General features: G+C 38.2%; 4 protein-coding genes across 9 annotated transcripts; 1 reads left to right on the forward strand and 3 right to left on the reverse strand.

Annotated features, from left to right (window-relative positions):
* Positions 1-9061: 9061 nt before the first annotated feature.
* On the reverse strand, positions 9062-55496 carry LOC117896379 (unconventional myosin-VIIa). 4 transcript variants are annotated; one of them, XM_034804657.1, is made up of 22 exons: positions 55275-55491; positions 50051-50166; positions 48637-48699; positions 46765-46872; positions 42225-42369; positions 41217-41791; positions 37233-37475; positions 36514-36879; positions 32358-32494; positions 30925-31444; positions 27354-27466; positions 25618-25858; positions 23873-24529; positions 20132-20355; positions 17843-17981; positions 16882-17277; positions 15504-16476; positions 14662-14960; positions 12375-12707; positions 11222-11629; positions 10836-11039; positions 9062-9695 (listed from the first exon to the last, which is right to left on the reverse strand). In XM_034804657.1, the coding sequence occupies exons 2-22, from the start codon at positions 50162-50164 to the stop codon at positions 9624-9626; spliced, it is 6330 nt and encodes a 2109-aa protein (XP_034660548.1). In that variant the 5' UTR covers positions 50165-50166; positions 55275-55491; the 3' UTR covers positions 9062-9623. The 4 variants fall into 4 exon arrangements, with proteins under 4 accessions (XP_034660548.1, XP_034660547.1, XP_034660550.1 ...); XM_034804656.1 differs by having other exon boundaries at positions 11222-11632; XM_034804658.1 differs by lacking the exons at positions 9062-9695; positions 10836-11039; positions 11222-11629; ... (7 more) ...; positions 25618-25858; positions 27354-27466 and having other exon boundaries at positions 31225-31382; positions 55275-55495.
* Positions 55497-60332: 4836 nt separating this feature from the next.
* On the reverse strand, positions 60333-63512 carry LOC117897434 (casein kinase II subunit alpha). Its single transcript, XM_034806273.1, has 2 exons — positions 63372-63512; positions 60333-61533 (listed from the first exon to the last, which is right to left on the reverse strand). The coding sequence occupies exon 2, from the start codon at positions 61401-61403 to the stop codon at positions 60393-60395; it is 1011 nt and encodes a 336-aa protein (XP_034662164.1). The 5' UTR covers positions 61404-61533; positions 63372-63512; the 3' UTR covers positions 60333-60392.
* A 3390-nt stretch (positions 63513-66902) lies between these two features.
* LOC117897881 (28S ribosomal protein S5, mitochondrial) lies at positions 66903-69638 on the reverse strand. Its single transcript, XM_034806956.1, is given in 3 exon segments — positions 66903-67986; positions 67988-68037; positions 69469-69638. Coding segments are annotated over 3 exon segments (1218 nt in total). The 5' UTR covers positions 69605-69638; the 3' UTR covers positions 66903-66954.
* A 3133-nt stretch (positions 69639-72771) lies between these two features.
* LOC117897571 (synaptosomal-associated protein 25) lies at positions 72772-113039 on the forward strand. Of its 3 annotated transcripts, none has more exons than XM_034806516.1 (8): positions 72772-72908; positions 73742-73838; positions 75397-75438; positions 85633-85681; positions 105106-105223; positions 110746-110874; positions 112621-112765; positions 112826-113039. In XM_034806516.1, exons 2-8 carry the CDS (start codon positions 73743-73745, stop codon positions 112886-112888), a joined length of 642 nt encoding a protein of 213 aa, XP_034662407.1. In that variant the 5' UTR covers positions 72772-72908; position 73742; the 3' UTR covers positions 112889-113039. The 3 variants fall into 3 exon arrangements, with proteins under 3 accessions (XP_034662407.1, XP_034662405.1, XP_034662408.1); XM_034806514.1 differs by lacking the exon at positions 85633-85681 and adding an exon at positions 81872-81920 and having other exon boundaries at positions 72774-72908; XM_034806517.1 differs by lacking the exon at positions 72772-72908 and adding an exon at positions 81872-81920.
* The last annotated feature ends 10092 nt before the right edge of the window (positions 113040-123131 follow it).

Consider the following 123131-nt stretch of genomic DNA (forward strand, 5'->3'; position numbering starts at 1 on the left):
CCAGGGGCCAAGCTGGAGTCCGTGCGATGGGAAAACGTCCCAAATAGACCCAGGGCGAGAGCGTAGGCCTCCATAAAGCCCGAGCAGCCGGAGAAGATCCTGAGGCTGCTACAGGTATGCAACCCCCACCTTCCTATAGTCAATTGGAAGGGGTCTAAAGTCGAGGAGGCCAGGGGCCAAAGGCGCCAAGTCATCCTCGTCATAAATGAGGAGGCAACAAATCTTCTCAAACAGTCGGAAGGTAAGGTGGACTATGGCTACGAGACCATAACCATAGTCCTCTAAAAATCCGAATCCAGAAGTAAGCAGTTGGAGGTCTAGCCTGACCCCGAACTGACGGAGCCCCTTCCTGAGCCGGACTCAGTGTCAATGGTATCGGAGGACATCCTCAACAACTACGAAGGATAAAAAAGGTAAAACAAGAACTTGCATTCTTGCAAAAAGAGAGTTGCACTTATTCAGGAGCGAAGACCATACTGCAGTTAGCCTCGAAGGCCAGGCGAGCTCGCTGAGGATATGCTCGACGTACTTGGGGCATCACCAGCCAGACCCTACGTGCCCGATCAACAACTAGGCTCAATTTCGTCCAATTCAGAGACTGTGTATAACTGCCGAAGGTCTCTAAACGAGACCGTACAGCAGTTAGATCTGTTGCGATGGTCGATAAAAGGCTAAGTCGTTACAAGCGTTAGGTTCAATCTTTATACCATCGGTAGCACCGTCTTGGCGAAACATTCTCTGCAAATAGAATTGACAAATTTAGTGCCGCGGAAATCGATGGGCGCCTCCATCCTGCAGACATTGGGAAGCGCTGAGGAGATATCAGGATGCATGATTAATTCACATGCTGCTGCAGAAGTTGGATTCGAAGACCCAAACCAAATGGGAGGAGACTGCGTCAACGGACAAGATACCTTCAGGTGGGGAGCTCTACGATTTCCTGGAGAAACGATGCTAGAAGATGGAGAACGTGCAATGCGCCATAACGACACCCGCTGGAAGCACTCAGGTGGGAAAAAGCCATTTAAGGAAAACCTTTGTTGGCTCCTGTTCTTCCGCCGTCCCGTCAAGAGGCCCCTTCTGCCATTCAGCGGGCCACGGAATATACTCTTGCAACATCTCCACACATCTGTCGCCTTTCCTTCGCCACAAGGCTTTGAAGAAGCTGTTGCTCTGCTTTAACTGCCGAAAATCGGGGCATCGGACTCGTGCTTGCACAAGTGGCCAATGTAAAGTAAGCGGAAGGAGGCATCATACCTTACTGCATTTCGACGCGCTTCAATTCACAGCGCAAGGCTCCCCAGCTGGTTCTACACCAGAACGACCACTACAATCAGGAGCTATTCCGACTGTTCAGAATTCTGCTAGCGTGCTCCGTCCCATGCGTCTACCTCTCTTGCTTCCCAAGGGTTCATTCTGATGTTGTGCGTCTGGCTACTGCAGTGGTGCTTGGTAAAAATACTAGCGTGTCCACAAAAAGATCCACCGTGAGCATTTGCATGCAGTCTCGCAATTCGAAGTATTTGACAACACTTACTGCTTCATCGCCCCCACAATTACCGATGGCCAGCCGAGTCTGGCAGTTAGTGCAGCCGATTAGAACATTCCCACCAACCTTCAGATTGCCGACCCATCCCCAGCGGGTAGATCATCGGTGCGAGCATATTGTACGACCTTCTCTGCGTAGGGCAAATGAAGCTCACCCAGATTCGAAATCCATGATGATTGCAAGGTTGGATGAGACGATTTTTTTTTTGTTTGGGAAGTTCTAGTTCTAATACAAAGCAAGATTTAGATTGTGAGGCTCATTTCGCATGCCACCTTTCACGTTTGCCATCAGGAGGGCAATCAGTAGGACTTCCGTTAAAGCATGCTGTTGATCGCTTAGGAAAGTCCTATTTATTTATTAATTTCAATGAACAATTATCTATCTATCTGTGCATGAACACCATCATATTGCAACTTCAGCGTTGGTGTAAAGAGGGTAGGTCCACTAGTTTTAGCCTAGATCGGTTTGGAGGTAAGAGACTGCCAGTTTCCCAGTTCGGATTGCTAAGGGCGAATACTAAAAATTTTTTTTAAACGGATTCAACAAGAATTTGATGTCCTTGTATTTAGGACTTCACACACAAGAACAATACTCGAATCTCGGGCTTACCAACGAGACGTACAGTGTTTCAGCTATATACGGATCGTCAAACTCTATTGACCAACGCCTAATAAACGCTAGGACTCCCTTAGCTTTTTTAACCATTGAAGCAATATGGATATTAGAACACAGCTGGTGATCAAACAGTACTCCTGTTATTTGATGTGGGTATTCGATCCTGAAAATGGTGTCCTTGAAAATAGGAGACAAAATGTGGAGCACGGCGGTGAAAGGTCATAAGTTTACACTTAGAATGTTTAAAGGTCAGTTAGTATTTCGATCACCACATGCTTAATTCATCAAGGTCAAGTTGTAGGCGAGTATGCAAGTACCAGACGGAAAAGGAAAACAATTTTTAACGTCATCAGAATACATTAATGTAACTGAGTGCAAAATAACTTGAGGCAGGTCGTTCACAAACATATTGAATAGAAGCGGACCTAAATGACTTCCTTGAGGAAGCCTGAGGTTACTTTCACAACATTCGACAAAACATTGGTAAACAAAACACGCTGTATGCGCTTCGACAGATACGATGCTATCCAATTTACGAGCGGATTTTACGAGTAGGAAAATCTAATAAAGAGAGAGTTTAAGGATCAGCAAAGTATGACTAACAGTGTCAAAAGCTTTGCTGAAATCTGTAAAAATTACGTCGGTTTGCAAGCCGCTTTGAAATCCTCGGTTAATTAGAGACGAGAGTTCTAAAAGGTTAGTTGAAGTTGATCGATGTCTAAAAACCATGTTGCGACGGGGATATTAAACTAGAACAAGCGTGTTGCAATTGACAAGTAATAAGGTGCTCGAGCATCTTCGGAATGGCAGATAGTTTTGCGATACCGCGGTAGTTTTCGATGTTACATCTGGACCCTTTTTTGTGAAGAGGAATAAGGTACGATACATTCCAAATCAAATCCAAAATAAATATAAAAAAAAAAAAAAAAAAAAAAAAAAAATATAAAATAAATAGGAAGGTCAATGCATGAGATAGGTCTTGAGCCCTAATTGGTACCACATTGGTTAAGATGTATGTAGGCTATAACATTTCTTATTGATATTAAGAAGTTGAGAGCGAACCGAAGAATATTAAGCAAAGTCAGTAACCTGGTAATTTTTGTAGAGCCCACAAAAATAGATAAAGTAGGATGATGCGGTTCTTCAGGAAAATATATCGGATTGCCTCTGACAACCCTTGCACGAGAAGCATCGCTGACAAAAATTAGATCTAATTGTCTATTGTTTCTGATAGATTTAATGTGGGCAAGGGAGACGTCAGTTACCCCCTCGACGAAATCATGTTGTCTTCCAAGTAAGTAGCAACATGTTTGATTCATCATGTTGCCGAGAAAAGAGATGGTATGTCGAAGTCCCCCACAACTATGATCTGTTCAGCACAGCCTTAAGCAGAAACTACAGAATAAATGGCAGAAGGGTGGTTCAAAAACAGGTCAAAAAGATAAATGCCGTTCCAATACTGATTTTGACTGCAACAAATTCAATACCATGGATGATGTTAAAGGGAAACAGCTCGGACGCAAAGTCCGTTTTCTCTGCAATAAGAACCCCACCAGCAAATGATGGACGATCCATTTTATAGGTAGTGAACTTGTGGTCGCAAAATTCATGATCGGAGACAGAGGAGTTAAGTTAGGTTTCAGTTATAGCGATAGCGTCGAATTCAAAAGAGGCAGAAAATCATGCATAATAGTGTGCTCAGGCCATGCAGAAGGTTCCAAAGCATTTGATACAAGAGAATCGGGAAGAAGAATTTTGAAGGATGAGTAATTACGCTTATGTGTAAAAATAAATTTACTTATAATAAAGTCATCAGGCGGCGATTGGATATAAGAGCATATATGTAGTTTGACATCATCCAGTGTGGCTTCTGGTATGAGACGAGAGACAAAGATTGCTACTGTTGCTACTCTTAAAAGTCTCAGTGCTGGAGCTGCGGAGCTAGAAGAGGCTGCAGTGATGGATCACTATCAAATGTAACAGAAACCGGAAAATAATTTGCAACTGGATGCTGGTTGCTGTTGTGGATGGCATCAGTGGCAAGTGAGTCTGAGATATGTATATTGACAGGGGTATGGATTTTTGAGGCAACTACCATGTTGTTAGGCGTGAGAAAGGCTGGAGCAACAAGGAATAGAAAATGAGTCCATTACACTCAGGCTTATCAACGAGTTCTTAGTTTGGAACGAACATGTTTACTCATTAGACACCGTAACATACGGTACGAGGGCTGCATCATTTGTAGCTGTCCGCGCAATGCACCACCTGGCCATCGACGAGTGTGAGTCCTATCGTCTTGGCTCAACTACTCTGATGCTTTAAACTGTAAGTCTCCTGTCTCGAGGTAATTTTAAGCTTCGAAAAATGTGCTCTAGTCATCAGGAGGAGCTTGAAGGAATGCCTGAGGACGACAAAGAGAATATTCACGATGGAAGCGACATGGCCACAACTCTTGGTTTAGCGTGGAACCCTGCATCGGATCAGCTGCTGTTTGCCTTGTCTGCGTTGGGCACAACTTCAAAGTCCTCGAAGCGTTCGGTTCGGTCAACAATTGCTCGTTTCTACGACCCACTTGGATTGATTAATCTTGTTATTGTTAGGTGCAAGATTTTCCTTCAGCAGCTTTGGAGAGAACAGTTGGATTGGGATGAGAGCATACTCTCGGAGTTGGTTCATACTCTCATGGTTCATCTCGAATGCCTGTAGATGTTCACGGATTCTGCGATGGCAGCATAGATAGGAGTTGACAAAAAGCATGGAATGGCGCTATGTTACCACATCTTCTGTTGCTGAAGCGCCGATCATTGAGTTATTCGGAAGCGAGTATTGTTGATTGCGTCTCTGCATGCCGATTTCACGCCCGCAAGCAAGTCTTGGCAACTCATTGCTCCCGTTCAATGCTCAGCACCCGCTTATTTTGCCCAAGGGACATCCCGTAACTTCTGCATTGATAAGATATTATCATGGACGGAACCTCCATGACGGACCACGCGCCTTGCTTGCCAATATTCGATGGGAATATTGGCCTATTGGAGGAATCAAAGCCGTTTCAAAGGTAGTCAGCAAGTGCGTGAGATGCTTCAGGACTAGGCCGCGCATGGTACAGCACATCATGGGAGATCTGCCGAAGGAGCGTCTGCAACGATCTCGAGCTTTTGAAGCAACTGGACTGGATTACTGTGGACCCGTCTTCTACCGTTCAGAAATCCGCACGAGGTCTCCGATCATGTGCTACAGTAGCGTGTTTGTCTGGCCATGCACATGGAGCTCGTAAATTACCTGACCACCGCATCGCGCTAAAGCGGGCGCCAGCCAGCGGGCGCGCTAAAGCGTTTTACTTTCACTCGAGAAGGCTAAGACAAGTTTGGTCGGACAATGCGACAAACTTTGTTGGTGCCAAGGACGAGCTGCTTGAGTTGAGGAATCTTTGCGTGAGCAACTCTCACATGTAGGAAGTCCATGAATCCTGCCTGGCTGACTCGATCGATTGACACTTCATCCCGCAGCGCTCTCCGCACATTGGTGGATTGTGGGAAAGCCGTAAAGACTGCCAAGCATCATCTACCGCATACCGCTAAGTTGAGTCATCCATCCATAGCTTCGACGATCTGCGTACTTTGATCTGCCAGATCACGGAAATCGATTCTCGCCCTTTGCTCTCGCTTTCAGAGAATCCTGATGACCTTGACGTTTGACCTCTGCCCTCATGAGACAATCCTCGAGCCTGACCTAACGAAACTAAACTTTAATCGTTTGGATAGTTGGCAGCAGGTCACTCGGCTGCAGTAAACCTTCTGGAGGCAATGGTGCGAAGAGTATCTCCCTCTGTTGCAGGAGCGCTAGAAATCGCTGCTGAAATCAGTTCTGTGCTAATCTCTCGCCGCAAATTTATTATTATTCCTATTCCATTATTAGCAGATAATTGTTAATTGAAATAAATAAAAGAGCGAGTGTTCGAGGGAACGCCTCAAGCAAGCCGGTCGTGTTTCTGCATCGCTCTCGCATTTTTCGCCTAATAAGAAAAGGAAAGAAGCTTATAAACTGTAATTAATTCAATTTGGCCTTAAGTACCGGAGTTACACACATCTTCATATTTTTATAAAACTTGTGTATACTCTGTGTATTAAATAGATTTATTTACTTGTCATTTTTCTGTAGCTGCCGAACAAACATACATACATACATACATCTAACAGTGGAGCGTTGCATTGTTTTTGTTTAGACAATTTTTATTGCTATTCGATCGGTTTGCTTTGCTTTGCTTTGCTTTGTCTGCGGTGATTCCTCCCTCAGCTGCTGGCTTTGTGATAATTACGCTCATATAAAATGTGCTGGAGGTGGTCACTTTGGACGTCTTAATGACTTAATATCGAAACGCATGGATCTTTCTTGGTCATGTTTGGCCTGCAGGGAGATTGAGGCGGAAATGCGCACCTTTATGAGACAAACGAGGAATGGTTTCCAAGATGTTCGGAAGCAATTCAATTCAATTCCTTACGTTGAAATCGCAATTTCTGGGCCTTAAACTCTTGAGCGAGTCACCAAGGAGGAAAATACCGAACAACAACCTACTGCTGGTCTTACCTAGTGGAACGCCTGCCTCTCACCTTCAATCGATGGACTCACTTCCTACTCCTAGTGGCCAACCTTCACCGATGGATGTCCATCCGCCATCGGAGGATCCAGCCTTTCTCACGCCTAACAACATAGTAGTTGCCATACCCCTGTCAATTTAACTTCGGACTCAGTTGCCAGTGATGGAATCCCTAACAGTAACCAGCTTCCAGTTGCAAATGATTTGCCGGTCTCTGTTACATTGAATGGTGATGGATTCGCAGCCTCTTCTAGCTCCTCAGCTGAGACTTTTAGGAGTAGCTCCACCAGTTCGCTTTTCCGGTGTTCCACTCAGCGCGGTGGTCCCCCGCAAAGCAATCTTTGTCTCTCGTCTTATTCCCGAAGTCACACCGGATGATGTCAAACTACATCTAAGCTCTTATCTTTAATTGCCGCCGGATAATTTTATTATAACTAAATTTAATTTTACACATAAGCGTAATATCTCATCTTTCAAAATTCTTCTTCCCGACTCTCTTCTATCCAAAGCTTTGGAACCGTCTGCATGGCCTGAGCACACTATTATTCATGAATTTCTGCCTAGAGACTCTACCCAGAATCCTCGAGTTACTCTCCCTAAGATTTCAAAAAACTAAAGAACCATTTCTCCCTCCAATATCAGAACGTACGCAGAATTAAGCATTTGGTGTTTAAATAACCTACTCTTCTTAAACCATGCTAAGTGCAAACTTATGACTTTTCACCGCCGTGCACCACACTTTGTCTCCTATTCTCTAGGACACCATGTTCTGGACCGAATCTCCACATCAAATGACTTAGGAGTCCTTTTCGATCACAAGCTATGTTTTAATAGCCATATTGCTTCAACCGTTAACAAAGCTAAGGGAGTTCTAGCGTTTATTAAGAGTTGGTCAAAAGAGTTTGACGATCCGTATATAACTAAAGCACTGTACGTCTCGTTGGTTCGCCCGATATTGGAGTATTGTTCTTGTGTGTGGGGTCCACAATACAAGGAGCAACAAATTATTGAATCCGTTCAAAAACAATTTTTAATATTCGCCCTTAGACATCTAAACTGGGACTCTAACAGACTCCTTCCACCATACCTATCTAGGCTAAAACTACTGAACCTACCCTCTTTACACCATCGCAGAATTTGCAATGGGGTGGTATTCATGCATAAGCTCATACTCGGGATTGTGGACTCCCAAACGCTTTTGGGACGAATCTATTTTTCGGTTCCCTCCAGACCAACCCGCACTTTCCGCCCCATCCGATTATCCATATGTAGATCTAACTACTCCCAGCATGAACCTTTCCCAGTTTTATGCAATAATTATAATTACTTGTACCATCTAATATCCCCCGAATTATCCCTTGAAAAAATTATATTTAACATTTATCATTACCTTAGTTTAGAAAATGTGTAAATTGTATCTTTCCTTTCTCTCTTGTACATATATAATTAGTTTATTATTATTCCTATTCCATTATTAGCAGATAATTGTTAATTGAAATAAGTAAATAAATAAATAAATACAAAACAGATTAAAGGACTCTAGATATTATTTTAGCGGCTATTTGTCAATTTTTCTGTTTTTCTATCTGTTCTATTTTTTTTCTGTCATTTACATCAACATTAGATTTGGGAGGTTTTTGGCCCATTTGCGAAGTCGGAAGGGGGCGTGGCTCATTTTTGAAATACACTTGTAACAGTGTGAGCATACAGAAGTCTGGATGAAAAATTTGGTGGTTCTAGCTCCTATAGTCTCTGAGTACTAGGCGCTCATCAGGACCTGGGTATTGATGCTGATCAAGAATATATATACTTGATGGGGTCGGAAACGTTTCCTTCTGTGCGTTACATACAGCGTTATTCGCACAAATACAATATACCCTATATACTCTTCGAGTACCGGGTATAAAAAATGATTCTCCAGTTCATGGCTCGGTATGACTAGTTCGCATGGGTGAACGACTTCAACACTCAACGCTTAATTCTAATTTTTGACATTCAATCATTTTGCCGCAGGTAAAGTTTCCTTTAAAGTTTGCAGACATTGAACACCAAAGCACCATTATGACAGCCCGCAGGCCCTGCAGAACACCCTGTTGACTTTCTTAAAATCCAAACTCTGTAAGAACAATAAATATAAAAATCTACTTGTGCCACCCTACTCTAACACTTAATTATTGAGCCAAGAGGCTGTTATATTTTCAGCACATCCTTAATAACCATTTCGAACTGTTTGGGAGTAGGTATATAAACATACACAATTTTTATTTATTAGATAATTATTTATTTGTATATGTATATATGTATATAATGTATATATTAAACTATTGCGCACTTTTTAACTAAATAACGACTCCATTTCGTTTGTATTGATCAAATCTCAACACTTGGATAAGCACAGTACCAAACGATTTGTAACGAAAAACTTGGATTTTTGAGCTGTGGCTGCATTTTAGTCGGTCTTACCAAGACTTAAACGATACCTTAAATGAAGCATATTCAACGCGGAAATACGAAATAGGACAGGACAACAAGAAACTGATTTATCTATGCTAACATACATTTTTGGTGCTGCAAAGTCTTTTGAAAAAAATTGTTTTGAATTCAGAGTTTAATTGAAAGTTGAATAGAGCGACATAATGTTCGGATTTTCTAGTCCTACTTTATTTTGAGCTGCATGCTCATTCACACGAAGAGAGTGAATTCTAAGTACATTTTCGGAAATTATTTTAATTACAATAATAATTTTGTTTATGTATTTATGTACAATCAACAAGATTTGGACTCATATTTGGTATAATATCTTTATTCAGACGTCTATATTATTTATCTAAATAGTTTATTTTGTTTTTAATTAAAGATTAATATTTATTTAATTTTCGAATTTTTTGTTTTCGCAATTTCTGAATATTCCCTTATGAGCGTTGTAATTTGAAAAGCCTGAAAAAGAAATATAAATAATTATACAAATTAATACTTCTTTTTATGATGTGTAAATTGGTATGTTAAAAAAATTAAAAGCTTTATAAACTTGGTCCACTCTTTTGAAACCTCGACTGTCATCCTTATTTCTATCCCCGGCACTCGAAGTGTAAATACTGTATATTGTATTTGTGATCGGAGCAATGTGCATAACGCACATACATATATATACAGCATCAATAGCCGAGTCGATATAACCATGTCTATCTGTCCGTCTTGTGCGCGCTAGAGCGTGTCTCACAAAGTTTCACCTCTCCTTAGATTTAGAAAATACCTTAAACGCCGCCGAATTAATGCACCAATACACAACAGATTAAAGGACTCTAGATATCATTTTAGCGGCTATTTGTCAAATTTTACATTTTTTCTGTCATCTACATCAAAAACATTTCTCACGCCAACACCACGCTCCTTTAGCTCGCCACCCTCCCCTAGAGCAACACACTGCAGAGTCAGGGTAGAGACGCGGCAGAGACGTGTCAGAGGCGGAGGCCTCTACCACTGCGCAAAGCAGAGTGTGAATGAGAGAATGTGAAAAAAACAACAAAAGCTGCGGGTGGGTTTAGCCACTGCAAATTAATTTCTTCATTGTGGCCATAACAATTTAGTGATCTGATAGATGTGGTCATTCCATATGCAAAACTTGGTGGCTCTAGCTCTTATAGTCTCTGAGTACTAGGCGCTCATCAGGACGGACAGACGGACGGATGGACGGACAGACGGACGGACGGACAGACATACATGGCTCTATCGACTCGGCTATTGATGCTGATCAAGAATATATATACTTTATGGCGTCGGAAACGTTACATACATTCACTTTGTGCACAAATACAATATACCCTATTTACTCTTCGAGTACAGGGTTAAAAAATAATAAGGTACAGATATACTGACTGGGTGCCGGGTATAGAAGTTGTGACGCGTAAGAATCTATTAGGGCTTTCTATTATAAGAAAGTTTTAGGTAGCTTAAATCAGTTGGATAGAGACAAGAAATGCTTGTTTTCATTATTTACTCAATTAACTCAATATCTAAAATCAACTGTCATTAAATTATTAACTCATACACACTAGAGTTCTCAGCCTTTTCTCTTACCTGAGAAGTACTTAAAATCACTTTGGATTGTTTTTTTTCCGTTCCAGTAAATATCATTAATGAATTCAAATTTGGCGAAAATGATATTATAGAATCATAGTCGTGAGTGCATAAAATATTCCTTGATCGATGCTCCAGTAAATGAATACCTTTTTGGTCAACTGCTAACCATAACATTCGTGGCCAGTTTGAGGTGAAGCTTTGCTGAAAAATAAAGATAAAGCTTTGAACTAAAGAAATATCAAATTTTTTTAGACAGCGAGGTTAAAGGTTTAAACTAATAATCTAGTGGTGTTGGCTTTCAATTGATCGAAATCTCCAGCATATATATATATATTTTTGGAACGGGTTCCACATTATCCGAAGGTTCTTTTCAATATACTTACCATTACATCAAAAATTGTGGCGCGATGGAGAGGCCAACTTTGTATTAAATTCAGAAATGCTTTTTTTGCTTCTGCTGGCAACATTCCTCGAAGACTCTGATGATGCATAGCAACGGCTTCGTGAGGAATATTGGGAACAAATCTTGGAGGCAAGCAATGACTTGCAACAGCTCGATAATCGTTTAATACATCACAACAATCACCAAGTTCAAGTTGCCCCTGAAGAGCCGTGAGCATAATTGCTTCCATCTCTGTTATTGGATAACGTTCGCTTCGTAGACTGTGTAGATTTTGATGGTATAGCAATTCTTTTTCGACTGTATCATCTAAATTTATATAATTGTCGCAAAATAAATGCTTTTTGAATAGGAATATATAATGTTGCGGTCGTGATCCTAACGCATTACTCTGTAAAGAAACGTAATATTGAATACGAATTTTTTACGAACTTTAATTTATTTTGAGCCCAACGCCCTAAGTACATAAATTTAATAGATAGCTCTAAGATTTACATTTTAATGTGTACAGTTTTTTAATACACACACATTCAGTAAAAACATTAAGTAAAAAACGAGTAGGAACGTTTGTGAGACAACAAAAAATAAGAACAAACCAAGCTGCTGGCTTTACGGGGTGGGGGAAGCTCCTGCAAATTAATTTCTTCTTTCTGGCTATAATAATGATTCAATAAACTCCCAATTCGGTTATCAGATAGGTATGGCCATTCTCTACGGAATTGCGGATATTGGAGATTTGCGCCCTTTGTGGGGGCGGAAGGGGGCAGGGCGAAATTTTGAAATACAGTGTAACAGTGTGAGCATACAGAAGTCTGGATGCAAAATTTGGTGGCTCTAGCTCTTATAGTCTTTGAGTACTAGGCGCTCATCAGGACGGACAGACAGACATGGCTCTATCGACTCGGCTATTGATGCTGATCAAGAATATATATACTTTATGGGGTCGGAAACGTTTCCTTCTTCATACAACCGTTATTCGCACAAATACAATATACCCTATTTACTCTTCGAGTACCGGGTATAAAAACAAAAAACCATGCTAGATAAAGATTTAATTTGGTGGTTTTTATTGTAAGTATTCGTATAGTTTTTTTTGAATAAAACTGATAGACACGACAATATTTGTAAAGACTCACCTGATATGGTGTTCCTTGTTGTGAAGTACTTCGATATTTTTCCCATTTGGCCATTACATCACATACTTTCTCCTCTGACAAGAGACTTCTTTCTGTGTTTCCAATCACTTCATATATGGAATAACCCTTTGAGTTATCTTGCAGTCCGATTTTCTTCTTTATGATTTCCATCACATCATTTGCTGTAGAACTGGGCTGAAATTCAATTGAATAATATTGACCATCCATAAAATAGAACTTCGAGTAGCATGGTCGTCGATTTGTGGTACACAATATCTCTTCGCAGCTTGGAGTCCACTGACGTCGTCTTGTGCCTTGAGTTCTAAAAAAACACTAAAATAATGGAAATAAAAGAGAAATCAGAACTGTAAAATCTATATACATATATGAAAACGGAGAGAATCAAACGTACTGGGCACCATCGGCTTGGTGGATTAGGTTTACAGTTTTATTTTAAAAAATTCTTAAAAAACGTGTCTAGTATATAAAAAAAAACATAGTTCTTTAATAAACGAGAAGGGACGTGTGAGACGCTTCTTACGCATCACAACTTTTATACTCGGCACTCAGTACTACATCTGTACCTTAGCGGTTTTTTGTCAAATTTTAAATTTTTTCTTCAGCTGTCCATTACATCTACAACACTTCTCACGCCAACACGCTCCTTTAGCTCGCCCACCTTTCCTAGAGCCAAACACTGCAGAGTCACGGCAGAGGCAGAGGAACGGCAGAGGCAGAGTGTGAATGAGAGAATGTGAAAAAAAAACAAATATAAGCTCCGGGACGGGGTCGGTTTGGCCACTGCTAATTAATTTCTTCATTGTGGCTATAATAATGGGATCCAATCGGATCCCAAATTGCTGATCTGATAGATATGATAATTCCCTACGGAATGGCTTTTTAGTTTTCTTTTATCTTCAAAATTGATTTGGGAGGTTTTCGCCCTTTTGCGGGGGCGGAAGAGGCGGGGCTCATTGTTGAAATACACTTGTAACAGTGTGAGCATACAGAAGTCTGGATGCAACATTTGGTGGCTCTAGCTTTTATAGTCTCTGAGATCCAGGCGCTCATTAGGACGGACAGACGGACATGGCTCAATCGACTCGGCTATTGATGCTGATCAAGAATTTATATACTTTATGGGGTGGGTATAAAAATGTAAAGCCCTAAGTATATCAGAAAAAGTAAATAAAAAGTAATGTTTTGTCGAGCTGGGCTATAAATGAAGTCGCAGTGGTAATTGTTGCAATGTAGAATCACGCGACGGACAATTGCAACTATATGATATATCCATATGATTCACTTCGATACCCATTGATAATCTGGCGTGGAGAGGATGGCTATCACTTAAAAGTAAAGATGGTCAATGCAACAGCAGGTTTGTTTAAAATGGACGTCCGAAATGGACGAAAAGGACAAACATCCAGCAATCGACATGATATGCACATACGATATGCGATATCCACTGCACGTGAGACGCCTCGTACGCGTCATAACTTTTATACCCGGTACTCAGTGTATATGTATGTACATACATATGTATCTACAAAAAACTATAAGGTTTGATAATCTGGCGTGGAGAGGATGGCTATCACTTAAACAACAACAGGTTTGTTTAAAAGACATTACATCGCCCGGAATTCACTTGCACTCCGAAATGGACGAAAAGGACAAACATCCAGCGATCGACATGATATGCACATGCGATATGCGATATGATACATATGTATGTATCAAACCTTATAGTTTTTTTCGAGAATGAAAAAAAAAAATCAATGCTGCTGGAAGGGGTGCGGGGTAGCCACTACAAATTAATTTTGTCATTCTGGCTTTAATAACCGATCTTATTCTTATTCGGGGTTCTAAAAGATATGACCATTTTCTCTGAAACTGGGTTTTTAGTTCTCTCGTATCCACGAAATTGTGGCTGGCACAGAATCGCAGTCTGATAGCACAGCAGTCTGGATACAAAACATGGTTGCTCTAGCTTTTGTGACTAAAGACGGTAAGACGAACAGACAGACATAGACTCGGCTATTTCTGATCAAGATTATATGTTTATACTTTATGGGGTCGGAAACGTTTCCTTCTCTCTGTTACATATTTCGACCGCAAATACAATATACCCCTTAACTCTTTCAGTAGCGGATATAAACTAATATATTTGTTTGTTTCCAATTCAGATAACATCGAGGCATTTGCAAACTACGATGTTATTATTATGGACAACTTTATTTTATTTGTCTACACTACACATATAAATGAGTCATTTTTACTTTTTACTTACGTTTTCAGCAAATCTTGCGTATTTACCCTCCTCAGACATATTGTCACTTGCACATCGTTTTAAATGGGCAATCAAGTACTTCCGAATGGATTTAATCGATGGCAAAATAACACTACATGCTACAGACAGGAGTGCCCAGTTCTTTAAATTAATTCTTGAGTTAGCATCTGGATGATCTGTCGTTTGTTTAATCAGCTGAAGATAAAGTTCATTTAATAAAGATTCCTTTTTCATACATTTATCCATAATGGATTGTACAATTCGTATATGTTCATCTTCTGCCCTTTTTATAGTTTCGCCTGCAGAGACAAGATAAATTAAGATTTTATATTTTGTCATTTGAATGTACATTAGAAGAGTAAAATAAGTAAATGTTTGATAATATATTTATATATTGTCATTTGAATGTACATTAGAAGAGTAAAATAAGTAAATGTTTGATAATATATTTATATATTGTCATTTGAATGTACACTAGAAGAGTAAAATAAGTAAATGTTTGATAACCGGTATCCAAAAACAAACAGGAGCCAAAGATGGATCGCAATTTCAGCGGTCGTACATGGTTCGACCAAAATTTAACGATGAGGAACGTTGGGAAAAGCGTTTGTACGCGTCACAACTTTTATATCCGATACCAAAAAGATACCAAAATTTTATAGGCGCATCCGGATAAGATGGCTGCTGACAACGCTTCTCACACTGCAGAAACAGGAAGGATCCCAAGCGGCCTCACAACGTGCCTACTTGCGTCGGATTCATGTTGAGCCTGACAGCTGAATTAACCTAACCTAACCTATCCTATGTTATTAGTTAAATCGGTGATTTTTTGTATGACTTACCAGATGTTCCAAGTCCAGAAAATGTTAATATCGAATCGAAAATTTGGACCATAGTTGATTCATCTTGATCAGAAATTGCACTTAGGCAAAACGGAATTTGTTGCTTACTAAAAGCCCAAAACGAGTGGGAGAAGCCTTTATATGTTTCACCATGATCTTGGACGTTATCTCTTTGCTCAGTTCTCAATTTTTCAATCCGATGCTTTGACAGACGTCTTAGCGTGTTCCTTAAAAACCCACCTTGTTCTTGAGGCTTTCGAACTATGTTCATGTCGATTAATTGCCTTCTACTTATAACAACATTCTGATAAAGCCTCGATCTATCTTCATGAGTGGTTCCTTTATTTTTTTTTGAGCAGTCGGTTATATTTAAAATCCAATTCGATAAGGAAGGACAGTACGAAATTATTAAGGATCCGATTTCGTCTTTTTGTAACGTCTCAAAAACAAAACACTTTTGCGAATCTATCAAAGAACATCCATCTCGAGGCTGGACCGTTTGTTGAGTATTACGATTCAGTGATATAGTTATAAAACTATCACTGGGATCCAACATAATTGATTCGATATCGACGTATTTAAATTGGTAAATAACAAACTTATCTTCCGGTTGAATGAACATTATTCCATCACAGTTTACTCCAAGAATTATATTGTTTACAAAGTTCCAGTATCCTTTGTAAATAACACTATACATTGTTGTGCCATAGAGCGGGTACTGCATTACGCAACTTAAATATAGTACTTTTGCAGTTAACTCATTTCTTGATGATCCGTATTGCCTATGTGCTTGAGCTAGAATTGGAATCCAGAACTGTTGCTCTCTAGTCTTTGATATTCGACATGGCAAAAAGTTATTGATGTCGGAATAATATTCCGGTTTAGGCTGATTTGAAGGATCTCCTAATGACACTTGAGCTTGCAGTCCAGCTAGTTGAAGAGCCACTTTTTCGCTGACAGGGAATTCGTCACTCTATAACGCAAATAATTTTTAATTAAAATAAACAGTTTTATGGAATTTTTATGGAAGAAGTGGATGTGGCTAGGGGAAAAAGGAACGTTTCCGACACCATAAAGTTATGTCTGTCTATCCTATAAGACTCAGGGCAACAACATTTTGCATCCTGACTGCTGTTATATCACACTCAAAAAGCGATTCAATACAATGTAAGTGAAATATATGTATCTTTGCAGGACATATAAAGAAAAATGTTGGTTTTCTGGATCCTATGGAGTTTGATCAAGTTAGCTTTTGAATTTTAAAACTACTTCTACAAATGGAGGATTCAATTGTTTTTTGCAATAGTCGGAATTACTTCTAGTTTTGTCACCTGTAACTATAGTTATAGTTATTATATAGTGTATTAGTTTTGCTTACCTTAACAACGCTGTATACTGCCTGTGAATATAACATACTGACTTCGACGGGATCTTGCGATAGTTCATGAGTTGATTTAAATAATCGCTTTTTAAATACAAATCTATTTTCTCCAGAAGTAGATCCATTTGAGATCCGTTTTAATGTGTTGTTGGAGGTTTGTTTAATTTCCCATGCCGAAATTATGTCATATAAATAATCAAAATTTTTTATGTGTTCTTCGCCATCTGGGCGAGATTGATATATGGCCCAACCATCAATAGTAGTTAAGTTTAGTTTATCAGCAAGTTTCTGCACAGCATCTCCTGCTGTGTCGGTCGGGTGAACATCTATGGCTTTTGTACGAGCATCCAAGAAAAAAAAACGGCATACAATAGTTCCAAGTCGCCGCATTGCCTACAAGTTTAAACGTAGAAATGTGTACATATATTTACTAAAGATATTATATGTTTTTTACAACAATAAGACCGTTCTATTTACAAGTCAGGCTAAATAATGCCACTACTTTTATACCCGGTACTCAGTCAATAAAACTGCTGAAGGGGTGGGGGGAAGCTCTTATAGTCTGTGATATACAGACGATCATCAAGACGGAGGGAGAGACAGACAGATTTTATGGAATCTGTTCGTTACGCACATCGCTCCGACCACAAATAATACACCCCATTTACTCTTCGAGTACCGGGTAAAAATATGTGGACTGCCCTTGTGGTCAGGACTCGCATTAAACTAAGAAATAGGAAAAAATTCGTTTTCAAATGATTCCTCAATCACTTATTAATGCAAACGGTGAACATTATACTAAATGCCAGTCAAGTAGAAAATCACAGTCTGTTACATTTTTATTCGAGCACTGCCTAAGTGCAAACTAAGTCGAGTGAACAGTCAAAATATCTGGATATTGTTTTAATGATACATAATGTATTTTTTTTTATTTTATTATATCGGTGCATATACTTACAGCAACTTCGACACTAGATGGTGGATAGACTCTCGTTGATACTTTTGTACTTTTGCAGTTATCAAAGCACCACTGGGCATATTGTCTTAGTTTTCCCTCTAACATTTTTAAGTTTTTTTTTAAAAATGACACGTAATATCTGAAATGAATTAATATAATAAAAATATAGTTAATATATTGGTAAATGTTCGGTATTCATAATGTATACAAACATATGTATATGTATGAAAATATGCTCCAATAATGGAGCAAACAAAATTTCCTCGATTGGCCGCGATCTGTCACACTGCTGCAATTTAAGTTCCTAGCCAAGATCACTTTTAGCTTATTAAGAACACAATAGTCATTTGCATTTAAAAGTTTGATATTTTTTGGGATAACCATTTTTAAGAAATATCGAGTACAATCAACTTCCGAATACGGATTGGGGCACTGAAAACATCCAATCAAGGGACTATTTGCCTTTTGAAACATGTTTTTGTAATTAATACGATAAGAAATTTAGTGGTCATTGGTCTTTGACAAAAGGGACCTATGCAGCCTTGTTTTAGAGATAATTTCTTCCGAGTGCAAAAAGTACCGAAAATAGTTTAAAATGTATCAAAATGTTTCATCTTTCTGTAGATTACTTTTTAAGACAGTAAACCCAATTTCAAACACCACAGTTCGCTATTTTATAGCCAGGCCAAAGACTTAATTATTAGCCAATAGAACCAAGAAACTTTAAAACGAGGAGGAAAGCTATGAGAAGCTGCTGAAGCAGCTGCACTACTTTTATATCCGGTACTCCGTCAGTTATATGTTTATATTTTAATATTTGATACTTTAAAAATATCATCTCATTACATTTTTTATCTACATATGCCATTTACATTTATTTATTTACAGTATTTCATTTGGCAAAATTAATATTTTTGGAAAGACGTACAGACAAACGGACGAGCAAACAGGCACGGCTACATTGACTTGGCTATTTATACTAATGAAGACTTATAAACTTTATGCAGAACCGTGTTCTTCTGTGCGTTACGCACATTGCTTGTACCCCAACTGCCACTACTCGAAAAAAATCACACCTTTTTTTTTGACCAAAACCAAACCGACTTTATCAGATCGATTTGTTTTTATATCCGGTACTCAGAGTAAATAGGGTATATTGTATTTGTGGGGAATAACGGTTGTATGTAACACAGAATTGTAACACAGGTTGTATGCACAGAAGGAAACGTTTCCGACTCCATTTACTCTTGATCAGCATCAATAGCCGAGTCGATTGAGCCATGTCCGTCTGTCCGTCCTAATGAGCGCCTGGATCTCAGAGACTATAAAAGCTAGAGCCACCAAATTTGGATCCAGACTTCTTTATGCTCGCACTGTTACAAGTGTATTTCAAAAATGAGCCCCGACCCCGCAAATTGCGAAAAATCTGCGGTATTCACAATTTTGAAGATACGAGAAAACTAAAAACGCCATTCCGTAGGGAATTACCATATCTATCAGATCACCGAATTGGGATCAGATTGGATCATTATTATAGCCAGAATAAAGAAATTAATTTCCAGTGGCTTAACCCCGTCCCGCAGCTTTTATCTGTTTTTTGCACATTCTCTCATTCACACTCTGCTTCTGAAGTGTGCGGCATCTGCCTCTGCAGTGCCTCTGCAGTGTGCGGTTCTAGGTGAGGGGGTGAAGAAGTGAGAAGTGATGTAGATGTTGATGAAAGATGTAGAAAAATTAAAAAAAAAACGTTAAGGTACAGATGTTCTACGGAGTACCGTGTATAATGTTTTTATGGTTGCATTTTTGTTTTAAGAATTTCTAAAAACCGGTATTTTACTGCATGATTTTTTCAGAGGTAAAACTTTACCATTATGAACAGCTAACACCACTAGACAAAATCGTACTTTTTTCCGGAAGGAACTAAACCGACTTTTTCTGATAGAATGAGGTATTTAATTTTTTTTAAAGAATTATGTTTGTTTTTCTATGGCAGAATTTAAGAAATATAAAAGTCTGGTATTTACTTGTAACGGTCTTTTTAGTGGTAGCGCTAGTTTTTTTCACACAACTTAAGTATCTTATATCTGGTTTAAATGAAGTTAGCTATTCCATAAAGCTGACAAATGCATCTATAATGTATACCCACACGTTTTGGTTTTAGCTTACCGGTTGAAAAATATTAAGCTTTGAAATGCAAAAATGTTGATCAGCTTGTTTCCTCACTGAGAAACACAAACGTAAGCGTTGGAGTGTTATAAAAACGTTTTACTTCAGAAAATATTAAATTACCTGAATAACAATTTACTTGGCTGAAAAGCGACAATTAATAGACACATTAGCAACCATATTCGATCAGTCCATTCTACATTTGGATTATTTGTGGATTGTCGAATGCATTGTACGAATATTTCGTCACGTATATCTTCTCTTTCAATGCCCAATCCAATAATATACTGAATAATTTGAAGCTCTCTCTCTGCATTGAGCTCACCACGCATATATTTCCACAGTTCCTAAAAAGAAAAAAATCGTTATAAGTTAATTTTTAAAGCTTAATCGTTTGTACTACTCTCGTTCGTACTACTACCGCGTTCGTAGGTGAACTCTTCGACCGATTCTTATAAAATGTTTGTTGCATATTAAGTAGGTCTAAGTAGGCAGTCCCGGACAGCCAGCGGGCGGACCAGCGACAAAGCGATCCAGGATAGTGCCGAACCTGTCATTCGGACGAGCGCTCCGTGCAGCTATACAAAGCAGCGGTAGCACATGTCGGAGAAGTCTACCCAGGGGCGAAGCTGGTCGCAGTCCACTGGAGTGAGGTGCCCAGTAGACCAAGGGCGATAATTTGGGTGCCGGCCTCTTTGAAAGAGACAGAACGCATCCTCAAAATGCTGCTGCTATGCAATCCGAACCTTCGAATGGCAGATTGGAAGGTCGTTAAAGTGAAAGCTAAAGGAGAGCTCAACTTCGGGCTTAGCTCAGTCACCATAAAGGTGTACAATTCGGATGCAGCGGCCGGGCGCGTCCTGTCGATACCCCAGTCAAGCAAGGTGCTGCCTCGGAGATCGAAGCACCCGACAACGAGCTGGAGTTGGCCCTTGAAGGCGATTCCACGGACACGGAGCTGATGCTCGAACTCGAGGCGATGTGCCGAAATGAGAGATCCGACGCGTCGGACGCCGACAGTACAGCGGTGGAGTATCGTAAGTATCCCTCTGAGGCTTCTTCAGATAAATCTCCACCACTGTAAAGCTGCAACTGCTGCTCTCACACTCTGCTTGGAAGCGAGCGGAGTCGAACTAGTCCTAATCCAGGAGCCTTGGGTGGTAGGAGACAAAGGTGTGGATTAGAGCCGAAGGACAACAAGCTGGTTTTAGCGCCGAATAAAGGTGAAATGTGCACCTGCATACCAGCTAGAAAGCATATAAAGAGCTAGAGCTGCAAGGGACACACTACAGAGTAGTGTCGTCCTAGATGGCTCACGAGAAAAGCGACCCTCCCAGCGACCTCATTCGCAAGAAACCCATCGTCATCGAGAGGTCAATTACAGGTCTCCTGATAGACTGCGACGCCAACGCTCACCACACTCAATGGGGGAGCTCTGACACAAATTTAATGGGTGAGTAACTTTTCAGCTTCATCCTAAATTCATAATCAGGGCAAAGACCCCACATTCATTATAAAGATCCGACAGGAGGCCATACACCTTACCCTAGTGTTCCATAACCTATTACTACTACTAGTAGTAATAGTAATCGATCAAGGGTAGAAGAACTTCTCTCCCCAACAGCACCAACATGCCCTAATACACAAGACGACCTAAAAAGTTTTGTAAATCGAGTCACGGAGGCATGCAACAAAGCCTTAAAGGTTGCGTGTCCTTCCATTAAACATAGAGGGAGAAAGAAACCCCCCTGCTGGTCAAAGCAACCTTAGGATGGTAATAGATAAGACGCTAAACTGGAACCTAAATACAAAATAAAAGAGAGACGAAGGCTACAATGGCCCTATACACTTGCAAAAAAGTCATCGGACCTGGCTGTTGCACGAACCCACGTTTAGTTCAACGGACTATTGCGTTCCCAGGGAGTACACAGCAACCCCCTTTGAGGCTATTATCCCCCGCAGAGAGGAATGGCACGAGGGCCCACCTGGCCCAAAGGGGGCCATACACATCTTTACAGATGCATCAAAATTGGAAAATCTGCATAGCAGACGACTTGGCCAGATCCGGCACTAAACTCCCCCTTAACCAAGATAAGGAGGAAATCCGTATGCGAATGGCCTTGTAAGCTCATCATAAAAGTATTATACTCTGCAATCGCACAAAGATGGCAAATGGTTCCAAGATGTCGCACCACTCGACAAACGGTGCAGCGTTGTCTCTTGCTCCATCACATGGCATTAGCTAATAGGCAACCACGCAAATAGGCTTGGTGCCCCCCGACTTCTGGAGACAGTGGAACATCTGTTCTGCTCTTGTCCGGCTCTTAGTAGAAGAAGGCTAAGATATCTGGGCTCACCTTTTCTAAACGACATTTCATTTCTTCCTGGGAAGATAGCAAACTTTGTAAGGGCATCGGAATGGGACCACTGCTGACTCCGTGCAAGGCGGGAGGAGAAGAGGAGTGGATCCAAGCGGAATCACAACGGGCCGAAACCGGCCTAAGTAAGTCGGGATTGTGGCAATCTCGACAACTGCATCAACATAACCTAAAAACCTAAGTAGTTCTGCGAATAGGATGTGATCAGTTTTTCATCTTCATGTAACAACTCATTAATTTGTAATGGTGATTTTAGTGTTTTTGATCAAGTTAGCTAACATCTGTGTGTATATTTTTATACCCGGTACTCGAAGAGTAAATAGGGTACACTGTATTTCTGCTCGAAAGTGGATGTATGTAACGCACAGAAGGAAACGTTTCCGGCCCTCAAAGTATATATATTCTTGATCAGCATCAATAGCCGTGTGAATTTCTGTCTGTCCGTCCGTCCGTCGGTCCGTCCGTCCGTCTTGTTTTTCGGCTAGTAATCAGAGACTATAAGAGCTAGAACCACCGAATTTTGCATCCAGACTGCTATGATAACACACTGATACAAGTGTATTTCAAAATTTCACCCCCTGCTGACCCAAAAAAGGCCCAAAATCTCTCATATCCACAATTTTGGAATCTAACGAGTAGTAACGTTTGTGAGACGTTTCGTAGGCGTCACAACTTTTAAACTGTACCTGTACAAAGTTGTAAGATACTTAAGTTCTGTGAAAAAACATAAGAGCTATCCTTAAAAAACTAGTTTTTTTTTAATTCTTTAAAAAGGAGTGCATAGTTGGTTCTGACATAGTTGGTTTATTTCCATGAAGGAAAATCGGGTCGGTTAGTGTTATACCCAGTACTCAATTAGTTAGGGGTGTATTATTAGATTTGTGGTCGAAGTGATGTATGTATGTAACGCATACAGACTGCTGTGATATCACACTGTTACACGTGTATTTCAAAATATCTCTGAGAATCTGTGGCTCACACAATTCGGAGGATTCGAAAAACACTCAGTTTCGTAGAGAATGCCTTGTCTACCAGATCTGGTCGGATTATTATAGCGAGATTGAAGACATTTTTTTGTAGTAGCCCCTATCCCCTCCAGCATCTCATTATATTCTTGATCATTCTCTCTCGATCTCGATATCTTTGCCTCGTGCACTGTGCGGCTTTGTTGGAGGGGGATCAGCGAAAAGCCTGTGTTGGTGTGTGAAGTGATGTAGATGTATATGACAGATGTATTTATAATTTAAAATTCGATAAAAATCGTAAGGACACAGTACAGGGTATAAGACCAGTAACGCTGCTTCTCACCACATTTCTGAATGTTTTATATGAAGCTAGTCAGAAATATATGTACATATGTTCTGGCGGTGTTGGATACCAGGCGTTAGTCAAATTTTGTTTCTTTTTGCATGTCATTTTCAGCTTATACTCGAAGTTGTTGGATATCAACAACTTAAAATAAATTTTAAAAAAGGAATGTACTTACTCGAAAAATATTACAGGCCAGTACAACATTTTCTGGATCAAACATATGAATATGTGATGTAGGAATTTTGTCAGATTTAGAAAATACGATCATTTCACTTTTAGGAATTGTGTCTACATTTTTTTTCCCTTTTCGAGTTAATGTAGACATTAGCGTGCCATCATGTAAAAGTTCATGTTGATTGAAATAATTTTCAGCAAATTCTGCCATATTGTAATGGGAATCATCGCCAAATATCTCTTTTTGACTTTCCCCATTGCAGTGAAGCTCTTGAAGTTTCTTTTCCACTCTTTGCTTTCTTCTTTGTTCTCGTTCATCGCCAACATGAAATTTAACCAATAAAGGTGAAGAAGGTTTACTAATCTCCTTCTTTCTTTCTTTATTTGATTGACCGCCAAGCATATGTAGGTCATTTTTTGTCGAGTTCGTCGAATTTGTTAGATTGCTAGCGGCAGTTCCTAAATCAGCAGGTTTTATTGCTTCATATATCGGCTCAGGTTTTAATTCCTGTTTAGGAATATTTATTTCGTTTTTCGTTACAGGTGGGGGCGGTGGTGGCATTGTTGGTTCTGGAAGCGATGGAACGCCTTTGGCAGTTATGGATTTTCCTTGCTCTCGTTCAATAAGAGCTGACTCCTTTTGCATACAAACTTCTATCTAAAATTACAAAAAAGAAACCGAGATATCTTAACTTTTACGATGATTTAGTGAAAAATATGAGATGAAAATCACTCTCAACACATGCCAGTCGAGAGACAAAACGTAACGTAAATAAGGTAAAGGTAAAACGAGAAGGAATGTGTGAGACGCTTCTTACGCGTCACAACTTTTATACCCGGCACTCAGTACTACATCTGCACTTTAGCGGTTATTTGTCAAATTTTACATTTTTTCTTCATCTGTCATCTACATCAACAACTCTACTCACGCCAACACGCTCCTTTAGCTCGCCACCCTCCCCTAGAAACACACACTGCAGAGTCGCGGCAGAGGCAGCGGCAGAGGCAGAGGCAGTGACGTGTCAGGGGCCAGGCCATAAACAGCGCGAAGCAGAGTGTGAATGCTGCGGGACGGGGTGGGTTTGGCCACTGAAAATTAATTTATCCATTGTGGCTATAATAATGATCCAATCGGATCCCAATTTGGGGATCTGATAGATATGGTCATTCCCTACGGAATGGCGTTTTTAGTTTTCTGTTATCTTTAAAATTTTGGGTGGTTTTCGCCATTTTGCGGGGGCGGAAGGGGGCGGGGCTCATTTTTGAAATACTCTGGTTTCAGTGTGAGCATACAGCAGTCTGGTGCCAAAATTTGGTGGCTCTAGCTCTTATAGTCTCTGAGAACTAGCCGACAAACAAGACGGACAGACGGACGGACGGACAGACAGACATGGCTCAATCGACTCGGCTATTGATGCTGATCAAGAATATATATACTTTATGGGGTCGGAAACGTTTCCTTCTGTGCGTTACATACAACCGTTATCCGCACAAATACAATATACCCTATTTACTCTTCGAGTACCGGGTATAAAAAACCATGGTTCATTAAAATATTTTACTGCACCAAATTTATCAGAAAAAGTCGTTGTGGTTCCTTGAGGAAAAAAAAAGTTTGCTTTTGTCGAGTAGGGTTATCTTTTTTGTTGAACTAGGAAAAAAAAAAATTTCTTTCTTGAGCGATTGACAGACAAGGTGGTAGGGGTAGGAAGGGTAGGTAGGGTAGGAACAGATATTTTTACTTACTTCTTCGTCAAGATCTTGAACTAGGTGATTCATTTTGTTATTTATTTCCTCGATGAGTGGGTTTGGGGGCGTATTCTCTGTAACTTCACTTAAAAAGGCGAAAATATTGTCTAAATCAACGGTGTCTTGCAAGTTTGACATTTCTGTTGAAACCTTTTCGGGAGCATTATTATCGACCAACGTAGGTAAATCTATATTTTCGGTCATGTTGGCCAATACATTGATTTCGTTTTGCACCATCCTGAAAAATAAATAAAGAATTTGAAAGATCGTATAGTTTTCTCTTATTTTCCAATAGGTAATACAGTGGTAAATTAATATACAACATATGTAATATATGAGCATTTCCAAAGATCGCGAAAGTACTTTTGATGCTTGTAATAATTTTCGATAGCAGTTTGCTTCGATCCAGACTAACTTTTTCTGAAAGATATGGGGCTTAGAAATGGTTTAATTTATATGAAAAAAATAATCGCTACCTCTAACAAAGCGTTAAGAAAAAATAGCAGAGTTTTAAAATTCTTTCACGGCTAGTGATGCTGATAGAGAATATATATACTTTATGGGGTCGGGAACGTTTCTTCTCTGCGTTACACACATCCACGATCTCTATTGGACATCCCTACGGAATGTCGTTTTGAGTTTTCTTTTATCTTCAAAATTGTAGATTTGGGAGGTTTTCGCTCTTTGGCGGTAACAGTGTGAAATACACTTGTAACAGTGTGAGCATACAGAAGTATGGATGCAAAATAAATGGAGGCTCTAGCTTTAATAGTCTCTGAGATCCAGGCGCTCAACAAGACGGACGGACAGACATACAGACGGACAGACGGACGGGCAGACAGACATGGCTCAATCGACTCGGCTATTGATGCTGATTAAGAATATATATACTTTATGGGGTCGGAGACGTTTCCTTCTGTGCGTTACATACATTCTTTGTGCACAAATACAATATACCCTATTTACTCTTCGAGTACCGGGTATAAAAATGCGGATAAAAATCGCGGTCTCTCTCAATTGAAAAATACAGGAAGACAGACATAGCTGTCTAAACATTTCTCACTTTAGTGAACAAACTCACGCAGATGTTCAGTTGGTTTCGATGACTATTTAAATAAGATGTCGTACTCCTCCCACAAGAAATTGTTTCCAGTTTCCTCCTCCACCACGTTGATATCAGACTTTTCAGTTGCCGTTGGGATGTCAAAATTATTTTTAATCACTTTGGTTTTCAAAGATTCAAAGATTGATCGAAAAAAGCGAACTTTACGAAGAGGATCCAAAATTGTGCTTTCTGCATACAAAAGTGAATTTCAAAATTTTTGAATCTGTGCCAATTTTAACTTGCAGCTCCTCAATAGCCAACGTAACCCATTTATTTGCAGAATTGATATCAATCTTTTCCATTTTCAAATAAGTAATAAAAGTAATAGGTTGCTAAGAATAGTGACTCTTGAAATAGTAACATTTTTCTACGACAATATTTCCACTGCTACCATAACAGACTCTTTCAAACGATCAGAAATATACATCGGTCAAGCCGATGTGGTCTGATCCGGAGGAGCTTAGCAATTTTGGTGTATAGTTTGCAAAAAAAAAAAAACGGGGGGACCGATGCTAGATTTTATTAGCTAGAGAAATGATTTTTTTGAGCTGTTGATCCGGCATGGCATCGCTCTCGTTACAATAAATATGTTTTGAAAAAGTAGTATTATACAGGCACTCATAAATACCTCTCACAGTCTGCAATAGCATCTAAGTGAACTTCAGAAACTTTATCAAATATTTGATCACGGCGTTTCATTTCCTCATCCACACGTCGCATTTCCCTTAACGCAGCTGCTACCTGTGAATTAAGCAGTGAATACAATACTTTACAATATTGTTTACAATCAGAAAACTTATACAAATAATTCAGATAACGAAAGTGCTACCTGTGAATTAAGCAATGAATTACTCAATAATTAACCCAAACTTGAATAAAACCAACTTTATTTATTTTTAAAAATGTTTTGTAATTATAGTTTATTAATTATAATTATAACTTACAGTTTTTACAGTTAAAAAAACAAAAAAAAGCCTCATCTCATCTCACACCTTATTTGAACCAGATTCCAGAATCAAATTTTTGTTTCAATTTTACCTTCTACCTGAATACTCATTTGATTTGAGTTCCTCTTATTGTTTATCCAACTTTTCAGTCTATACGTAATTGTATATTGGTTTTGTTGAACTTTAAGTATTTGGCTATCGATAAGTATACATTTGATTTTAGGTAGTGAGTTAGACGTTTCATAAGTTATACCCCTGTTGGAAGTTACCAAGCTTTTTCGGCAACTCTGCGCATTTACGACGAATATTCTCCGTAGCTAGATTTTAAAATATTAGTTTGTTGTTCGCTGATTTAAATACAATTTAAGAGGCCGTGGCCGTGAACTACGATTCGGATTCGACAAAATCGAACTTTTTTCCCGCTTCGAAACAAACCGACTTTTTCTGATAAACTGAGGGCTTTACAATTTTTTAAATAATTATGGTTTCTTTTCTATGGCAGAACTTTTTTTGAAGAATTTTTAAATTCTGGTATTTGTTTGTAACGGTTTTTACTAGAGGTAGCGCTTCTTTTTTTCACATAGCTGAAGTATCTTACACCTGGTTGTAGTGATCTTTGCCATTTTATAAAGCAGATAAATACATCTATAATGTATACCTTCAAACTTTGTGGGTTTAGCTTCACGGCTTTAAATTGCAAAAAGGTTAATTTTTAAGAAATTTTGACTTAAAAAACTCAGAAAAAGTCGAAAAACCCTAAAAAGAAGTACGACTTGGAGGGTTGCGCGCCCAACTTCCAGAGTATGGTTTTAATACTCGAAATATACTACAAAAATACCGGAAATTACAAAAAAAAAATCCTGAAATGTATCGGAAAAACACGTATTTTGGGGTTGGTTGAACAATGTTAGCGCATCCGTCTCTCCATAGATTTTTATAAGCAATACCTTAAACGACGCCCAATTAATGCTCCTGAACATGAAACATTAGTGACCAGAGGATTTAATTTTTTTTTCGACTTTTCTTGCGTTTTTTAGATCAAAATTTCTTAAAAAATACATCACAAAAATCATATTTTTTACATTTTAAAGCTTAATATTTTTCAAACGGTGAGCTAAAACCACAAAGTGTATGGGAACACATTATAGAAAGCTCAATAGCTTTATATAAAAGCTGAGGTCATTACAACCAAATGTAAGATATTTAACTTATGGGAAAAAAAGGCGATACCTCTAAAAAATTCGTTAAAAAAATACAAGATTTTAAAAATTTTGTAAAAAAAAGTTCTGGCATAGAAAAAAAAAATATTATCATCCAACCATCTCTAAGCCCCATATCTTTCATAAAAAGTTGGTTTGGATCGAAGCGGAAAAATCGTGTCGAGTAGTGTTATCTAGACTGCTTCGAGAAAAGGGCGATACACTTCAATATAAACAGTACGAAGGGTCCATACATACATGCATATGTAGAGTGAGCACGCATATTATTCGTACACCAGCATCACCCTAGTTTGAACGCGTATAACTTGGCGTACGGTCAACGTAAACTGAAACCTTTTGTATCAAAGATCAACATATCTACTATATGTTTATAAAAAAATGTTCAGCTAGTTGCGGTTTTAAACGATCTAGATTTTATCCAAACATTTTTGGTTGGTTCAAGTTTGACTTCGAATTATGACCAAATGGAATAACACATGGATGCACCCATTTTCATATTTCCATTAAATAAGGCCATTCGTACAGCTCCACAGGTGCCACAACACAGGTGAAACATTAGGCACAAAAAGGATACCATGGAATAAAATTAAAAACTTTTTTTATAAATAACATATGTTGATCTTTGATACAAAATTAACTTTTTCAGTTTACGTTGACCGTACGCCAAGTTATACGTGTTCAAACTAGGGTGATGCTGGTGTACGAATAATAAGTGTGCTTACTGTACATATAAGTACTTATATGCGTGCGCTTCTATGAACTGAGAAAGGGAGTGATTAACATGAGCGCGACAATAGCACATAAGTATTAGATATAGACGAGACGAGATGATTGCTTATCTTAATAACTATGTATTTTCTGCTGCTCCGATCAACCACTTTTAAGTTTGAACTATTCTTTGGTTAATTAAAGCTTAGAGCCACTGTATAAAGAGTGCTTAGGGGCACTGTTTTATTCAAATATTGCAAATATTCCTGGGCACGGCTCTGCACATAGTTTCCAAAAAGCTAACTCAGCCCAAGCTAAAGCCCAGTCCCCAGGGTATCGAAGGAAATGAGTATGCAGATCAAGCTGCAAATCAAGTTACAAATTCTCAAACCTTCCTCCTTTCTCCCAAATCGAAAATGACATGAAAAGGCTCACGAAACAGATCAGAATCACAAGACAATCTGAAAAATGGGACAAATTTATATACCGATACAAGTGGAGTAGCCACAGTCTAACCAGCAACATGTTCTACAGTCGCATCGGCCACAACTGCACAACGCTGTTTCTGTGGCGTTCTCAAGGATAGGAAAAGAAAGATCTTTAAAGATTAAAAAGTTTCCGAATTTCTTAGGCATACGAAACCAGAAAAAATAGTATTAATTGACCATTTACTAGATAAATGTAAAATTATTGACCTTATTTATCAGCAGCTAGTAACAACATAGCCGCAGGCCCTCCACTTGGTGTGCGCGGAAGGGTGTGTGGCGAAATTTAGAAATACATTTGTAACAGTGATGTGTTAGACAAGTCTGGATGCAAAACTTGGTTGTTCTTATGTTTCTTATGATCTCTGAGTACTAGGCGCACATCAGGACGGACGCATCCTTCTGTGTGTTACGTTTTTCCACCACAAATACAATATACCCTATTTACCCTCTTCGAGTATCAAATCCCAGAACTAAGATCGGCTCAGATCATTATTATAGCCAGAATGAAGAAAATAATGTGCAGCGGCTTGTTTATTGTTGTCATTCTTTCTCGCTTGCTCACTCTTCCTTATGTTCGGCTATGGGGGTTCATTTTACTAAAAATGGCGTGTTGGTGATGTTCATTACAAGTGATGTAATGTTTCTAATGTTTCTATGTACATACATATATACTGACTGAGTACCAGGTATAAAAGCGTCTCACAAACGGTCAAACTCATTTTAATTTATATTTGTATTTTATACTTATTCAATAAATAAATAAAAATAATCACCTCTGAAGATACAAATGAAAGATACACCAAGAATACAAATGGTTTAAGCCACATCTATCTTACCTCTCTGGCGAAAACTCCTCGTAATCGACTTTGTATTAAAATTGCACTTCGTCGCATGATGATAAAACGAATTCTTAACTTCCATCCTCTATATGCGTGTTGTATTTTCAGAGCAGACTTTTTGATAAGTAAAAATGTTTTGAAGCAGCAAAACCTTTTCCAGTGCTTTTGTATTATGATTGCATTATTAAAAATTAAATTCTTTCGTTTTTCTTCTAAAGGATCATATGCAATAGACCGAAGAAAAACTTTTGATTTTCCGATTTGCCATTCAGTGTTGGGAACATTAAGATTTTCTAATATATCGGCCACATAATTACGTGTGCACGCATATGACTTTTTTTGCATTAGGCACTTGTACTTTAAAATGAAGTCTGTGATGCTTAAATGAACAGGAAATCCTTCTCTTCTGATTCGAATAATATCCAAAACTCCAAGATATTTAAGTTGATCCAGAACTAAAGATTCATTGTAATTATTTGCCATCTTCAGTGAATTTGGTTTGATGCAGCGAACATACCTGTAAATATTCAAGAGATTAAATATGAAACATTAATTAACATAAGTAATTTTTTATTTTTTTCAATTTTTTTTAGTAGCGGGCCATAGATTTTATGTATTAATGACTCTAAGCTAACAATGAGAAATATCTGTTGGCATATGCTCTACAAAATATTACCTTTACATCAAAGGATTCCCAGAAGCCTATTCCAACCAAACCCCATCGCGTTGAACATTTTGGTGTAAAAAAAAGATTAACGAGGACATACAGTATATACAGTATAAAGTATATGTATACATACATATGTAAGTACCATGTGACCTTATAACTGTTTCCGAATTTTAAATTTTACATTTTTTGCTAAATCTGTCATCTACATCACTTTTTACACCAACACGCTGTTTCAGCTCGTCCTCTTTCTACAAAACCGCACATAAGCAAGCTGAAGTCCTGTTGCTGGAGGGTGGGATGGGGGAAGCCACTGCATATTAATTTCTTCATTCAGGCTATAATAATTATGTGATCTGATCCAAATTCTGGATAGAAACGGTCATTCTCTGTGGATGGGCGGAACGGGGATGGGCGAAATTTTGAAATACACTAACAGTGTGATATTACAGAAGTCTAGCTCTTATTATCTCCGAGAACTAGGCGCTGTTTCTCTTTAACTCTCCAAATACCGTAAATAAAAAATAACTTTTATAGCCAGAAGGAAGAAATACATTTCTCGTGGCAAAGATACCCATTACACGCGCATTCTTTCTCTCTCTGTCTCCAAAACTCTTCCTCATGTAGACTGAGTTCTCTAATCGATGGAACTAGATAAAGGGTATGAAAGTGGAGCGGCGGCCTTTGCAGCGTCTCCCGACGTTCCCAATCTTTTCTTCTCAAAATATATCATAGTACATTATGGTAAGGTACTCGAACTTACCATGGTTTCGTACTTTGAAGAACATCTATTAGAGATTGCAGCTGGTGCCGAAAACTATCACTTACTGTACATTTCGTTTTAGTTGAGCCCCGTGGATAAGTCGAATAGTTTTGAATGACGTTAAGGAACTGCGGATCCTAAAAAACAAGATTTGGAACATTTAGTAATCTATTAGTTTTAATGGGGTTCCACGAGCTTTCTCTATAACCTTTTGTATACTTAATAAGAAATCGTTTTGGTTTGGTCTTAGGCCGGAGTGTATTTTAAAATTACGCACCGCCCCTTTACGCCACTAGCGTAAGTATTGCCCCTGGCAATAGCCAGAATGAAGAAATTAATTTGCAGTAGGCACCACTCTCACTCGCACACTCGTGCAGTGTGAGTCTCTGGCAGAGAAATACGAGCTATTAGGCATGATATGAGAAGTGATGGAGATGTAGACGACAGATGTAGCAAAACTGAAAAATGTAATGTAAAAATATAATTCTATAAAAAACTATAAGCATATGTATGTACATATTGACTATAGACCGGGTATAAAAGTAGTGGCACGTTCGAACGCGACTCACACGGTTCCTCCTTGTTTACATATCGAACTTTGTTGGAAGAGCTTTCGGGGTAACCCCTACAAATAGCTTCCTCAGTGGCCTTTGTTTAGCTTGAATACATTTGTGGCTTACAATTTTCACCAAAGCAACGAAGGAACGTCGACGCTACTTTTATATCAGATACTTAGTCAGGATATGCAAGCATATGTGACCTTTTTATTTTTGTCAAATTTTAAATTTTATATTGTTATCCTGCAGCTATATCTTCATTACTTCTCAAACCATCAAGACCTTTCAGCTTGTTTTCCTATTCGAGTACCGTGAATAAATACCGTTAACAAGAGCCAGTTGTAACTGGGTATTCAATTACTAGATATTCAATCTTAGTTTTCCATTAATTGTCTGGAAATACATACATATTTACATACATACAAAGAGAGTAAGAGACAGAGAACAAGGTGAAATCGGTTGTATTATAATTATTTGTCTGTCCCATCTGGCTATTTAATCTTTTGATACCCAGAACTCTGAGAGATAAGGGGTATATTCAATTTGTGGTCGAAGGTATATAGTTATAAAACGCAAAGAAGCAAAAGTTTCCGACCATTTCAAGTGTTTTTCTTCTTGATCAGCATCAATACAGGCCATATAGGCATAAGGCGTCGTTGAAGGTATTGCTCATTAAAACCTATATACAGAGACGGCTGAAGAATATTATAAAAAATAAAACTGCTACATCTGAAAAAACCCTTAAAAAAATGACCGGACTTTAAAAATTCTTCAAAAAAAATTCTGCCATAGAAAACAACCATAATTTTGTTATCCTTTTTTTTGTTTGGAAAAATCATACATTGAAAGTAGACGGTTTTACAGAAGAATTACATACATAAATAGAGCAATAGACTTTTCTAAGGATATACAATGAAAATACACCAAAATGTTTAAATTTTCAGTTTTTGGCATAATTATTTTTGATAATTATAAATTACAAAACAAAATTATGTATGAGTAAAAAAAATAACACTCCAAAATATTTTATTTTTTGAGCAAAAAAAAACTGGCTTAAAAAATTTAAGTATTATGAGAATATTTATTGTTTAAATATGTTTACCCGTTCGTTTTGGCTCAATTAGTAAGGATATGTATCAAGAACTAGTCCTTTTGCCGCTTCGATCCAGACAAACTTTTTATGAAAGGTATGAGGCTTAGAAATGGTTTGATGATAGTCTTTTTTTTTCTATGACAAAACTTTTTTTTTAAGAATTTTTAAAATTTGATATTTGTTTAACGCTTTTTTTAGAGGCACAGTGAGTGGGGAGCAATTATGAGTACATGTTCACATAAACTGACTTTCGTCGCCCATAACTTCTAAACGCATAATGCAAAAGCAAACAAGGACTTTCTAAGGCCAAGGGATGCTCTTATCGCATAATACTATCAATGTTATATCAAGTATGGCCATCGTACCACCATTTAAAACATCCCCCCACACCATCTTACATCTACCGGCACTTTTCACGTGGTAGGTAAATAATGGTAAAGCAAACCCGAAAATTTCAAATTAGCATAACAATTTGACCACGGATGATTGAAAACGTGTTATCATGTCTGATGAGTCCAAATAATCATATGGGTGGTAGTAATGTTAGCGTAAGACCGAAAAAAGGCTTCAAGGACATCATATCAAGCAAACCATGAAACATGCCGGTAGATGTAAGATGGTGTGGGGATGGTTAGAAAGTCCTTGTTACTAATTTGCGACATTATTAGTGTGGCTTTTGGGTCTGCTAGCGCCTTAGGGCGACCTTGGCTTTGCTGTTTCAGGACAAAATTTCGCATCTTGATCAGCATCAATACAGGCCATATAGGCATAAGGCGTCGTTGAAGGTATTGCAGAACTATAATGTTTGACTAATGTTATGTTTTTTTAGCAGTTTTAGCTGTCGTATAGCCATTTTCAGTGAACTACACAATAATATTTACATTTTCTAGATATTGTTTCTTCTGTCTCAGGTACAACATAGGCACTATTTGATAAATTCATTAAACCTGCTTCGATTATTATCAGAAATGTCTTAATTTGATGTTAGTATTACTAGAATATAAACAAAAAATATTTAACATCAAATCTGCAGGCATACTGTTGATAAGAAAATTTTGAAATATTAAATAAGTGAAAACAACTAAAAGTGCATAAATGAGTACATGCGACTTTTTTTAGTTTTTTATTTTTCGCTATTTAAAAGCTTCACATTTGTATTTTTCTGGTTTTGCCTATTTTTTTGAGGATAAAGTGATTGATATCTACAAAAAAATTTACAAAAACGTTTGCATTATGCGTTTAGAAGTTATGGGCGACGAAAGCCAGTTAATGTGAACATGTACTCATCATTGCTCCCCACTGTAGGTGTTGTAGGTTACTGATGTAAAAAAATAATGTCCTCAAAATCCAGAGCTCCACTTTTCGAGATACCTAAAGAGGGTAGACCTAATAATAAACGAGAAGGGACGTGTGAGACGCTTCTTACGCGTCACAACATTTACACCCGGCACTCAGTACTACATCTGCACCTTAGCGGATCTGTCATCCTTTAGCTCGCCACCCTCCCCTAGAGCAACACACTGCAGAGTCAGGGCAGAGACGCGGCAGAGGCAGAGGCCACAAACTGCGCGAAGCAGAGTGTGAATGAGAGAATGTGAAAAAACAACAAAAGCTGCTGGACAGGGTGGGTTAGGCCACTGCTAATTAATTTCTTCATTGCGGCTATAATAATGATCCAATCGGATCCCAATTTGGTGATCTGATAGATATGGCCATTCCATACGGAATGGCGTTTTTAGTTTTCTTTTTCTTTCAAATCTTGTAGATTTGGGAAGTTTTCGCCCTTTTGCGGGGGCGGAAGGGGGCGGGGCTAATTTTTGAAATGCACTTGTAACAGTGTGAGCATACAGAAGTCTGGATGCCAAATTTGGTGGCTCTAGCTTTCATGGTCTCTGAGATCCAGGCGCTCAACAAGACGGACGGACAGACGGACGGACGCACAGACAGACATGGCTCTATCGACTTGTCTATTGATGCTGATATATACTTTATGGGGTCGGAAACGTTTCCTTCTGTGCGTTACATACAACCGTTATTCCCCACAAATACAATATACCCTATTTACTCTTCGAGTACCGGGTATAGAAATTAGTATCTAGAAGATTCACTAAGATTCTGCGTGATCTAAATTCTTGTATCGATTAAATAGTTGAGACTGCCCACAAAATTCCGTTGCCTTATCTTCTACAGTCTCTGAGATCTAGGCGCTCATTACGACGGACGAAAAGATGGTCGAACAGACGATATGGCTATACAAACTCAGTTATTAATGATGATCAAGAATTTATATAAACCAGGAAAGTTTCCTTCAGAATGCTAAATACATGTACCGAATTCAATGTCTCCCTATACTCTTTAAGTACCGAGATTATATATTTTGAATTTTAATATTTAATTTTATGATTCCGAAGTTTCGTGTAAACTCTTTTACATACATACATATTTTAAAACGCGTTAATTTTCTTGTATGGGGAACAAAATGTAGGAAGGTAAAATAAGAGCTTACCTGATATTTGGAAAGATCCTTTACAAATAAATCTTCGCTACGGCTCATATAATCAAATAAAACATCTTGCTGAACATCTCGATTTTTGTCAACGAATCCGTCAACAGCATAAATAACGCTACCAGCGTAGTGTCTTATGCCAAATTCAGTTTCCCAATGACGACGATCAGAACCTTTTATATAAGTTGGGTGAAACTCAAACTCCGTGTGCATATTATTTAAATAGGCCGAGTCCGAGCCTTTGGGCATATGACACTGCTCCGTAAGCAACTTAAATACACATCTGGGGGGTTTTTCAATAAGCTCCAGGCATTGTGAATTATCTGTAAATTCTACATGTGTATATATTATATCTTCTTGCTTATACTGAAAAAAAGGCACAAAACGTATAAGAAATGTTATGAAATTTCGAATTTAATACAAGATAGGAAGTCGAGCTTCATCCTTCTAATGGAACTATAAATTAGAGCTACTAAAGATAATTCTTATTGTGCATGCGTGGAAATTTTTGGACGGTACTATGAGCGAAGAAAATGATTTGATGCTCATGAATGTGTGAACTTGTGTTGGGTAAGATTCAATTATGCGGTAAATGTTTTAGTTTTTTTCAATTATCCAAAGCTGATCTCTGAAAAAATCGGCCTGTGTGTTACATTTACACCAATTAACTCGATGTACATATAATAATTAGTAATCACAAAAAATACTTAAATACTCACAATTGATTGTTCTAAGGCGAATACATAGTGGTTGAAGAATTTGTGCAACTTTTCATTTGTATAGTTTATGCAAAGTTGCTCAAATGAGTTGTGCGTAAAATTTTCAAATCCAAATATGTCGAGAACGCCTAAAAACTGAGCACCATCTTTTCCAGGATTTGTGCAGCTATTTATCTTAATAACAAGCCATGTGAAGGTTCTGGAGTACAATGCTTTGGCCATCGAATGCCGATTTTCTATAGCCTTAAACAAAAGATAAGACAATTTCAAAATTCAAAAAAGTGAACTAAGATCTCAATAACACTATTCAATAGCATTTCTCGCCCATCAAGCCAAACTTAGGTTTCGATATTAAATAAATTTCGGGCTTTATAAATATTAAATTAAATTTTTTACAAAAATACATATGGTTATTTGATATTCCTTTCAATGTGGAAGGAATGTCATTGCCGCTAACTCCAATTTTACACCCGGTTTACTAGGTCAGTACGCATATATGTATGTACATAAGGTGTGCGCAATAAGTCACCTTACAAACATAAAAACCTTTGTTAAATTTTCAAATTTTCAAATTTTTTTCTTGTTTTAATTTTGCCTTAAAGTCAACAAAATAACAATTCAAAAAATGCCAACAAAAGATTTGTATACTCTTGGAAGGTTTTTTGAGAATTAAATAAATATTTTCCAGAGCGAAATAAGTGAACTTATAATTTCAAAGGAACTTAAGTTTCTTAAATTAACTCAAGTTTAAAATTCGTAAATTATATTTAATTGCTTAAATATGACCTCTTTTGCTATTTAAAATTTATGTTATGCGTCCTGGCATTGAATATATCATTCCTAGAAGTAAGCATGTATAAAAATTCGCCCATTCCTTGACATTATCCTTTTTTAACTCTTTTAATGTGGAAGAGTGTCTTCCGTGCATGTTCACTTTGATGGAAATTATGTACAAATGGTATTAAATTGGGTTAAAATCAGGAACAACGGCTGGCCACTTCAAAATCTGAATTTTTCTCTCTTCAAAAAATGGTTTTGTGTACATAAACACATGAACCGCGGCATTATCCTGTTGAAATGTCTAGGAATCTTTATAATGCGTTCCCCAAAATTTGAGAAGATCTTCGTCCAATGGTTGAACATATGTATCCGAGCTTATTTTGTGAGTAACAAAACATTTTACACACTTTTCAGCAATACCAAATACAGCCCACACTATAAGGGACCCTCCTTGGAAACTTCGAGACATTTTCATATGTTTTGGAGCCTGTATATCCCTATAGTAATACCGATACCCCTCTGAACCCTCTAAATTCGATTTTTTCTAATCACTGAAGATGACATTTGGCCACTTCAAAACCCTAAACTTATGATTTTTGAAAATTCAAAATTTGCAACTTTATGTCTAGGAACTGCTGACATTTGACAAGATTTTTTTATTGTGAAATGTTCTGATTTGCTTTCAAAAGTTGTTGCACTCGATACTTGCATACGCAGAGAGCCAGTTCGTGACAAAGTTGGTCTGCGCTAAGGTTTTATTTAATTTCTGGGCTTTTTATACGGCGCTTATCACGCTTTTGCAGCAATGGTGGGCGGCCCGAGCAAGGTTTTTTCCCGTGATTTTCAGGATCTTTTACCAATTTTTGGATCGTAAAATAGCTTTTGTTAACTTTTCTAGCAAATTGCTGTAGTGCAATCCCCTTTTCGCAATAAGTTGACATTTTTCACGCACTTCATTAGACATATAGCGGCTTTGAGGCACTCTATCGAAAATAAACTAATTTTATATTTAAAACAGCTCATTAGAACAATAAACTTAGTTGAAATGTTGATTTAAGCTACAATGAAAAACATTTTAATCAATTTGGAGCTCTGATGCACTTTTAAGATGCCATCGACTACTAATGTAAGGTCAATTATTTCGCTCTGCATTACGAGGGGCGCGAGCTTTTTAAAAATTATAACGGAACCAAATTGGATTTTCTTCTTAATTTTGTTGTTGCCATTAAGTTGAATATATTGCACGAATCTCTGCCCAAAAAACAATAGACTAAACCCAACGTAGAAGATTTGACAGCAGGTCATAAGCATTGTAAGGTGACTTCTTTCGCACACCTTATGTATGTATAACAATGTCATCTGCGGAATTTCAAAATATTTTTTCGTATGATCTGTCATTTACATCTACATAACTTCTCATAAAAAAAACTTCAATCAAAAAACTAAGATTTCCCTACAATCTTCGAGTAGGGCGATAAAAAATGTCCATCAGTTCACAAAAACAAATTTTGGTTTGTTAAGTGTCCGATAAATTGGGAAAAACAACTTGCATATGTTCTTATATCGAGCACTTACCATTTTTTATTAATATCTTTTATACCCGGTACTTGAAGATCAAAGGGATATATTCCCACAGCATTACGAAACTGGCCGATCTGCCAATCTCACACCCAAGTATCGGTTGAACTAAAGACAATATAAGAATTCATACACTGAATTGACAGACTGCAAGCGAAATTTCGACGTGCGACGAAAAGCCAAAAAACCTACCGCCTCACGTATGAGAGCGTAGAAATCTAAAAATTGAAAGCGCTTGAATGTGTGAGTACGCAGAAGCCAAGCAGACGATTTTCGGGACGAATATATTTTCACGAAATTTCTTCTTTTTCAAATCTTATTTTCCGATTGACTGGTTGGGAAAAAAATTGTATATTCTATGTATTCGTATTTAATTTCTTCGTAATATGTATTACTTGAAATATAAAACTAGCACATACTTTAGCAAAAGTATGTTAGTCCTAATTTCTATAAATAGATTTCAGGAAGCTCAGAAATTTTGAGAAAATCGTTTGCTGCATACGTACTTCAACAAAATTAGCTTATTGACTTGACCACGATATACCTTTCCGACATTTACTCGCAGGTGAACTCATGTATGATATATTTTATGTATGTTTATTTTGTATGTTGAATATATTCTATAATACAAATGGCATTCATATAAAGGATATATGAATATGTATATACATATGTATACATTCATCCTATATATATATACATATATATAGTGAGCAAACGCCTTCCGAAAGTACAAAGTGCATTTGAAGCACTTGAAAAAACCTATACATGCAAGGAGATTTAGATTCCGTGTGCACACATATGTAGATTTTTCGAGAGCCTGGACCCAAAGCTAAAGCCATGTCGAACCAGCTTATTCTAATATTGTCTTTGATTGAACACATTTTTAAAAACCTAAATATTACCCAATGCCTAAGAAATCCTTTTGAAGAAAATATACAATAAATGACAGAATGTGTAAAAAAAAAACAAATATATACCATGCTATCTAAATACCTTTAAAGACAAATAAAAAATGTACTGCTCCATAAAATGAAGACCATAAACATATATTATACACAATCTAACTTTACAAAAAATGTTTATTTAAACAATTCTACAGTCGATGGTCATGGAAGCTAGGTGTACACATTCTTGATCTGCATGAATAGCCGAGTCAATATGGCCATGTCTGCCTGTCCGCCCGTCTGTCCGTCCGTCTTGCTGAGCGCCTGGACTTCGGAGACTATAAAAGCAACGTCAACCAAATTTTGCATCCAGACTGCTGAGATATCACACTGTTACAAGTGTATTTCAAAATTTTGCACCTCCCCATTCCACCAGCCAAAAAAGGTCGAAAATCAGCGACATCCACAATTTTGGAAACCAGAAAACACCGAGTACACCGAAAACGCAGTTCCGTAGAGAATGTTCCTATCTATCAGATCCTTGAATAATGGTCAGATTAGATCATTATTATAGCCTTGACGAATTTAATACAGTTCCTTACATATGTACATATTTACATACATATGTATGACACTTATTTATACTGACTGAATACCGAGTATAAAAGTTTCAACGCGTACGACGCGTCTCACAACGTTCCTCATTGTTTTTATTATCTAATTTGTTTTGCTTACTTACCTCTTGCATTTTTAGCGGAATTTCAGTAATATTTCCTCTAACATTTATTTGGCGCATTAGGAGAACCTTTTCAAGATCAGTAGGCTTAAGTCCCATAAGTTTTGATATATTAATGATAATTTCCTGATCCGAATTTGAAAAATCACATCCCTCACCATCAATGTCCTTGAAATCAATATTTCCTAACCATAATATCGAACTTAAGACTTTGAAAACTCCATCTATTACGCTTTGAGGAATTTGCAAGACTGTAAAGGCCATTGTTAGAGCATTGAATTTTGCTGATTCAAGATTTACATCAATTGCTAATACATCCGAAGTATTAAGATACTTATAAAATTCTGGAGGTCTCAAATTCAGGGATTGTGCCATGTCCACATTTTTTAGCCCCTGAGCAACCAATTGATACATAACATGATAGTTCCGTTCTCCTTCACTTTGAAACGTTATACGGGATTGTTCGAGGAGGTAATCTTGAATAATGCAGCCTTTTATACAGTTGGAATCATCAAAACACACTTGCATAAATTTTCCAAAGCGGGAGCTGTTGTCATTTCGTATCGTCTTTGCATTTCCTAAAATAAAAATGCATCATTAAAGAAATTCTTGATTATTTGTATACAATTTATTCCTCAACTTTGGCCACTTCTGCATGCATGTGAATACATGAATAACTTATTTTTTCCGTTGTTAACTTGTTGAAAAAACTCAAGAAATTAAACCAACAGCTTCTGAACATACATTCGTATACGGCTACGGTTTTGCAAAATTTTAATTTTAATTTATAAAACGGATAGTTGATTACAAGAGCTTTCAATGGATTTTTATACAGCAAAACGAATCCTAATTGCAAATAGAAAAAAACGCTTATTCAGCGCTTGAAAAATTAAAAGTAAGCGTTTCGGTTGCCAATAAAATAATTTGCAGTATTATGTAAACCCCGGAGCCTGCCTAGTAGTAAAGTTTTAAAAAGCTCGGTAACCGAAGAATGCTGAATTTTAAACTTACCAAAGGATTCAAGAATGGTATTGGCTTCCAAAATTTGCTGCTGGACCCAAGAGGAAACGTTAGAAGTAATTGCACATAGATATTGTAAAATAAATTTTGTGGTCTCAGTTTTTCCAGCGCCTGATTCTCCAGATATCACACAAGACTTTAAATAAAAAAAAAAAGTTGCATTATTAGATCACATTATTATTATAACACCTAAGTTGAAAATAACAACTGATTTGATAAATAGCCCAAAATTAAATACTATACAGCCAAACATTTTTAAGGACCTACAAACGGCGATGATAAATCATTGCATGACAGGAAAGTAAACATTTTTGTAATAATAATAACATATGTACATATGTATGTATGTACATTGTACATATGTATACCTTTTAAAAACATTTCATAGATTCTCAAAGAGCAGTTCCCGATATTGAGTTGAATCTATAGTTTCTAAAGGCAATTAAAAAACTATCCCAATTATGACTGTCTATGTGTCTGTCTGTCAATCTTGTTTGTCGGATAGTTCTCAGAGACTATAAGAGCTGTCTCTGTCTCATTCACCATTTTAGAGATACGAGAAAACTAAAAACGCAATCCCGTAAAAAATGGCCCTTTCTATCAGATCCCCGAACAGGAACTAGATGGAATCATTATTATTTCCGGAAGGATGAAAATCATTTTCAGGGGACCACCATCCGACCAAGCAGCTTTGTTTTTTTTTCTCATTCTCTCTCGCTCGCTTGCACGGCTGCTAGAGGAGAGTGGCTGCTAAAAGCGCGTTGGTATGAAAAGGGAAAAAAATGTAAAACGTAAAATTTCAGAAAATCATAACATACAAATGTATGTTTTTATGTTTTTTTGTGTTCAATGAAATAGTAGTGTCGCGCCACACAATTTTCACCAATATTTTTGAGACCCTTTCAGTCTTCCGAATAGAACAAGTGATACCTTTTTGGAAAGCCTGAAATGTACACATTTGAATCCAGAAAGAATCCTGGAACATTTGCATTCCATCTACTTGTTTTACATGACTTTAGAAAAATACCCATGAAAAATGCTGTTCAATAAAATAGTAGTTTTTTTTAGAAAATTTAAAGAAACTACGAAACTAGAATTAATGCTTATGTTTCATGTTCTATATGTTTCTCGAGGGTTATTATGTAGTTTTAAATCAAATTTGTTTTCACTATGGCCTTACTCCCACCTGTCATGTGTAAATAAGGTACTGCCCAAGCCTAATTAGGATATGAGACTATAATTCTTAAACCACTTGGCAAAACTGTGCTCTAGTTGACGCAATTGTAATCGTAATAACACATTTCATATTTTACAATAATATTTCGTTGGGATTTTGGTCTAGAGACTGAGCAAGACATGGAAAAGTGTCGACCTTTTCGGATAAAATTCCATTCCTAGCGAGCTTTCTTGCGTGTTTCAGATCAATATCTTGTCGATAGATCCTTTTGAGAGGCACTTTTCAATGGTAATATTACTGTATTGTTTTAAAAAGTTTGATTGCAGTCCACATGCCTCATGTCCTCATTTTTCAAAACATGAGTCGTGTTGTGCTTTTATTCTCAAACACGTAGCTTCCGGGGACCTCTTGCAACTAACTTCGCCCCCGCAAAGGGCGAAAGGTTACATACATCCGTTATTCCCCACAAATACATTACCCTATTTACTCTTCGAGTACCGGGTATAAAAAGGTGTTTCTTATCGAGGTGTCTTTCATGCAAAGCACTATGGGTAAAAAGCCCGAATTTTTGGCATTAATATAATTTTTTTTTGGTTAAAATATTTAAATTTTCTGAATTCAGAATATCAAGATGGAATAAAACTGGTTTTCGAAGATTTTTACGGAGTATCATACATTTTTTGCGCGCTTTCAAAGTTGGCTGATTTTGAGATGCTTTGACTTGTGAAAAAGTGCGGGAAACATTGAGCAACGTACAGCATTAATTGTAGCTCGATTTCAAACTTTAAATAAAAGTAAAAATATGGAATTAATAGGTCGAGGTATCAATTAATTGCTGATACATGTTTTTTGGTAGTTGTGTGTAGTGTTTTAATTGTCCAAACAATCATTGTTGAGGAATATTTTTAGCTTGGTACTAACAATTGCACGTGCGTTCTGTGGAATACTACTTTTGCACAGCACACCACTGCACAGAGGTTCAAGTTACAAGTTACCAAATTTTATAGAATCATGTGGAGTTAATGCTTTATGCCCGTTTTTGCCCCTTTTCGGAAAATTTTAAATTTTGCAAATGCTTATTAATTCACTTATGCAGCGTTGCTGGAGGTCTGTACCAACAACAATCGAAAAGCAGACGCAGTAAAATGTTGTACTTTAAAAGTATTGACGAAAACTGACCAACTAAAGAAGAAACTATTACAATTCAAACGAAAAATATAATTTTTATTGCTTAGTTAAACAAGTACTAAGCGAAATGCAGTCGCCCGTTGGAGCGATTCCAATAAAATTCCTTTAACCAAACAATCATTCAAACAAATATATTTTTTAAAGTTCTAAAATGTTTTAAATTATCTTTTATCATAATTAATCTTTAAAAAACATTCTTTTATAATAAACTTGCTGACCCGGCGAACTTCGCACCGCCTAACAGTCAATGAATGTCGTGTAACTTTTTAGCTGAACCAATTTCGGCTTTGATGAACGTAAAACAATGATACAAAATAATATGTTTATATGGATAGAAACAAAAAAGTACCAACTTGATAGCGCGTGATTTCATCGTTGGTATTGGATGTTTGGATACCAAAAACCGCCATGTCGCTTTTTCCCTTTCGTGACATATTTGCAAATGTATTTAATTGACTTGACCGAATTGCAATCCTTTGGCATGCGCTCTAAAGCATTCTTGAACAGCCTGACCAATGCATGATGTTCATGAAGCATTTGTTGCAGATCTTGGAGAATTGCTCTCTTCGTAGCTGTGTTGATCCCTTGACGCCTGTCAAGTTGTTCTTCCATATTGCCCATGAAGTATATTTGCACGAATTTATGCTGTGCATCTTCTATAGGTTGCAATGATCCAATGCGATGGTAATAGGATTTTCATTCAAGCACTTTGTGGTAAACGACATTCTTTGTTTTTCGGTCAGGCGCAAGAACAAATAAAGCGGATGGTTTGCCGACACGTGAGCATGCCACGTACAATTGACCATGAGAAAAACATGCATTTTCTAGATTGAGGCCACAAATAGTCAAGGATTGGCCCTGTGATTTGTTGATCGTCATGGCGAAGGCAAGACGAATCGGGAATTGAATTCGTTTAAACTCAACGGGCATATCATCGTAATCGTTGGAATAAGAACTTTCTCATCAATTTTCTTATCACCAAACGCGTTCCATTACACAGTTTTGGTTTGTTTAAATTTCTAAGCATGATGACTACCGAGCCAACTTTACGTTTTAAATTGTGCGGTGGTAAACCAGGCACATCCAAGGAGTTTAAAAATTCAGTTGGATAATTAATGGCTTCTTCTTCGTTTGTTACACAGTCGATAGATTTAAATGAATACAGAGTACCTACGATTTGATTTGGAATTATAAGATTGAGGTCATCTACATCTTTATTTTTAGCGGCCAAAATTGCTCGCTCACTTAATCATTTAGTATTTTTGTGGTTAGCAATGATATCCGGGAATACTTTGTTGATAAGCTCGTCTTTTGATGATACGAAATTGCAAAAATTTGGAGGAAATGAAATCAAACCGCTCGATTTGTCAACAGGAACACGGCCATTACCGATAGTCAGCAATTGATCCGAAAAATCATCAGCAGATAGATCGTTCAACAACGCAACTATCATATTTACAGACAGTTGAAGTTTCTTTACATATCGCCACAAATTTGATGCTTTGTGGCAAGCGTTGATTTCGACGACAGCAGTAGATCTTGGAATGACTGGTAGTGTTTGTAGGAAATCGCCAGATAATAAAATCATTGCACCACCAAAACATCTCGAGTCATTGCGCAGATCTTTTAATGTTCGGTCTAGTGCTTCCAACTCGCGATATTCCGTTGCCTAATTGCATTACGGCTTCGATGGGAAAGATTAGATCTTCTAGGACGCATTGTTATTAAAATGATTAATACAAAAGTAAACAAATAAATAAAACAAATATTAAATATGATTAAACAAATACAAATGAACAACAAATGAACTTTTTAGACAAATTTCTGAACACACACATGATGTCTTCAGAAAAAAATAAAGTTTTGGCTTTAAGGCCGCAACAAACAGGCCATAAGTTTTTAAGATGTATTCTGCTACTCGGGAGTTCTCGAGTTATAAGTGTTCTAACAAATACGACTTTCTTTTATATATATAGATACGACGTAAATGGGTTCCAGTTCGTATGGGGGCGAGAGGAAGGCGGGGCCCAAAAAACTAAATTTTTTTCCGAAATTCTACTTTAGTCTAACGAACATTCATGCCAATTTTTAGAGCTCTAGCTCTTTTTTTTTGATTAATGCCAAAGTAAATTACACGCAGTAAAAATATTGAAAAGACAATCTTACCTGATTTATTTGATCATCAACAATACTTTTATAGGCAGCTTCAGCTAGGGCAAACACATGAGGGTCTAAATAACCCATTTTACGGCCGTGATATTTGTGAACATGTTCCTTTAATATAAAAAAAAACAAAATTAAAAGTATTACCTTGTTTGCTAACTTAAAAAATGGTGTTAGTCAAGTTCGACAAAACGAGTAATTTTTGTTTATTTTTAGAGGAAAGGCTTAGTATGCTTGAGTATGCTTTCAAAAGCGTTGAATTTATGAAAAGACAAGCTGCTGCTTAAACTTGCCACTTGTCATATATTTAGTTAAAAATTCAAAAATTATAATTTTCTGGGGTAAATTTCAACGCAATTTCGATATTACTCGGAAAAGCTGGATCCAAAGAACTTTGTTTTTTTTTTTTTTTAATATTTTAAAAGCGCAACCGGAAAGCATCGTCTCGCCCCAATTTAGCCTGCAGTTCAACACTAGAGTTATAATAAAACAAAGGTAATTCATATTTTGATATGATTTACTTCAATGGAATCAAAATCAGTTGAGATTATGATTGATAATAAAAATGATTGATAAAGAATGGTTTTCCGGACCAAAAAAAAAACTATTTACCAACTCGCGAACAGGCAACATACAGCTGACTATGCGAACAAAAGTGAAATTCGAAATTAATCACACAGCCTTCCAAAGATTGTCCTTGCGACTCATTGATTACACTCCTCGACTTTTGATTACACCTTCTCTAGGAAACGACTTTTTCTGATAGATTTCGGGAATTACAATTTTTTAATGAATTCTGCTTATTTTTTTTTATTTCTCTTGTAATTTTTTATGGTTTTTTCAGAGGTAGCATTTTGTTTTTTACATAACTTTAAAGAAAATCCTAATAATACAATTAAGGGTTTGGAGTCAACCAAATTTAGTCTAACCAGCAATACTTAAACGACGCCGAATACATTAACATATACAACAAACAATTAAAGACCTAGGATATAATTTTATTTCCACCTTTCGTGAGTTTTAAAAGTTAAAATTTTTTTTAAATACCACAAAAAAAATGTTTGCATTACAAAGCTTTATATTTCCCAGACGCTAAACTAAAACAACTAAGAGTTGGGGTCCAATTATTAGCTACATCAAGACAAAGACAAAGTCAAAATTTCGTAAAAAGTACTGCACAAAAATCATAATTTTTGCATTTGAAAGCTTAACATTTTGCAGACAGTAAGCTAAAGCCGGAATGTGTTTGAAAATACATTATAGATGCATTAATAAGCTTTCTAGAATGTCTAAGTTCAATACAATCAGATAGAAGATAATTGAAAAAAAAGCGCTACCACTAAAAAAAGAGTTAAAAAATACAAGGTTTTTGAAGATTCTTTAAAAAATATGTCTGCAATAGAACAAAAAAAGTATCATCAGTCCACATCTAACCCTCATATCTTTCAGAAAAAGGTAGTTTCGTTACATGTTTTGACGCCTCCTCGTTTTTCTATTGAAATATAAATATTTCCTGGCGAATAGACAAAAATATAACGGATGCTTTTAAATCACGTAATTTGTAGCCGAAGATGTTGACCAACCCTGGTACAATCCGATTTATAAGACTTATTTATATACATACTATCCTATATTATCTCTGTTACCTCACTCTGGTCCTATTAAGTCCCACACCAAACCTTTGTCTACCCTTTGCTTCAGGAAAGCAGATTTTATGTCTGTGAAGCATTCAAGCGACTTTGAGCATTCCCCTATCGAATTCTATAGTACTATTTTCTCTTTCTTCACTACTTTTGTTGGTTCACTCCACGGTTGCAATAAACTAATTGTATGAATTAATATACTATTTAATTGTACATCTTTCTTAAATCTTACCTTGTTGTATATACTTATGCTTTTATATGGATTTACAGCAATAAGTATTGACCCGGTGTAAGTCTATGATCGTCTTGTATCGGACACCAATCAGTTGTTTTCATTGGATAATTACGAGTGAGAGCAGAAGAGACGTGTATCTATTCTTATACCTGCTAATCAGTCAGCATATACACATGTGAGCTTACTTACCCAACATATTTTTTATGTAACTAGCGGGCAAGCTCTTTGTAAACCCCCCAATCTGTTGTGCATAATATTCAGCTACATAAAAAAACGAGTAGGAACGTGTGCGACGCTTCGTACGCGTCACAACTTCTATACCCGGCACTCAGTCAGTATATCAGTATGCCTAAGTGGTTTTTTTTTATACCCGGTACTCGAAGAGTAAATAGGGTATATTGTATTTGTGCACATAACGGTTGTATGTAACGCACAGAAGGAAACGTTTCCGACCCCATAAAGTATATATTTTCTTGATCAGCATCAATAGCCGAGTCTATGTCTGTCTGTCTGTCTGTCCGTCTGTCCGTCCTGATGAGCGCCTAGTACTCAGAGACTATAAGAGCTAGAGCCACCAAATTTTTCATCCATACTTCTGTATGCTCACACTGTTACAAGTGTATTTCAAAAATGAGCCACGCCCCCTTCCGCCCCCGCAAAAACCTCCCAAATCTACAAAAGATAAAAGAAAACTAAAAACACCATTGCGTAGGGAATGACCATATCTATCAGATCACCAACTTGAGATCCGATTGGATCATTATTATAGCCAAAATGAAGAAATTAATTTTCAGTGGCCAAACCCACCCCGTCCCGCAGCTTATAGTAAAACACTGGCCGTCTGCTGCTGGCTCTGCCTCTGCCGCTGGCTCTGCCACTGCCGCTGGCTCTGCCTCTGCCGTGAGTCTGCAGTGTGTGGGTCTAGGGAAGGGGGGCGAGCTAAAGGAGCGTGTTGGTGTGAGAAGTGTTGTAGATGTAGATGACAGATGAAGAAAAAATTTAAAATTTGACAAATAACCGCTAATGTACAGATGTAGTACTGAGTGCCGGGTATAAAAGTTGTGACGCGTAAGAAGCGTCTCACACGTCCCTTCTCGTTTAACCTAATTTGGTGACTCTTTTAGTGTCTTTGAGTCGAGGTGTCAAACCAGACGGAAAGACAGACAGATATAGACTCGGCTATTGATGCTGATCAGAAATATACATACATACTTTATAGGGTTGGAAACGCCTCCTTCTGTGAGTTACATACATATGTATGTATGTATGTACATCCACTTTCGCGCACCAATACAATATACCTACATATTTACTGTTCGAGTAGCTGGTATAAAAACAGCTCTAATAAATTGGTGCTTAGCAAAGAACCGTTGAAATTCATACAACGAGGATTCATACTTTAAAAGGATACATATATTATGTCACTACAGTATCGAAGACTAAGATTGTGGTTTATTCCGGATTCGTCAATTTCTGTCATTGTTGTCATATCCGCCACCCCAATGTTTTGTTCGGCTTCCATCATATCTGAAAGTTGAATAACAAAGTTAAATTTGTATTATTTTTATTTTATGTTCTTAGATTTTATAATATAATATATGTATATACATATGTGAAGATGTACAGAGATGTAAAGCGTATCTGTATTTGACATGCATAAATTTAGAGATAAGAGTGAACAACTATAAATACGGCAGAAACACCGAATTCGTTTAATTCGTATGCGCTAAGAACCAAGACTGGAAGCTGCTTGCCTCTATCATTACAAACATATGAGGGTCATATATATACATATGTATGTATTTATTTTCACAATTGTTGATGCCACAAGGGGGTGATGGCCTTTGTGTATCCCGGGGTGAGATAACAGCAATCTGGATGCAAAATTTTGTTGCTGTAGCTCTTATAGTATCTGAGAACTAGGCTACAAACAAGACTGACGAAGGACACACAGCCATGGCCATATCGACTCGGCTGACCAAGAATATATGTACTTTATGGTGTTGGAAACGATTCCACCTGTGAGTTACTTACATCTACTTCGAGCAAAAGTCGAATTTACCCCTTAACTCGTCGAGTACCGGGTATAATAGAAAACCCGCACAAAAATCATCATCAAAAAACCATAATTCATAAATAAAATGCCTCAATTCTATCAGAAAAGGGTGGTTTGGTTCCTTGAGAAAAAAAGGGTTAGATTTTGTCGAGTAGGTTTATAAACAAGACTTCGAGACAATCCTAAGGACACATTTAACACCAGGAAAACACATTGGGAAAAATATAGTACAACTATGGAAGAACTCCTACACTCAATCATTCAGCAAGGGCTTCACGAAGCGCGACTCCAAAAGAAAACTTGTGAAAAAACATCCGGGTGATCTTAACAAATGGATTTCTTACGGAAAACCTACTGAGCTTCAAAGCTCTTTTTAACAGAGTTAAGAGCGCTAAAGGGGAAATAAACTGGGATCATTACAAACACAGGTTGACCCTATGCAACAAGAACGAGAAGGGACGTGTGAGACGCTTCTTACGCGTCACAACTTTTATACCTGGCACTCAGTACTACATCTGCACTTTAGCGGTTAATGGTCAAATTTAACATTTTTTCTTCATCTGTCATCTACATCAACAACACTGCTCACGCCAACACCCTCCTTTAGCTCGCTACCCTCCCCTAGAGCCACACACTGCAGAGTCATGGCAGGAACGCGGCAGAGACAGAGGCAGAGATGTGTCAGAGGCAGCGGCCGCAAACACTGCGCGAAGCAGAGTGTGAATGAGAGAATGTGAAAAGAACAAATATAAGCTGCGGGACGGGGTGGGTTTAGCCACTGCAAATTAGTTTCTTCATTGTAGCCATAATAATTATCCAATTCTTTTATCTTCAAAATTGTAGGTTTGGCAGGTTTTCGCCCTTTTGCGGGGGCGGGGCTAATTTTTGAAATACACTGGTTTCAATGAGATCATACAGCAGTCTGGGGCCAACATTTGGTGGATCTAGCTCTTATAGTCTCTGAGAACTAGCCGACAAACAAGACGGACAGACGGACAGACAGACATGGCTCTATCGGCTCGGCTATTGATGCTGATCAAGAATATATACTTTATGGGGTTGGAAACGTTTCCTTCTGTGCGATACATACAACCGTTATTCGCACAAATACAATATACCCTATTTACTCTTCGAGTACCGGGTATAAAAAGATCGAGGAAACGTCAGAAGCCGCAAGGCTTCGTAAGATCCTTTTTGAAGCTACCCCTTCGGGGGTAGGCACCTCAAAAGAAACGATGGTTCGTGGATAAACTCCAGTGAGATGTTCCTCCCCAAATGAAGGGCCCGTAACTTCCATGGCACACATCCTCACATCCTCAATGAACATCAGCTAGGAAGGGAACGACGTCAATCCGTTCAAATCGACAGATTCTGACAAAGTCATTTCGGTCCGACTAAAAAAAGCTGGGAAAAGGACGATTAACTCTCTTGACTTAATTAGAAAATTGTCGTCATCCCCAATGCGCGGAAAGCCTCACACTTAACCGCAGAAGATTTTAGACCGTCTTTTAGATCAGACTATCGTCCTTTCTACCCATGATCTTGAAGAGACTTTTGGGCTACAACTGCAGAAAACCATTAGTCCTCAGATTATGTCAGGCGCAGAATGTTATATGTTATGTTATACCACTCAAAGAATACTCCCTAGTAGCTTTTCTCGATATCGAGGAAGCCTTTAACAACGTCGTACCAAGAGCCATTACGGATGCTCTGACTAACCTGGGGGTGGACTGTCACTTGGTGATGCTCATCGATAAATTGCTCACATGCAGGACGGTGACAGCATCAATGGGATCGTGCACTCAGTCAAGGTATGTCAGCAAGGAGTTCTCCTGTCTCTCCTTCTATAGAACATAACATAGTCTTCTCTCGGAAATTCATCTAACGAACCGTTTCGCGATCTGTACACCAGAACTAGGACAAATTATGATATTTATGTTTTCGAACTGGATAAAACCTGTATTATGCCTGCCGAAGCAAATCGAAGTGTGGCCTGGAGCAAAAGGTCGACACTTCAGATCCCGGGGTCCGTGGGTTCGAGCGCTAGGACTGGCTTGGCATAGGCTTGGCGAAAACTCTTATTTAGCAGGTTGATAGAGACTGTATTACCGGCGCACTGGTTCAACCAAGCACCTCTTAATACATTATAATTATATATTTAGGAGGGCTATTAAAATCAACATCCAACAGCTTAAATGCTATATTTTTAGATGACTGCATTGACGAGGGAGAATATTGTCAACAAAAAGCAAATTATCTGCACGGATAGTTCTTTGTAAAGAGGATAGTGACGTTTCTCAAGACGAATTTAAAAAGAGATGGTACTCTTTGTTTGTTGTTTTTTTTTGCATACTTTCAAACATATGATATCCTGTCTGTATGTATCTCTTTCTAACGCAAAGAGCAGACCCCGCCAAAATCTTTTAAGTAGTTGCGACGATCCAAATCAATTTGTCTGGGAGTTCTGTGAGCGATTTAACTAATTGAATACAAATAGCATCGCCAAAACAATAACTTTTCTAATTCTTAAAAAAAACTTGGGATTAAGCGGTGCTTATGCTATTAAGTGAAATTAGATTTCTTCTGTCGATAAAACAAGAGATTCCTAATAATTTTTACCCTATTTAATCGCATCTAATTTTCCTGAATGCATTTTGTGTTGCGAGGATATCAAAAATATTTCTTTTTACTCTTTCATATTGAGCTTCATAAAAAAACCAATTATGGAAGAACAAATAATAACTGGTTGTTTCAAATATACCATAATTTTATCGACCTTTTGATTTGAAAATGTTATAACTCTAACGAGTAGGAACGTTTGTGAGAATCTTCGTAAGCGTTAAAGCGGTACTCAGTCAGTATATACATACATGTACATACATATGTATGTATGTATGTACATACATACGTTTGCGTGCGTCTTCACACACAAAAGCAAAAACGGCGCGTTCGTTGTATGGGGGCCGAGCCATGCCTTAGTGTGATACATTTTTAATTTTTTAATATTTAAAATTTTATATTTTTTTTACATCTGTCATCTAGGGGAAGGGGTAGGGTGATATAAGCAGATCTTAATTCGAGGATCTGATAGATATAGCCGTTCCCTGGGGGATTGTGCTTTTAGTTTTCTCTTATCGTCTTATCAAATTGTGGATGTGGGAGATTTTCGCACTTTGTTAGAGCAGGCGAGACTAACCCTATTTTGAAATACACTTGTAACAGTGTGAGCATATAGAAGTCTGGATGCAAAACTTGGTTACCTCTCTTAGTCTAGACACTAATCAGGACGGACAGACGGACGGACAGATAGACATAGCTATATCGAATCGGGTATTGATACTGATCAAGAATTAATAGATCATTCCTTCATTTCCTTCAATACCTTCATTCTGGCTATAATAATGATCCAATGGGATTCGGTGATCTGATAGATATGATCATTCCCTACGGAATGGTGTTTTTAGATTTCTTTTATCTTCTAAACTGTGGATGCCGTTTGTAACAATGTGAGCATACAGCCATCCGGATGAAAAATTTGGTGGCTCTAGCTTTTATAGTCTCTGAGAACCAGGCGCTCAACAAGACGGACGGACAGACGTAAAGGCGGACGGACAGACGGACAGACAGACATGGCTCTATCGACTCAGCTTTTAATGCTGATCAAGAATATATATACTTTATGGGGTCGGAAACGTTTCCATCCGTGCGTTACATACTTCCACTTTTCCCCACAAATACAATATACCCTATTAACTCTTCGAGTACCGGGTATAATAATTATAACTGTTCTAAAGTAATCCCACAAAAGAATATATTAAAAAAATATTTGATTTCGATTTTTTTTTTTAGAAAAGGGAAGAAGTCTTGATTAACGGTAATACAAATATCTATATTTTTGCATGTTCATTCGTAGCGGTATTTAAAAAATAATTTTTCATGTGGAAGTTTCCTTAGTCTATTTCATTGATTGAGTGGGTATACCATATACCATTAGAGACGCTTCATTAGTAGCAGCCTCCTCTTTTCAGAAAAGAATCTTGTTTTGAACATTAGCCGTAATCTCAATATGTATGAAATGGTCTCTGTAGTCAGCGTTCAGTGTAATTGTCCTTGTCCAATTGAAAACTAAAATACATTCAACTTTGCTGACACGAAGCATATTTCAGAGTATCACAGCTGACGGATACAATTCAGGTTACGGCACTGTATAAACCACTTTAGCGGTGCAAGTTTAGTTCATTTGAAAATGTTGGTCATACATATGTTAAACACAAATGTGGATATATACATAGATACATATGCATGCACTTCATTTTTTACAAAATTCAGCAGTGAACGTTATAATCTGAGACCAACTTAATAAGTCTGCACAACACCTCTGCATGCATGTATGAATGTATGTAAATAGAACATACATACATACATACATACGTACACAACGTTAGTAAACAAGGCTTAGAAAACACTGTTCTCATACTTCTCACTCTTTTAAGAGATACAACAAATATATGTAAATCTGAGGAAATTCATATTTACACAATCGCATTATTAAATTTATTATTGATTTATTAAACTGCACCTGGATTTCTTCCGGGTTTACTTATCCTAGAATAAGGGCGGGTCTTTTCGAAAGATATATGTACGATCGAAGCACCAATGAGGGTATGATTGTATGTAAACACAACTATTCTAAATCTGATTTTATTATTGCGATATCGAGAAGACTATCGCAACTCCAATGAAAATTCATATAAATAGAACATATTTTTTATTTAAGGAAATAAGTTATCCTTTGTCGTAAATTACTATTACAAACAATCGATGAGTTGAGATGGTTCGATATATTTTTGTAAGCAGTGACTGTGTTTCCTTTTTAGCCTTTTCCTCACATAGTACATCTAGAGAGGAACGGTGGGATTTTGAACCGCGAAACTCCGAATCCATGTGGCACCACCCACAGAGCAAAAAACAACTGATGACAAATGAAAACCAGAGTTTTGCTCTAAACTAGCACATTTCAACATATTAGACTATAATATAAATATATTCAATATAACGTTTATTTTTGCTCCACCTAGCCAAAGGTTGAGCCGATATGGTCATCATTCAGGAACCCTGGATCCTTGGAAACAGGGTATCCGGTCTGAGGACTCAAGTCTATAAGCTATCCGTAGCTGATGAGCATATGCACATGGAGCAAGACCAGCACACGGCCCTACGTGCCCTTATCGCAGACTGCGAGACGAGAGACATCGTCCTGCTAGTGGGGTGCGATGCCAACGCGCACCACTGCCAGTGGGAAAGCTCCGACATAAATGAACGGGGTGAGAACCTATGATACAGGAAAACATTTTTTCCTGAAGAAGAGCACTTCTTCTCGGAGGTGCTTGGAAACTGTCTTCTCCTCTAAATTACCTCTAGTTGCTCAAGATATATTCTACGCCATTTAAGCCACGAGAATGTATCCTGGTCGATTAAAAGATTCAAGGCCAGCAAGTCCCCGGTACCAGCTGTCATAATGTCAGCACAATTAATCCATGCTGGGGAAAGATCCATAAACTGGCTCAAGCGGATCTTCGACGGTATTTCCTTCCAAGGACACATCCCTGACACATGGCTTCAGACCAGAGACAGCAACTGTTATAAATTTTAAAGTACAAATTGAAATCTGAACATTATTTCAAACTTTTTTATATAAAAGTTACACATAACAATTATTTTTGATTTTTTGAATAGAAAGAAGAATTCAGAGCTATTTTTAATTTATATTTTTTAAATAAAAAATAAGAGTTGATTATGGTTCTTTTAATTAAAATCAAATATAAGAGCTATTTTTGTATTTTTATTTTAATGGTTGGAAATAAGAGATATTCCGTAACTTGTACTTTAAAAGTTGAAAATCAAAGTAATATTGATTATCCTTTAACCTGAGTGGTGTGTTTTCATGAATGTATGCATATTCCTCATTCTTGAGCGAATACCTTTCATATGATACTTACATCGCATGTCTTTCAAACACTAATATTAAGAATTTGACTACTTTCCTATATATTTAATTTTGAACTTTTATAATTTAATGCAGCACTATGTGCTGCATTACTTTGAAAAAAATATAAAAATTACACCATATACCAAAAATCCAAAACACAAACTACAGACCCGAGCCGGGTCTGTGTTTTGGTAACATGAAGATAATAGCGTTCAAATAAGTAAACAAATTAAAAATGCAAATAAATTCAATATATGTCTCATTAATCTATAATAATTGTTTCCTTTTTTTGCCGTTTGATGTCCTTAAGCTCGTTGAGAAGCATTTATCTTTCAACTTTAGCGGCATTGTTGCCTCTATTTTATTGAGACACTATTCTACAAGCAAAATATATTGAACAACATGTTTTTCGATCTAGTACTAGGCTTAAAAAACCCATTTTTTTATTGCGACTATCGACTACTATCGACCACTATCAATGGTTTAAAATTTACTATCGTCCACTATCGATGGTGCCCACTATAGATAGCTCTCCACCTCTAGTTGTAAAAAACTTTGTTTATCTGAAAAGCTGATTGATGCCGCTAAACAGTTTTGGTTTTAGCTTTTCGTCCGCAGTCCGTCTGGGCTAGCCTGGCAATCCACCTTGGATAGCCTGGGATTAACCTCCCAATTTAGCTAAGCGGTGCTAACGACAAAGTATTCTACTTTGCCGAGCGGCCTGCCATACATACCCTCAGAGCGTGTTCAACCTCTGAATCCTCCTCCCCGAGTGTACTTCTACTTCGAAATCCCCACCAGAGCGTGCTCCACCTCTGAATCCTCCTCCCGGAGTGTACTTCTACCTCGAAATCCCCACCAGAGCGTGCTCCACCTCTGAATCCTCCTCCACCTCTGAATCCTCCTCACCGAGTGTACTTCTACCTCGAAAATCCCTACCAGAGCGTGCTCCACCTCTGAATACTCCTCTCCGAGAGTGCCGGAATCCTCGCCAGAGTGGGCTCCAAGCCCGGAATCCTCGCCAGAAGTGGTCTCCCATCTCGGAATCTTCTCCAGAGTGGGCTTCACCTCTGCTACTCGTCTCCTCGGAGTGTGTTTAACCTCCGCAACCAAATCTTCTCCTCGGAGTGTGTTCAACCCACACAACCGAATCTTCTCCTCGGAGTGTATTCAACGCCTCGACATCACGGTCTCCGCTCAGAGTAGCCGCATCCAGCCGAAGGAAGACCGCAGCCCAGCCCACCAAAGGGCTCCAAAAAAAAAAATAATATTAAGTTTTGAAATGCAAACATTTTGTTTTTGGTGACGTATTTTTAACAAAATGAAAAGTCGAAAAATTGATCGAAAAATTATATATTGAGTTCTCTATTTTTTTGTTTATTGACGGGTCTTCTTACCTGCTTTTCTCTACTTACCTATCAATCGTACTCGGCTTGCACTACTTTTTTTGTTATACCCGGTACTCGAAGAGTAAATATTGTATTTTTGCGAAAAAAATGTAGCACGCAGAAGGAAGCGTTCCCGACACCACAAAGTATATATATTCTTGATCAGCATCAATAGCCGAGTCGATTTAGCCATCTCTGTTTGTCCGTCCGTCTTGTTGAGCGCCTGGATCTCAGAGACTACAAAAGCTAGAGCCATAATTTTGCATCCAGATGGCTGTTTGCTCTCACTGTTACAAGTGTATTGCAAACTTTCGACAAATTCTGGAGACAAGCTATTTAAATACAATGTCGCCCCCTTCCGCGCAGCAAAGAGCAAATATTAAAAAAAATATATAAAACGAGAAGGGACGTGTGAGACGCTTCTTACGCGTCACAACTTTTATACCCGGCACTCAGTACTACATCTGCACTTTAGCGGTTATTTGTCAAATTTTACATTTTTTCTTCATCTGTCATCTACATCAACAACACTGCTCACGCCAACACGCTCCTTTAGCTCGCCACCCTCCCCTATAGACACACACTGCAGAGTCGCGGCAGAGGCAGAGCTGTGTCAGCGGCAGAGGCCAACGGCAACAGCGCGAAGCAGAGTGTGAATGCTGCGGGACGGGGTGGGTTTGACCACTGAAAGGAAGGACCATGTCTTTCAGATCACCAAATTGGGATCAGATTGCATCATTATTATAGCCAGAATGAAGAAATTAATTTGCAGTGGCTATTCTCACCCCGCTCAGCTTTTGTTTCTTGCACATTATTTCATTCCACACTCTGCTTCGTGCAGTGTGCGGCTCTAGGGGAGGGGGGTGAGCTAAAACAGCGTGTTGGCTTGAGATGTGAAGTAGATTTAGATGACATATGTATGAAAAATGTAAATGTACAATATACCCTACTTACTCTGGGAGTACCGGGAATAAACATTTTGAGATTATTAAATAATTATACCCGGTACTCGAAGAGTAAATAGGGTATATTGCATTTGTGCGAATAAATGTTGTATGTAACCACTAAGCAAACAACAATTTTGAAGATACAAGAAAACGCCATTCCGTAGGGAATGACCATATCTATCAGATCACCAAATTGGGATACGATTGGATCATTAATATAGCCACAATGAAGAAATTAATTTGCAGGGGCCAAACCCACCCCGTCCCACAGCATTCACACTCTGCTTCGCGCTGTTTATGGCCTCTCCCCCTGACACGTCTCTGCCTCTGCCGCGTTCTTGCCATGACTCTGCAGTGTGTGTCTATAACAAATAACCGCTAAAGTGCAGATGCAGTACTGAGTGCCGGGTATAAAAGTTGTGACGCGTAAGAAGCGTCTCACACGTCCCTTCTCGTTGTTTTTTACTGCATCTGTCATCGACATATTCATCACTTCTAACACCGACACTCGGATTCCGTCACCAGTGACGTGCACTGCACAAGAGAAGTTGCCGAAGAACACATGGAGTCTTGTGGGATAGCCATAGAAAATTAATTATCTATATTCTGCCTATAAAAATGATCCAATCTATAAATAGATTTACACATGATTTCACAGAATTTTGGATACAAAATTTGGTCGCTCTAGCTTTGATAGTCTCTGATATTTAGGCACTCAACAAGACGGATACTCAGACACATGGTCTTGGAGTAAAGGGTATAACCAAAAATCGACATTGTATTTAAATAGCTTGTCTCCAGAATTTGTCTAATGGATATTGGATACTGCTAGTTAACGTAAAACATTAGGTAAGCACATTTAGGAACTATGGGCAAATATTTTGTTGAAATTGTAAAATGTTAGTTGCGACTTTATTAATGAAATCAAATTCTATTTGAATATTTTTTTACAAAGGAAACTAACATTTTGTTTTTGCTTTTATAATTTATGTGTAAATATATGATAAATATAATGAAGTGGCCCTCTTGCATTTTATACGCAAATACACTTAATTTGTTTATATGCTTGCAGTTATTGTGTAATTTTTTTATTTTGATAGTCAATTTCAGAGTCGGTTTTAAAACAAACAAAAATGATCTTTTAATTCATCCCCACTTTTAGCATATTTTACAAAACATGTGGTTTTTAATTTTTATGAAACAGTGTCAATTCGGTGTATATTTTCTTTAAGAACATTTTATCAACCCGTGATTTTTTTTTGTAGAATATCGGAATTTTTGTTCGCCTCTTTCTGATTCAACTTTTTCTTTATGTTAAATGGCTGATATCTCGACCTCGTCAACTCCATATTTATTAGATTTTGTTTGACCTCCTATTGCTGATTATTCGGATTCATTTGTCCATTCACAATGGGTACAAAATATGGGTGAGCCATAGCTTCGCGAGCGGTAAGTCGATCTACATGATCGTAACGCAATAGTTTATCAAGAAAGTCCAATGCTTCGGGAGAAACGAGATGTTGGTTGTCGGAATGAACAAACCGTTCCCATCGCTTTCGTGAGTGACGCTGTAGAATGTCGTGAAATCGCGGATCTAAGTCAATATTGTATTTATCTAAATATGCGTAGAGCTCTTCAGTGCCTAACACTTTTGCAATGCGTACCAGTTGATCATAATTGTCATGACCATGGAAGAACGGCTCTTTTCGAAATATCATCGACGCCAACATGCAACCCAAGGACCACATATCTAGTGAATAGTCGTACATCTGGTAATCGACAAGTAGCTCGGGACCTTTAAAATATCGCGATGCCACTCGCACATTATACTCTTGGCCTGGATGATAAAACTCAGCAAGGCCCCAATCTATAAGACGCAACTTCCTATTTTCATGGTCAATCATTACATTGTGTGGCTTTACGTCGCGATGCATTATGCCCATGCTGTGACAGTAGTCAAGCGCCTTCAAAAGCTCAAACAAATAGTAGCGAATCTCGTAGTCTGTTAGTGTTTGGTAAAGTTGTTTAAAATCCGTGTTATTGACGTGTTCAAAGATTAGCGCTGGGGTGCGAGACACTGGATCTTTAACAACTGCTAGCAGTGTTATGATATTAGTTCCCCCGCGTAAATTCTCCAGAATTTTGATTTCACGCTTTATCTTCTTCTTTTTCACGGGTTTTAGAATTTTGACAACACATTTTTCTGTGGTCGTAATATTAATAGCCTCAAACACCTCTGAATACTTTCCACGCCCGAGTTTTCGGACCAATTGGTAATCGTCTTGATTTCCCCAATCGACGACATAATTTTCGTAGTCCCAATATTCATCTGGCTTGTGCGCATTCACATCTGTGTACACGCGAGCGGCACTTGGTAATGTCATTTCCACTAATGGTTTGTACTTTCGTTGTTTAACTGCTACAAACGTTAGTTGGATGGTGCGCTTTGTGGCTTTGTAAAATGCTTCAGATTTATTTTGATTGCTGCAAACAACAATAGTATTGTTTGACTTCCTGAAAGTACAAAATAGGTTTTTTTTAATTTAGGCAAGATTTTTGTTTGACAGCCCTAACTTTAAAATAAGTTCTTATATCACGCAAAAAAAAGGGAGATTTACATTTGTAAAGTGGATGTATGTAACGCACAGAAGGAAGCGTTTCCGGCCCCATAAAGTATATACATATATTCTTGATCATCATCAATAGCCGAGTCGATATAGCCAGACAGGCATGCTCCGTCCTTCTGTATGAGCGCCTATATATCAGAGACTATAAGAGATAAAATCGCCAATTATGTCGGAAGACTCATGTGATATCACACTGTTACAAGTGTATTTCAAAATTTGGCCCCGCCCCACAAAGAGCGAAAATCTTCCACAGCCACAACTTCAAAGATACGAGAAAAGTAACAACGCAATTCTGTACAGAATAGCCATTTCTATCAGGTCTCTGAATAAGGATCCGATTGGATCATTATTATAGCCAGAATGACGATATTCATTTGCAATGGCTAACCCCCACCCCTTAACAGCTTTTTTTATTTTTCGCACATTCTCTCAATCCACACACTTCTTTGTGCAGTGTGCGGCTCTAAGGTAAAGATGTACTACTGAGTACCGGCTATACAAGTTGTGACGCGTAAGAAGCGTTACACATGTCCCTCCTCGTTTTTTATTAAATTTTACATTTTATAATTTGTTTTAGCTACATCTGTCTTCTACATCTCATCACTTCTCACACCAACTTGCCCTTCTCCGCCTAGGCCGCACGCTGCACGAGGAGGGTGTGCGTGCGATGCTGCTGAAAGGGGTGGGGGATTCTGAACCACTGAATCTGATAGATATGGACATCCTCTGTAAAACTGATTTTTTTGTTTTCTTGTATTGAAGTGGGGATGGCAGATTTGTGGCCTTGGCGAGACGAAATTTTTAAATACACTTGTAACAGTTTGATTTTACAGCAGTATGGATGCAAAACTTAGTTGCTTCAGCTCTTATGGTCTCTGAGAGCTAGGCGCTCATCAGGACGGACGGGGAGACAGACATATCTATGTTCACGTCTATCCATCTTTAATTAACTGACTAAAAATATATATACTTTGCCGAATTTTTTTAAAACAATTTTTTAAAACTGGAGCTGTCTTTTTTCACCTAAATAAAATTGTAAAGTTGCCATTATGAAAGGCTTATTGATGCAGCTAAAAATTGGACCCGAACATTTTCTGATTTAAGCTTTGTGCCATATATTGGACCACCTGCATAATACGAAAAGCATGCACATAAAGTGACATATCCCTGCTTGTTTATTATTTTTTATCGTGAGAGTAAGGACACATTTAAACCTACTTTATATTACAGCAAAATGCAAATCATTTTGGATAGAACTCATAGTGATATTATTTTCGCCGCAACTGTACATACGAGACCACAGTAAACTAATCATGGATAATATTTGCATGCCCAAATATCGAAAAATTCGTACTATCAAGTCGCTATCCCTTGTATCTGGTTGATGAATATATCATATAAAGAAACGGAGTTTCGACCGATCGTTTATGTAGCAGGATACGCTAAGCGAGTCATACTTTGCACTCTTGGGCATTTCTTGACTTTGAACCAACATTTTTAGGTTCTATCTACTTCTTCTAAATTAATAAATTGACGGCAACACAAAGTGTCTGACGAAAACATTGAAAACGCGTGTCGAAAACAAGAACACTTGATTAACTAAAGCAGCTTATGCATTATAAAATTTGTTTAGCTAATTTACATACATACATACTTCTTTAAATCTGCATTTTTATTCAGAAATTGGTCTCATATTTAAAACATTCTTATTCTATACCAACGTACCCAAATGTATACAATTTTTTAGTCGGCTTCGGCGATGGTTTATTGATGTTTTTGTAATCCAGATATACGCTCGTCGGTTGCAAGAGTAAGTGCGCTAATTGATGTTGCACCCCACCTACGTTCCTGAGACGATGAATGTTTCTTTAATATAAGATGCAAAATAAAAATATTTAGTAATTATCCAATTGTTTTTATACGAAACAAAGAAATTATCTATCTGAGCAAAAATCACACAGTATGAATGGGTTCACATTGAGATTTACAGGCATGTGACGAAAGTTCAGATTTTACAGACATAAATTAATTTAAGCCGCATTTTTTAGCGTCTGAAATATTATGTTTATTAATATTCTTCAATGAAAAAACACAGTTGTACATACATACGCATGTAAATGTATGTATATACTTATATTAACACATTTAAGTCGAGAGATTTAATGCCGCATGAAATAGATCAATGTATGTATGAACATTCGTGTGTAAAAGAATACATACGTACATACATATGTATGTACATGTATGTATGTAGATATAATCCAACGTCATACGTTTTTATGAAAAATGTTGGTAATATAAAAATGCCACATTACTTTGGATGCTTTAGTAATTTAACTGCGTTATTGGATACTCACGTCGTTGTTAGAGGCGTCGCGTGTATTTCAAAAAAGTCTATTTTATGAAGGTTAACCGCCAACCATTACATTACCGAATGAATTCTGCATAATAGGTAATGTGGCTCAATAGAAAACAGAATAGAGTCAAGACAACATTACATTAACAATCGATTTCGGGACAGACGAATTGGAACGAACAATAATTGTGATTGTACTCGACGAGTAAATAGGGTATATTTCAGGGACGTACATAATGATTATTCTTTTTTTTCTTTTTTTTAAATCATCCATTTAAATTAGAAGCACAAAAGAATTAAATGGAGCACTCTAAGATCTCTATGAATAAATTAATTAATTAAAAATCTAAATTATTTATAATAATTATGAATAAAAATTATGTTTGAGGACAAAAAATATAACTAAAATAAGTTGATAACATTGTTATCAAAGCTAAATAACGAAGTATTAGGTATTATTAAGTCCCCGGTATATTTTATTGGTGTGCAAAAGTGGATGTATGTAACGCACATAAATAAACATTTCTGACCCCATAGCATCAATAGCCGAGTTGATAAAGCCATCTCTGTCTGTCCGTATGCCCGTTTTGCTAGAGCCACTGAATTTTGCCCCCAGACACCTGTGATATCACACTGATACACGTGTATTTCAAAATTCAGCCACTTTCCGCCACCACAATGAAAAAATGACCATTCCTACCAGATCACTGAATAGGGACGAGATTGGATCATTATTATAGCCAGAATGAATACATTAATTTGCAGTGTTTCTTGTTCTTGTTTGTGGTTTCGCATTCTTTCTCGCTCGCACCCTCTGTCTCATGCAGTGTGCAACAGTTGTCGTTCGACTGCATTAATAAGTTTTTAATCATCTTCCTTTAATTCTCCTTTCTAGCCCTCTTTTGCTGCGATTTATCAAGTATTTAATCGGCTTTTTTCTGGCATATTTTCTGCTGATCTGGGTACTCAACTGCAAAATTCTGACGGCAAAATGTTCTGTCGAACAAAGAACAGGGTTGATTTGCTATCGTTCTATTCGTTTGAGACTCTTCTTACACGTCACAACTTTTAGACCCGGTACTCAGTCAGTATAAAAATATTGCGTCTCACATCATTTTTTTGTATTGTTTAATTTTTTTTGTATTTATTTGTGGAGCATTTCTAGCAAGATTCGAGGGGCCCTGATGCACCGTCGAACAGAAAGGGTCGGATATTAGAAGAAGATAACAATGATATGCAAATGGGCATCACAAGAGGTGTGAAACGAAAGAGGGGACATTCGCGACTGCTTATAATTGTCACTGTCAAAGAAAATAATCAACAATGACATTTAACTCTAACATACATAATTCAGATGGCATATTATCAGAGCGAGCATTATACACATTCCACACGTACTTCGTGCTCTCCACAACCAAGTTAATTACCCATATACCAGGAAAATATTAGCCTAACAAAAGTCACAGTTTATATTTAAGCTTTTTCGCATTTTTATCGTGCCATTTGCCAAGTTGTTGGCTTGTCGCGAAACTAGTTGGGGCCCAAATACAAAAAGCTGTCGGTTTTTTCGCGACTGAGCCGGGCATCCATCCGAGACTGATTTTTCGCTAGTTAATAAAATTCCAATACCGATTTATAAAGAAGATAATAAAATTTATTGGGTTTTCCAATTTCTACCCTTGTTTTCTCCTCATTTAACGAACTGGGAATAGAAAATATTGTTTCCTTCGGGATATGTAATTGCTTTCGGCTCCCATATCGTCTAGAGCATACATACGTGCAGAAACAACCAAATTCCATGCGTTCGATAGTGTTTGTTTTTTATTTATTGTAAGATCTATTAATGTCCGATCCTTTTTCTCTGTCTGTGTGAGCGCGTGATATGCCAACGGGCCGCAAGGACAGCGGAAAGCTTTTTCCGGTTAGCTCTCCAAGACGGCTACGCATCTCTCCCGCAACCGCAAACGCCAGTCACACCATAACCAGCCAGTGAGAACAGTCCCATCATCGGCCTCACTCAATACATCAGTCTCCTCACATCCGACCCGTCCGAATTCTACAGGCACTGTGGCTTAGTCTGTCCCTAGTTCAGACCTGTCGAAGTTTGCCTTGGCAACAGGCAGGCCGATACCGATCCTCACACCCCAACAAGCTCGCTTTCTCACGGTCATCGAGAACAAGTGCAAGGCCTGTTCCGCAGTGCAGGCAGCCGCTTACACAGAGGGTCACGCTGAGGCAAATAAGCTTTTCAGTGCTGTCAGACGGCGCGCTGCTGTACCTTATATCCGCGAAGTTGCCAAAGGCGACCGTGGTTCTTTCGAAACAATCGGTGCCTAAACAATCCTGGGGAGAGTGAATTTAAAATGCAAAAATGCTTCATAGATTTTGATAAGCAATACCTTTAAAAACGCCCAATTAATGCACCTGTACATAAAAAAAAGACAATATATATTTTTTGTAACTTTTCCCGAGTTTTTATAGTCAACATTTCGTAAAAAATACCGCACAAAATCCACATTTTTGCATATTAAAGCTTAATATTTCCCATCAGAGGCTGTCGCTGTGTCTTTAGATCAGGGCTCGGCACGGCCCTATCCCTGGGGTGCGCTACTGCGCGGCTGCTGCGCTGCCCTCACGTACACGCGTACTACAGTGATTCGTACCAATACCAATGTTCCGTTTTGCGTTTTTGCGAACCGTAGAAAACTCTCCGCAGTGCAACTGGTTTAAGTTCTAGTTGCTACGATAAATTTTGATCGCGACGTTATCGTCTCGTTTAAACATCTCTCACAATCTCCCCCCCCCGTTATGAATAGTTTTAGTTATTGTGCAAGTAGTTGTGTATTTTTGTGTAGTATTTTCGTTAAGATCTTAAATAAATTGCAGTCACCAAAATTTTATTGGATGGGTCTGAAGCCAGTTTTTTTTTGTATTATCTCATTTATTAAACTATTATCCATAGAAATTTACCAATTTATGTAGTCTTACATTAGATTGGTTGCGAAAACGTTCTTCCTTAATCTGATATAATTTATGGCCTCTTGAGTTGACATAAAATGGATACGTTGCTGATTTTTTAAGTACAATTTTATTTCCTAGTGTGAAATGCATAATGTCGACAGCGTTCATATTATTTTCTTGTACTTGAGGCATTGGCGCAATAGCTTTAATTTCTGTGTATCCATTTCTTGCATTTCGTTGCTCAACAATATTTAAATTTGTTTCATTGGCAATATTTTGATACGATTTTTGACGCATTAGACCAATAATAAAGGCTTTAACTATGTGTTGAAGATTTGTAGAACCTTCAATTTTTGCGTATATATCTTTTATCCCTATAACCTTGCAAATAGTTTGTATTGCACGATGGCATATTAATCCATGGCCCTCAGGTTTTTTGAAACAATATATCTTAGTCTTTCCAAAACCAGTAAAAAAATCATGGTATATGGTCCGGTTTTCACAAAGACTAATATTAATTAGTTTTTGACCTGCTCGATTTTTCGACTTTCGAAGCGCAGTTCGAACTTCTGGGGCTTTAACTGTTGCAAATCCTGCCAACCCATTCCCATTACCAGTAACGGATAAAACAGAATATCTACGTTTCCTTCCCATATTTCCTTTCATAATAAAAACTATTTTATTCTCCAGTACCCGGGTATCAAATGAACTGAATTCTTCTTCTCCCACAGTATCAGGGGGGCCAATGCTCCTGCCTGGCATTTTACTTCCAGACCATCCACGATCTATTGAATTTAACTTCACCATTCTAAAGTTACTCAATGAATCGCGCAACTTAAAAATTCCATTTTCTCTGTCCAAGTTGTCAGCTAGTTTTTGCTGATATATGAGCTCATTTCCACGGATTATGGGCGAATTTAAACCGGGCCATATGCAATTATTTTTCCCAAGTCCTATAGTTTGTCCTTTATTTAGATCCTTCGCTATTTTTTTTCCAGTTCCTTTCCCACGACCCCTTTTTTTTTCCAGCATTGCTGACTGCAGTTACTCCTCTCCAAATGTCCTCGGCAGGCACTAAAAAATACAAGAAAGTGGTTTGAAAAAATGATTTCGGTTATTGTTTTTTGAGTTAAAAATTCTTTTGAGTTAAAAAAAAATATTTATAAAAGAGAGGTTTCTTTATATCCGGTACTCGAAGAGTAAATAGGGTCGATTGTGTTTGTGGGGAATAACGGATGTTTGTAACGCACAGAAGGAAACGTTTCCGACCCCATAATGTAATATTCTTGATCAGTATCAGCCGAGTCGATTGAGCCATGTCAATAAAAGCTAGAGCCACCAAATTTTGCCTTCAGACGGCTGTTTGCTCACACCTAAACCAGTGTATTTCAAAAATTAGCCCCGCCCCCTTCCGCCCACGCAAAAGGGCATTCCGTAGGGAATGACCATGTCTATCAGATCAGATCCTTCCCTACTTAATGGCATTTTTAGTTTTCTTTTATCTTCAAAATTGTGGATACAGCAGATTTTCGCTCTTTGCGGGGGCGGAAGTGGGCTAGGCAAAATTCTGAAATACACTTGTAACAGTGTGAGCTTACAGCATACACATGCAAGATTTGGTGGCTCTACCTTTTATAGTCTCTGAGATCCAGGCCCTCAACAAGACGGACGGACGGACAGATAGAGACAGACATGGCTATATCGACTCGGCTGTTGATGCTGATCAAGAATATACTTAATGGGGTCGGAAACGTTTCCTTCTCTGCGTTACATATGTACATCTTTTGTGCAAAAATACAATATATTTATGTACATACATACATATGTACATACCCTAATTACTCTTCGAGAAAAATTACCTTGGAAAAGGGGTGGGAAATGTCGGAATAATTGGAGAGGTCTTTCGTTGGGAACGGCTAGATTTGTTTGGCGTAGTCAGCTGTTTTTTTTTATATAATTGTTGTCAATGAGGAGCGAAGCTTAACTGATTTAAGTGCAAGTGTAAGATGGCAATGGCATTGCAAAATGCATACATTTGTATGTACATATGTACATATGTATGCGTAGAGCATTCTAGCCATGTGGTCTCGTTAACTGAGTGCGATGTTTACCCGGTAAACCTCATTTGCAAAAAACTACATACATACATTGTATGTATGTATGTACAACTGGAGCATAGGGGTCCTACCGACTCAGTGGATTATTGAATTATATAAATTTATTATTTTAATATATACTTTTATTTGAATGAAGTGCTTTCAGGAATTTGAGGTGGCTTGTATTTAAGTATGTATGTACATACAAACATATGTATGTATATACAAACATGGATCACGGGATCCGAGGTCATTTCTCATTGCGCAAATATTAAACCAAAAGCTTAATAACATTAAGGATAAAAAATACATATGTACATACATACATATGTATAGAATTGATTACGACACAAGAAACTATGAAAATACATATGTATGTAGGTATGCATTAACAAGAAACTAAACTTACGTTTGTTAAAAAAACTAGTATTTCGCAAGAAGATATTTGACAAAAAAGACGGCTGGGTGTTGGAGAGTATAGGATTTCTGTTCAGAAGAGATGCTCTCCAAGTTTGGCAAATCGCTCTCAACGAAGACTGATTCATTTTGTTTTGTATTGTATTGTATTGTATTGTATTGCATTGAATTGTATTATATAAAATTATTGTAATATATATTAGGAATGGGGAAAATCAACGTATCGATAGTTAAACATACAGACGACAATCGACTTTTTCGGTTAAAAATCGATAGTGTTGACTTTCAAATGCGTTTAAAGCCCATAGCACATTGAACCAAGGAACAAGGAAAGGAACAAATGAAACAAGGGCAAAGAGGCTAGAAAAGAGCATTTAATGAAGACGATGGAAAACTCTTTCATGCAGTCGAAGGAAAACTGATTATATGGATATTATTATTTATTAATCTTATACTTATATACTTATACTCATTTGATCAATTTATAAGGAGATAAACACATGTTTATTGCATATATGTCCTGTCGGAACGGACTAATAGGCTCTGTACACTGAGCCCATCCCAGCGGAACGTTGGGATTTTTTGAAAGGTGCGAAACGCCTGTTCACATTGGCACTTCCACCATCCATGTAAAAACAGCTGATGCTTATAATTTCGTGCGGAGGAAAATTTGTTTGATTTAGGGTATATTGTATTTGTGACCCCATAAGGTCACATATTCTTGATCAGCATCAATAGCCGAGTCTATGTTTGTCCGTCCGTCCGTCTGTCCGTCGTTATGAGCGCCTAGTACTCAGAGACCATAAGAGATTGGGCAACCAAGTTTTGCATCCAGACTTCTGTATGCTCACACAGTTACAAGTGTGTTTCAAATATGATCCCCGCCACCTTCCGCCCCCGCAAAAGGGAGAAAAACTCCCACAGCAACAATTTTGAAGAGAAAAGAAAACTAAAAACGCTATTCTGTAGGGTATGCCCATATCTATCAGATCCGAAATTGGGATCCGGTTGGATCATTATTATGGAAATTAATTTGCAGTGGCTAAACCCACACCGTCCCGCAGCTTATATTTGTTTTTTCACATTCACTCATTCACACTCTGATTCGCGCAGTGTGCGTCCTCTGCCTCTGACGATTCTCTGCCACTACCGTGGCTAAACCCACCCCGCCCCGCAGCTTATATTTGTTTTTTTCACATTCTCTCATTCACACTCTGCTTCTGCAGTGTGCGGCCGCTGCCTCTGCCGCGTCTCTGCCTCTGCCTCTGCAGTGTTGGGAAGGGGGGCGAGTTTAAGGAGCGTGTTGGTGTGTTGTAGATGTAGATGACAGATGAAGAAAAAAGTTAAAATTATACAAAAAACTGCTAAGGTACAGATGTAGTACTGAGTGCCGTGAATAAAAGTTGTGACGCGTAAGAAGCGTCTCACACGTCCCTTCTTGTTAGCATACATATATAAAGGGCAGATGATAATTGTAGGCTGTACATATAATATCTGAAAATTACTCTAGAATATAACAAGAATTAGTAGACTTATTATAGAAACTAGCAAATAGGAAAGATTGCCGTGTTCACTTTACCTCTATGGTGGTGTGGAAAAGAGTTACAAAGATACAACATACTTTAACACATCTCCTTTCCTAAATACCTCCTTTCTGTGAGCGAAAGTATTATAATAATGTTATATTCTGCTTATTAACTCTACTAAAAAAGTTTAGTTATTAGTAGATTTTAAACAATTATGGAGGAAATTATTTGCGAGGGAATACTAGTGGTAATAATTTTGAAATATCGTACTTTCGCGACCGGTACTTTATTCAATATAAAAACGAGAAGGGACGTGTGAGACGCTTCTTTCGCGTCACAACTTTTATACCCGGTACTCAGTACTACATCTGAACCTTAGCGGTTTGTTTCAAATTTTTTCTTCATTTTTCATCTATGTATGTACATCTAGATCACTTCTCACGCCAACACGCTCTTTTAGCTCGCCCCCTTAACCTAGAGCCCCTATTATAGAAACTAGCAATTAGGAAAGATTGCGGTGTTCACTTTACCTCTATGGTGGTGTGGAAAAGAGTTACAAAGATACAACATACTTTAACACATCACCTTTCCTAAATACCTCCTTTCTGTGAGCGAAGCCGCGTGGGGTTTGCTGGTAATATATAAAATAATTTAATAATGTTATATTCAGCTTATAAACTCTACTAAAAAATTTTAGTTATTAGTAGGTTTTAAACAATTATGAAGGAAATAACAATTTGCGAGGGAATACTAGTGGTAATAATTTTGAAATATCGTACTTTCGCGACCGGTACTTTATTCAATATAAAAACGAGAAGGGACGTGTGAGACGCTTCTTTCGCGTCACAACTTTTATACCCGGTACTCAGTATTACATCTGAACCTTAGCGGTTTGTTTCAAATTTTTTCTTCATTTTTCATCCATGTGTGTACATCTAGATCACTTCTCACGCCAACACGCTCTTTTAGCTCGCCCCTTAACCTAGAGCCGCACACTACACGAAACAGAGTGTGAATGTGAGAATGTGCAAAAAATAAAAAAAGCTGCTGGACAGGGTGGGTTTAGCCACAATAAATAATATAAATAAATTTATTCATTCTGGCTATAATAATGATTCAATCTGATCCCAATTCGGCGATCTGATAGATAATCTTCAATATTGTGGCTGTGGGATATTTTCGCACTTTGTAGGGGCGGAAGGGGGCGTGGCTAATTTTAGAAATACACATTTATCAATGGGTTATCACAAAAGTGTGGAGGCGAAATTCGGTGGCTCTAGCTTTTATAGTCTCTGAGATGCAGGCGCTCAACAAAACGGACAGGTGGACGGGCAGACAGACATGGATATATCGACTTGCCTGTTGATGCTGATCAAGAATGGGATATACATATGTACATATGTACATATATTGTGTGAGTTTATATTTTTATTTTATATATATTTATTTTTTTTTGATATTTAATCGCTACAGCGAAATTGGTTGGTCGCAGAGATGAGTCCGCATTGACCAGATACTTCAGTTTTGTGTTGAATATTATAAAAAAGTTACTGAAAATTTTGAACTCAAAAAAGAGTTGTTTGCCGAACGATCACTAGAAATAGAATGTATGTATTTTATATTTCTGTTATATCAACTTGCAATTTTGAAGAGAAAATCGCTTTCAGTATTGCAAGTCATCTTATTTGTTGAACCTCGCTTTTTAAAAAGCTTTGATAAGTTGTTTGATGAATTTCGTAAAAGACCTGCGCACGCAAAAGCTCTTTAGCTGAAGGAAGGAAACCGAGGCATCTAAGACTTTAGTTATATGTCCGGTAGTTGCATACAGTCGTATTTGGTTACTTCTTAGAAGCAGGGAGTGTTCATTTAATATTAAATAATATCTGTGAAACCTACCCAAAATCAGGTATGAACATAAATTGTTTAGTCAAATGAGATATGTATGTATACAAAATCGCGTACTAGATCGTAATATAATTATTATACAGTCAGAGTATTTCTCTGCAAATAGCTTCATATCTGTAAATGAATAATGAATAGATGTACATACATATAAGTACTTTTACATATTGTTATTAAAAATTTAGTTTTATGGTCTTATATTTGTTAACAATCAGAGAAAATATATTTGTGTGAGAAGGACTATTGATTAAATTTAAAAAACAACCAGTCGGCTCGTGCGCCGAATCAAAAACAAGGTCACGTGTTTATTAAAACCCGAAACAATGCATATGTTCATAATTATAGGCTTAATAATACATATGTATGTACATATGTACCTATGTATGTACATATGTATGTATGTTGTATATGCCAGTTACAGTTTCATGTAGCTAGAAATTTGAAATATATTTAATACATTTACATTCGACTAGTTAGTCTTTGTAACAGTCGCATATCCATAAAGAATTCTTTGAACTGCTCGATTGCAAAATATGAATCAGATTTGATTATTATTTTATTCAGAATGAAGCAAGAAAGAAAAGCATACCAGGCCGGATGGTATTTTGTTGGTCGGAAGAGAGATATAGAGAAATTTAACAGTCGATGTTGTATGGTAATAGCTAGAACATTGGACAATAAGTGTCAAGAGGGTGGCAGGAATACTTTGTTTTAAAAAATGTAACTTCAGTTTTATATTTAATCATCGAATATAATTTATTTGTTTATTTATTATATTGAATTGGTTTTGCCAAAAATATATTTAAACGTCTATTAAAGGTAAATAGTATATTTCAGAATGCCTGCGGATCCTTCAGAAGAAATTCCCGGACCTCAGGTCCCCAAAACCGAGCTGGAGGAGTTGCAGATTTCAGCACAAGGAGTGGCTGATGAGGTGTGTATATTGACCAATATTGTCCATTTTTGACATTAAGAAGATGAAAATGACGAAGAAGAAAATAAAGAATCTGAAAATTTATGAAGCTTCATTATGAATGACTTTGTGATTGATAGTATTCTACCTGTCCGGTTCGTCCTCTGCATCGTTTTCATCGATATCCATGTGTCTGGAGACCTGCAGGGTTCCGGGAACCCGCTGCAGTGACTAATGTTTAGCTCCTCAGAGTAGACTCCTTCGCCTACGTTGTTCATCAGTCTATACATGAACAGCATTTTCCCCTCTTCAGTCCTCCATACGTATAATGGATGCTGGGAACGGCGTTAGGACGTTTTCAGTAGGGATACAGTAATTTGTCCTCTCTGGTATTTGCGGGAGACTCGACAGCACTACACAGTGTCCAAACGTGGGTCGTTGCAAATTTTTTGTTTCTATTTTTCTGAGAGTGGAGAGTCTTCCCCATGAAATGAATGGGGCCGTTGAATACTAAAGAATCAACACCTGACTAACGGTGTCCTCCAAAGCTCGTTTATGCATCTAAACCTTGGTGCAGCGAGTTGCCAATTTCGGGTCAGATGTTGGACCCACATCCAACTGTAAAACTCGACATCCGAGCCGATCTTCGAGACGGCGTTCCACGAGAAGAATTCCTTCATCTTGACGTGTGAACTCATGATAGATCAAACGCTGAGGTGCATTATAGAATTCCTGGAGTTCCCTGTCAACGTTGGCTCACCTCATCTGTCCTGCTACTACGAAGAAAGCTTATAAACTTTGTATTTCTGGATTGAAGAAAAGGCAATACAGAGATTGTCAAGAGGGTTTATTTCGAAAATTAATTATTTTGTTGTTCCAAGTAATTTCGAGCCAAGACCGGCTATTAAAAGTCAAAACAGCACAATAACCCAATGCTCGGAATATCACGTTCAATACAATATTTATTAACAATGACTGCTTAAGCATAAGCAGACTTCTTCTCCTTATACCCGGTAATAAATTATAGGTTTTCTTTTCTGTTATAGAGTAAATAGGGTATAATGTATTTGTGGGGATTAACGGATGTTTGTAACACAGAAGGAAGCGTTTCCGACCCCACAAAGTATATTTATTCTTGATCAGCATCAATAGCCGATTCGATTTAGCCATGTCTGTCTGTCCGTCCGTCTGTCCGTCCGTCTAGTTGAGCGCCTGGTTCTCAGAGACTATAAAAGCTAGAGCCATCAAATTTTGCATCCAGATGGCTGTATGCTCTCACTGCTACATGTGTATTTAAAAAATGAGCGTGTTGGTGTGGGAAGTGTTGTAGATGTAGATGACTGATGAAAAAAAATGTAAAATTTGACAAAAAGCCGCCAAGGTGCAGAGGTAGTATTGAAAACTTACCCCCACAGTTTCCCGAGATGTTCAAAATCCTCTCAGTTTGAAGGTCAACTCATGACAACTCGGATAGAAATACCGTCTAAATCCAGATTTTTAGACACAAAAATTGTATAAAATGTATACTTAAAAAAAAATGTTTTCGTTGTGACTAATATAAATAAATTATTTATTGTAGTCGCTGGAAAGTACGCGGCGAATGCTTGCTCTCTGCGAGGAGGTAAGTGTACCACATTAAATATCTATGTATGTATGTATTTCTAAGAATAAGTTAAGAATTTTAAGAACATAATTTTAAGTTACATACATATGTACATATGTACATATATGGGAGTTTTCGTGGGTCGCGAACAAAACTTTTAGAAATATTTGTTTTACCCTCGATTACATTCAGTTAGTTTCTTGTCAAGTGCAAAAGATGGGCTTCATCGAGATTTAGTTTTCATACAAATTGAGACGCAAACGAATTGGAACGGGATATTCTAAAGCGAATTCGTTTTTTTTTAAAAGGATCTTTCCATAGAGTATGTACACAAAAATGTACTTACATATCTGTGTTACTTACTCATTGAATCGGTCGGGAACGTTTGGGTCGCTAACGTACGTTTTTTCCTTATGTGGGTTTTGTACCCGGTATTCGATGAGTAAATACTGTATATATTTTATTTGTGGTCTGAGCAATGTGCGTAAAGCACAGAAGGAAACGTTTCCGACCCTATTAATTGTATATAGCCGAGTCTATGTGTGTATGTCTGTCTGTCCGTCCTGACGAGCGCCTACTTCTCAAAGACCATAAGAGCTAGAGCAACCAAGTTTAGCCTTTAGACTGCTGTACTAACTCAAATCAAACAGATTTAAATTTAAGGTTTAAGGATTTAAGGTTACATATGTGCAAATGTATATACTGACTGAATACCGGGTATATATGTTTTGACGCGTTCCAGCGCGTCTCACAACGTTCCTACTACTTAAGACGTGTGTATCAGCCCTCTGCTTGCAACCATTACGAAGCAATTACAATAAAGTTCTCTATTCGGTCGCAAACGTTCATTCAAGCGTCTATCGCACGGGAAATGTCCCACCGGACCAAAAACACCATATTTTATAAAATAGTTTAATAATATGTTAGGCAGGGGCCGTTCACCAGAAAAACTTGATCGCCGATCCACTATCCATTTCTTGTGATCGTCCTAGTGATCGTCCGTTTTTTGGATCAGATTTGGATACTGAAAATAGTAAGATCCAGTGCCCTATCCATTACTTTTGGCTAATATCGCTGATATGTAGCTGATAAATCGACAAGAGCAAGTGAAGAAGAAGTAGAACGTAAACAAGGACTAATTACACTACTCGATCAAATCGAACTTTTTTTTCACCCATGGAACCAAACCGACTAATTCTGATAGATATTGGGCATTAATTTTTTTTTTAAGGATTTTGGTTTTTTTTCATGGTAGAACTTTTGTTTGAAGAATATTTTAAATCGTTTATTTTTAAGATTTTTTCAGAGGTGGCAGTTTGTTGTTTCATATAACTTTAATATCTTAAATATGGGTGTAAAGAACTTAGTTTATCTAGAAAAGCTGATTGACTAGACTAGCATTAATTCATTAAAAAATGTAAAGATCCAAATCTATTAGTGAAAATCTCCTCGGTTATAAGTGAAAGGAGAAGGACATTTCAGCTAAAAAATATGTCCCAAACACTTTTTGGTTTTAGCTTACCGTCTGGGAAATATTACGCTTTGAAATGCAAAAATGTGGATTTTTGTGACGTATTTTTAACATAATAAAGTCAGTACCTTTCTCAAGAATCGCTTTTCTCATAGGAGATAATAGTAATAGTAAAATAGTATTTATTTAAAAATAGTACCAAAAATATTTCACAGAAGTTTACTTTTTACTTTGTAGTTTAGTTTTATTTATTTTTATTTAATACAGATACACAATTTTGGGTAGTTATAATTTCTTGATTCCCCCGATTTACCTCATTTATAAAAAAATACCATTCAAATATTGCATATACTTTCGCCTAAGTCTAAGTTTGAATCGGTCGCCGCAAAAGACACATCCGTATTTTCCCCGTGCTAGTCGCTTTTTTTTTTTTTTTTTTTAAATATTAAAATAGAATGTTTGTCCAAAATAGTTTTAAGCACCAGTTATAGAGATGTTATAGAGACCCCAGAGGGGTATCATATTGATCAACAATTTTGAATTACGGTTCGTCTGATTTTGAACGCACTACCAATTGCAATGCGTACGAAAGTCCCATTCGACGTTAGATAATTATCTTTAAGGTATTGCTCATCAAAGTCTTTGCAGAGACGGCTGAGCAAAAATTGTTCAAACAACTTTAAAAAAATTAAAAAATTCAAAAAAAGTACTGGTTGGAAGGTTGCGTGCCCATCTGCCAGAGTATTTCTGGCTGCAATACTTAAAAAAAAACTGAAAAAATAGTAAAATGAAAAAAAGCGTAAACAATGTCGGTATTTAACAGAAAAACGAGTAGGAACGTGTGATACGCTTCTTCCGCGTCACAACCTTTACACCCGGTACTTAGTTAGTATATCTGTACATCTCCCACTACATCTATGTACATCACTTCTCACGCCAACAAGCTTTGTTAGCTCGCCCTCCCATAGAGCCGCACACTACACGAAGCAGAGCAAAAATAATTTCTTCATTCTGTCAATAATAATGATCCAATCTGATCCCAATTCGGTGATCTCATAGATATGATCATTCCCTACGGAATTAGTTGTATACTATATACCCTATTTACTCTTCGAGTACCGGGTATTATAAGGGTTTTTACGGTTGGTCAACCAATGTTAGTTTAGTCGATTCTTCATTGATTTTAAAGAGCAATACCTTAAACGACGCAAAATTAATTCAATATAGATGCATTTATCAGCTTTATGAATTAGCTAAGTTCATTACAACCAGATTTATGATACTTAAGTTACGTGAAAAAATAAGTGCTACATCTAAAAAACCGTTACAGAAAAAAAAACAGACTTGAAAAATTCTTTGAAAATAAATTTCCGCCATAGATAATAAACCATAATTCTTTAAAAAATGTAAGGCCCACAGTCTATCAAGGAAAAGCCGAGTAAAAGCCGAAAAGTATTTTTGTACCCGGCACTCGAAGAGTTAAAGGGGTATATTCGATTTGCGGACGAAACAATGTGCACAGAAGGACCGTTGCCGACAATATAAAGTGTATGTATATATTCTTGATCAGCATTAATAGCCTAGTGGTTTTAGCCACGTCTGTCCGTCCGTCCGTGTTAAACAGAGCCTAAATCTCAGAGATCTTAATCCGGACTGCTGGTCTTATCACTCTCTTACAAGCGTACATATTTCAAAATTTCTCCACGGCAGCTTCCGCCCCCAAAAAAGACGAAAACCTCTAGTATGAAGATAGTGAAGATACGAGAACACCAAAAACGCAGATCCGCCGAGCATGGCTATATCTATCAGAGTTCCGAATTATGATAAGATTGGATCATTATTATAGCCAGAACGAAGTAGTTGGAAGCTGCCGAGCTTTTTTGGCAGCTCTGATTACACATTTACGATAAATACTCTGCGAAGTGAACATTTGATAATTTGATCGTTGACTTTTTGCACAATTCATTACGGCGTGGCCGTGTGTAAAGACCAAGTGTGTGAAAGGAAACCAAAAAGATCTTGCGCTCTCGCCGACCATTCTAACGGGCTCACGTTGTCTTGGTCACTTGGTCTGCCCAAGAAAAGGGCGTAGCACGGCAATAAGATTTATGCTGCTACAAACAGCAGACATTTATTTTCAGTGGCTACCCTCCCACCCCCACCAGTGAAAGCATGCTCATTCTTTCTCGCTCGCACACCCTGCCTCGTGAAGTAAGCGAAGTGAGAACGAGTTAAATGGGAGTGTTGGTGTGAAAAGTGATGCTTATGTACATAGATGACAGGTGTGGAAGAATCTAAAATACTATCTGATCCTAATTCGGAGATCTGATAGATATGGCCATTCTCTAAGGAACTGTGTTTTTTTTCTATCTTCAAAATTGTGAATGTAGAAGATTTTGTAGGGGTAACAAGTATTTTTAAAAATTTAGACCAGCTCCCTTCCGCTACAACACAGGGCGAACATCTGCTACATCCACAATTTTGAAAATAGTAGAAAACTACAAACGCAGTTCGGTAGAGAATTTCCATATCTATCCGATCGCCGAATGAGGATCATATTGTATCATTATTATAGCCAGAATGACGGGATTGGACCCAGCCATGCAGAAAAATTCGTATGCAAAAAACTCGTAGGGTGTTAATCAGCTTCCCATTATATTGTCTCTAGTGCGAGAGAAAATGAACAAGCAACAAGCTATAATAATGATCAAATCTGACCCCGATACAATCTGACTCGGGGATCTGATACGACTATACGGAACTGGGTTTTTGGTTTTCTAGTATCTTCAAAATTGTGGATGCCATAGATTTGTTCTTTGTGTGGGCGGAATGGGACTGGACGAAATAAAAAAAAGTACTCTTGTACTCTTGTGAACAGTGTCATATAACAGCAGACTGGAGCTTTGATGACAAAAATGCATGCAGAAGGTACCGCATTATGGGATAAATCCCTTCTTTCTTTATCTTTTTAAATATTGATACAATTAGTACAGCGTATAAAATGATTCAATGATAATATCCATGTAATAGGTATTAATTAAATTGCCTTAATTTGACTAAAAATGTATTCATTATTGCACTTTTCTAATCGAAGAGTTAAGAGAGTATATTCGATTTGTGTCTGAAGTGGATGTGTGCAACGCACAAGAAGGAAACGTTTCCGACAAACCAACTTTTCTGATAGAGTAAAGGCTTTAATTTTTTTTTAAGAATTATCGTTTCTCTTTTATTTAAGAAATGTTTTTTAAAGAATTAATAGTCTTTTTTTTTGAGGTAGCGCTTCTTTATTTTACATAACTTAAGTATCTTACACCTGGTTGTAATGAACTTAGCCATTCCATAAAGCTGATGAACGCATCTCTAATGTATGTATACCAAAAAAAAAACGTTGTGGTTTTTAGCTTACCGTTTGAAAAATATGAAGCTTTGAAATGCAAAAATGTTGCTTTTTGTGCAGTATTTTTTAGGAAACTTTAACATTCAAAATTCAAAAGTCGGTAAGCTAAAACCACAAAGTGTTTGGGTATACATTGTATATGCAATCATCAGCTTTATAGAACAACTAAGTTCATTACAAGCAGATGTAAGATGCTGTAAGATAAGTTATGTGAAAAAAAAGAAAAGGAACCTAAAATAAAGCGTTAAAGAATTACCAGATTCTAAAAAATCTTTAAGGAAAAGTTTTGGCATAGAAAAAACAATAATTATCATCAAGCCATGTCTAAGTCCCATATCTTTCAGAAGAAGTTAGTTTGGTTAGAAGCGGAAATCAGTTTATCAAGAGCCGAGTAGACATAGTATATAAAATCTCTCAGTCCGTCCGTACCGATGAGCGCCTAGTTCTCAGAGACAATAAGAGCTAGAGCAACCCAAGTGTGCATCTAGACTTTGTGGGGTTTTGTTGCTACTTTGTATCCTATCAAACCTTTGCAAAGCGTACTACATCACAAACATTTATACGAGTCAAACAGTTTTTTAGGTTTTAATAATTTTTTTAAGTACGTTAAAAGTCAATAAATTCTGTTTATCGAATTTTGAACATATCTATATATATATTAAACTATATACATACATAACTATACAATATTAACACATACTTATAGAATGGTTAGAAGCGGAAATCAGTTTATCAAGAGCCGAGTAGACATAGTATATAAAATCTCTCAGTCCGTCCGTACCGATGAGCGCCTAGTTCTCAGAGACAATAAGAGCTAGAGCAACCCAAGTGTGCATCTAGACTTTCTTAATATCTGTTTGACACTGACACTGTAATTGTAAATCGATCGATTATAAATCCATCAGATTCCCGTGAGTTCGTGACTACCACCCCACCACCTCCTATAACAGGTCGATGGCTTGCTCATTCTCTCTCACTCGCACACTCTGCCTTGTGTAGTGTGTTTCTTTGACGGAGACAAACAAGCTAAAAGATCGTGTTGGTGTGAGAAATTTAAATTAAAAAAAAAAAATTGACAAAAATCGAGTACCGGTTATAAAAGTAGTGACGCTGCTCAGACAGCGTCTCACAACGTACCCCCCCCCACCCATTGCGTATACATACATATGTGTCTGTGTTTATGTGTTTTTGGCGCCAAAGATAGAATTATTCCATTTTCCAGTTCCGGTTGCTTTTCCAGTATTTTTTTGGGATCTATAAGCCCAGTACTCAGATGCGCAAAGCTGGTTTAATGATTTAAGAAAATGTTTGTTTTTTTGATTTGTGGGGTTTTGTTGCTACTTTGTATCCTATCAAACCTTTGCAAAGCGTACTACATCACAAACATTTATACGAGTCAAACAGTTTTTTAGGTTTTAATAATTTTTTTAAGTACGTTAAAAGTCAATAAATTCTGTTTATCGAATTTTGAACATATCTATATATATATTAAACTATATACATACATAACTATACAATATTAACACATACTTATACTGATACACTTTTGAAAATTATTTACATTCCAATTTGCTGCACAACAGAGCAAGGAAGCAGGAATACGTACACTTGTAGCCCTTGATGATCAAGGAGGTGAGTCCACTGCTAACAGAACAATATATCACAATTATATAACATACATATTATACTGTTAGGTTAGGTAACCTAACCTATTATACTCTTATACGATATACAATTTTTTATAGAGAACAAATAAAATGATGTACTTTTAATTCGAGCCTAAAAATCGTGACACCTTTCAAACAGTTTTTATTTTAGTTTTTATTTCCTTATTTTCTAATTATTAAATACATACATACATATGTATGTATGTATGTACATATCTACAGTATTTTCAAAAATGCATAGGACCTTGGGCGTTTTCTACTGAGCTCAGCTTTTTCTGTTTTGAAAGTGGGTCGTTTTTTAATGAATTTTTCTTGACTGATTTGCTGGTCAAGTTAATAAGTACTCATCCCCAGCTAAAATTTATTGATAAAAGGCACTAACGTTCTGGCGACAAAAAAACGAAATTTAAATTTAGGATTGCAAGGAAACAATATAATTAGATCTAAAACAGATGAATCTAAAATTATAAAAATGGTCCAAGGCATGGACTTTGCAGAGGAAAATGCACATGATCAGCGGTTTTGATGCCAGCATTCATGGATCAGATTATAAGAAATGGATCGGCTATGGCTATGGAACCTAAACAAAGACAAAATATTTTAAAAATCATGAATACTTCATGAAAATAAATCGTTCGATACTTCGGTCTCACGGAAAAAATGTTCCAATTTAATATGACTACCAACGCATTGTGCAATTCTATAATGACGGCGGTGGACGGATCTGATTTCCGAGGGCGCATATTTAAGAAAAATGGCCGGCAATTGAAACTTCTACATATATAGAGAGTTTCTGAGCAGATCGTATTTACGGCGACGCGTGAGTAAAGCCTAGGACTCAGATCGAAAAAAAGGGGCCGCTAGAAAAGTCAGGGATGATATTCGTATGGAACCAATAAGAAATGTTGTCGCGCACAAACTACTTTCTACCGGCTTTACGCTGGGCAGCCGATGGTATTTTGTGGTATTCTATAGTAGTTTTGGAGCATCTCGAAAAATATACATTTGTTTTATGTTTTGCGAGGCTACCTAGCAAACAGAGAGATACATATGTAAGTCTCAAAATGCCGCTAAAGTGGGAAGGTAAATGACCACTGTGCTTCTTAACGAGCTTGAGGCCATCAAACGGAAAAAAAGGAAACAATTATTATAGATTAATGAGATAGTATGGAATTTATTTGAGTTTTTAATTTTTTTAACTTATTTGAAAGCCTGTAGCTTCATGTTGCCAAGACACCGACCCGGCTGGGCTGTAAACAAAATGTTTTAAGTGGTTTTCCTTTTGGGACCAAGTCCTGCTCCACAGGGTCGTGCCGAAGAGAAGTTTTACAACTTCGCCACGGTCGAAAATATTCCTTGACACGGCCTTGCTACTTCACCAATCCAAGAAGGCTGCACATGATGGCCTTTTAGTGATATTTTCAAACTGCGGAATGTGCAAAGGGTATCGTTAAATGGCTTTCCATACATATTCATATGACTTATTATACTCACATGTATAGAGAAACGACCCCCCTGGTTTCTTTCCTGCAGATATGGGTTTGAGCGATGTTGTCGGAGCTTATGTCGTTGATTGCCCTCCTCCTCCTCTAATGCAGATCCTCCAATCCCACTAAAAGTAATCTTTTGCATGGTCCCATTTTGCTATCATTGTTTTATTAACCTTTTATTCACTTGCACACATTTAAAAAAGTAAACAAAGCCAAACGGCTTTCTGAGAAGTGTAACCGTACGGAATGCGGTTTTCACCTCTGGCCACACTCTGCTGCTAGCAAAATTTATTGCACTGTTTGCTAGCAAACGTGTTTTCGGATCTGAGTACTAGGCTTAAGGTATGGATCGGACGCGTTCCCCAGGACACTAACCATACAGCATCTAGAAAAGTCATCCCATACCAGCGAAACGTCTCCGCCCAGTGTGCGTGCAGCGTACCCCGAGACAGCTACAAATGTTTGAGTGCGTGTAAGACACATCCATTTATCTTGATATTATTGCCTTTGGTTAGTGCCAGGACTCAAACCCCGATCGATGCAATGGATCATTGATCGGTGATAAAGTGTCCTGGTTAACACTCCCAATAATGATACTTTTTATATTTGATATTTTAAATACTGCTGTGTTCGTGGAAATTATACAATTGATATATTTGTATGGATTGTGTTAGTGTGCTCATTAGTGTTTCGTTCGCAAATATTTAAAATAACAGGGTCAGACGACATCTGCGGAATATTCTTAACAGCAGACAGGGCGCTACATCACCAGGTTGCGTTTGGCATTTTGTATTTTAATATTTAAAATTTATTTTCTTAAAAATTTTAAATTAAAAAAAAAGAACGATAATTTGCGATCTTTTGCACTAATATTTTATCGGCTTACATTTTGTTGTTTTAATTTTCATCTACATCACTTCTCTAATCAGCAAGTCGTTTTAGATCTTTATTATGCTGAAGAGAGAGGGATTGCTCCTACCTACTGATTTGTTAGGACTAAAGATTCATTTCTTCATTCTGGCTTCAATAATGATCCCATCTGATCCAGATCCTTCAATATGTTAGATATGGACATTCTATACGATTCTCGTATCTTTGAAGATGTCGAAGATTTGCGTCCTTTGTGGAGGCGTGTGTGATATCACACCAGTTCGGATCCAAAACTTAGATTATCCGGCTCTTATGGTCTCTCTGAACTCGGCTCTAAACAAGACGGACGGATAGTCAGACAGGACTCCATCGACTCAGCTATGGATGCTGATCAAGAAGATATATTAGATATATACTTTATAAGCTCAGAAACGTTTTAATCTGTGTGTTAAATACTTCGAACTAAAGTATAATATACCCATTTACTCTTCAAGTACTGTGTATAAAAAGGGTTGATCTTCACATTACGTTGATTGCTGTGATTGATTGATTACGGTGATATAGAGTAATATAATAAATAGAGCTAGTACTAAAACTTGCATGGTACGTTAAAAGATAACTTAACGATTATCTAAACAAAGCGGGATTATCTAAAGCGGGCTCGGCACGGCCCTATCTATTGTAAATAGGAAAATGCTCTGCCGCTGCGCTGCCGACACACACAAGTGTATTACAGTGGTTGGAACCATTCCCAATGTTCCGTTTTACGTGATGTGTTCGCACACAAACGCAAAAACGGCTCTTGAGTGTTTGAACCTTCAACTTTGTAAAATGCTGCTCCTGTAGATCACCTGTAAAAAGGAAACAAAAGCAGAAGGTAAAAGAAATTTTTGAATTCAAAAGGAAATTTCAAAGTAAAGAAAATTACTATCTTGAAGATTTGGAAATGGATAGCGGAAGCATGTTTAAGAAATTCTTCATTTAAAATTGGGGGTTTTCAATGAGAAATTGGGTATTTCATTCACTGTGGGACATGGGTAGTCAAAGTTACATCCATACATGTACTTATGATGTGTATGTGGTATACTATACTTAGGTATACTATCTTAAGTCCTTTAAAAATAAGTGAGCGAAACCTGAAGACCACCATTAAATGTATAAATAAAATCCAAATTTACACAGTCAAAAAAATTTTTCGGCATGCCGAATTTTTAAATTTTACTTACGTTCTTCATAAAATTAAGAAAAACTATAGTGTTTTTTTGTAATTCACGGCGTATGCTACTAATTTCAAAATGAACATGTATTTTTATTTAGAGCGCGGAAGTTGGAATGCGAAGCATTGTTATGTTGGATGAGCAAGGAGGTAAGACATTTCTGGAAAAAGAGTTTTCGGTAATATATAAATTAAATAGTTTACAAAGTCAGGTGGCGAAAAAAAAGTATTTAAAATTTGTATAACTAATTATGCACACTAGAATTTTCAAAATGATTGCCAATTTCAACCAACAAAAATCACTGATACAGAACAAATAGGGCCTCTATACAATGCCGAAACGTATCCTAAACAAAAATAAGCGCTTTAAATAATTTGCATCAAATTACAAATCCTTTCTGCTTTCATATTATTTATTTAAACTTTTTTAACACAATATACATTAGCATACTTTTTAAGTGTATACATCGCATGTCCTTCAAGGACGAATTTTAAGGATCTCACTATTTTTTGTATATTTAGTTTTTAGCTTTCATAATATGTTGCAGAACCATGAGTTGCATTACGTTGCAAAAAAAAAACCTCGATTTACCTCTATAGTTTTTGCGGCAGACTTGATAGCATTCTTATGGGGAGGAATTATAAAAAATTCCTTACAGATGGGGGAAAGTATGATGAATGAATGGATAGAGTGAATAGTTTAAGCAAGGGTTCGCACAGAGACTTGGCACAGTACCTGAGTACACAGCCTTCCTGACAGGCCCTGTAAAAATACCGGCTTAACTAATGGAAGATCATGAAGCAGGGAGCTTTCATTTGACAAACTGTAAACTGGTAAACTTGGTAAACTGTATGGATACACATGACACAAACAATTGTGCAAAGAGATCGGCAATTGCCTGATCATTGTTTGCCGACGTCGTTAGAAATGATAGCGAGGATGGATGCGCGGACGTTCTACGATTACTGTTTACAAAGCTGTAAAACTGTTTAGGATCCCGTGAAAAACGTATTCTGCTGGTGGTTCCTATAGCATTGAGTATATAGAACAGTGAAATTTGACCGAGATATTAAGAGAAAGGAGAATGAAGTTCTTGAGATTTAAAAAAACGAGAAGGGACGTGTGAGACGCGTTACAACTTTTATTCCCGGCACTCAGTACTACATCTGCACCTTAGCGGTTATTTGTCAAAGTTTACATTTTTTCTTCATCTGTCATCTACATCAACAACACTATTCACGCCAACACGCTCCTTTAGCTCGCCACCCTCCCCTAGAGCAACACACTGTAGAGTCAGGGCAGAGACGCGGCAGAGACGTGTCAAAGGCAGAGGCCACTGCGCGAAGCAAAGTGTGAATGAGAGAATGTGTAAAAAACTAATATAGGCTGCGGGACGGGGTGGCTTTTGCCACTGCAAATTAATTAATTCATTGTGGCCATAATAATGATCCAATCGGAACCCAATTTGGTGATCTGATAGATATGGTCATTCCCTACGGAATGGCGTTTTTTCTTTTATCTTCAAAATTGTAGCTTTGGGAGGTTTTCGCCATTTTGCGGGGGCGGAAGTGGGCGGGGCTCATTTTTGAAATACACTTGTAACAGTGTGAGCATACAGAAGTATGGCTGCAAGCTCTAGCTTTTATGGTCTCTGAGATCCAGGCGCTCAACAAGGCGGACGGACGGACGGACGGACAGACGGACACACAGACGGACAGACAGACATGGCTCTATCGACTCGGCTATTGATGCAGATCAAGAATATATATACTTTATGTGGTCGGAAACGTTTCCTTCTGTGCTTAAATACAACCGTTATTCGCACAAATGCAATATACCCTATTTACTCTTCGAGTACCGGGTATAAAAATTTGGTTGTAGGTTCTTTAGATTGGATAGCTTTTTGGTGAACCATGAAGGCTTCCCAAAACTAATAGGAAAAGAGAGTGGGACATACGATTCAAAAAGTGTGTCAAGTAGATTGTAAAAAATGTTTGTGCCTTTAATAAGGTCAGTGAACAATTAAGGAGCGGTGCAATCAAAATCTCTAATCTGTTTATTGAGCTGCGTAAACTCGGATTTACGAAAGCAGCAGCGGAAGCTTTCAGATAGCCTACCGATACGGTAGGTCTAATGTTAACTGACACTTCGAGAGTAGGATGATGGCAGACATTTTTACATGGAGACTTGCGACAGAACAGGTCCAATAACCCATCAATAAAGTCATTTCGTGACATGGGCACAAGGTTGCACATGGTTAACCAAAAACGATACAGTACCTGGCAGGTTGAAATCACCAAGAACTATTATATGGTCTTTATATAATGACAAGTGCAGCTCCTATATTAAGACATCCGAAGTAGTGGAATATACGAGCAAGATATATAAATAAAATGGCTGGGAAGAATCAGTCTTACAAACAGGAATTACAGGTCTTTTGAAACATGTACTGTGAAATGCTGCTACGTGAAGTGAGAGTACACTGCAATCAGAACCTCTCCTTCACGTCGAAATGAACGATCATTCCTATAAATTGTGTACCGATCTGCCAAAACATCGGAACTAAGAATGTCCGGCTTTAAAAATGTTTCGGTAAACACAATAACGTGGGATGAAAATGTAAAACCATCCATGAAAAGTGTGCTCAGCTTACTACGTAAGCCGCGAGCATTTTGATAGGCCACTAAGAGGGAAATCAGTTTTTTGAGTGAGAGGAATTGCAGTGGGAAAAGGTGGATGGAGCAGAGGAGGAAGGAGCACTGGCCTCACTATTATGAAGAATTATGGGGGGCCTATTTTTCTACTTAGCCTTCAACACTTTCACAACCATGTGCTCTGGCCAAATCTGGCAAATGGCCTCGAAATGAGTCGGCGATACGCTAATTTTGAAAGAAGCTGTCTCAGTGGTGGTCCGTTGGTCCGAGACGCTTATTGGCTGGTGGGATCGAAAAAGAGGGGATACATAAGGGCTTGGAGCGGACTAGACGGAAACGGACGCTACAGTCGCAACTGGCAGCATGTTCTCCGAGACGATAGATTCGGTAGACGAAACTGGATCACCGAACTTAGCTGCTGCACCATCGGAGTGGACGGAGACGGTCGATCAGCAGCGAGCGGTCGAGGGACAGGCAGGTTGAGAACTGCATTACACTGCTCGACAAAATCGAACTTTTTCTGATAGATATTGGGCGTTAAAATTTGTTCATGAATTATGGTTTTTTTCCTTAGGCAGATGTTTTTTTTTTTAAGAATTTGTAACGTCTGGTATTTTATTTTTAAGGTTTTTTCGCATAACTAAAGTATCTTAGATCTGGCTGTGAGGAACTTGGTTTATCTCAAAATCTGATTGATGCAGATAAAAAGTGGACCCAAAAAGTTTGTGGTTTTGGCTTACCGTCTGGGAAATATTAAGCTTTGAAATACAAAAATGTTGCTTTTGGTGCGGTAATTTTAACAAAATGTAAACTTTTAAAGCTCGGGAAAGTCGAAATATATCTATACATATTGTTTTCTCTATTTTTTTATGTACCGGTTTCATTCGGCGTCGTTTCTGCAATAAATAAAAAAATTGTCGTCAGACCATTTCTAAGCCCAAGTTCTTTGAAGAAAAATCGTGTCGGGTAGTGTTATCGACGGAGTGCTTCCCCCACATACTGATCTATAAGATATTGGTAACAGAAATAAGTTAGTCTGCACGGATAGAATTTCTTTGAAAATAGTGTAGTGACGATTCTCAAGAGGAATTAAGAAAGAGGTAGCACTCTGTACTATTCCCGGGTTTCGAAGCATAAGTGGTAATATTGTATATATTTTATGTGAAAAGTGTAATTTATGCAACGACCGAAGAAAACGCCGCCCCCATAAAGAATATTAATAATTTTTTTTCGACTTTTCCTGAGTTTACAAAATATTTCACAAAAATTTTAATTTTTGCATTTGAAAGCCTAATATTTTCCAGACGGTAAACTAAAACCACAAACTGAATGGCTAAGTTTATTACAAGCAGATTTAAGATACTTAAGTTATGTGAAAAAAAGCGCAACCTCAAATAAAGCGCTATACAAACTACCAGACGTTACAAATTCCTCGTTAAAGTCCTCAGTCTATCAGAAAAGTTTGGTTTTGTTCGAAGCTTAAATAAAAAGCTGGATTTTGTCGGGTAGTGTTTTTGTTGGTCGTTGCGTTTCGGTTAAAACGATATTTTTTTCCATCCTCGTTGCCCGGTCATCAGAGAAGATTCCAGAAGATGGAGAGCTTGTTCTGCCCAATTGCCATATTCCGCTTCCACTATTACCTGTCCGATATATGACCTTTGAAGTTTTTTTTTCATTAGAAATCCACACCTTCATGATCTTTCTGCCGGTAACTAGATCTTTGGGGACCACATAGAGTGACGCTCCTGGCTAAAGTTAACCATAAAGTTCGACTTTGATTTGAGAAACTAGAGAGTTTCTGCGCTACCACGGCCACTGATTGAAACGGCATACAAACGGATTCTGCACGCTTACAACGGCATCTTTCATGGCGGTCAGGATTTCCGTTTCTGCCTTTAGCCAGTTGGCGTCCGAGATCTTCCCATCTGGGTGTTGTAACGTTTCAGGCGCGATGTAGGGGATGGGAGAGGGGCGCACGCTTCTAGTCCCGACTGGGAGGCTCGTCTGCTAATGGGGTGTTGAGCTTGCCCCCCTATAGGAGCATTCGGCTAGCCGAAGGTAAAATATAATCAGGATTTAAAACATAAAATTTATTAGCCTTACCATGACTTTGCTGACAAGTAATTTCATAACATAATAAAACCAAATTAATTGAAAAAATAAATAAATTAAGCTTACGATAAATATAATTATAACGACTAAAGTTAGCTGCGAGTGAAAATCCGCGATAGTCTCGAGTTACTTTTCGGTGCTTTGCTCCTATCTTCCCGCTTTACACTCAACAACGGCTCTCGTCTGCCGGACCTTTGACAATCTCTTTTTTATACCCGGTACTCGAAGAGTAAATAGGGTATATTGTATTTGTGGGGAATAACGGATGTATGTAACGCACAGAAGAAAACGTTTCCGACCCTATAAAGCATATACAAATATTCTTGATCAGCATCAATAGCCGAGTCGATAGAGCGATGTCTGTCTGTCTGTCCGTACTGTTGAGCGCCTGGACCTTAGAGACTATAAAAGCTAGAGCCCCCAAATTTACCATCCAGACTTCAGTCTGCTTACACTGTTACAAGCGTCTTTCAAAAGTTAGCCCCACCTCCTTCCGCCCCCACAAAAGGCAAAAATCTCCCACAGCCACAATTTTGAAGATAAAAAAAAGAACTGGGATCTGATTTGGTCATTATTAAAGCCAGAATGAATATGAATAATGAATGGCTGCGCTCACCCCGTCCAGCAGTTTTTTTTTTTAGTTTTTTGCACGTTCTCTCATCTACACTCTGCTTCGTGTAGTGTGCGGGTCTAGGGGAGGGGGCGAGCTTAAAGAGCGTGTGTTCATGTAGATGATAGATGAAGAACAATTTCAAATTTGAAAAAACCGCTAAAGTTGTGAAGCGTAAGAAGCGTCTGACACGTTCCTTCTCGTTTTATTTCGCTGTTGAAAAATTTTTGTATTTTTGCCAGTTTGCTTACTTGGGAAATTTAGAATTTGATTTAAAAGGGTCAATCAACAAAAAATGCCCTAGCCAAAAAAAAGTCACTACTCAATCCGCATATCCACCTACGAAAGCGCTTTCTCGAGGAGACTGGAGCTGTGGAGGCTTTAAAAAGGGAGAAAAAATATTGGGAAAGAAAAATGCATGCAAAGTAATTTAGTAGTGGATGCTGGACGTCCCATTCTCTTTTGAGCTTTTTGCCCAAAGCTGATTTTCACTGACACCAAACGAAATACACAATCTTAGAATTTTTTTTTTTAGGAAACAAAAAATTAATTCTTAAATATTATATATGTACATCGAACAAAAACGGAGTTTTCTTTTTTGACGAGCACAGATAGCGAAAAGAAAGAAAGTCGATTAAAAGCTAATGCAGAAAAAGTGGAACAATGCATATAATACGAAATGAATACCGCCGGTTCTGGATGGATCCAGAACCTGTTAAACGACCTATGCCCAAACCTGGAGCACAGATGACGCCGCCTCTTCTTGGATATCCCCCATCATGACTACTAGATGGCGTTGCCAAGAATTTCTGCTGATCCAAGCTCTACAGACTCCTCGGTCGATGATGATTACCTGCAGTTCAGGTGTCGATCCTGGTCAGTACTTTCTCTGGTTTCAGTCGGCTCCACCAGTGACTTCTGCGTACAGGGCGTTGGTGGAACCTTGGAGCACGCCGTGTTTCGCATAAGAGGTGTGGTCTTCTCCCTCTGCTTCTCGAGCACCTTTTGCCTGTGTAGGCGTCCGCAGAACACGACGCTGAGGGTTGGCCCACCACCGTCTGCGTGACAGCTGCTTCTGACGATTACGTTGATGCAAGTAATGGACCCGAGTCGACCTGGATTTTGGGTTCTGAGACTGGCTGCTCCGCCTTATGCGGTTATGTGTTTATGTGCCCGAGATGAAGGAAGGTCGTAGCCAACTCCGACTCTGACACGGAGGGACCTGGGAAGACGAAGCTTCCGTCGGTAGTTCTCGGCTCAAAAGACTTATACGTCCCTTTCTGCAGGTGGATCATTATGTTGCGTATGTCATTACACGAGCTAGCAGCCAAGCACGCCACTGCCAACTCGGTTTCAATACAGTCACTGGATATCCGATTCCATGCACCTTAGATGTAAACTCTCTATAGGACATTCGCCCGATGTATACCTACCGCCAGGGTGAACTACTCTTAGATTTCAGTGCCCCCCTTGGCTTGCCCGGCTTGGTTGGCTCTTTTGATAGCAAGAGCATCGGAGGTATAGATTTTGGGTTTCTTACGCCTACTGGTTCCTCTCATAGCGATAAGATGGTAGTTGGCGAGGGGGTATGAATTTCTATCAGATCTATCATTTGATATAAATAATTTCTCAATTGCTAGCGGCGCTTCAACTAGCTCTATATTTTGATCCTCCAAAGAAATGTCGTATAGAATACACAGATCTTTGTGACCAGTGACCAAAGCCGAGTTGATATAGATTGATATGAATGCTGTCGGTCCGGATGAGCACCTGATTCTCAGGTTCTCAGATCATAAGAGCCAGAGCAAACAGACTGCTGTGTCATCACATTGTTACAATTGTATTTCCAAATTTTATCCCGATATCACAGATTTCCAAATCACTGGCATCCATAACTATGAAGATATGAGAAAACCAAGAACGCAGTTGTTGTCTATCAGTTTCACAAAGTAGGATCAGGATCATTATTGTGGCCAGAATGACGAAATTCATTTTCAATGGCTACTCCCACGGGGCAAAGACATATCTCATTCAGCAGGAGATACATACATACATAAGTATGTCAAAATCGTAGTAGTGCCAAAATTACTTTTCATATTTCCGTAATAAAAGGACTTCCGAACCAATTCAAAATGGACAGGGACCGCAAATAACAGTTATGAAGGCTTAATTCAAGTAAATAAATCAATGTGAAGAAAATATGTTACAGAAACATAAAATATACTGACTATATGAACATACTGAGCCAAATATTTCTATTTACGATTTACATACATATTATAAATTATTTGTATTTCTTATTTTTAGTTTTTTTCAAAAGAAATAAGAAATACAAAATTTAAGAAGTAATTTTGATTTTGAAAATATTTTTTAAATAAAAGTTAAAATAACAGCTAATTATGATTTATGAAAATGAGAGTTATTTCTGATTTTATGATTTGAGAAAGTTGCTCAAATAAGACATTTAATCTATTATTGACCATTATTGCGGAAAAACAATGCAGTGTGTGCCCTCCAGCGTACTTATGATCAATATGAGAACCAGGTGCTCATCCGGACCGACAGACATTCATAGAAATCTATGTATATATAGACTCAGTTAATTCTGGTCACATAGATCTGCGTATTCTATACGACAGTTCTTTGGAGGATTAAGTGTTTTTCGTAACTTTTATTTAAAAAAGTTTAAAATAATTCTCAGATTGCAATTTTTAATTTAAAACTTATAGCAGTTACGGTCTCTGAAAAAAGATTTACAATTTTTATAACAACTACGATAATTACAGATTGTTCTTTATGAATCAGCTCTTCTTTTCGAGAGGGGCTAGCCTTCGGTGCCTTGCATGGCTAGTTCCTCGGCGTCGTCGTTCCCATTTATGTCCCTGTGTTCGGGAACACAGATAAGGAAGACCTCGAGGAATTGCTCTGCGGACTCGTTTAGAGACATTCGGCAATAATTTACAGGCTCTGAGTTGGACGAGAAGCCACACACTGAGTATCTGTCTAGGGAAATTGGGAGACACCATACAGATGGCCGCCAAAACCACCGCTTGGAGCACTCCACAGTGATCCGGGAGCCTGAAGCAATGACTGATGTTTAGCTCGCCCCAGTAGATATTTGCAGGTTCCGGTTCGCCCCTCTCGGAAAGAAGAGCTGATTCATCGGAATGCAGTAGTCCGTCCTCTCTGGTAGTTGCGGGGTTGTCGCTAGGGTCCCCGAGTGCCCAAACGCGGATGTTTTCCACAGTTTGGATTCTCTTATTCTGAGAGCGGAAAGTGTTGCAACTTTTTTCCCATAAGCTATACGGAATATTATTTACGATATTATTATAAATTAAACTAGAGAGCGTTATAGAACACACGGTGCGGCATCTGAGTCGATGCGTTGGATGGAAAGCGTTAGGGCAGCTTGGGGCTGCTACTAAGCCGAGACGAAGGAGGAGAAGAATGCAGGAACGAAAAAGGCGGGTACATTGAGTGGGAAAAAATAGCTTATAGTGTTAATGGTAAAGTTGAGCGGTAATTTAAACATTTAGGACTATATGTATATAGGGCTTGGAAATCAATGGTAGATCGAATTATAATACGAGCATAAGAGCAAGGCATAATTCGATCTACAAAGGGGAAGGAATAAAGGAATAAAGTTTCTAGTGCGGCTCAACAAGTCAGGACCCTTGATCGAGTTGTGCTTAAAATTTACACCAAGCTTTTTTCTACGACTCACAAAGGATGGAAGGCTAATTAAAAGTAATCTATTACGGTAGATTAGATCACAGTTGCATCCCAGTTGAGGGCACGCAGGGTAAAAATTCAAAATTATTTCTGTACTTTTTCAATAAGGTTTTGATGTAAGTTGTGCTAAGCGTTGAGGTATTCTAAAATCTGACAAAAAATCTAGATATAGAGAGTCTTCGGTCATCAAATTCCTTTGACCACTTCTCTTTATAAACCCAAGCACTCCCATGGCTTTATTTACCAGAAAACCTTAACTTTGAGTCCAGTTTAACACCAAGATCATAAACAAATGTAATTCTTTCAAGACAACTACTGCAGAGGTTGAAAGGAGCCAATAAGGGGCTAGAGCGATGAAATGTCATTGCTATGTTAATGCAAAGGCAGGTAAATAATAAATATTGTAAAAAGTAGGGGGCCTACATGGCTACCCTGTGGTGGAGTTTTTGAAGACGAATCTTTGGGATCTAGTGGAAAGGTCTAGCTTTTGTGCAAGAAGTAAGTGGCTTACAGAGTCGAATGCGAAAGAAGAGCAATTGGATGATGCAATACAGTGTGATGTTTTGCGTAAGCAAAGAGAGGCAGTCAAGAAGTAGAAGTCAGCTTGATGCCAGTTCCGTTACAACACATACAAAACCGCGACTCACTGCGATCCAGACCAAAAAGAAGAAGAAGAGCTTCCAAGCCCTCTGTCTCCAACATACTCACTGAGTACCGGGTATAACGCTGCTTAGACAGCGACTCACAACGTACCACCTCCTTTTTGTTAAGTAATTAATTATTATTGACTTGATTATTTTATCAATATCTATTCTCTATCTATAGTCACTGAACTCTTCCTAAACGGCTCGACCGATTCTTTTGAAACTTTTGTTGCATATTGGGTAGGTCTGCGATTCGGATCTAAACTCATCTTCATATACCCACCCTTTACATCATCTGCATACATAATACATTATACATACATATGTACATAAGTTGTTTGTTAATTTATTGTTTGATCAAGTTGTATTTGCGTGAGTTTTTGACAATAAATAATATTCGTCTGTGTGTATAATTTAATTATTTATTTTAAACTAGCTGACCCGGCGAACTTCGCACCGCCTAACAGTCAATGAATGTCGTGTAACTTTTTAGCTGAACTAATTGAGGCTTTGATGAACGTAAAACAATGATACAAAATAATATGTTTATATATGTAAATAGAAACAAAAAAGTACCAACTTGATAGCGCGTGATTTCATCGTTGGTATTGGATGTTTGGATACCAAAAACCGCCATGTCGCTCCCTTTCGTGACATATTTGCAAATGTATTTAATTGACTTGACCGAAATGAAAACCATTGGCAATGATGTTCATGAAGCATTTGCTGCAGATCTTGGAGAATTGCTCTCTTCGTAGCTGTGTTGATCCCTTGACGCCTGTCAAGTTGTTCTTCCATATAGCCCATGAAGTATATTTGTAAGAATTTATGCTGTGCATCTTCTATAGGTTGCAATGATCCAATGCGATGGTAATAGGATTTTCATTCAAGCACTTTGTGGTAAACGACATTCTTTGTTTTTTGGTCAGGCGCAAGAACAAATAAAGCGGATGGTTTGCCGACACGTGAGCATGCCCATGAGAAAATCATGGATTTTCTAGATTGAGGCCACAAATAGTCAAGGATTGGCCCTGTGATTTGTTGATCGTCATGGCGAAGGCAAGACGAATCGGGAATTGAATTCGTTTAAACTCAAAGGGCATATCCGTTGGGATCATCGGAATCCTTGGAATAAGAACTTCCTCATCTTTAAATTTTCCTTTAAGTATCGACGCGTGAATCACATTGCTCATCAGTTTTCTTATCACCAAACGCGTTCCATTACACAGTTTTGATTGGTTTAAATTTCTAAGCATGATGACTACCGAGCCAACTTTAAGTTTTAAATTGTGCGGTGGTAAACCAGGCACATCCAAGGAGTTTAAAAATTCAGTTGGATAATTAGTGGCTTCTTCTTCGTTTGTTACACAGTCGATAGATTTGAATGAATACAGAGTACCTACGATTTGATTTTGAATTATAAGATTGAGGTCATCTACATCTTTATTTTTAGCGGCCAAAATTGCTCGCTCACTTAACCATTTAGTATTTTTGTGGTTGGCAATGATATCCGGGAATACTTTGTTGATAAGCTCGTCTTTTGATGATACGAAATTGCAAAAATTTGGAGGAAATGAAATCAAACCGCTCGTTTTGTCAACAGGAACACTTCAGGCAGTTGAAGTTTCTTTACATATCGCCACAAATTTGATGCTTTGAGGCAAGCGATTATTTCGTCGTCACCAGTAGAACTTGGAATGACTGGTAGTGTTTGTCGGAAATCTCCATATAATAAAATCATTGCACCACCAAAATATCTCGAGTCATTGCGCAGATCTTTTAATGTTCGGTCTAGTGCTTCCAATGCGCGTTTGTGCGCCATTGTGCATTCGTCCCATATGATGATTTTTGATGCTACTAAAACTTTGGCCATTGCGGAGTTTTTCGAAATGTTACATGTTGGTTGTTCAGTAGTTTGAAGGTTTAATGGCAATTTTACCGCAGAGTGAGCCGTACGGCATCCGTTTAACAATGTGGCCGCTATTCCAGAAGAAGCAATTGTCACCGCAATTTCGGATCTCGCACGTACAGTGGTCAATGACATGAGGAATGTCTTCCCAGTTCCACCGGGGGCATCCATAAAAATAAGCCGCCATTTCCATCATCAATTGCATTAATCAGTGTATCATACTTCCCTCTGCTTAGGATTCAACAGAGGTCCATTCGTTTGAACTGATTGCATTAGTTCAGTTCATGTGGATCATATTCACGTTCACGTTCCAATTCTCTATTAAATGCGTCATTCATTCCGCGATCTGGCGCTGGCATTCCTAACCTAACTAACAAACTGCCGCACATGAGGTAACACATATCTTCGATCAAGAGCAAAGTCTGGTTATGGATCTCCTCATTCACCTCAAGATCGTAATTTCTTGAGCTGACGCGAATTCGATTTAAAATATCTTCTGACATGTTATCTTTGTATTTGTTCCACAGGTCACGTGGGTTCGATGGGAAGCATGTTGAAATGATGATAGCAAATAATGTGCGTATCTGACTTGGAGATGCAGAAATAATTGCTTCAGCGATTGTCGTGTCCCAATGAGAATCGTTTTCAAGCAAATTTAGCTCTTGACATGCTGCACGAAATGTGGGGCACACGATACCATTAACAGTTCGCAGTGATACAGAAACGCTGCTCGATTCAAATCAATACTTGAACCATTTCTTCTTGCACTTCGAAGATTATTCCTCTGTTCATCTGTACGATAAGCTCGACGATTTCTCTCTCTTTGCTCTTGTGTTTGAGAAGCACGAATTAAGGCCCTTCTTTGCTCCATACTAACGCGGCGCTGTTCTCGTGCAATTTCTCGTTCTCCATCAGATAATTGACTCGCGATATTCCGTTGCCTAATTGCATTACGGCTTCGCTGGGAAAGATTAGATCTTCTAGGACGCGGCATTGTTATTAAAATGATTAATACAAAATGAAACAAATAAATAAAACAAATATTAAATATGATTAAACAAATACAAATGAACAACAAATGAACAAATGAACTTTTTAGACAAATTTCTGAACACACACATTATGTCTACAGAAAAAAATAAAGTTTTGGCTTTAAGGCCGCAACAAACAGGCCATAAGTTGTTTTTAAGATGTATTCTGCTACTCGGGACGGAAACAAATCCAACAAATCAATAACCATGGCAATCGGTCCAGCCGTTCTCGAGTAATAAGTGTTGTAACAAATACGACTTTCTTTTATATATATAGAAGATTGTTCAATTTGTTTGTTTTTGTTTTTGGAAACAATTCCAGCAATATGCAAGGGCCCTGTTTCATCTACAAATATAAAGGTCAGACGATCGAAGAAGATAACATAAATGTTCATATGGACATGTCGCTTTTACGTGAACATCAGTTACAAGAGGTTCGAAATGGCATATGATGGCATATGTTAGGAATCAGGAAAAGTGTCACTACCTTAAAATATAAAATATTAAAAATATACCTAAACAACATATATAGCGGTCTGCTCATCGGCACAGATCAAGAAGACTATTCGTATATTCATGGGAATGGATCAAGTTGGACTTTGCTTTATTTATAAGAATTTTTTGTGACGACTATATGTATGTACATACAATATGTACATATGTGCATACATGTACGTGGTATGTGTTATGCATCAGAAGAGTGCAACTACCCTTAATTAAGACACCACCGGAACCATTGAACGCTTGCGCATCGGCGCGGATCCAGGTTTAAACGTCATAAAATCAAAGGAAACACTTGCAAAACAATTATTGGGTCAATAACCTATTATTATTATCAATACAAATACTTGCTACTTAAAACTGCAAATAGATTTCTGCACAGTTGTTGATTCGCAAAATGATCTCATTCAATTTGTCTTCCTATATGTAAAAACACAATACTTAAATCATGCAATACTTAAACTAGTCTCCCATATGTAAAAACATAATATTTAAATTATGCATGGCTGCCGGTAATAGCCATTTTGGCAGCAAAAATGTGAATATCGGCGCCTTAAACTTCACAATAGAGCAGTTGTTTCCAGATAAATTGCTATTATACAAGTCTACGTTCTATTTCTGATGTTCGTTCGGCAAACAACTCTTTTTCGAGTTCAAAATTTTCAGTAAAACTTTTGTTTCTTATATTCAACTTAAAGTACCTGGTCAATGCGGACTCATCGTGTGCGACCAACCAATTTCGCTGTAGTAATTAAATATAAAAAAAAAAAATGCAAGTCTATCGATTCAGTTTGCAATGAGAATGAAGCTGTATAATATCCAACAGAGTCTTTGAACTCACTGGATTTGCCAGAAATGCCACCACATCTACTACAACTTAAAGTTAAATCACCGGTTATTTTAATTATAAATTTTAATGATACGAGATTGTTGATTAAAAAACTTATGAAAATATTATCGAAGAAACCATTTTGAATATAAAGTTCATGAAAGACAATGCTTTTTTACCACTAAAAAACCGAAGTGCCAATTGAATGTATTTAGGAAACATACCATTTTCGGATGTACAATTATACGTGGCATGTTCTCGAGTGGGCCAACAATCGAGATTATTTATTTTGGCTAAATACCTAATTTGCTATTAGAATTTAAGATTGATAACACACATTCACGGCTCAAAGCGTTGTAGTTTTGAATTATGACTTGAACATAAAACTTCAGGAAAATCATTTGTTTTTATGGAAAATAATTTATCATATCATTAATACATATATGATGTATAACAAAAATGTGGGTTGCCAAACGAGCTAATCGAGTGTGCCCCCTAGTATCCTATAAAATATTTTGTGCTTTTTTATACCCGAAACTCGAAGAGTAAATAGGGTATATTGTTTTGGTGGTCGAAAGTGGATGTACATATGTAACACACAGAAGAAAGCGTTTCCGACCCCACAAATTGTATACATTCTTTATCTATGTCTGTATGTCCGTCCGTCTTGATAAGAGCCTGGATATCAGAGACTTTAAAAGCTGGAGCCACCAAATTGTGTATCCAGTTGGATGGGACATCTTACTTTTACAAGTGTATTTCGAAATTTCGCCCCGACCACACAAATGTCGAAAATCTGCTGAATTCACAATTCCCTACTGTCATTCCGTAGGGAATGACCATCAGATCACCGAATTGGGATTATATTGGATCATTACAGCCAGAATGAAGAAAGTGTAATTTATTCAACGAATTTATTATTAACCAGCCTAACAGTCAATTAATGTCGTGTTACTTTTTAGCTGAACTAATTTAGGCTTTGATGAACGTAAAACAATGATACAAAATAATATGTTTATATAAATAGAAACAAAAAAGTACCAACTTGATAGCACGTGATTTCATCGTTGGTATTGGATGTTTGGATACCAAAAACCGCCATGTCGCTCCCTTTCGTGACATATTTGCAAATGTGTTTAATTGACTTGACCGAATTGCAACCACTTGGCATGCGCTCTAAAGCAGTCTTGAACAGCCTGACCAATGCATGATGTTCATGAAGCATTTGCTGCAGATCTTGGAGAATTGCTCTCTTCGTAGCTGTGTTGATCCCTTGACGCCTGTCAAGTTGTTCTTCCATATTGCCCATGAAGTATATTTGTAAGAATTTATGCTGTGCATCTTCTATAGGTTGCAATGATCCAATGCGATGGTAATAGGATTTTCATTCAAGCACTTAGTGGTAAACGACATTCTTTGTTTTTTGGTCAGGCGCAAGAACAAATAAAGCGGATGGTTTGCCGACACGTGAGCATGCCACGTACAATTGACCATGAGAAAAACATGCATTTTCTAGATTGAGGCCACAAATAGTCAAGGATTGGCCCTGTGATTTGTTGATCGTCATGGCGAAGGCAAGACGAATCGGGAATTGAATTCGTTTAAACTCAAAGGGCATATCCGTTGGGATCATCGGAATCCTTGGAATAAGAACTTCCTCATCTTTAAATTTTCCTTTAAGTATCGACGCGTGAATCACATTGCTCATCAGTTTTCTTATCACCAAACGCGTTCCATTACACAGTTTTGGTTTGTTTAAATTTCTAAGCATGATGACTACCGAGCCAACTTTACGTTTTAAATTGTGCGGTGGTAATCCGGGCACATCCAAGGAGTTTAAAAATGCAGTTGGATAATTAGATAGATTTGAATGAATACAGATTACCTACGATTTGATTTTGAATTATAAGATTGAGGTCATCTACATCTTTATTTTAAGCGGCCAAAATTGCTCGCTCACTTAACCATTTAGTATTTTTGTGTTTAGCAATGATATCCGGGAATACTTTGTTGATAAGCTCGTCTTTTGATGATACGAAATTGCAAAAATTTGGAGGAAATGAAATTAAACCGCTCGTTTTGTCAACAGGAACACTTCAGTTGAAGTTTCTTTACATATCGCCACAAATTTGATGCTTTGAGTTTTTCGAAATGTTACATGTTTGTTGTTCAGTAGTTTGAAGGTTTAATGGCAATTTTACCGCAGAGTGAGCCGTACGGCATCCGTTTAACAATGTGGCCGCTATTCCAGAAGAAGCAATTGTCACCGCAATTTCGGATCTCGCACGTACAGTGGTCAATGACATGAGGAATGTCTTCCCAGTTCCACCGGGGGCATCCATAAAAATAAGCCGCCATTTCCATCATCAATTGCATTAATCAGTGTATCATACTTCCCTCTGCTTAGGATTCAACAGAGGTCCATTCGTTTGAACTGATTGCATTAGTTCATGTGGATCATATTCACGTTCACGTTCCAATTCTCTATTAAATTCGTCATTCATTCCGCGATCTGGCGCTGGCATTCCTACCTAACTAACAAACTGCCGCACATGAGGTAACACATATCTTCGATCAAGAGCAAAGTCTGGTTATGGATCTCCTCATTCACCTCAAGATCGTAATTTCTTGAGCTGACGCGAATTCGATTTAAAATATCTTCTGACATGTTATCTTTGTATTTGTTCCACAGGTCACGTGGGTTCGATGGGAAGCATGTTGAAATGATGATAGCAAATAATGTGCGTATCTGACTTGGAGATGCAGAAATAATTGCTTCAGCGATTGTCGTGTCCCAATGAGTATCGTTTTCAAGCAAATTTAGCTCTTGACATGCTGCACGAAATGTGGGGCACACGATACCAATAACAGTTCGCAGTGATACAGAAACGCTGCTCGATTCAAATCAATACTTGAACCATTTCTTCTTGCACTTCGAAGATTATTCCTCTGTTCATCTGTACGATAAGCTCGACGATTTCTCTCTCTTTGCTCTTGTGTTTGAGAAGCACGAATTAGGGCCCTTCTTTGCTCCATACTAACGCGGCGCTGTTCTCGTGCAATTTCTCCTTCTCCATCAGATAATTGACTCGCGATATTCCGTTGCCTAGTTGCATTACGGCTTCGCTGGCAAAGATTAGATCTTCTAGGACGCGGCATTGTTATTAAATTGATTAATACAAAATTGAACAAATAAATAAAACAAATATTAAATATGATTAAACAAATACAAATGAACAACAAATGAACAAATGAACTTTTTAGACAAATTTCTGAACACACACATGATGTCTTCAGAAAAAAAGTTTTGGCTTTAAGGCCTCAACAAACAGGCCATAAGTTGTTTTTAAGATGTATTCTGCTACTCGGGACGGAAACAAATTCAACAAATCAAAAACCATGGCAATCGGTCAAGCCGCTCTCGAGTAAAAAGTGTTGTAACACATACGACTTTCTTTTATATATATAGATTTATATTAATAATTTTTTTTTTTTTTCGACTTTTCCTGAGTTTTTAAAGTCAAAATATCGTACAAAATAAATCACAAAAATCATAAATTTTGCATTTGAAAGCCTAATATTTTCCAGACGGTAAGCTAAAACTACAAATTGTTTGGGTAGACATTATAGATGCATTCACCAGCTTTATAGAATGGCTAACTTCATTACAACCAGATGTAAGATACTTAAGTAATGTGAAAAAAGCGCAACCTCTAACAAAAGCTTTATCAAAACAACCAGACGTTACAATACTTAAAAAAAAAAGTTTTGCCATAGAAAATTCTTTAACAAAATGTAAAGCCCTCAGTACTTACGGTACTTACGCCTACCGTGGTTACAGATAATCAATCTTTAATTCAAGCCTACCTCAAGCCTAGTATTGAGTCTCAATATCTTTCTCTTCGACCTTATGATCGTATCTGGCAGGTTGGTATATACACGACGGTAACTATAAGGCTGGGCTGCATTCTCAGATTGAGAAATAGAAGTGCTGATCAAGTGACCTCCTCGCCAAAAAAAGAAAGTTAGCATTTTGCAGGAGTTACATATATCCTCTTGTGGAATTTAGTCCTCAATGACCTTCTTTTTCTGCTAAGAAGGAGCGGATAAAACCTATGCGATAACTACCTATGCGGATAGCGGAAAAGTTCTTGCTTCTGATCCTCTATCGACTTCAAAGTACCAGCAATTTGACTTCCAACTCTCACGGAAGAGAAACGCGGAGGAAAGGTAGAAAAGACTTTTGGAGGAATACGGGCCTTGCAACTGGACATCATCGATGTGTACACAGCGATGATAATAATAATTATAAGAAAATACATGGTGGTACGCCAAATCTTACCTAGAAACCCTCCGTAGAGTCGAACGTACACAAGATTTCTTGAATCCAACCCCCAGGAAGATATAGTTCTTCCATCTCAAGTGCAAGGTTAAGACAAATGCAACTGTGCTACCAGCCAATACTACTACGGTTTTTCCACCCGACGCCTTATGACCATGCCATAGTAATCCGTAAAAAATAGAGTTGAATGGTCGAGTGGAGTGACTACAGCGACTCTCTTTGGTTCTCTCATGGAAAAGAAACTTCAAGTGTCACATACAGAACAGGGAGGAATGGGACCGAAGCGACGGGAACAGTGACCTATAGTTGACCTATAGTTGATTCCAAGCAAAACTATGTATGTACATCACGGACAACGAGAGGGCAAGAACTTTTAGAGTCTTACGGAAAGCATTACGAAATAGATTAGACAGACAGTAGGAAGCAACCCGCAACAGTGAAAACTCATGCTCGCTCTGGCCCTACTAAGACACTAAACGCGAAAAGACTCTACGGGGATCTGGTCGGCCTGGCAGTAAAACTGGCTCTTTATATTGAAGCCTCGTTATGGATTAAAAGCCCCTTTAGGCAGAGGATAAAATCTCATGATCTCATGGGCAGATCGGCCTCCGAGTGCCTTTGATTTTAGTCCAGCAGCCCTAGAAACCTAGCCCATCCTAAGCCTACGACGTGCACAAACAACGCTTAAACCATGTCCACCCAAAAAAAGGTCCAGCTGAAGTCTCACATTCGAATTCACCACAGTTATCTTAATATTGAGCTGTCCGGCACTATCAGTTTCTGGGTTAGGTGACGGCTGTTTCAGCTTAGTTGTTTCACGTTAGATTTTCATGACTTTACCCTAAACGATTTGTCCAATATAGCTTTTAGCTATTATTTTTGCATCCGAATGCCTAATATGTTGGTAAAACACAAAGTTTTTAAAGCCAATTAATTGCTCAATTTACTATCTTCTCAGAATTGCTTAGTTGTTCTTAACTATGTTTAGGATACTAAATTTATTTGGTAAAACACAAGCTCACCTTTGAATAAAAATACAAGCATTTTTTAATTCTTTAAAAAAGATGGTCCATCCAAAAAGCAGCGTGATGATTCAAAATTAAAAAAAGCACGAAAAATCTCTAAACCTTTTTTAAAATTGTAATGTAAATGAAAACATTGAAGCATAAGAAAGCATATTTCATCACATGTTTTCTTTTTATTTCTCAGAACAACTGGACCGCATTGAAGAGGGAATGGATCAAATTAATGCAGATATGAGAGAAGCGGAAAAAAATTTGAGCGGAATGGAGAAGTGTTGCGGTATTTGTGTGCTACCATGCAATAAGTTTGTATTTGCAATTTATTTACCTTTTGCAGTTTAACAATCGAAACTTTATATACAAATAATTTTGTGAATTCAAATAGTCACATTTGAAAATTTATATTAGTACATATAATAGAACCAAACAAACTTTTTATACCCGGTACTCGAAGAGTAAATAGGGTATAAAGTATATACATATATTCTTGATCAGCATCAATAGCCGAGTCGATTGAGCCATGCCTGTCTGTCCGTCCGTCTGTACGTCTGTCCGTTCGTCTTGTTGAGCGCCTGGATCTCCGAGACCATAAAAGCTAGAGCCACCAAATTTTGCATCCAGACTTCTGTATGCTCACACTGTTACAAGTGTATTTAAAAAATAAGCCCCGCCCCCCTCCGCCCCCGCAAAGGGGGATCATTATTATAGCCACAATGAAGAAGGACGCAGTGTGCGGCCTCTGCCTCTGCCTCGGCATCTGCCGTGGATTTGCAGTGTGTGGCTCCAAGGAAGGTGGGTGAGCTAAAGGAGCGTGTTGGCGTGAGTAGTGTTGTTGATGTAGATGACAGATGAAGAAAAAATCTGACAATGTGACAAAATTTGACAAATAACCGCTAGGGTGCAGATGTAGTACTGAGTGCCGGGTATAAGAGTTGTGACGCGTAAGAAGCGTCTCACATGTCCCTTCTCGTTTTTGATAGATTTGGGGCTTTAAACATGATAATTTTTTTTTTATGATAGAACTTTCATTAACTTTCTTAAGAAATGGTATTTTGTTTTAAATTTTTTTAGAGTTAAAGCTATTTTCTTTCTTATAACATAAGTATCTTACATCTGGTTGTAATTAACTTTGCCATTCTACAAAACTGATGAATGCATCTAGTAAGTATAATATTCTTTGTAGTTTTAGCTTGCCCTGTGTGAAATATTAAGCTTTCAAATTCAGAATGATATCCTGGGTCCTTTATTTTTCGTGTATGGGTGCATTATTTTGAGGTATTGATCATCAACATCTATTTAGAGTCGGCTGAGCTAAAATTGATAAATATCTGACTGTCCGTCTTCTTTGATATAACACTGAATCTAGTTTGCTTCAAAATTTAGCACCTCCCCCTACCGCCAGGGGGGGGGGGGGGCGAAATTTGGAAATACATTTGTAAAAGTGTGAGCAGACAGTGGTCTGGATGCAAAATTCGGTGGCTCTAGCTTTTACCCAAAAACAGCGACTCACTCTTCACTACACAATTGCAATTATGTACGTCGTCAACGCCGACGGCAAACCGGACTTATGTTAGGCACTGCGAGGAAACGAAAAAAAATTAAATAAAAAAAGAGTTTTATTTGACCGACGCGTTGACTTCGTATTCTGCTCGGCTGCCGCAGCGGCAGAGAAACAAATTCTAACTTACGTTAGTTGACGTTTTTCATCGATGTTTTCTGGTACTGCAGGGTGAGTACAGCGTTTAAAAGTTGTGACGCTTACGAAGCCTCTCACGTTCCTGCTCGGTTCATTTTTATAGGGTTAGTTGAACAGCTAACATTGACCAGCTAACATAACAAACATCTCTACATAGATTTTGATGAGCAATACCTAATAATGACGCCCAATTAATGCACCTGTCAATTTAAAAAATATAGAACACAATATGTAATTTCTTTTCGACTTTTCCCGAGTTTCCCGAGTTTTGTAAATTGGTAAAAAATACCGCTCAAAAATAAAAAATTTTGCATTTCAAAGCTTAATATTTCCCAGACGGACAATCACAAAATGTTTGGGTTGACTCTATGCAGCATTAATCAGCATTAACAAAAAAGCTTTAAAAAAAAATAGATTAAAAAAAAATAGATTAAAAAAAAAAGTTCTGTTATAGGAAAACAAAATTGTCGTCAGACTATTTCCAAGCCCATATCTTTCAGAAAAAGTAGGATTCGTTCCTTGATTACAAATCGAGTCGGGTAGTGTAATTTAAGCAAGGGTCCACACATAGAGTCCTGAGACCTGAGTACACGCAGGGAACTCCGTCTGTGTCCGGGATCATTGTTTGCCGAAGTATTCAGAAATGAAAGCGAGGATGTATGGATATGGTTCTTACTGTCCTGCAAAGATATGAAGTTCTTATAGTATTTACCATTAGGAAAGGATAAATTTGCCCGAGCTTTTATATAGAAAGATACCCAACTTCATAAATTTTTTTATTAATCCTTGATTTTACATTATTTAGACTGAATAACTCTTTGGTGAGAAAGGTCTAAACAGACAAGTTGGTGGGTCACCCGAATAAAATGTGAGTCAAGTACATTGTAAACAATGTTTGTAAATATTTTGTACTGGCCTGCCATAACTTCGGAGCTATGGATGTCCGGCTTCAGATTTATCAAACACAATAAAGTGGGTCGAAACTGTCACCGAATAGAGTGATTGATGGCAATAGACGGTGGTCCGGGTCTTGTAATTGCTGGTGGGATTGAAATGGATGAGATAGCTGAGCAGTTTGGTGTGGACTCGACGGACACGGACGCCACGTACTATTCCGGTTGTACGCTCTTCGAGATGTTTAATTCCGCCGCGTCAAGGCAGCGGTCGTTACCTTTGCAGTAGCAACTGCCGCTAGGCTTTACGTGACCATTAAGTTGGGAAATTGCATTACCAGCACGGCCTGAGATCGCTGCATTTCAATTATTGTGTCGATCGTGTATTTAAAAGATTAAAGATCTTTTAAAACATTTTTTAACTTTAAAAGTGTGGGTTGAACAATTTTAGCTCATCCGTCTCTACATAGATTTTGATGAGTAATACCTTAAACAACGCCCAATTTATGTACCTATTCATACAGTGGACACATTATTTTTTTCGACTTTTCCCGAGTTTTTAAAGTTACAATTTCGTAAAAAATCCCTCATAAAAATCAACATTTTTTCATTTTAAAGCTTAATATTTCCCAAACGGTAAGCTAAAACCACAAAGTGTATACACTTTATAGATGCATTCACCAGCTTTATAGAATGGCTAAGGTTATTGCAACCAGATGTAAGATACTTGAGTTGTGTGAAAAGAGCACTACCTCTAAAAAAATAGTTAAAAAATACCAGATTTTAAGAATTCTATAAAAATAGGTTCTGGCATAGAAAAAACAAAATTTGTATCAAACCATTTCTAAGCCCCAAAGTTGGTCTGGATCGAAGCGGCAAAATCGTGTCAAGTAGTGTAATATGTAACTTGAACCTTGGTGAAGCGGTGTGCTGAACAAAAGTAATGTTCCACTGAACACACGTACATTTCTTAGGATAAAGCAGGGACCGTAATTATAGTAAGCTATATTTTAAAAATCATTCAATAATCATTTTGTTTAAATTTATAGCATAATCATTTTTGATAATAATTATTATTTACGATGGTTCCATTTGCATTTTATTCGATTTTGTTGGCAGAAATATATTCAATTATTATGGTCCATTATTTTCTATATTTGTATGTATCTATGGGCGTTTTAATGATTCGTTTAGTTAGTAAATGAAATGTATTATCTGTTAAATTTCGAGAAGTTTGACATCGCCCTTGGAGAAATACACAGAAGGGCCTATGTATATTAGGGAGGGCATATCAGCCTCAAGAACACCGGAGGTCTTGTTGCGGAAATTGACCATAGCAAAGCGAGTGATTTTATGTTAGGTTTTATTGTTGTATCGGGAAATCAAAGTAAGTAGAATTCTCTATCCCGGATCACCTTGTCCATAGCACGCAAATTACACTACCCGACACGATTTTCCTCAAGGAACCAAAACCTTTTTATAAAAGATATGAGGCTTAGAAATGGTCTGATTACAATTTTTTTTTCTAAGCCAAAACTTTTTTTTGAAGAATTTTTCAAATCTTGTGTATTTTAAAGCTTTTTTCAGAGGTTTCGGTTTGTTTTTTCACATAACTTAAGAATCTTAGATCTGCTTTTAAAATCTGCTTGTCTAGATTTGTTCAGCTGATTGATGCAGCGAAAAAGTGGACCCAAACACTTTGTGTTTGAAATGCAAAAATGTTGATTTTTTTGCGGTATTTTTTACGACATTTTGAATTTAAAAACTCGGGAAAAGTCGAAAAAAAAAACTATATATTGTGTCCTCTTTTTAATGTACAGGCACATTAATTGGGCTTCGTTTAAGGCATTGCACATCAAAATCTATGGAGAGACGGCTGAGCAAAAAATGCTCGGTCAATACTAAAAAACCCATATTTTTATACCCGGTATTCGAAGAGTAAATAGGATATATTGTATTTGTGGGGAATAACGGTTGTATGTAACGCACAGAAGGAAACGTTTCCGACCCCATGAAGTATATACATTCTTGATCAGCATCAATAGACGAGTTGATAGAGCCATGTCTGTCTGTCCGTCCGTCTGTCCGTCCTGATGAGCGCCTAGTACTCAGAGACCATAAAAGCTAGAGCCACCAAATTTTGCATCCATACTTCTGTATGCTCACACTGTTACAAGTGTATTTCAATAATTAGCCCAGCCCCCTTGCGCCCCAAAGCTACAATTTTGAAGATAAAAGAAAACTAAAAACTCCATTCCGTAGGGAAGGACGTTATCTACCAGATCACCAAATTGGGATACGATTGGATTATTATAGCCAGAATGAAGAAATTAATTTTCAGTGGCTAAACCCACCCCGTCCAGCAGCTTTTTTTATTTTTTGCACATTCTCTCATTCACGTGGATGACAGATGAAATTTGAAAAAAACCGCTAAGGTACAGATGTAGTACTGAGTACCGGGCATAAAAGTTGTGACGCTTAAGAAGCGTCTCACACGTTCCTTCTCGTTTAGCTTTGGTTAACCAATTTAAGCTCAGGCGTTTCTTCATAGATTTTGATGATCAATACCTTAAAAGAATCCCAATGATTGCACCTGTACATAAAAACACAAAAATATAGAACACAAAATATAATTTTTTTTGATTTTCCCGACTTTTTAAAGTCAAATTTTTTATTAAAAATACATCACAAAAATCAAAATTTATGCATTTCAAAGCTTAATATAAACGGTAAGCTAAAATCAGAAAGTGTTTGAAACCACTTTTTAGCTGCATCAATCAGCTTTTCAGATAAACAACGTTTTTAACAAGCAGATCTAAGATAATTAGGTTATTTGAAAAAAACCGCTTCCTCTAAAAAAAACGTATCAAAAAAATACCAAACTTTAAAAATTATTAACAAAAGTTCTGCCATAGAAAAGAAAAAAAATTTTAAATTAGAGTCCCCTATATCTATAAGAAAAAGTCGAAAAAAGTTATGGTGAATAAATGCACTTCCTGGGAGGGGAAGCAAGATCACAACCCCTAGCCAACGAGCCTGAGCCTGAGCTCCTGAAATTAATAGGTGAAGATTTGATTCGTTACATTCACGAGCGGCGGCTGCTGGCATAATCTGCGCTTTAAAGAATAGCATCTCTAAACGTACTGTTACAGTGTCAAACTGTAAATTAAACTTATTTTAAAATTACAAGAATTTCGTTTGTATTTAGTAAGCTCATATTTTTCACATATCTTTCCAGGAGTCAGTCTTTTAAAGAAGACGATGGAACTTGGAAAGGAAATGATGATGGAAAAGTGGTAAATAATCAACCTCAAAGAGTTATGGATGATAGAAATGGAATGATGGCACAAGCTGGATATATCGGCAGGTAAAATGTTGATTATTTTTGGAACAGTTTGGAACAGTTTAATTAATTTGTATGTATGTCATTTGTCGTCACTAGTTACCGTCATAATATATTCGATATAATAAAAAATGTAAATCAAACGAAATTAAAGAAAATGGTTTGAAATATGATGCAGCTAAAAATTGTACCTTCTGCAAACTAAAAGGCTATCAAATGAAAATTTTTTTTTATTTTATGCCATAATTTTAAAAACTTTGACTTTAAAAACTCGGAAAAAGTCGAAAAACATGTATAATCCTGGGTTCTTCATCCAAAAAGAGTATGTTTTGTAGGGTTGAGCGCCCAACTGCAGATTTATGGCTTCAGTGCCCGAAAAATACTGAAAAAATACTTGAATTGTAAATCCTTAAATATGTCGTTACTTAACCGAAAATTAAGGATTTTTAGAGTTGGTTAAGTTGTTCGACTTTTCAAGAGTTTTTAAATTCATCATTTTTTCATTTCAAATTCAAAGTGTTTGGGTACACTTTAAAGATGCATTTATCAGCTTTTTAAATTGACAAAGATCACTACAACCAGTTCTAAGATGCTTAAGTTACATATGTGAAAAAAAGCTTTAAAGAAAAACAACGTTTTTTCTGCCAAAATTGCTGCCATCGAAAATTAAACTATATAATATCAAACCAATTGTACGCCTAGTCTTAGACTTATTGGTACATGAATGTGGTATGCATTACCAAACTTGGTCATTGAGTCACATTGGTCATATCCACAGCCGAATGGGGAAATACGGTATTAAAACCAACGTTTTTTATACCCGGTACTCGAAGAGTAAATAGTGTATATTGTATTTGTGCACAAAAGTGCAGATAAGGAAACGTTTCCGACCCCATAAAGTATATATATATATTCTTGATCAGCATCAATAGCAGAGTCTATATCTGTCTGTCTGTCTGTCCGTCTGTCCGGCCGTCCGTCTGTCTGTCTGTACGCCTGTCCGTTTTGTTTGTCGTCTAGTTCTCAGAGACTCTAAAAGCTAGAGCCACCAAATGTTTTCTCCAGACTGCTGTATGCTGACACTGATACAAATGTATTTTATAAATTAGCACCGCACCCTTCCGGCCGAACAAAGGCCGAAAATCTTCGGTATCCACAATTTTGAAGGTAAAAGAAAACTAAGAACGCCATTCCGTAGGGAAGGACTATATCTATTACCGATCACCGAATTGGGATTCGATTGGATCATTATTATAGGCAGAATGAAATTAATTTGGTGTGGCAAAACCCACCCTGCCCCGCTGCTTTTTTTATTTTTTTTGCACATTCTCTCATTCACACTCTGCTTCGCGCAGTGTGCCGCCTCTACCTCTGCAGGGGATTTGGCAAGCCGATTTGGCTCTAGGGGAGGGGAGCGACCTAAAGGAGCGTGTTGGCGTGAGAAGTGTTGTAGATGTAGATGACAGATGAAGAACAAATTTAAAATTTGACAAAATTCGCCACGGTACAGATGTAGTACTGAGTGGCGGGTATAAATGGTTGTGACGCGTAAGAAGCGTCTCACACGTCCCTTCTCGTTTTCTTTGTTACACATTCTCTCATTCTACACTCTGCTTCGTGTAGTGTGCGGCTCTAGGGGAGGGGGGCGATCTAAAAGAGCGTGTTGGCGTGAGAAGTGATGTAGATGTAGGCAACAAACCTTTGAAAATGAATTGCAAAGTAATAATTTCTAATTCCGAAATCACACATTAACTATTTCGCTTTTTTTAGAATTACAAATGATGCGAGGGAAGATGAAATGGAGGAAAACATGGGACAGGTTAACACAATGATTGGAAATCTCCGTAACATGGCTCTCGATATGGGTTCTGAGCTGGAAAATCAAAATCGCCAAGTTGACAGAATTAATCGCAAGGTAAAAATAGTTTATATTAACATAAGTTAATAAATTTTTATTGTCAAATGTTATTCCCAGGGCGAGTCTAATGAAGCTAGAATAGCTGTAGCTAACCAAAGAGCACATCAGCTACTAAAATAAGGAGAGTCTAGGACGACGTGTACATACAATCATAGTCTCTTCAATACTTGTTCATATTCACATCCATATTCACTTTCGGTTGCCTAATCAGTGCTCCAATAGTGGTAATCTAATTGTCACGAATATAATATTGGCTTAAAATTAATATATTTAAACAGATGTTTTAAATGAGTTATGTAATATTTTAACGCATGAGCTATTTTATGAATACATACATACATATGTATTTATGAAAGAATATCTGTAAATATTAAAGCTCCTCGCCTTGAAACACATCAGAAAAAAAATGTAACCAGCCAAATTATGTCGAATCTATAATTTTTCCGTAATTAACAAATCTTTTATTTTAAAACATCAATTTAATTTTAAATGCTATTTTGGTATTTCCAAATAAAAGCCGATTTTCCATTCTAAAATAAAATAAAGTATTGTGTTAAAAGAAATAGAATACAAAATACCAAAGCCGAGCCGACAACTCAGAAAATCTGGCTTTCGAATTATAAAATTTAGGATCAAACTAATAATATTACTGTAAAAATACATTTTTCTTACATAATGTTCGTACCTTAAAAATTGAGGAAAATATGTTATCTATACTATTATTATTGTTATAATTGATAATTATAAATACAATTTATTAACAGAGATTTTAGTAACATTTTTTGCTCACTTGAAAATGTTATTAGGATCTTTTACATAAATGTTAATTTTTTATTTTATATTGTCTCAGAAATGATTTATTGTTCTAAGATGCGAAACTCAAGTAATAAATGATTTTATCCTGAATATTTACTAATGATTAAGGAACTTTTCATCAAGGGTGACAGAAAGTGTGTGACGCCCAGCATCATACGCAAGAACATATAAAACTCTCGGAGCGCATTAAAATCTGCAACAATTTGGATCGATTTATAAATTACGCTAGAACCGTGCAAACAAGTCTGAAAAACATTAATTTAATTAAAAACACTATTTTGATATTTCAAAATACAAGCCGATTTCCCCAACCTTGTACTTGTGCCACCCTTCTCCACGCCTTATTCCATTTCAATTTTAAATACAACAGTCCGAGATAGGATTTGTGTGAAGTGCGGTCACTGGGCCCAGTGGTTGCGGTCATAGACAGGATACAAAAATATTCTTAAATTGTATTAATTTCTGAATGCCAAAACTTTTTTTCCCTGAAAATTTAGCGTAGTTTTTTCTGAAAATAGCTTTGACTGTTTGTCACGTGCTTATTTGAAACTCGCCGCTGCACACAGTCCAAATTTTTCAAAAACGAACAGCAGGTCTGAGAAGTCAGAACCATTGGGTTTTTGTACCAATCAGAAAGAAACGTTTCCGACCCTATTATATAAATTATATGTAAATTGATCAATATCAGTATTAGACTCGATATGGCCATTTCTGTGCGTCTGTCAGTCTGTTCGTTTTTGTGGACGGCTATAATATTGATCCAATCTAATCCCATTTTGGTGATCTGATAGATATGGTCATTCCCTACGGAATTGCATTTTTATTTTATTTTTTCATTTATATTCACTGTTGGAAGCTGCCGAGCTTTTTCGGCAACTCTGACTACACATTTATGACAAATTATTCTCCGTTTTAGTTTTTATATATTTTGTTTATTATTCGACGAATTTATACAATTTATAGGGGCGTGGCCGTGAACTACGATTCGGTGCGTTAAACTTCACAATAATTTAGAGCTCGATTAAAATAACGGACATAGAAAATAATTGGACTGCTCGGAGATGCGCGGCGATCGACAATATTTTAGACTGAAACAAAGAAAAGGTCAAAGCACTGCAATATAAGCAGTATAAGCAGGTGCATACATATGCGTGCGCTTCTATGCACGGTAAGAGGGAGCGATGAGCGCGACAATAGTACTTTAATATAAGAGCGTATAAAGAGAGTATAAATTTAAACAAGGCGAGCTGCTCTTAGTAATTATGTAGTTGCTGCTGCTCCGAGCATACTCCCCCCCGTTAAAAGACCAGGGCTTTTAACAGGATCCTCAACGGGTAGGACGCACAGCTTGTTTACAGCTCGACGAGTGGTTGCGGATGGTGTCCGGAGGACGGCGACTCGCAGAGTCCCATCAGCTCCAGCGATGACCTCAATCATCCTGGCCAAAGGCCACTTCAACGGCGGCAGGTTCTCATCCTTGATGCAGACGACGTCGTTGACTTGAATCGATGGCTGCGGTGTGCGCCATTTGGCACGTTGTTGGAGAAGAGTCAAGTACTCCTCACTCCAACGCTTCTAAAAGATCTGCTGGGCACAGGTGATTCGTTGCCAGCAATCCAATCTATTGTAGTTTAGACCAGGGACCGCAATAACAGTTATGAAGGCTAAATTGAAGTAAATAAATCAAAGTGAAGGATATATGTTACAGCAACATAAAATATACAGAAAATTATATTTCATTCATGGCTATCAATATCAGCCAAAAACTTATATTTACGATTTATGTATATATTAATAATTATTTTCAATTCTTATTTTTAATTTTTTCAATAAAAATCAGAACTAAGAGCTATTTTTAATTTATACTTTTAAAATCAAAAATAAGAATTAATTATGATTTTTATAATAAATAAAATAAATATAAAAAATAAAATAAAAAATAAAAAAATAAGAGTTATTCCGTAACTTTTATTTTAAAAGTTGAAAATAAAAGTTAAATTGATTATACTTTGAACTGAGTGGATTGTTATCATGAATGTATGTATATTGTATGTTGTATATTGTGTATTTTTATTGAAAAAATTAAAAATAAGTGTCATTCGTAACTTTTATAACAAAAAGTTTAAAACAATTCTCAGATTGCAATTTTTACTTTAAAAGTTATAACAGTTACGGTCTAAACTTTAGACCTGTTACGTCTGGCTCGGGAAACTCCATCAGCGGTCGATCAATTAGAAAATGTCCTGGTGTGAGGACGCCAAGATCTTCAGGGTTTTCTGAAATAGCGATAAGAGGTCGAGAATTGATTACAGCCTGGATTTGGCAGACCAAGGTCCGCAGCTCATCAAAAGTAAAGAGGGAAGATCCCACGGAGCGATAAAAATGCTTCTTGGCCATCTTCACCGGTGCCTCCCATAAGCCACCGAAATGGGGCGAGCGAGGCGGTATAAATCTCCAATCGAAGCCGTTGTTGATGCAGTGATTGTGAACTTCAGCACGATGCTTCTCGCTCAAAAACAGCTGCCGAAGGTCCTCTAACTCATTATTTGCGCCCACGAAGTTTGTGGCATTGTCCGACCAAATGCACCGGGGAATGCCGTGAGTGGCAAAAAAGCGTTTGAGGGCACTCAAGAACGCAGCAGTTGTTAGGTCCTTCACGAGTTCCAACCAGACGGCCTTTGTTGCAAAACAGATGAAGGCGCTGATGTAGCGCCCTTCTGGCATATAGTAGAAGGGACCGCAATAGTCAATTCCAGTGACGCTGAATGCTGGTGAATCCTGCACTCGATCCTTTGGTAGGTAAGCCATGATGTGTTCAACTAGACGAGGTCTAGATCTACAGCAGATAATGCATTTCCGCAAGGCTCGGGATACGGTTTTCATGCCGCCGATGGGCCAGAACTGATTGACGAGCATCGAAGTTGAGAGTTGAGTGATGTAGACGGCCGCCAACGCGAATGAGACCAAAGTCATCTATAAACGGCGACAGCGATGATATACTGCTAGTGGACTCCACGCAACTCCTTTTTCGAAGAGCACGGTATTCAGGGTAAAGGTGGGCGTGTTGAACGATTCGACATAGCAGATGCGCTCCATTTCGAAGGTCTTCAGAAGCGAGGTCCGGTGACTTCTTTCCTTTGATGAACTTGTGAACGTAGCCAAAAATGCGCATTATGACTCCGAATGAGTTGATGTTCTTAAACAGCAATACCCGATGTCGAATTTCCGGAAGGTTGACTTCTGACGAGTCCATGCATCCACAAACTCGATTGCAAGAGCTCCTGAGGTGCTGCTCCTTTTGATAGAATGTCAGCCGGGTTCATCTCAGTTGGCACATTGCGCCACTCCATGCCCCTAGTAAGTTGTTGTATGGCAGAGATCTTATTCGACACAAAGACGATGAATTTGGAAGACTCTTCTCGCAGCCAAGACAAGACTACAGTGGAGTCCGACCAACAATGGATTGGGCAATCGAAGGTACTCATTTTTCTTATTTCGCGAAGTAAATTGGCTAATAAGAACGCTGCACAAATTTCCAATTTAGGCACCGTGAGGGTCTTTAATGGAGCAACCCTAGCCTTCGAGCAAAGTAAATGAACCTCAACGGCGGTATCCGTAAACGATCGAGCATAGATACAGGCTTCATAGGCTTGGAGGCTTGCATCACAGAAGGCATGTAGTTCGAACCTTGATTTAGGTAAAAGTACGTAACGTGAGAATGAAGCGTGTCCTACAGTAGCGAAGTCCGAGCAAAAATCCGCCCAAGCCGATTCCAAAGGCTGAGGAAGACTTTCATCCCAATGCAGCTTGTCTCTCCACATGCGCTGCATGATGATTTTCGCTTTTGTCAATGTGGGCCCGACCAAACCCATAGAATCATAGCATCGTGCAATTGTTGACAGCACCGAACGCTTAGTGTGCTTGCCAACACCGATTTGAAGAGCAAATGTAAACAAAAAGTTGTCCTTATGGGGCTCCCAAATGAGCCCAAGGGCTTTGGTTACATCGCTTCCATCATCCAACTTCAAAAAACTTTCCTTTTCGGAATCTGGGACCATATGAAGAACATCAGGGGAGTTGGAACACCATTTCCGCAATTGAAAATTGCCTCGAGCGAGAAGATCCTTGGTTTCAGTCATAATTTCCAACACTTCCTCGACCGAATTGCCTCCAGAAATCATGTCATCCACGTAGAAGTCTTGTAGAATGGTTTGCTATCCTAATGGGTACGACGAAGACTCATCCATGGCTAGCTGATGCATAGCTCGAATAGCTAAAAACGATGCAGGCTTAGTACCATAGGTGACTGTGTTTAATTTGAAGACCTGTATGTCGTCGTCCAGAGAGTCTCTCCACAATATGCATTGGAGCATGGTATCAGGCATAGAGACACGCACACGGAAGTCCAGGCGCCAGCTGATTTTGTCCCACACAGAGCAACTCAAAGAACAGTCCAGCTCCGATGAGCAGGTCAATCCGTTGCGGCTTGTGGGTCGAAGGGTCGAACGAAGGGTCAGCAAGCTGTATATTAAACGGGATATTCCAATTAGTTGCGCTAATTGGGATGCTAGGTTGATTGTCCGTGATCTTCTGGGCAACGACGGAAGTGATGCTAGTGGTGAACTCTGAAATCCGCGATTTCAGAACGAGATCCACCGAGATAACTTCAGTTGAGAAACTAGCATCTCCTATGCCAGAGACCGCGGTAAGCGATTTGGTTTTTCTAAGTTTTAGCTGATTAGCTAAACGACTAGTTACGAAGTGTAATTGTGATCCTGAGTCCAAAAGTGCGCGACATGGCACGAAGGTTCCAACGCTGTTTTTTACGAGAACGACGACGGTGGCTAACAGCACAGCATCAGAAGGACTATGGGATATTAGGGCTTGAGGCAATGAGGACGACATGGCAACCATAGCGCTATGACTTGTTGTGGCGAGGCTTTACTCGTAGAAGCAGATTGAAATGTCTCTGTTGGACGAACGAAATGCAAAAGCGTGTGGTGCTCCGTTCGGCAAGTGCGGCAGGGACCGGATTTACAATCCTTCACATGATGGCCCTTTCGTAGCCAATTAAGGCATAATAAGAGCCGCTTTGCTTCAACCTGACGAATATTCGGGGACAGAGGTGCAAACCGTGGACAATTGGCAATCATATGGTTCGGGCCCTCGCATAACACACAAGAAACGGGGGCGCTCGATGCGACGAAGGATTTTCTTTGATGCGTACTCACGGTTTTCCCGGACTTGCCAAACTGATCTTGCCCTTGCGTCGATTGATGCGCATTTTCAAGCGTTCGACATCTTTTTTCCAAAAATCCAGACAATTTTTCCCATGACGGCAGCTCTTGATTCGACGAAGTTTCCTCCCATCTGCTCTGAGTGGCCTGATCCAGCTTCTGCAGTACTGTCTGTACAAGAATACAGTCTGCTACTTCTTCTTGACTAGCCAGCGATTCCATTTCACGAATATGTGAGGTGACTCTGTCAGTCAGTTCCCTCAGCTTGCCCACCGATGCGTCAGCCTTCTCCAACCCAAATATCCCTCTGATGTGTGCCTGCAAAATAAAACTTGTATTATCAAAGCGACGCTTTAAAATGTTTAATGCCACGATATAATTAGCCTCATGTATCTTCAATGAGCTGATGGTATTGAGGGCTGCGTTACTCAAACAGGAACGTAGATGCTGCAGCTTTTCGATAGGGGTCAGCTCGGACTCCTTGTCAATGATCGCGGTGAACATTGAGAAGAAATTGGCCCACTTCGGCAGCTCCAGCTGAGGTAACCGAGATTGATTGGCCATAACGATGATTGATTGGGATGCACTTGAGTTGGGGTTGATTGTCGAACAATTCCTAGTGCTGGACCGACTTCCAAGCTCGCTCTGAAGAATGGTCCGCAATGATAGTACGGACGCGTCAAACCGTGCAGGTATTTCATTGGACCTGGACTCAAAATCCATTTCCTCTAAACTGTTGTGCGCCACAGAATAATTAGATTCCAGTACAGTCAACGATTGCAACAGTCCTTGCAGATCATATTCATCCATTCGGCACAGCTTCTCAGTATCCATATCCGTGCGTATTGATTCTAGCCTATCGAAAATAGATCCAGTTTTCCACCTCAAAAATGTAACCTGGGACGCAGGGAATTGTGTGCTGTGTGCTGCATTGGCACTAAAACTTCCATCACTTGGAGCAGCGCCAAATGCCAGCGACTCGCTATGTGTTTCACCAGCCTCATTTGCCATAGCAAACGATCCACTTTTTCTATTATTTTTTCTATTTCCCATTTTTTGGTTCTAGACTGTTGACGCGGATTGTTTTGGTCACAGTTAAATTCGATTTTTCAACAAGCGATACAAGCTCAAACGTTTGTGTGTTCACTTTTGCGGCACATTTTATATGCGCGAGAGAACGATCGAGAGAGTGCACTGATTTCGAGTTTGAATTCCAAAGAGAATTATTGCAGCCGGGCCGCCAGCACTGCCACGGTCGGTCACAACGACTTTTTGTTCGCTACTTTTATTAGCAAATGTTGAGTTATATGTTTAAAATTCGTAGAAGATGCGCGGCGATCGACAATATTTTAGACTGAGACACAGAAAAGGTCAAAGCACTGCAATATAAGCAGTATAAGCAGGTGCATACATATGCGTGCGCTTCTATGCACTGTGAGGAAACGTGTTCCTCACAGGCTTTAGAGGGTTAAAGCCTAGGGCTCGGATATCCGAACACGGCGAATCTGGAAGAGGCGCTCAGAGAGCGGGGAGCCGAAGATGGCGGCGCAGAAGAGAGCGGGAAGCCCAATATGGCGGCTCAAAAGAGAGTGGAAGGATGGGATCGGTCCGGCAGCGGACCGACGCATGACCAAATATGGCCATAAGATCGAGGTCCCGTTACGAAGAAGGGAGAAAGCATCAGAATCGGCGATGGAAAAATACTGACCTCGTGGGAGAACCGTTAGCCGGCGCCTATAAAAGGAGGGTGGCAGCCAAGGCACGGGATCTTCGCGCGTGAGCAGCCCAAGAGCTAAGTCGAGTGTTCGGGATTACAAGTGAGTGCGGAACAAAGGAAATCGTAACGGGACCAGCGACACCGAATGCCCAGAGTGAGTCTTACAAAGTCAGAGTGAATAGGTTCGAGGTTGAAACAAAGAAAGGCGAACCGTTAGAGTGCGGAATTTGTGTGGCGGATTGAGATCGATTGCATCAGTCCAGCGTCACCAACGTGCAACGCCCGGAGCCAACCCTCCGAAATCGGCAGGTCATAAGATAGCGATAATATAGCCGTAAGCTAGGCTAATCTATTGATATTAATATACTGAATAAAATCCGAATTGTCAGAATTAAACCAATCCTGTGTTTTTACTTGGTCGTCGAGGCAACAATACAAATTCGTTGCAACCAACCCATTTCCCACTGAGTCAGCTCAACCCAGGTCATACGACCGGAAAAAGGGTTCGTTACAACTGGCGCCCAACGTGGGGCCTCACGACCAAAACAAGTAAAAAACGTAAGGAAAGGTGATCTGATAGATCGGAAAAGGGCACGATGGGAAGAGGACAATGGATCCACAATTTGAAGAAAGAGGAGCTGGTGCAATGCGCTCAGGCGGTTGGCGTACGGTTAGAGGGGATGCTAGACGAAATGAGGAAGGCATTCAAAGAGTGGGTTAAAGAACATGGCGGAGAGCCAGAGTATGCGGATCTGCTGGAGGTCTGGGAGTGTCGGGCGAGTAAAACGTCGCCGATGCAGCTAGAGCTGCCGCAAGGGAAGGCGGCGGCGCTATGGAGGTCCCCGGCTGAGTTTCAGCAGGAGCTCATCGCTCATCCGCTCCATAGTTTACCCGAAGGTCCATGTGGCTTATATTTTTTCGTGGGGACCACCCCTTAGCGTTTTATGCCTACCTACTAGGAACCTCTAGGCATAGCATTGGTTCATCTCCCTCGATTTGAGATCGGGAAGAAGATGGACCATGACTTCGCTAGACACTAGTCAATGGTCTCTGAGAACGAGGCATCAAACAAGACAGACGGACAGACAGAAATGTCTATATCGACTCGGCTATTCATGTTGATCAAGTATATATAAACTTTGTCGGGTCGGAAACGCTTCCTTCTATGTGTTACATTTTTCAACCACAAATACAATATATGTACCCTATTTACTCCTCGAGTACCGGGTATAAAAAAATATTGGGTATATACCGGGTATATAAATCAGGAATACTGAGGAACTACTTCATATCGAACGCCCCGACTGTGGAATGTGGAAGAGAATGTGGAAACGCTGTAAGAACAGATAGACCTACGGTACCAAGAAAGATTCCAGTAATTAAAGCTAGCCCGTGCACTTACTTGTTTGCGAGGCAGCATATAAATTTGTTGGAATGAACCAATCAGCCTCGCTGACTCAGACGGATCCGCATCAAAAATCACCTCGAAGTGTGTCTGAAGACCTGAAGGAAAATCCAAATCCTTTTTTTACTGCTTAAACCTAGCTTTCTTCTTGAACCAGGGGTATCGTCTCTATGAGCTAATACTGTGAGGGAACGTGTTCCTCACAGGCTTAAGAGGGTTAAGGCCTGGGGCTCGGATATCCGAACACGGCGAATCTGGAAGAGGCGTTCAGAGAGCGGGGAGCCCAATATGGCGGCTCAAAAGAGAGTGGAAGGATGGGATCGGGCCGGCAGCGGACCGACGCATGACCAAATATGGCCATAAGATCGAGGTCCCGTTACGAAGAAGGGAGAAAGCATCAGAATCGGCGATGGGAAAATACTGACCTCGTGGGAGAACCGTTAGCCGGCGCCTAGATAAGGAGGGTGGCAGCCAAGGCACGGGATCTTCGCGCGTGAGCAGCCCAAGAGCTAAGTCGAGTGTTCGGGAGTATAAGTGAATCGAAGTGCATAATAACGGAAGTCGTAACGGGACCAGCGACATCGAAGACCCAGAGTGAGTCTTACATAATCCGAGTGGACAGTAGATTTTTGGACTAGGTTGAAACAAAGAAAGACGAACCGTTAGAGTGCGGAATTTGTGTGGCGGATTAAGATAAATTGCCCCAGTTCAGCGGCATCAGCGTGCAACGCCCGGAGCCAACCCTCCAAAGTCGGCAGGTCGTACGATAGCAATATTATAGCAATAAGCTAGGCTAACAGATTAACATTAATATACTAAATAAAACCTGAACTGTCAGAAATAAACCAATCCTGTGTTATTACTTGGTCGTCGAGGCAACAATACAAATTCGTTGCAACCACCCCATTTCCCGCTGAGTCAGCTCAGCCCAGGTCATACGACCGGAAAAAGGGTTCGTTACAATACATCCAGAAACCTAAATGATTTCCGTGAACCCGTCGAGGCGAGCATAACTCGGCCTATCACTTCCCGATATTTGGGAGCCAGTTTTGCGGCGAAGTTTTCTGTGGCCGAGCAGATCTCTTGCTCCGTTTCCCTCCTAGCAGATGTGGCTCGTTTTATGGCCTATCTTTAGCTGGTGGGCACGGGGAGGAGCAATCCTATCTGCTGGTCGCTAGGCGGGAGCAG

Source organism: Drosophila subobscura, chromosome O, assembly GCF_008121235.1.
Source record: "Drosophila subobscura isolate 14011-0131.10 chromosome O, UCBerk_Dsub_1.0, whole genome shotgun sequence".
Taxonomy (NCBI): Eukaryota; Metazoa; Arthropoda; class Insecta; order Diptera; family Drosophilidae; genus Drosophila; species Drosophila subobscura.

Bases quoted from the DNA above. Each gene is read 5' to 3' on its own strand.
- LOC117896379 (XM_034804656.1), bottom strand. From the start codon at position 50,164: ATGATGGAAGCCGAACAAAACATTGGGGTGGCGGATATGACAACAATG. The intron at 27,467-30,924 runs GTAAGATAGATG...CTTAATTCACAG, and splicing joins GAGGAGTTTTCGCCAGAGAG to GTAGCAGCTGCGTTAAGGGA. The intron at 14,961-15,503 runs GTAAGTCATACA...TTGTCTCTGCAG, and splicing joins TTCTGGACTTGGAACATCTG to GCGAAACTATAAAAAGGGCA.
- LOC117897434 (XM_034806273.1), bottom strand. From the start codon at position 61,403: ATGACATTACCAAGTGCCGCTCGCGTGTACACAGATGTGAATGCGCAC.
- LOC117897571 (XM_034806516.1), top strand. From the start codon at position 73,743: ATGCCTGCGGATCCTTCAGAAGAAATTCCCGGACCTCAGGTCCCCAAA. The intron at 75,439-85,632 runs GTAAGTGTACCA...ATTTTTATTTAG, and splicing joins TGCTTGCTCTCTGCGAGGAG to AGCGCGGAAGTTGGAATGCG. The intron at 85,682-105,105 runs GTAAGACATTTC...TTTATTTCTCAG, and splicing joins TATGTTGGATGAGCAAGGAG to AACAACTGGACCGCATTGAA.